General features: G+C 37.3%; 1 protein-coding gene across 1 annotated transcript; it reads left to right on the top strand.

Moving 5' to 3' along the window:
• Positions 1-71,116: 71,116 nt before the first annotated feature.
• Positions 71,117-97,409, top strand: LOC113941314 (vesicular inhibitory amino acid transporter-like). Its single transcript, XM_027632480.1, has 2 exons — positions 71,117-71,416; positions 96,258-97,409. The coding sequence occupies exons 1-2, from the start codon at positions 71,117-71,119 to the stop codon at positions 97,407-97,409; spliced, it is 1,452 nt and encodes a 483-aa protein (XP_027488281.1).
• The last annotated feature ends 46,770 nt before the right edge of the window (positions 97,410-144,179 follow it).

The raw sequence follows: 144,179 nt of genomic DNA, 5'->3' as shown, positions 1-144,179 counted from the left end.
TATAACTAAATCACAGAATCACAGAATATCCTAAATTGGAAGGAACCCAGAAGGATCATCAGGTCAAGGTCCTGATTCCAGGAGCAACCTAAAAATTAAACCACATATCTAAGAGCATTTTCAAAACACTTCTTGAATCCTGAGGCTTCAGACAAGGACCACTTCCTAGGGAGCTTGTTGCCAGTGCTTGACCACCCTCTCAGTGAAGAACTCTCCTAATACCAATCCAAACTTCACCTGTCACAGCTTAAAGCCATTTCCTTACGCTCTAAGGCATTCCCTTGCATCCCAACCAAAAGAATGGGCAATTTTCAGGGTACTTTTGAGAGAGATGGCAGTTTCACTCATCCTCACACCAAATGAGTACTCTCACCTCAAAGCTATTGGTAATTTTGCAAGCATTTTAATTAAGCAGCATATGCCTCACTTGAGCTTGTATAACTGGTTCAAAAAATGAATTGGGATAAATGAAGAAGCCAGACTGAAAAATACAGCATTTTCTCTAGAGTTAGAAAAAAAATACTTAAGAACATAGAAAGATCACAGAAATATCTTTGTTTAGTTTACTGCACTATGTATTTCATAGAAGACCACAGATATCCTTTACTGAAGATAAACAAGGGAATTCAGGGGGAAAAAAAATCTATTTAATTCTGACATAAAAAAAAAAGGTAAAAACATACAACATGCTATTGTTATAAAATACATACCCCACTGAGTTAATCTAACTCAAGTTTCTATTTGCATAAATACACTAGCATTTCACCAGCAATTTTCCTGTATATCAGAAAAAGAACAGAGATGTCAGAATAATAAATAATTCATAGTAAATTGCTAAACAAGAGCTGAATGACAGATTCACCATCTTTCAGCTGCAGTACAAATAACTAGTATTTCTATAAAAGCTCTAAGTTTGAGTCAATTCAACTTAGTCTCCTGATTAGAAGAACTTCTTTTGGCACTAAGGGATTATTTTACAGGAAGACAAGCAGTAGGTCAAATCCCATAACGGCACACTTGTAACAGATTTCTACAACAGAGACCATAGCTTAATTCAGCTTCCTTTGACCCATATTATTCACCAATCATGATCATCTCTCTCACTGGAATTTCATGTTGTACAAATTTCATGGGAAGTGAATCCAACGAATTTTAAATTATTTTCACAGCTTGCTTGAAAACAAAGCAAAACATCGGAGAGTTTTTCAAAAGCTCTAAGGTTTTTCTAAAGATAGCATTATCAAATTCATGTATCTTGACTTAGAAAAACAAATCCTAAATTCCTATCTGAATTTCATGAACAAAACCAGTCTGGCTGAATTTTTTATGACTTGAAATTTATTCAGTACTCTTTTTTTCTTAAGAATATTGGGAAAACTTTGGAGAATTGAACATTCCTTGCAAATTCTGTGCTGATGATACAGATTATTACACAGTATTCTTTAAAATGTTTTCACCAAAAAATCTGAAAGGGCAGTGAGACTACCTTCGTAAGTAAATCAAGTACATATATAAATACAGAGTAAAAAAACTTAAGGAGATTAAAGATTCCATAAAGACAGACAAGGAAATTAATATTTAAGTTGGGGGGGCAGGAAAGCCTTTCAGAATTACCTCTTGGTTCTTTCCTCAGAATCAATGTAATTTCCATTAAGTGTTCTAGACAATGCCAAAATTAGGCTAATGCAGAGTTCTTGACTTTACAGCAGAGAAAACTCATTTTCATCTAGTCTGGTCACATGCAGTGCCTAGGCTACAGATTTTCACAAAGAGATTCCTTTCCTGTATTACATTACCGTGTTGTGCTAAGAACTTGTTTCCAAGAAAAATCTACAGTCATGACTAGTCTCTTGCCTTGCCCTAAAACATTTCAAAATTAGAGCCTTATGTCTGCTTAACTAATTCTTATCATTTTGATATTTTATTAATTGTTTACTTCAAAATGCTGTGAGTCTTGAAAGTATGCAAAAAAATCAAAAACCTTTTTTTAAAAAAGTAAAAAAATTATTTTAGCCAAAGATATAAGGATGATCTATTAGGAAAAAAGACAAGAAAAAATATCAGTTCATAGAAAAAAAGGCAAATTATCAATTATTCACACAATTTTAGTCAAAACCCACTTGAAGATGTCATTACTAGAATTAAGAAAATATTTTTTTCCAAAAGCTGTGCTAATGCCAGTGCAGTAACAGCTGCCTACTCTTCCTTTGTTTTTTTCCCTAAGCATCATAGAAAGATTGCTCCTTTAAGAGCCACCAATGCACATTGTGGACAGTTGGCCATACACAGCACTTAGATTATTTTGTTGCATGAATTCAGTTCTCTGGGGGAATATGCATAGTACATATATATGTATGCATGGATGATACCATTTAGTCAGAAATGTACATACCCTATGAAGTGAGATTATGCTACCACACAACCTGTACTGTGCTGTAAATCTTGGTCTGATTTTGATTATTTTAATGATTGCTTAACTGATGTTTATGACATCTGTAATGTTTACTAGCAACAAATTCAGGTTTTCTTGCAGATACGTTATAATGATGATAAACAGCCTCAGAACAAGAAAAGATCTTCTGGACCTGGCTATAATCTCATTACCTGATTTTCTGTTTACCATTTTTTGGGGTATCCATTATGATTAAATCTATGATACACTGGTCTTTGCAGAATACTAGTTTTAATGAGGTTAGACTGATCAAAGTAAGCTAAATAATGTAAAACACTAAATATGTCAACTTTGTTAAAATGCATAAACTAACAAACGTTTTCTTACAGTTCTTTCATGAATCTGTTTTCCAGCATTGGATTTCTTGTTGGCTAATTTCTTGTTAACTAATCCCAAAAGTGTCATGCATCTTGATTACCTCCAGTTATCACTCTTCTCCAGGATTTTCCTTTGGATTAGTGTAATGCTAATTTGCCTGCCAATACTTGAGACATCTTGCTTCCACTTTTCAAATACTGCTATAACTTCTTTCCTTTTAAAGACTTTCAAGTTTGTGTAGTATTACAATGTTCTAAAAATCATTTCATCAATTCCTATCCAACGGTTTTGTGGATGTTTTATTTTCTCAAAGAATTCTTATTTTCCTTATCCAAAATACCAAATAATTATTCTTTTGTCTGCAGATTTATTTAGCTTTCAGATATCTACTCATTAATGTTAATTCCTAACAGTTATCTTTTTCTTTATTATGTATTTTTTTGTTTATATTTCCATTTTTATTTCTCTTAACTAGTTTTTTTTTTTAAACTTTGAAATTAACATTTCCATTTGGAAAACTATGCCTTTTCAAGTATCTAGTGAGGTTTTCTTTCAAATAACACCCAGTCATTCACATTGCAGTGGTGTTTCTTGAACATTTTCTTCCCGTATAATTTCACAAGGGTAATATTCAAATCACAGAATATGCTGAGTTAGAAGGGAACCACAAGAATCATAAAGTCCGACCCTTAGAACTCCACAGGACCATGCCCAAGAGTCACACCATGTGCCCGAGAGTATTGTCTGAACACTTTTTGAACTCTGTCAGGGTTGCTGCTGTGACCGCTTTCCTGGGATGCCTGTACCAGCAACTCAACCACCCACTCAGTGAAGAACCTTTTTCTAATATCTAATCTAAACCTCTCCTGACACAATTTCAGAGCATTCCCTCGGGTCCTGTCACTGGTCACCATGGAGGAGAAATCTGTGCCTGCTCTTTCTCTTCCCATCATGAGGAAGCTGTAAACTGCAATGAGGTGTCCCCTCAGTCTCCTGTTCTCCAAGCTGAACAGACCAAGTGCCCTCAGCCACTCCTCATATGGCTTCCCCTCAAGACCCTTCACCATCTTCCTTGCCCTCCTTTGGATGCTTAAAAGAGCTGAATCTCTTTCTTATATTGCAGTGACCAAAACTGCACATAACATTCAAGGTGAGGCTGCACCAGTGCAGAGCAGAGCGGGACAATCCCCTCCCTCAACTGGCTGGCGATGCTTTGCCTGATGCCCCCCAGGACACGGTTGCCCCTCCTGGCTGCCAGGGCACTGCTGACTCAGATTCAACTTGCTGTTGACCAGGACCCCCAGGTCCCTTTCCACTGCACTGCTTTCCAGCATCTCATTCCCCAGTCTGTATGAACATTTAGGATTGCCCCATCCCAGGTGTGGAATCCATCACTTTCCCTTATTGAACTTCATACAGTCGGTGATTGCCCAGACCTCTAATTTGTCAAGGTCTCTCTGCAGGGCCTCCCTGCCTTTGAGGGCGTCAACAGGTCCTCCCAGTTTTGTATCGTCTGCAAACTTGCTGAGTATCCCTTCCAGTCCTGCATCCAAGTAATTTATGAAGATGTTAAAGAGCACAGGGCCCAAGATGGAGCCCTGTGGAACCCCACTAGTGACAGTCTGATGTCACCCCATTCACTGCTACCCTCTGTGCTTGACCCGTGAGCCAATTGCTCACCCACCACATGACGTGTTTACCCAGCTGTGTGCTGGACATTTTGTCCAGAAGGATCCTGTGAGAGATAGTATCGAAAGCTTTACTGAAATCCAAAAATCAACTGGCTTCTCTTGATCAACAAGGTGGGTTACCTTGTCATAAAAGGAAAACAGGATGGATAAGCAGGACTTTCCTCTCATGAAACCTTGCTGGCTTGACCGATGACAGCGTTGGTTTTCAGGTGTTTTTCATTACTTCCCAGAATAATCTTCTCCATAACTTCACCAGGCAATGAAGTGAGACTGACAGGCCTGTTTCTGGGGTCCTCCTTCTTGAAAATCAGCACAACATTTGCCAGCTGGGACCTCTCCAGATTCCCAAGACCACTCAAAAATCATCAAGAGAGGTTCTGCAATTATATTGGTTACCTCTCTGAGGATTCTGGGATGAATTCCACCAGACCCCACAGATTTGCAGGGATCCAGCTGGAGCAGCAGATCCCACACAATATCTGGGTCGACTGGGAGTTGATCATTATCAGAGTCATGCTCCTCCATTGAGACCCCCTTGGTCCATCATTCATGTTGAAGATCAAGGCAAAGAAAGCGTTTAACACCTCTGCCTTGTCTCTGTCCCCATTTGTGAGGTGACCATCCTCATCTTGCAATGAGCCAATGATATTTCTATACTGCCTATTGCCATTAACATATTTGAATGCATCAGAATGATTTATTTCACAGTTGTGACACTGGTAGTGTGAAATGTGTATTTTTCTATTAGAAATGTTGATAGTGTAGTACATCTTCGTAAAGTATCACTAGACAAATTAGGTAAGGTGATGCTTTTTTCAAACTATCACTAAGATAATGGTGATGTGACTCCGGCATCACTAAACTGAAGGCAAACACACAGATGACTTCTTCATGAAAATATGTGTTTGGGATTTTGTTTTGACTGTGTTCTGAATCCAGGGAAAAATAAATACATAACAGGAAAATGTAAGAAGGAGACAACACTGCTTTTAGAAAGGGAAATTTGAGAAGTGAAAACAAGGCAGAGACAAATATTCTGAAGTCTCATTTACTAAACATTTTCCCTCACATTACTTAGTGTAATATTGTCATCTGCTCCATTATTTTACATATCATGTGAAAACTTTGCTATATTTTTTAAAACAAAACCAAAAATAATCAAAAAACTAATGTCATGCTCTGAAGTGGTCCTGTGAAATAACTTGCGTAAATTAATCATAAAGCATGTAGTTCTTTCTGAAGGGAACTAGTACTTTGAGTCAACTAGCCACAGAAGGCATTCCCAGACACTTTGTGGTGATTACCTTACTCTGCCACCCACAAGTTCACCAGCAAAATGGCATCTCTGAATATCAGCCATAATAGCGGAACCATGATGATGGCAATTCAGAATAGGGTAGATTCCTATCCTAAAACTGAAATGAAGAGTATCTGAAAATGCTGCCTACTCACTTATTATTTGTTCTCTGCGTGAGGGTTCTCATTAGCCAATGCAAAACTCACTTTTGAGAGTAAACAGCTAGAGAAGCAATGATCTGCCCCATATTTAGATAATGCATTCTAGATAGCTTCATAATTACAGTTCAAAAACTTCCTCATGAAAAATAGTTTGGAAGTGCCTGCATCCTCTCCTCTGAAAGACAAGTGTGGTTGTCAGATGAATGAACTCAGTTTTAAAACTTAGCTGTATTTCAGAAGGCTTATCATCATCTCTATAAGCCCAATAGAGCAGTATCTGCCTGAACTAAAACTAAAGTTCTTCATATTTCCTCCAAATTCTATTAGAGCAAGGGAAAACATTTTTAACTGCTTAGGCATATAATTATCTAAAGCACATAATGTAAAGAAGAAAAGAAATGTGGGTGTTTGCTGGTTTGTTTGTTTGTTTTAAAACAGCAATATATGGTAGGAGAGTTTCTGTGAAGTAAGAAGTCAAGAATTTTCCTAAAAAGTACTGGAAAAGGAAAGCACATGCATTGTTACAGTGATGATACAAAAATATTTGAATGTGAGAAGACAAATTCTCTTTAACTCTTCAGAACTCAAGATGTACCCAGTAAAAACTAGGTAATTTTTAATCAACTGCAACTCAGTCCTAATCTTAAGGGCACTATCAAGACAGCTTCTGTAATTTAAAATACATTTTTCCTCATATCTTTTTCTAATAGCCTGGGTCAATCCACCACGCTGAATGCCTGATGATGGAACCTCTTCTCAAAATGCTTGAAATTATTCACATGAATAGACCCACTAAAAACCCTGGAAATGTTTTCAATGTGATTAAAAAGCAGCAAAATATACTGCCTGTGGCCATTCCTCCCAATTCAGTTATTATTACAGATGTTCTTTGAAGCACCTCAATGACAGATAAATACAGATACAGCTATTTTGGCAAAAACCTGATAGTCTGTGCATTTTCCAAATATAGTTATAAACACATCAACAGAAACCCCACATGCCAAAGAATAGATGACAAACATCAAAATGGCCAATCCTATTAACACCTTTCAAATAAAAACACAAGATTCCCATGTCCACCCCAGACAAAACTGAGCAGTACTGATTTAAGAGGTTCTCTCAGAACTTGATGTCTACATCTCGTTTTTCATGACACAGCACCACTTTACCATGGACTGTTAGTAAGGATTAGCCTTTGCACACTCTGGGTAAGTCTCACTCTAATTGCCTTAAGTTTTGAAAGTTGTTCTCTATTCTGGTATTTTATTTCATACTTCTAGACTTACAGTATTTTCATAGGGAGGTTTAATATTAGAACACTTTGATTCATGTAGAAGAAAGTCACTAAGGTCACCTACCGCATCTTCAGATACAAGTGCCAAATTGCCTCTTACACTTTGATCCAACATCTATCTATCCAGACTAGGTGCAAAGCTGTACACTGTGCAGAGCTACATAGAAGGAGTGAAGCGGCACTTCCAGGCTTTGGTTAATCTACTGCTTTTTACAGGCAGTGTAAAAATACAGAGGGTAGGACCAGCAACAGCCAAATATTTCCAAGAACAATAAATAGGGGAGAAAATCCCGCACTTTTCTGAATTTTTTTAATCACAAAAATTCCTTAGCAACGGGGTCATCAGGGAACACCTAAAAATCCCACACCATACCTGGGGTTTATATGACACATTACTGTCAAGGCCAAATCATACTGAAACCCAAATACTCATACAGCTCCAATCTATACTCTCTATCTGAGAGCTCATGACCCTTGGATAAAGGCCAGCACACTGACTGACAGCAGGATCAGGTTGGCGAAAATCAGCACTACTCTCTAGAAAAAACAAAGATCCAATAGTAAATATTTAACAGATTTAACAGAAATTATATGCCTTGTCCAGAGTTTTACATTTGATATGTCTGGCTTCTACAAAGACTTCCAAGATATTCAATGCAATTTATACAATGCAAAATAAAAATCTAAATAAACCATCAGCAACTTAATTGAAAGAAAGGAACTCTTTAAGAAAAATATCATGTACCTATGCAATCTGATAAGAATTTTATTTGGTGAGATGTTTTTCCACATACTGTGTTTGTTTTTAAGATTTTGTTCTTTACCTTTTCTGCCGAGATGTATCAACCAAACATACTCCCAGCAAGTTCAGCCCTGCTGACTCCTGTTGGATTTACACAGAAGCATTATGCATCCATAAAGTCCCAAAGTTGCTTTCTTCAAGATAGAAAGAATTAGTACATCATTTGCAATTTTTTCCCAAGTTATGCAATACACAAGAACTCCAAAGTGCAACTGAAGCATGCATATTCACAAACTAATTTGCATGTCTTCACATCACTTAACTGTATATTACAGTAAGTGCTGATATTATTTTTATGTTCATCAACACCTTTATTTTCTAACAGCAATAATTACAACCATTTTTCACAGTGACAATTTGGAAATGGTGTCATTCCAAAGCACCGGTTTTCTTTCCAAATTAAGTCTTTGAATGTCTTCTACGTTTATCATTGTCAATAAGTCATTATTTCAAATATACTTCTTTAACACAATTTCTGTGTTCTTGCATAATTAGAATACATTACTATACTGGACAGTAGGACAAGTTCTTAAACTCAGATGGAGTGTTAACAACACTTTGTACATAAATGATCCCTTCAAATAAGCAAATGCAATGCAAAATTAGGAAATAAGCCTGAAGGAGTGGCAAAGTTGAAGATAACAGCCCAATCAATGTAATATTGTAAATATACTGCCTTAAAGAAGGAACACATAACAAAAATTTGTGTGGATAATAAATCTTACAAACCTTTAAATTAATAGTTTTAAGATACTTCCATTACTTTTTTATAGTTCTGCACTTCTACCCAGCTATAACTGAAAAGAAGTACAGACATTCTGAGTGTCCATTAAGCTTTTAAAGTGGAGTAAATAAAAGAAATCTGCACTACAAAAGTAATTTTATAAAAATGAACTACAAGGCAAAAATCATTTAGTTTGATGGATACTGTGAAAAGTGAGTATAGCTAAAATAGATGTAATAAGAAACCTAGATGAATGTGTTTAATAGGAGTGTTTTTAAAAATTAAAACCATAACAAAATGTTAATGGGTGTATGGAAGTGGTTCTTACAGTAGTAAATCTTTTGGGAAAAAACCTGACACTCATGAAAAACAGATTGAACTGTTAGCCCATAACTTAATGAAATAACAGTAAAGCAGGGAACTGAACTCCAGAATCCCAAGAAGTGAAAGTCCACACCAGGTCCAACAACTGCAACTCAGGCCCAAAAACAGTCATCTTTATAAGCTTCATTTTTACTTTTTTTAGTAAAATTAGTCAGCTAAAAATTTGACAGACTTGCATTTCTGCCAGAAAGTTTCACAGGCCAGAGGAGCAAAGGATCATGACATCTTTTTTGTCTAAGGCTCTACGGCTCCTAGATAAGCTGAGAATACTAAAGCAAGGGTGTCCATCAAGGGGTACAAAATGACTACAAGAAGACAGCAGTAGCCTGCCATAAAAGCACTTCCCAAAGATAAGAAAGGCATGAAGAGAGCTGAAGATTTGTTCTCCCCTGTGAGCCTTCCTCTATCAAGAGTTAAGACGGATGGGAAATTCCACCTCCCACTGCCTTACCCTACATAGGTAAGAAACCAAAAAGGGGAAGAATATATTGAACCTCATGAGGATATGAGGGTCGAGAATCCCTTCTTTCCCAGAGAAAGTGTAGAAGGAGCTGCTATGAGATGTGTTACAAAAGTATGAACTGGTTGTATCCAAAGGTATGATTTATTCCATAGAAGATTCTGAAAATGATGTAACTGAAATTCTACCTTGCTTCAGCATTCCCCTACACTAGCTGCTTTGTAACTCATCCTTTGATGCAAAAAGTACCCCCCAGGCTAATCATGTATCCTTTCACAGCATCCTGAAGGCACCCAGAAACATTTGATTCTCTGAATCACCAGCCATGCTCCATTTGAGTGCTTTAAAGCCCTACGGCCTACAGCTAGCAGCTAGGCCAAGCTTGAAGAAGAGACTTTCAATTTATAAATAAACTAATTTCATTAGCAGTCAATGCTTGTATGCTTATTCAGCTTGTAGATATATTTTCATTATATTATTAGAGTAAGCAGAACTGGAATTTCAACTGACAACTTGCAAGCAGCTGACTTGCTCAACCTTAAAGCATTCAATTCAAACTACAGATTTTTGTGGGTAAATGGGAATTGGTTAAGAGCAATATTAACATTGTACTTCATGCTAGTGATACCAAAAGGACAACTCTCTGTATCCATTTTACAAACAGAAAAAAAAAATCCTTCCCTCCCAGGCATAGTGAGTGCAAGAATAGATGTACTAAATACCACAACACATCCAATCTTTAGTACAGCATTGCCTCAAATAATTGGCAAGTGACTGCAAAAATTCTCATTTAGGCTTTTGAACTCTCCTATGTGAAATGTAAAGGCACAGCTCTTTATGTCTGAACAGCAATTGGGAAAGAACCCTAGAACCACAAGTTACGTTGCATTTATATGCTAGCGTGTGTCTGCACACAAGCATGTTTATCTATATACACATTATCTATCCTTCAGGAATTATGCCCATTGTTATCATCCTCATTGTGGCTACATAGGATCTTGGTCTCTGCCCTGCCTCTCTGAACTCAGTTGCCCCAACATCACAGCAGCATCCAGACAGGAAAACCTGTTGCAATGAAGCTATATCTCAGACACTTAGGAAAAAAAAAGGTAATATAATACAAGATTATCCCCAAAAGGAGGTAAAAATGAGAGAGAGGTAAAAAGGAGAAAGTAAGAACAGTCAGAAAAAGCCAGATAGCCATATTAATTTCAGCTTTCTCACAAACAAGTTGATGGGTGATCTAGAACTGGTAATGGCTTTTTCACTCCTTTTTAAAAGCTCACACAGATTTAAAAATAATGTCCTCTTTGGAAAATAATTACTTCTTGTTGTTGCTTGTTGGTAGTGGTGATTTTGCATGTCCATGTTTTCATACAGAATAAAGATCTAAAGAGCTCAATGTGACAATCATTAGAAGCAAAACCTAAAGAAAAAATATTACCTACATTGAAAAAGAAAAGAAGGGAGTTTTCTTTACTCTGCCAAAACTAATTTAGATCAACATTGCTTTGAAAATTGACAGTGACATTCACTCATACTGCACAAGACTAATTTTTAATGTAGTTGCCAGAGAAATGCAGTTCTGTTAGAGATCATTACCACACGCCTCATATGCCTCATACACTAGCCCAGTCAGATGCAATTACAAGAAAGCCATTCAAATGCAAAATAGCTCTTTAAGAAGGTGGCCATGTACAGAGAATTCAAATATTGATACATGGCACCTGGACTACCTCATTTCTCAGTTATGATTTTTTTTTATTTTATTTTAAAGCACTGTTCATCTGCATGAATCACACAATAATAATCAAAAATAACATCCAGTTTCAGAATAGAAGGTGACCCTCAGGTCGCTGAGTTAAAAGACAAAAGAAATATAAAAACTTCCTTGGACAAGACTGCCCCATAGACTGTCACATGACTTCCTTCCTCTGCCTTCTAATTCCAAGTCCCAAACAAGGTTCCAACTCCCTTTTCCTCTAGAAGTCCTATCAAACTCCTTCCAAACTCTAACAGCCCTTCCTGAAACCCTTCATCTTTTTGTTTTATATTTCTGCTGTGGAACAGCCATAACACTGCAAGTTTTCTTTATTAAAGGAATCTCCTTGAGCCTAATGACATGACAGGCTTCTAATACAGACTTATGAGTTTGCACTAATTGGGCAGTGCCAGAAAAAGGTGGTGAGGCATACATTAAATTATGCTAACGTAAGCAGCCCACAACCCTAAATTGTATTTTTCATCTACAAATTCAAATTTTGTTTTCTTTATAGGCTACATTTAGAGACATTTCATTGCATTTCCTGAACTTCAGATAAACTGTTGGATAGATGGGGAGCGGGGAAAACAGGTGACAAAAACCTAGAATCTGTATTACTCTTAAAGCAGGTGTAAAGGATCTTCCAAGTGCACACTGCTGAATTACTGAGTATCAGAAGCTTCACTTACTGTATCTTCTCCATTGACACAATCCGACACAATCATTGTCTTATCTAAATAGCCCTGAATCAGCTGGGTTTGGCTAAAATTCACAATTTGAGAAGAATAGGAAAAACACCCTAGCAGAAGAAGTCAGTGCAAAAAGTAACACTTCGCTCTCAGTCCCTATCCCTTCTTGATCTGCGTCAGTGCAACTGTATAGAATGAAATCCACACTACTATTTAACAATTTGTCCCAGATACAAGCCTCTGTAAGCATATAGCAGTCTCTAAAAAAAAATAGACTGCAACGAAAAATGATGAGTGTATACAAGATTGGTTACAAAACTTATTAAACTCTCCAAAGAGTTTGCAAAGTGATAGAATAGCTTGGGATCTCTGCATCCTCACAAGATAACAAGTTTTCTGAGAACATAGCTCTTCACATGTTGGCCCATTTGTTCAAACTGATTATGAAAAACAGAAAATAAGTTACTGGTATGACACGTACATATCAAGACAACTGAAAATCCACTTCTTTTCTCTATTGCAAAAGGATATTTTATGCCACTTAAAGACTATGTTACCATAGATGTACTGATTCTGTGTAATCATTAATTATGCAAAATTAATAATTCATATTATTCAAAATTAAGATATGGCATGTAGCTTCCTTAAAGGTAGAATGGTTGACATTAGCTGCAATTTGTGTTCCTAAAGAAATTTATAGAATTTATTAAATACAGAATTAAATAATCACATTTTATTCTTAGTAGAACCAATATTCCCCAATTTTTCAGGCTTAATTCATTTTCTCCTTTTATTCACCCTCTTCTTTCTTCCTGCCTACCCTCCTTGTGACATTTTTCTGTCAGGAAATACTTCAGACATTTTATCTAGGTTGCTCAATCGGTACTGACCACTTCTCATGGTCTTTTTTTGGCTTCACACCCTCTCTTCATTTACAGCTCAGACCTAAAGGTGGCAATTTCAAACCACTTTTAAAATAAAGCCTAAGAAATTCTTCATTTCACAATCCAGATGAGAATAGTACTGACTGAAAATCATTACTATTTGAAGCTGGCCTGTGGAGTTGTGCAATAAAAAGACAGTTTCAAATCATCAGGCATTTTATAAGGCAAATAAAGCTTAACATTCAGTAAGTCAAAGAGGTCAAATGCTGAATGAAAATAAAAATTCATTTCTTGAACCTAACAGTCAGATGATGATTAGGTCACGCTGATGGGGAACATAACACAACATGTTCTTCCAACCTGTGCTCTTCAGATAACTAAACGTAGTTTTGGTTTCCAGCTCATCAGACCAAAACCTTTTAAAAGGGCAATTTTGAGGGTTTTTTTTAAGAAAAAAAAAGTAACATAGTTACAGAACAACAACAAAAAAAAAACAAACAAACTTTTTTATTAAACATTTAGCATTTATTTAACAATCTAGGCATTTTAATATTTAGCACTAGGCATCGTATAAGCTTTCCTGTCTCCAGGTTTTACTGACAACCAACAACACATAACTCACAGGAGCAAAGCCTTTTTGGAACAGACCGAATCCTGTTATTTTTTTACGTAAATTATATGATCAAAGAAAATTATGTGGGTGGGGATTTGCAGTCTTTCTATCATGAGGCACTTTAGGACTGCTCTACCAGAGGAAACATTATTTATGGAACAGGTATATGAGGCAGAGCTTAGAAGCTATTTCAACAGTTTGTTGTAGCCATTTTCTTCTGCCTCCTACCTGATCTCATATTACTATGATTTTAGGAATGCAGCAGTTGCTTTACTGCATCAAACTCATATTTTATGTAATACCAGAGGTTTGATATAACAATCACTAGGTGTTCCAGAAAGGCAGAGGAAAACTCCGTACATAATTCTCCCCTATTCCTAATTCAATATTAATGTATAATAGTTGAAAAAGTGTTGACATCCTTAAAAATTTTTGTCTCACTTCGATACTCTTTTTATTAGTATTACATCCCAGAATATTCTCGGTATCCAAAACCATGTTCAAATTATCTCCAGATTTTAGGGTAGTTTCAAAATGAGGGCCTGAGTTTCAATTTCCTTTTTTTTTTTCCCCTTATGATTCTTTATCTTCTGGGAACATTTTTCATATCCACAGGTCATTTTATATAACATTTTAATCTCTGTAGATTCTAAAAGACATATAATAGTCCTACCAGCAGGAGAACACTATAGTGTTTATATAGTTACCTTTGAGAATTTTTGCCACAGAACACATCCCAAGTAAAATAACTTGTCTAAGGAACAACAGAGAGTCAAAGATAAGGCAAGTAAGAGAATCTTATTTCCTAAATGTCCATGCCATGTATTAAGCACCATTGTCCCACATGTAAGTACGTGGTCATACAGTGTTTGGTGTCTCTTGCCCCAACATATTTTATTTTATAAATGTATTTCATCCTCCTAAGTTCCAACTAGACAACAGAAAAGCCCCAGAAGAGTTTTCAGTCATGCTAATAATACACCTAGGATGAAGTAAGGATAAAATTTAATCAAAATACTGACATAGAGATATTTGTACTCCATTTAATCAGAAGGGTGCTGACACACTGGACAGATTAAAATAGGTTCATCAACATTTGTATTACTTCCATCATATTCCAAAATCTAAGTTTTCATCAAGAATTGGTAGCCAAATAGAAGTGTACTAAAGTCAAGAAAATAATCAGAATACATTCATTCGAGTATTTCAGTCTCACTGCCAGCTTGGAACTTGAACAGAGTAGTACATATTTTAGCATCAAAGTTCCTTACCAAACATTCAAAGAATCTATATTAGTAGCTATATTGTTTGCCTGCTCATTCAGCCAGAGATCCAAGCTAACAGAATCTTATCTGTTTATCCATCTCAGACCACCCATATTTTGAACAAGTTTTCTAAATATCTCAAAAGAATTTCCCTGTTGCACCTCGTGTTCACTGCCTGTTATTGTACCATTCTGAACTGCCAAGGAGACTCTATCTGCATCTTTTTTATACCTTCCTATCAGATAGTTGAAAAAAACAATATCCCCTCTAGTCACTTATGAAGCAAAAAAAGGTACTGCTATTTAGATATGAAGTGGCTGTCTTGACTCTTTTCAGTATACAAAAAAATATGTTGAATGAGAGAAAAACATCATATGCACTGGCAAAGATGCAAGAATAAAAAAAAGGAAAAATCCTTCATAAGAACTATACACATCTCCTTAGTAGGGTGACCAGGATCTTTGAAAGGCACATCAGAACTCTTAATGTTTACATTACTATGGATCATAATAACACATTGTGGGGGGAAGTATGTTAACAGAATTGGAAAGAAACACTAATTATTACAGTTAAATCTGGAAAAATTTAGACTTTTTTTGACAGTATAATCTTTCTAAATATACTTGGATAGAATTCAACCAATATTGGTTCTATTTTCTTTCTTCATTACATTGATTCTTACATAATACTTTTTTGCTGTCATCCAAATGACTGGATGAAATCTGATAGTATGATGTTCTTAATTTATGCATTTTTCTTCTACTGCTTAGAAATTGATTCCTGCTTTTCAGTAGCAGACCAACAATATTGTCAATTATAACAAGCTTTACTAAAGACTAGACATATGGTAGTATACAAATCTTTCCAATCAACTTGCAATACTTGAGTAATTAGCTTTTCATGCTTCAGCAGCTTTGCCAACAGTTTGTCAGCATTCTTGTAATCATTACTATTCTTGATTTATTTTGCAGAAATTAGCTATTTTATGATCTAAGATTTACTTTTCTTCCTCTACCTTTTGCAATACATACACACTCTGTAATACGGCAGACCCTGAATACCTTCATGATCTATTCAGGACTCACAAGAAGGCATCCTTTGTGACCAACGGAGAGGTCTCATTTGACAGCTGATCTGTGAGCTTGCACATGCACGGGACCAGCACAACAGCAGCAACTTGCACTCAAAAATGTTGGTACTGTGGTGGTGACCACCTTCTATATTCCACAATTCAAGTCTGAAGTAAAGGAAAAGGTAAAGGAAAAAGAAAAGAAAAACTACCTTTCATCCAGGCCTAACTGGATGATCTGGGTTAATTCTGCAGTCTGACTCTGTAAATGCACATGGAGTGCTACGGGATGCAACAGTAGAAGGCAAAGGCAGTCCGAAGGGAATTATAAGGTCCTGTTCTCATTTAAGTGAGCACCACTATATTTTTCATTACAGAATCAGTAAATAAAATATATAAAATATACAACTGTATTAAAAAAGCACAGGGAGCAAGAAATAGATATGAAATCTAGTCTGTTTGCCAGATGAGTTGCCTTACCACTAGAGAACATCATCCAATTTTCCCAAAAACACTTGTGCTCTTCAACTGACTGGTAATCTGGCTTTAACAGGAAAAGCGTTACTTAACCCCCACTAACTTTGTCTTTACCCTGATGCATAGAACATCTTCTTTGAAGACAAAACATCTTTGACTGAACAGAGATAGAAGCTCAGTCCTCACATCAGAAGCAAGAGACCTATTTCATAAAAAACAGACACTGTCAGACACCTGCTCTAACACCTGCTGTTTGGAAGAACGGCTGCAGATGGCAACTGCACCCTAAAAAACAATACAGACACACGGATCAAGCAGTAGGCCAGGAATCTTGATGCCATATAGACCTGGACTGCAAGTCAGCACCTATATGTGGAGAAGATACTGAATCTCAGAATTTTTCATCATTGTGCCTTATCATATTCATTCAGGATTCTCTCTTCCACTCTCACATTTTTCCCCTGTATCCTTTCCTGTACTACAAAGAAGTCACCCTTCAAGGTAGTGGTGGGAAGACCATTGGATTGTACCAGAAGATGGAGAATGATTACACTCCTCTACCCATCTTTAAGAGAAGTCACTATCAGTCAGTATGTTTTAACCTAGCTTAAACCTACACTAGTCTTATTCTTGGTAGTATTAAAGTGCTTAAGGTATTTGGTGAATACTTAGTATAAGTGTGTTCTAGTTATCTAAAGGCTGGGATTTTTTTCATCACAATATTGAACATAGTGGGGTAGTCTGAAGATTTAAATTAAATTTGTCAGCTAGTCTGCTCAAGGTTATGTGCAGCACTTCAGCATGAAAAATTAGAATTATTTTGTTTTCTACCCTTCCGTAATTTTCTGTCTCTTTCCTTAAATATTTCATCACCTATGTAATAATGATTTTCTCTGTGTAACATTTCTAAACACCAGCAGATCCCTCAATAATTGCACAAAGCCAAACAATTAACATTTCAGAATGCTTCAAACTAGAAACTTTTTCACATCAAGGCCATTGACTGTGATATGCAAATGTCATGCACAAATCATTTAAAATGCTTCCAAACAGTAAATGAAATGTTTTACTCGGGTGGCATTTGATTGAGATACTTACAGATACCACAATACAATTTGATGCCTTTAATGCTTCATTTGTGCCTTTAAGTTAAAGTTCTTTGGATAAGAAAAACCACAGCCTGTAATATCTCATCTACACAGATATGGCACAATTTTTACACACACATTCCATAAGGCACAGCAGCTTCCATGGGGTTGGTGAAGATAGAATGAAAAACAGGAGTTGAAATGAAGAATACATCAGTCCTCTAGCATAAGTATGGTAGTGATGTTTTGAGTCAAGGTGAAGTCAGGAGGTGAGGAAAGGGAAATACAGACACTAGGTCTTTAGTAAAACATTTAGCTTGTTTGCTGCAAAGTTTCAATCCTTCCACTTGCACATTTAAGCTAGTGACACTATATACAAGATGTGACAAACTCTGCAAGTGCAGAACAGCAAGATGTGTCCAACCTACCTTATACAACACTGAAAGGCTGTTAGAAACCTTTTCCTTCCAACAGCAAATATCCTACTGTATTTAAAGAATTCATTAAAAAGAAGTGACAGGACAAAATTATTGTAGAAACTTATGGAAAAATTATATTACTTACAACACCTGAAATTAAAAAACTACACAGATCATATTTTAATATAAAGGGTATGAAACTATAGATTGGATGGTAGGCAGATGGTAACATGGACTACCAGCCCTGATAAACTGACCATAACTTCACAATATGCATATACTTCTTCAATCAAATTGTATTTCAGAGTAACTTTACCTCCTGATTATAACCCTTACTCCAAAGGCACAATTTGGCAGTGAACATACACACTGAAGTTTCAAGAATTTCTGTACCTCACACATAAACATTAAGCATAACACATCATAGCAAAACATTAAATATAATACATCATAGCAAAACATTAAATATAATACATCATAGCAAAATAATAGTATTAAAATACAATTATGTTATTCCAAATTGTGAAGCATGTACTGCAAGGCAATAGGATTTTAATAAAAAACAGATTCAAATCACAAATTTCAAAATGACAGCCTTTTGATTAAAGCTATTAAAAATCAAGACTAAAATATAAACATATTTTAAAAACTGAACAGGAAAGCTAAGGATGCATCTGTCTGTGAAAACTAAGTGTTGTTCAAAATATCTTCCAAGTAAACTGTAAGTACCTTCTGCACTAAAATCACATTGTAAGCTGGCAGAAAGGGAACTTATATGTTTGTGAACTCGGCTGAGCAAAGGTTGCTTGAGTCCTTCCATTTATCCTGTCCCTACTTCTCAGAAGAGAACAACCGCTTTTCAACTCTGTATGTGCCTATTACCATCTTCTGCCGCAGGCACCAAAATAAATCCAAGTCCCTCCTTTTCTAGGAATTCCCAAAATTTTAAACATAATTGTTCTTCCTTGCTTATTTATTCAATGAAGAGCTAACAGTGAGACAAGCCACACAACATTTGTCTCTCATGACTGAATGGCAGGCCCCTTTTGTTGACTCCATTTTCATTCCAACAAGTACACAATATTCAACAGGTCAGATTTCACTTTTTTGCCTAGATAAAAATGTTCTAGCATACTAAGGAAGGCCCATATGCTGATACATAAGTTCCTCCAACTATTTTACATTGTGTGCTGCCTAAAGGGAATTTAGGTAGTCAAATGATCAATTTTGATACTGCAAAGCAGCAAAATGGCACCTTGACAGCGGACTGAAAGCTCTCAGTTGCTGGTCAAAGCAAACAGCATTCCAAACTTCATCTAACCATAAACAGAACTGAAAAATGTATGATATTTTAAGCATACCTGCTTTGGACTAGTTACCTGGCTCCTAGATATTGACTGAGTAACATAGCCTCAATGCACTCTATAACAAGACAAGCACAAAATCAAAGGCCTTGGATTTCAGCCTTTTAACTGCTCATACTTTTTTTTTTTCTCTACACCTCCACAATCTATATAATACTGGCAAGTAATTGTCACTCTTTAGAATATTCTAATGTCACTATAACTTAATATAAACTAGCAGTAATTCTCTGAGTACTTGACAGTAATGGGAATAGCTCAAGAAATAGATTAAGCTTTAACTTATACATTTTCTGTTTTAATTTAGTTTGCTTAATATATAAAATATCTCCACTATTCCTTGAATACAGTGCTTAATAGATATATGCTTAGCAGATAGTCTAAATATAGATTACTACACAATTGTATAAATAAACATTTATGCATTTACACATTCACTTAAAAATAATATTTGAATAAAACACCACAACTTTTAAGACAATATATTGAACACTGAATCCACTGCCAAGAAGACTCCTTGCGTATGCATCGTGTTACAAATGAACATGCCTAGTTTAGGCCAGAGCTGCCATATATAGAACTACAGCCAAGGTATCTTTCTTATAGGAGTACCACAGAGATCACCTGCAGAGAAATACACTTTATCTGCACTTTTACAACATGTCTGCACTTATCACTACTCAAATATAGGAGGGAAGGAAGGAGTTACCTGTACTCTATTGACTTGTTGACTTTGTCAAAAGCAGCTTAACTTCAGTGTAGTTCAGCTATAACGTTCAATACCTTATTGACTGTAATTGCAGTCATTTCATGCTCCCAAAAAGGCAGTTTATGTAACATCGCAGGTAGCAGAATGTTCTCCATGACAAAGTCTAGCCATTTTAATCTAAATTATTATGTGAGTTTTAAAGCCTGAATATTTTTTACTTTGTGAATAGATACGTCTTTGCAGATACCACAGACAACAATCTTGATTTTTAATATGGAGCAGCTTGTGAGCGTACCTTAGACACAGAAAAAAATATATGGGACACCCCAGACAGCACATATAGCAATAGCACCCAGAGGGAAAATAGTCACATATACTAGCTCCTTAAATGCCTAGACTGATCTACAGCATGCAGAAGAGGTAACTTCTGTCCGTAATAGACCTGTGTCATTATTCACGAGCCTTTAAGAAAATTTCTAATTTCATGTTCCTGAAATTTTTACTTCTCCACCAAACTACAACCATTCATCTCTTTAAAGGTCTTTCCTCTCCTATAAGCCTCACCACCCCAAACCTGCAAGTCAGGTTTCTCAGTTTCCTGAATCGAGTTCTGTACCAAGCAGATCACAAATGTCACTTTATGAGAATTTACTGAAGTTTCAAACAGTTTCTCTTGTTAGAGGCTGCAGAAGCTTAAAACTTCTTTTCCTGAATATTTCTATGAGATAAAGGTATTAGTAAGGTATCTTCTTTTAGTATCTGAACAAAGACTTGTGCACCCTTAAAGCTTACTCATTTTACCACAAACTAGTAAATTAGTTGGTCTAATACACAATTTCATCCCCTTCTATAATCCTCATATTGCTCATCCTTAAGTACTGATGTACTACAGTATCAAAGACTAACTTAGACCAAACTGCTTTGCTTTTGGATATGGGGACCTTCCACACTATGAATGACATTCACTTAAATGGATGTGGAACAATGAACTGAATCATAATTCAAGTTCACAAAATTTCAAGGATTAGTAACACAGACTTATCAAACTCCTCAATTACTTCTAAGACCTAATGCTGAAGACTCTGGATGATACCTTAAAACAAAATCTCTATATGACCTGCTGAGGAAAAATTACATTAGGAATCTGAGGTGTCAGAATGGAAGATTAAATATTTCTATTAGCTATATTTGTTTATGTTGCATTTTCACTTAAAACTGAACAGTAAAATTTTATATTTCTATTAAGCACTGACCAACCATTATTTTATTTAGACTGTTACATAACAAAAGATCTGCCCTTGGCTGACAAGCTTCAATACAAGACACATGAGAAAGAGGAAAGGAAAGAGGAAGAGAAAAAGAGAGGCAGAGAGCAAGGAAGAGAGAAAGAGAGAGAGAAGTGCGAGCGAGTGACAGTGAGAGAAAGGCAAAGAGAAGGCAAGAGAAAGGACCTTTGTCCTTGTAAACAGGGGTAGGAATGCCCCTGATCTTGGAGAAAGTACTTATCTCCAAGTATATGGTCAATTTTTACTTTTGAGGGGCTTAGTAACACAGATGACCAAAATTGTCTCATCCAGGAGAACAACAGATGTTCCAAAGTGGAAGCTTCATGAGAAAATTGAATTCAGAGTTGTGTAACTTACTTTTTCCTCCTCATTCCTTGTTGAAATCAACATTTAAAGAAGCTCTTAAACTTGCATAACAGTACCTTGACAAAACCCTGACAAAAGTGCCCTGTATCTGACAGAGTCCAGTAGAATAGAAAGCTTGAAACTAGGCTCATAGTTACAGGGATTTGCCTTATAACATCAAGTTGACAAGTCTTCTCTAATTCACTACCTAATCTGCAGGGAAGTCAGTGTAACATCCTAGTTCCTTCTGCTGTCTCCGTGTTTCACTGTGTCTGGTTTTCAAGGAATGAAATATCTAGCCTAGTGAACATTCTGGGCCTCAAAAACTAAGATTTAGTTTCCCATACCTCATCTTTGAAAATATAATGTAGGATTTATATACCAAATAATTTTCAAGTAAATTTCAGATAGGAGAAGATAGGAAAAGAGTACCATAGGGGGGGAAAAAAAAAAAAGAGAGAAAATAACAGCAACATAAAAAAGATGTAAGCGGCATTACCTTTTCATGCATAAGAAAATAAGTTGCAAGGCCAAAATCTAATAGCTTCTTAGAAACAGAAGTCAAAGCATGAAGGGTAACATCCTCCTGAGTGTGACTTCCAGTGGGAGCATAACAGATACACAGACTGTCTTCACTTGTTATCTCCATGCCAAACACCAAAACACCATAGTGGAGCAGTGCCTGGAGAACACCAAGACCACTCATCATGGCTAGGCTTCACAAACGAAGATTTGGGAACTACTGTTGCATTTAAGCCTGAATCTTTCTTCTCTGAAAAAGAAAATTATACCTTTTTCAAAATTCTAAGCCTAACTAAATTTGTCTGTAAGCTAAGGTTTCCCCCATTCGTGAAAAAAGACCACATCAGGTGGTCAGATCCAGAAACTCAACAGGCTTCCAAAATCTTGAAACAGTATCCAAGTTTTCAGGAGTGCAAATAGTAAATCAAGCGTCCACAAATCCTCACTATGCCCATTAGAAATTAAATATTTTTTTAAAATAGAGTTGTGGCTCTTTCACCTAATTAAAAAGGATTAAATTCTAATAAAATGCTTTAAAAAAGCAAGTATCTGGAGTTCATTTGACCTTAATGACATTCCTTAAAAATGTCCACAGAGTGTTCTGCTCATCAAGTATCTTTACATATGTTCCATATGCCGCAGAGAGTTTAGGAAAAGGCTCCACAAACACTGCCCCTCCCAATTTTCAACCCTCTTATCAAACCTCTACAAGCCAAAAATTTAAACATGCTGAAAAGTCATTTGAATTGTGCTAGCCCACTTGCCACATGCACCAAAAGAACCCTCCACAGTACACATAACCTCAACATTGACCTCTGGGTCATGCATAATAGCAATTGATATACTCCAAAGGGTAAGAGGACTTCCCAAGAACAGTTGTTTGTCATGTCTGATGCTATTGAGGCCAAGAATCTTCTGTTGGCTCAGTTTTAGATCACAATGTACAAGAAAATCTCAAAGGAAAACAGCTACATTATACTTTGTTCATTGAAGTTCAGTAACAAGATTGCCAAGTTCCTTTCAAATAAAACTACACAAATCTAGTGAGGTAGTAAGCATGAACCACACCTATTCTCTGAAGGTAATGGAGATCATACACAGCTGCTTCACAACAAGATTTGGTTTTTGTCATGCTACACAAATGCAACACAACATAAAATCAGGTTTCCAAAAATTCTGATCGTATCCTGTGCCCTTGGAGATTAGAGAAAAGAACTGAAGAAACTTTCCCATTTTTCCTCAGAAAGCTTCATGATGTGTGGCAACCTATTCCTTGTTAAAAATCAGAGTGTTTACAAAGAACCTATCAGATTTTAAATACTCTCCCTACCCTAAAAAAAAAGTGAAGAGAAGATTCTAGTGGGAAAGGAGGGAAAAAGAAAAATATGGAAACAGCCATGAAAAGTTATCTACTGGTGATGTGTATTCTAGTATATTTGGCTTATATTCCAGTTCTTGCAAATTTGGATGCCTTATGGCTGGTCTTGTATTTATAATACAGAAAATTTCAATTTTTTAAGACATCATTGCTTGACATTAAGTACTATCTTTGCCTTATAAATACAGAAGCCAAGTTCCAGATATGATTCTGATTTCTTGGGCTAATTTATTCTTCAGAAAGATAGAAATTAAATTAGTTGGAAAAAAACTAATCAGTAAACTTCACACAGCAACATTGGAAAATCTTCTCTTTCTGCCACTGTGAGTTCTAAGCATGTTGTTCTCACTACATCAAAGCTGCCATGTTCTCCTCCTCTCTTCCCTGACACTTTAATTCTACAATGTATAGTATATTTTACAGACCTCATTTTCCTGACATGCATGCAGAATTTTCTGCACTGTCTAGACAGATGAAATTAAATTATTATAGGATGAAGACTATTCTTTTGACACTGTTCCACTATAAGAGGAACAAGTGTTTCCTGCTCTTGTCTCCCCTTGGGTTTACAAAAGTCACAATCATACTTACTTCTTGAATGCATTTCAAAATGAGAACTAGAAATATGCTTCCTTGTCCTTTCATAATAGCAACCGTTAACTAATGGCCCTAAACCATAACTACAGCTGCAAGTAATATTCTGCTGATGCAATTTCTTCACAGAAAAACTGTGCTATAAAGCAAATTAAAACCATGTCTCTCTAACTCTCAGTGAATATAGCTGTGTAATAAAGTGGCTACAGAAGACATTGGGAGTTGGTTTCTATTACCAGTTCTGCCACTGAAAACTTAAGTTCTATGTCTCTGTATGTTGTATAAACTTTGCATGCCTGCAGTACTTGTAGCAAGTTAGAGACAAAATATGCCCAACCTATAGTATTAAAAAATTACTTTCTAAGATTTCAGTTACTGTCAGCTCCACCAAGTGGTACATGAATTGTGAATTTTGTCACTCTTGTACATCTAATAAGGCTTCAGAAATACATTGCTGAAACAAACCGAATAGCTTCAGTACAGAGTATCGATCCATATTTGCCCAAAAGGATTTAAATACATGCTTTTCATCTCTTAGGAACTGGTTCAAATTCCACATGACTTGACGAGAGGGAGGGAGTAGGCATTTTTACATTTCTTACTCAATCTGTTCTCCTGTGAATTTTTGAATACTAATTTGGTCCAGAGAACAAAAGGAAGCATGATTTTTTCAGCCATGGAGACTAGTCTAGTCTAGTCTTTCAGCATGAGAAGTATATTGTAACTTCATCAATACTTTTTCTCATTGCTATTCTTACTTTGACCTTCTGTCTAAACAGTATTGGTCTCAATGAATAATTACATAATCCACTACTCAATTGTTTTAGATCTTTTCTCATGACCTGTCTTTTTTCTAACAGAATCAGGGTATCAGGCAAGAAAGTAAAGCATCTAAATTGGGGGCAGTTAATCTCTCTGTTTAGATAAGAGCAAGTCTCCTTCAGAAGACAAATCAGAGTGTCTCAAACTGGTACTCTGAAGTTCCATGTGAAACAAAATAACTATGTTTATGATCAATAGAACACCTCCCTAATCGAGCTATGTGCCTGATACTAACTAGTATAGATACTTGCCCCAGCACTTCATGTCTCAGTAGCTTGGGTTTCTGCAGTAGGTTTCTTTTTTTTTTTGACTATGCTTTTGAAATGCTTTATTGATTTGTTAGAGAAATATAACATTAAGAAATTTACAGCACAAGAGAGGAGCATTCCTCTCAAACTTTCCTGTTTCTTCACAAATATGAAAATCCTTAGGTGATATGGGACGACTACTGTGTAACTCTACATATTTTAAAGCAGAAAAACACCAAAGTAATAAAGAAATGTGGATTTTGGAGTTAATATCTAAATGTCTGATGGAAGTCTGCTCAGACAGAAAAAAAAAGGAACAGAAAAGGCCAGATCTTGGTATTTTTTTCACAAATCCTATTTAGCATTGAGAGACAGCAGAATAATTAATTTTATTTGTTCATACTAAATTTTGCTGCTATAGGTTAATTCTTCATATGTAATCTATTGCATATCATTTCAACTAAATAAAAAAAAAATCACTCAGAGGAAGCCAAACTATAGTATTTTCATCACCACAGTGAAGTTTTATGGCCGTTGAAGAAAAATGAAAGCAGTTAGTAACCCAGAAGATGTTGCTTTGAATAAAAGTATTTCTACACTTAAATGTATCATAAAATGATACATAATTGAACTTGACCTAAACAGTCATGTAAACAGCAATTGCTTCCCATTTGGAAACAAGTCTACACACAAAATGGAACACAATAATGTTTTTCCCTTTTTGATACGGAACAGTTAATCACAGATTACAGGACAAATAGGGATAACAGAGAGCATCCATTTATAACAGAGGTTGATTTTGGATCCAAGCTTGTTTTATCTGGCATATCAGCAATACTACAGGAAACCATACTCAGATTAGAATGCATAAAGTTGAAAGATTCACAATGTTATCAGATTTCCCATGCAGCATGCTGTTGCACTGGGCAGCATTTTAAGACGGGTAACAAAATCCAGACGCAAATGTAGGGCATTATTTTTAACCTTTATTTCAATTTATAACTTCCTCTTTATGTTGTTCAAATATCAAGTTTGCAAGAGTTTGTTATCAAAGACAAAAAAGTAGGCTGTGATCAGATTTAGAAGGCCACTAAACTTCTACATCCTTCATGCATTACTTGTCCTTCTAGGGTCTGACTCTGCAAACACCAAGCATTCCTCTAACAATAACTGGGTACTTATTAAAAATCCTATACTTAGCACACAAGCATTTGTAGAACAAGAACACTGGAAGTGTAGTAGTCTTAAACAAAGAACAGCAACTATTTACACACTTCTTTCTGTGGCCAGTTTCACCACTCTCTCCACATCACCAAGGATTGCCTTAATACAAATATCTTATTTTAAAACCACATACTTGCCACTTTGTTATTTTTCTAGTCAACTGATACATGTGGAGCTAATAATCCATATTCACAAAGACCGCAATAACAAAATACATGTGAAGTATACATATCTGTGCATGATGGCAGGTATTGCTTAAAAAACATCAGCCTGAAGAGTTTTCTGGAATATTGTGCCGGAATACTCATATCTGGGAAGGAAACTTGACTACAGACTCTCTCTGTTTGGGTCAGATGATTCAAGCAGATCAATTACAAATTTTAAGGAAAACAAATAATCCCGCATCACACATTTCAATTTATTGAATGTAATAAGAGACCATAGAGCACCTGACTTCAGAAATGTTGCTATTTTTCAAAAGTACATTCTGACAAGAGAGCCTCTTCCTTTGTAAAAAGAACCCATAAAAACTGTCACTTCTGACAAAGATACAGGTTGGTGCACAAATTAATGCGTTTCTCAGACAACAACATATTTTCAAGAGAAGTACTACTTCTGTTTCCAGGTCTATTAAAATAATACTGCTGAGCCTTTTTTATCGGGCTGAGTGCACCTCACCTTTCCCTTTCAGATCTTGTATCAAGTAAACTGTCAGATCCAAGGGTAGGTTCACCTGTAGCCAGAAGACATGAACCTACTAGACTGAATAATATTAATAGAATAATAAAATTAATCAGTATTCCATTATACATCCACTATATCAAAAGCACAATGCACTTATCTAAATAGCATTGTACAAGCCTCATTTATGAATGTGGAAAGAACAGCTTAGCTCACCTTCCATGTACACATCTGTTTTAGACAGACATAAGTAATTTCAATTTAATGGAAGTTATGCAGAAACATTCCATAGAGAATGAACACAAAAAGACTTCTTACAAGGGTGGGAAATATGATCTGTCTCTATTCAAGAATGTTCTTAAGAATACTATTTAAAAAAGCAAAGTACCTCAGAATAGCTACAATCTCATTGTTTCTCCTTACAGTCTATATTGACACAGCTAGGTCATGTCTAAGGGTCATCTGTCTGCTTTAAACTACATGGTCTTTATCTCAGTCCTATACCCATAGTCTAGTATCAAAAACACAGATTCACTCAACATTGTTCCCAAATTCTGAAAGTCCTAGATAATTAATTTAGTTGGAATTTTAATGCAGCTCAGTAACATGCACTAATTCTAAACATTATATATGTTGCATCTTAGGTAGAGCAATATATATTGTGATGAAACCAAAGTCCTCCAATGCATAGTACAGCACACTGGGGACAAAAACTGATTTAAGATTTTAGTAAGAAAATATTCACTAACAACAATAACTAGAGTTAAAATAGGTTAAAATTTCAAGGTTTGTTTTAAAACAAAGCTGAAAAGATATTCAGGAGGAAACAGCTTGTGTGCGCTTGCCAATTTAAAAAAAAATTAAAGCAAATACACTCACTCACTTTCAGGCTAATTATATTTCTTAGGGGAAACTAAGGCTGACATCTTAAAATCTCTTTAGGTACAGTAACACTGAATACACTCTTACACATTAAATCCACCTTGAAATCTAAAATAAGATGTCAGATACAATTAACTTTGCTAATAAAAATTAATCTAAGTTCTTTCAGAATAAGCCTCTAAAACCTTGGACTTACTTCTTAAGATACTTTATCCAAGAAATGCTGAATCCTTTGCTGAAGTTTCTTTGCACTGGTAAAAATTACAAGAATTATTTGTACATAGAGAATTATATACCTATGTGGAACTACCCCCATCAGGCTTTTCAAAAAACATAGATATACTCCTAACTGCATATGTAGGAGTGATTAATGTTTATGAAACAGAACAGTGGGATTCCAGAAGTACCATCTGACGACATGTCAATATTTTGATCCTCACAGACTTAGAACAGCTGTTTCTTCATCCCAGCTGATACAGTGAAAACATCTTAATTTCAATGCAGAAAAGTTTAATTCCTAACAAAAGTCTACTACGGATGGATCTGTATATGTAATTTAAAAGAGCTTCCCCTTGCATACTATTTCCACAATTAGTTTATTTTAAAAGCTAGTTGGTTTTGTTTACTGCTAAGGTATCTTTATAGAGTCGAGGGAGCTGATACAAATATAGAAACAAAGCCTCATTTAAACAAGAAACAACACTAAACGCTTCTTAATAGCTCTCTGTAGCCACTCACTCCTTAGTTTTCAACTATAGCTAATACTTCAGTTTAACAATTCATTCTGACACCCCTGGGACTCTCTGGCCCCTCATGTTCTTCCAGACATTGTAGAAATAAACAGCTTACACACAAATATGTTAAGCAGAACATTAAGACAGAACAAAATGTTATGTTCTGCATTGTATGCTCCCTCTATAATGACTTGGAATTCAAGTCTTGCCACAAGGAAGCCAGTAAGAATTTCACTGTAACTTCGAACAAACCTAACTTTCACTCTAAAATGAGTACATATCACACAATTTTTATTGGATAAAGAAAAATCAGGCAGTGAATGGAAGAAAATTATTTTGTTGGACTCTCTGTGGATTTGGTTTAACAGGGAATACATAAATTCAGTTTCACTTCTAGAAAATAATTGTACAGGAACTGTCATACTGTAGACAGACGCTACATTTTTAAACTAATTCCAGAAGTGATTTAAAGGTCTGCTGTGCAGAATAGAATGGTTTTTTAACATGAAATTTAATAATTACTTGAGTTTATGAAACAGACTGAGGAGACTAATTTCATCTGATTCTAGATTGTCCTAATAATGTTGACTCACTTTGAAACCAAATGTTATATTACAAAAATACTTAGATCAATTAATGGATTAATTTATCAACGGATTTTCAGTTAATTGGAAGTATTTATTTTCATACCTTTCAGCCAAAATTCCTTCTAATTTCTGGAAACAACTCTATTCTATGGGACTCTAAGGAGAGTATAAGAGTGCCCTTCATGAACCATGTTTGAAGTGACACACCTGAGCAGTATAAAGACTCCCAGTCACATTTGACCCTAGGGGTACGTCAAGTAATTTTAGGCAAACACTGCTCAGCCAGTCAGCTTCTTTAGCACAAAACTGATAACCCATGCAATAGTTACTGGGAAGAAAACTGTATTGTCATAACAGCAACATCAGGCCTGATCAGCCTGGAGAACAGAAGGTTGTGTGGAGACCCCACATCAGCCTTACTGTGAATGAAGAAGGCCTACATGGAAGCCAGGCCTGGAACTGGTTGGAACTGTAACTGCCTGGAACTGTATTGATAGGACAAGGATTAATGGGTTCAAACTGAAAGAGGGGAAATTGAGGTTAAATATACAGAAGAAATTCTTTACTGTGAAGGTGGTAAGGCACTGGAACAGCTTGCCCAGAGAAGTGGTGAATGCCACCAGTGTTCAAGGTCAGTTTGGATGGAGCATCAAGAACGTGGTCCTCTGGGAGATGTCCCTGACCATGGTAAAGCCACTGAAACTAGATGATCTCTAAGGTCCCTTCCAATCCTTCTGTGATTCTACGCAATAAAGACTCATAATAGCAGAGGAAGAGAGGTAGTAGTGGAAGACCACATTAGAATAGGAGCTGTTTTCACTTTGCAACAACTTATATCAAAGCCTTACTTTTCCTAACTTGTTCAAACTGCCTGTTCAGTGACATTTTCTGTGCTGTGTTTCTTCATGTTTCCAGGTATAAGTCCTTCCATGAAAATTTTTGCAAATAAAATTAAGGAAAAGTGAGACCGAGAATTTCTTGCGTGAGAAATGTGCAAGCGGTTTGTTTCACAAATGCACAGAACTGAGGTAAACGATTAAAACCTCAGTCTACATTCAAGCTACAACAGATTTCACCATTTTTGAAGCAGACTGTCTACAATTGTCCCATATTTCACAGAGATGGTGAGATTCACATGAAAAGTGATGGTCTATAAATGATTGTCTGTAGAACTGGAATTCCTGATGACTCACAGCACCTTACAATTAGATACAGCAGAACACTTACTAGTTACTGGATCTTTAATAACCAAGTCATAAAAAATTGACTGTTTAACAGAATGTTGCATTTTCTCATGTTAAGTGACAAAGAGCAGTTTTGCAGATCACTACTAGGATTGCAAGAAATTACTGAATAGCTTCCAATATAACTAATGTTCATATCTACCAACTGAATTTAAGACTAATTCCATCACAGACAGGTCAAAGACTTTATGAATTTTTCCATAAATTTAGTTCTCTCCTCTTTTTCTGTGATATCGTAGTTTAAGATATTCAGGTATATTCTGAAATGCTCTTCTGAAAACCCAGGTCTACTACAATAGCCCTTATTAATATGCCTAGTACAAATGCTTTGACAGCTTGCCCATACAATAAAAAAACCTTGTTCTGGGTCTTGCCAATACAACATATTTATCCATGTATTTACTAAATCTATGCTTTACTATACCTACAACTATATTCATTTCTAAGACTATAGTGACAAGTTTACTGTGTGAGGCATTTTTAAATATTAACATCATATCTGCAGGCTTCCATTTCCCCTCTAATGAGGCTGTTCATATAACCTGTTCAACAATCAGTTATATACTGATATTACTTCATCAGCACTTTTACATCAAGTTCTTTACAACCTTCCATAAGTCTCAGATTCAAATACCTATTTCTCCTAGAGCTACTGAGCTGATACCATTCATTAGCCTTAAATAATCTATATCAAAGCTGGTTCCTCAAACATTTTCATGCTAACAACAAATCCTAGATCCAGAGTTGCTAACTTGATAAATTAGCATTTCTTTCCTCCTTCATCTGCTGTTTAGATCAAAATCCGAGCACATTAGCTGTCTGTGACATCTATAGTGCTAAACACAATCAGAAATTACTGTGTACGTTTCATAGGTTTGCTCATCACCACAGTTCTTCTCTTCAACTACTTTATTTCTGCCTATATGGCACTTCTATTTTAGTCCTAAAGAGCCTGGAATATAAAGACAAGGTCTCATATCAGCAAAGGTAATTCTTGAAGAAAAAGCTTCATTTCTTAGCAGCCACCTCACAGAATTTTAAACTATTTTTATTTCATTCTTACAGATAGGCATAAACAGTCCTTCTCTCCCAAACTTTCCCCTCAAAAAGTACCTTATGTTCCTCAAGTAATGTTTTTTTAAGATAACCACTGACAAACTGTGCACACTTGTGTATCTGGAAGCTATGTGCTCAAAAGTCACAAATTACTAAAATAAACAAAAAAAAAACCAACAAATTTTATAGGTAATAGAAAACATAGAAATAGTGCACAAAAACTATACATGCAGTTTTATACTCTGTCCAAAATAATCTACTAAACCAAGCATTGATCTCTCTCTTACTAGTGGTTCACATGCAATTTTACTACTTTGAACGATATTATGGGACTTCATCAAGTTGAAGGCAAAAAGCAGACCAGCAGAACAAGTAGTTACATAAGAACCTCTGAATCATAGAACATTTAAATAGATATTTTTGAACAAATAGATATTGTAGGTGGAAGCAAAGTACTGCACAAACAACCACAGATGTGTTAGCATCGTGAAGAACCAATACATTAGAGCACAGCTGTATCCATTGATTCCTTTAGATATTATCATCTAAGAACGACAGCCCAAAATGAAATCATGAGACTAACAACCCTGACCAAAGACAAGGTCTATCTTTAACGAATATACAAATGATCTAGTCTAACAACTTGAGTTCCACTTTATTCTTCTGGGACAGTGTCTCATTTCCCCAAGAACTGACTCAAGCTCCCGACGAAGATGATGCTGATTTCTTATTGTTGCATTTCCCATCACTTTTATATGCCACAAAAGTTCTTTCACCAATTAAACTAGAGCTTCAAAGTCAGTTTTAAATAACTCCTACTAATATGGCAAACAGGTTCATTGCATTTTACCCTCTAGTTAACAAGTTATGAAGTTGATACAAGCATTTAACTATTAATTTTTCTGGCAAATGACTGTCATGTTCTCTATGTCAAAGCTACAGCAGGGGGAAGAAGATGAAGCTGCATGCATAATCAGTGATTACAGGGTATGCATGTAAAAGCTTCCCACCTACTCTGAATTTAGAAAATATTTGCCATATTTACTACATAAGCATACCAAAAGTGACACTTGCATTAACCCTAAACCCACACAACATACAACCTTAATATAATGGAACTAATTTAGAAGGTTGTGCCCAGCTGTAGAAAGACACTGTGCTTAAGTGAATAATTCAGTGTGCATATTACAAATATATTATTCAATTAAGGGGAGGGAGGTGTCCAAAGGTAAAAAAAGCCTTTTTGTGTGAGGGCTCAATCATCTTTAAAAAGGAATGATTAATAGAAGATATTCTCCAGTTGTACCAAAATCAAAAGTCAATGAGTAGCACACTCTGTTTTATGCCATGCACTATGTATGGGAATCCTTATATTCACAATTGGGATTTTTCTGCAATTGTCATAAAAGGTGAACTAAAAATTATGCACAGGGATGAAATGGTATCAAGAATTGTTTTTTCAGGTAACATTAATTAATTCAGTATTGTCAATGATGGCTCAAGGTTTAACAAACAAAATGTACTTGTGATGGTCTGCAATCATCCTTTTGTTGACACTACAAAAAATGCATGCGTAATTCACCCAGCTAAATTAGATGTGCAACTTCACCACATTCAAATCACCAGCTCTGGGATTTGTACAAACATACATGTTCTGTTCCTGGTGGTTTCATGTATCAAATACAAAAGCCCTGTATATTTTATTATGTTACTTTGTACTCTGTAAACTTTTTCTTGTTAGGTAGAACTCTGTAGCTTTCAGAGGAATCCAGACTATTCATGTTCCCACCATTACAGACAGGTTTCGAAAACACACAAAATAGCTATCACTATTCACAAATATCACAAAATAGTTATCACTAATCACAAAATAGTTATCACTGCAGCATAGTATTTTATCATACATATTCAGAAACACAGTAATACGTAAAAATAATGCTATTTATTTATTCCTTATCCCAGTCTAAAAGTTATTCAGCAACAAATGTATAGCAATAGTTCTGCATTCCCGGTGCAGGACATACTCCAGGAAAGTTAATATATAATGTATTTCTTTGTAATAGAGATTACCCAGACATTTCTGTGGAATGGGACTACAGGCTGTTGAGCATCTAGCATAAAAGAGAGTAACAAATTGCCATGTTCAGCATCTCCCATCAAAACCTAAAGGTGGCTTGAGTGAAAGTGGCACCAAAAACCTCCGGGTTCATCTGAGGAGTTGGAATTTATGCAGAAAACAAAACTGAATCCTAAATAAACTATTACTACCACTGGAAGTGTGCAGAAAAACAGAGCTTTGCTCCATTTTCCTGTAGCAGTGGGAAATACACTACAGTATATTTAGAGGCATTCATCATTCTGATTCTTTCTAATTGCCCTCAAAGAACACCCCCACTCATTGGGGTAGTTGAAGAATGACGAGATAGTCATTTGCCATTAAAAAAAAAATCAGTTTTATATAGTTATAAAAATAATTTTTAATACTATTCCGTTCACTTCTGGGTAATTTTCTTTTTTATTACATCTTAAATCCATGAATTATGAAAGTAGTAGATACACATGTCAGTTGGGACGGAACAAGGCATTGTAATGGTATTTGGATAATCCACTCTGCAGGAATGTTCATTATTCTTCCTGAGGTTTCACAAGAGTTCCCTGGCATAATACTGCTACAGCTGCTTTACAGTCTAATGTTATTACAAGGTCTGATTCAACGATAATGTCTGCTAGAAGAATCTGGCAGGGAGCGAGAGTCCTATGAAAATCCTTGTGATGCTAAGGTGTAACTAATGGACACTGAACTGCTGCAAAAACTGTGGGTAGTAACAGCTATTTGTTTTGAGCGTTGCAAGACTCCTGAGAGATCTTTGTTATTTGTCAGTACAAAAATCACTCAAATCCAAGTTATTTTTTCTGGAAATCTTATAATTTTTCTAATAAAAATAAATCGTAAAAACAAAAAGTCTAATCTCAACCTTATCTATGGTACAGAAGTGGTCCAAAATCATTGTAATTTACTTCAGTAGCTCTTTTATCTACATTTTTAGATTGAAGAAAACATAGAAACTGCAGAAAATCAGGAACTAGGAATTGGCTATCAACAGCGGCTGATAAAAGAGAATAAATAACACCAGCAGGAGCCAGCTCATGAAATATCTTCACTGGCAAACATAAAGAATTCACTTTCCCATTTCAAACACATGCATGGAATAAATATAAAGTTTAACAAACATAATGTATTGGTCTGCATTTTACATATGTAAGGAAGATTTGGTCTGTATTACTGTTACTGTAGCCTAAGTGTGTGACATAATGACCTCTCATACTCTAGACAAAACTCTTATTCTGGAGAAAAATATCCAGTAATTAAGGAGTTATGAAAAAAGTTGGGAAAGGAAAGGAGATAATCAGGCACGCCAGTTCACATTTGCATGTATCTGTGTCCTATCACCATTTCTGACCTATAAATATAAGGAGTCTGGACTTCTAGGGGGAAAAAAAAGGGAAAAAAAAAAAAAAAGAGAAGAAAAGAAAAAACAACCCTGCACCAGGAATTCATGCTGCTTCTTATTCCAAAATACTATAATTTCAAAAACTGTCAGTCCAAGTAGCTGGATAAGAAATTAGAACATGTGTGGGCGGATTCCTTCCTCCAGCCTGAATTAATTAAAAGTGATTGTTTGCTGTATTATTTTAAAGCGGATTTCTGGAACAGGTTAAAGAACCCCTGTTCTGACTTTAGTATTTCAATACTAATAAGAATGACTCATGTAAAAAACTTGGAGGAAAAATTCATAATAAGGGTGTTAAACATAAAGTGCATCTTATCATCTTATGTTCTTAATTGTTGCTTGGAAAAATCCACACATTCTTGTACAAGGCCTGCCTCATTCAGTTTGGCTGTGGTTATTTCTAGTTAAAGCATGTACACAAAAAACTCACATATTCATGTCTCCAGTCAGTCTGGGCAATTCTACCTATTTCTAATACCTTAGGCTGGCCCCTAATTACTATGTTTTCCTTTCTCACATTCTAAACCTGAAACATATATTAATTCCGTCTTCTTTCATTTCCTCAGTCAGTTATTAAACTATCAGAAAGTCATATGGACAACAGCTTTGAAGTAAAAAATTACATGTAATCACAACGTATATTAGAGAGAAGCAGCTCCCAAAATTTTGAGGTTGATTAATCCCTATTAATCAGGCAGTACTAAATACTGCTAGAACTGATCATGGTCTTGTACACATACATTTAAATAAATAATAATTAAAAAAAAAAAAAAAAAAACCACAGAAATCATGATTTCCAGATCACCAAGAATTTATCTCCCAAAACATTTAGTAGCATATAGAATGACTGTAAAAAGGGGACACACTGAATGTACTATACTGGAATATGCCTTCAGTGACCAAGGTTTGTTACCTGTCATAAAATCCTGAAATTTGATTAAAGAACTCCTTTTTAAAAATAAAAAAAATACACAGAATTTTACACATTGTAAGATGCCTATCCTCCACAATGGAGTCCTACACATGTTGACTTACACAGACTGAATGGATTAGATAATGGTTAAATTCTACCTTTCTTCTAGCAGAAGATAAAGTACTTTGGGACTCTTTCTCTCAAAGAGCCATGGATTTTCAGTAATTGTATCTTAAAGATTTTTACACTGTTTTATTGTATCTTAAAGACTTTAACATTGTTTTCATATTTGTTGATATTGGACAACAGATTCAAAATTTATTTAGGTTGAGAACAAGCTAATAAACAATCACGTAAGCCCTGTTTTCTCAGGAAAGTAGAATGCAAATTTACCAACTAAATCTTTAACAAGCTCTGTTCTCCAAAGAAAGTCAGCAGAATGTTTTGAATGTTTAAATGCCATTATCCATTATAGAAATGCTTTCCATTTCAAGATTACAGCTGAGTAGTGTTGGTCATTTTTGAAATTGACCTTACTTCAAGGAGGTCCCTATGAAGAAATAGGAAACTTGACTTTTGCTTTACCAGATTTCATTAATAAAGCATCTGGACATTTTTTATCTCGGGAAACAGAATCTAAGTCTACACAACATTCTTCATTCTTAGTATCTGAAATATTAAAATTATGTTCCATTAGCCTTCTCTCTTGACTTTTCAAAATACAGGATACAATATGCACACATGCTTGTGTGTGGGAAGGAATCTTGTAACTCCTCATTTCCATGAGATAACAGGGAGAATACAGTTTTGAACTAAACTCCCTGGAAACTTGCTTAAAAAACCCACACCTACAGACAGACATAAAAATATTGACCAACCTGCCACCACCCATTGCCTAACAGACTGACACTAGTCATACTCTGTTAACACCAGGCTGATTTCACTCCTCATTTCTGAGTGAGAAATTTCACTTTGACATAATAAGCGTCCTATACGCATCACCTCTTGGAGTCAACTTACACTTCCTTCCATGCATGCTAAAAGCATCTGTACTTCATGAATTATCTCCACTGATGTCAGCAGCTGGCACCACAGATCAAGTTACCATGCAGTGTATGTTCCTTAGCCCCGTCCCTACTATTCACACCTTTCACAGAAATAGCTTCCATTCTGTTTCATGGCAGACACTTAGACCTTTTAATAAAACCGTGAGTTCAAGACCAAAAGCAAGTCGTTCATTACTTTCTAAACTACTCTTTTGATTTTCTCATATTCCACAGGGAAGAGGATAAACCAAGGTTCAAGATTCAAAGGAACATTACATAGCCCTTCAGTAAGACTTCAAGTTACGCATATCAGTAAGAAACACTGTTACAGAATGCACGTGCCTTTCTGGTTCTGATTCTTCTATTTTCTGAGAAATTGTGCTTGTTTCAGCTGGGGTAGAGTTAACTTTCTTCACAGTGGCTGGTATAGGACTGTGTTTTGGATTTGTGCTGAACACAGCAATGATCATATAGAGATGTTTTTGTTATTGATGAGCAGTGTTTACACAGAGACAATGCCTTTTCTGCTTTTCATACTGCCACGCTGTTGAGGAAACCGGGGTGCATGGGAGGTTGGGAGAAGACACAGCCAGGACAGGTGACTCAAACTGACCAAAGGGATATTTTATACCATATGACATCATGCTCAGCATATAAAGTGGGAGGAAGAAGGAGGAAGGGTAGGACATTTGTAGTGATGGCATTTGTCTTCCCAAGTAATAGTTACGCATGATGAGGCCCTGCTCTCCTGGAGATGGCTGAACACCTGCCTGCTCATGAGAAGCAGTGAATTAATTCCTTGTTTTGCTTTGTTCGTGTGCGTGGCTTTTGCATTTCCTGTCTTTATCTCAACCCACAAGTTTTATAGCTTTAACCTTTCTGATTTTCTCCCTGATCCCACTGCGGTGGGAGTGAGTAAGAGGCTGCACAGTGCTTGGTCAATGGCTGGGGTTCAACCATGACAGAAATTCTACATGACTATTTAGTGTTCAAACAACAAAAAAACTAATAACGTGTAGCTGAAAAAATAAACCAAACCCAAACCAAAAAATTTAAAATTAACTCCAGGTTTCCGACCACAGTAAATCTTTCAACAATTTAAAAATGGGGAAAAAAATTGTAACAACAAGAACAGCAACAAGAAAAGAAATACAGACTGTTCTCATCTTTGAGGTGCAAAATGTTCTTGAACTGTTCTGTTCTAAAAAACAACATGGGAATTCATTGTCATGTCTCAAATACTGTTTTTCAAAGCATTGCAGCTCTGTTACATAATTTTCTCCGCAGACATCTGACTGATGCTAACAATTAGTGCGCAATACTTACCATCCAATGTTATGGTTATTACCAAATAACTATTAAGTGGAAAAACAAAAGTTGTAAGTCTAAATATATAAACCATGGGTCCAGTAACATTCTTGTGCTTGCTAAAAATCCCTCGAGACTCCAGTGAAGTCAGACTTTTCAAACTTTTTGCATTAGAGAGGAGTTCATTACCTCTTTGCCTGAGCAACATAGTGACAGCTACATAGTGCTAGCACCTCCTAGCAGCTGTAAAAGATCTTAGAAATTTTGAAGACAGTAAATGGCATAAAAATTTGACAGGCCAGCACTTGAATTCAGCTGTGAAGTTTAGAAGGTCTCATCAGCACATTAACATTTAATTAAAAGCTGTAGTGTTCCCCACTGGATTACCAGAATTTAGTTATAACATAATATCAGCAATGCAGCAGATGAATGCCAAAGACATCCACTTCGAATTTAAAAGGAAAATAATGAACATATTCCTTCACTGCAGAGGTTAAAAAGAAAGGTACTGCATAAAAAGGATATTCTCCAAAAGTATCTCCATGTATGTGAGTGAGAGAATACTAAAAGAAATGTTAAATCACTATCTTTCTAGTTGAAAAATGAATTAGCTGGTAGGCAAAAAAAAAAAAAAGAAAGAAAGAAAAAAAGAAACAGCAAGAGGAAATTTACTATATTTTAAATTCTCTACTTTTAAAATCTCAGTCTTCAGTGTTTCCCAATAAGTCATCATCTAAACACAGCCTAATTCTGGATGAGTTTTTATCGGCAAAGATACTCGATCAACTGTCGTTTATCCTCACACGGTAAAATTCACATTAAGGAGTCAGCTGTTTGAGATATGTTTTCTCACGAAACATCAGTGCACCATGTTTTCCAAAGTAAACCTCAAATTGTAAAAACTCCTAATCCATAGTGTTCAACCTACAGTGTGACATCAGAGTCAAAGGGAAGCTAGTTGTTAACCCAGTGGATTTAATTAGTTTTATTTTGACACACCCACAGTATCACCTCACTGAATTCATTTCATCAAGGCTAAAAACGTAAAGAGCAGCAAATGCAAGCACCAGAAGGAATACCATGAGCTGAACAATGGTTTTAAGGATTTCCTATGAGACCTGAGAAATTGAATAAAGATTATTTCTCCCATACCTCTACAACACCCTTTTTGATCTTTACACAGAACACCAACTTAAAAAACAAACAAACAAAACCCCAGTAGTGGCAACACACCTAAACGCTGTATAATGGAAGATGATGGTATATGTAAGACATTGACTGCCCATGCAGGTACCCATACAATTGATTCTGTCCCCATCCCAGTCGTGGTTAGTTTATAACACCAGGATAAGAGCATCAAATTGTCACCTGAAGTAAAAGCAGCCCAGGCTTTCAACACATTGCTAAGCTTCCCCCACCACAGAGATGTCAACAGATGGGCACATCCCGGGTGGAGGAGGGCTGCCAGCAGATCAGCCCGTAACAACTATGCGACTCTTCGGGAACAAGGACACATCCTCCAGCCTCCCCTCAACTATAGCGACAACGATTTGCCCCCCCCTCCGCATTCAGTCACAGCGCAGCCCAATTGCGCTGCTCCGAGCCGGGACATCAAGCGCGTGTGTGTGGTACCGGGAAGGGCAGCGGGATGCGGGATGTGCCGAGGCTGCAGCGCAGCTCCCACGGCCGCCCCGCGGAACCGCGGCAGCAGCGCCCGCGACAGCCCCTCCTCGGCTCGGCCCCCGAGGTACCGGCGGCGGTGCCAAGTCCCCTCTGCAGGCTGGGGGCTACTCCTCTCGCTCGGTCTCCGTCCCCTCGGCCCTCCCGTCACCACAAGGGCTCCCGAGCTGTTGGCAAGGTCGCCTCCCCCTCTTGTCCGCCGCAGCCCCGGCCGGGCGGGTGAGGCACGGACGGGCTCCCCGCTCCCCTATACCTCTCTGCAGCGGCGGCGGCGGCGATGGCGACTGGCCTCGGCTGCCGAGCGCCGCCAGGAGCAGAAGGAGCGGCAAACTTTCCCGTGCCATGGCTCCCGGGCAGCCGAGCTGCCGACCCGTCCCGCCGCGGGACAGCCAGGCGAGTGAGCCGCGGCGGCCCGGGACAGGACACCGCGGTGTCCAGCGCAGGGAGCAGGACACACCCCTGTCCCCCCCACACACACACCCCGCCCCGCCGCCAGACCGCCGCTCCCAGGGCGGCCGGGGAGCGAGAGGGGCCAGTAGGCACCGAGGGGCCGGAGGGCCGAGCGCAGCCCCCGCAAGAAGGGGCGCGCATCGGGAAGGGAGCGAGTCGGGAGCGCCGTGGAGGCGCCGGGATGGGGGAACACGTGGCTGGAGCGCCGGGCGGACACGAGGCGCCGCGCGAGGAGGGCAGCACGTGCCCGCCCGAAGGCCGCTCCCGCCAGTTGGGAAGTATTGCCGCCTGGAAGTGTCCTCGCCATTTCAAGTATTTATCGGGTTATCTGAGAGAGAGGAAAAAATACTTGAGATGGGGAGGGGGGGGGGGGGGGCCGAGGAGCTTTCTGGGGAGGCATTCAGGAAATGAGGATAGCAAACGAGTCAAACATATTTTTCCTGCTGTGCCTGGGAGTAATATGTCATTGCTAGCCACCTATGATGAGAAAAAAATCTGTATCACTGCATAAAGGAAAAATTAGCTTTGCATTAAAATGAAATGTTGATTAAAATCTGTTGCATAGTTTTCCTGAAGTAAATAATGCTTTAAAACAAACAAACAAACAAACAAAAAACTATTAAAAACCAGGTTTCATCATGGGACAGAGAGGTTTCCAACCTGCGTGAGAGCACACTGAGAAAGAACATCATAGGCTGTTGGAACGAATGCGGTGGGTTGAACTCACAGCGTATCTGTGGCACAAAACCAGGATTGTGCTGGCAGGCTGTTTCTGACTTGCATGGTCAACCCTGCATCTTCACAAGTCTTGTAACACTGCACTTGAAAGTGAACATTCCTTGTATTTCGCATAGAGATTAAGCAATTATATTTATTTACTGACATAAATACTTCAGTATCTATGCACTCATACACAGCTTTACTTGCTGGAATCAACACTGAGTGAGGCTGGGGATAAGCATGTGCGAGCCTGAGTTTGGTATAGTCTATTTCAGCTCTCAAACCACAGCATTTTCTGTTGGTAAATTTGTCTGTCACTTCAAACCCCAAGTTCGAAGAACGCTGCATTTTGCATATAATAGACTGTTACATCCAGCCACGCAGCCTATTTGTTTCTGTCCCTGTCATCCCACTCCGAACTGACGTTCTTTCTCTTCACACTGACTGCTCGCTTCTGAGGTTTCACCCCGAACAGCCTGGGTTCTGCTTCTGGGAGTCTTGTTATTGGACACTCATTGCTTCCACGGCCTTTGGGAAACTGCTCTCCCAGCACAGGGCAGCAACAATAATGCTCTTGTACGACTCTGCCATTTGTCACTCGTAAGTCGATGGAAAATACTCCAGTCCTCTTGCCAAGAGATGATGTGTGTGTGGTCTTCTGCACTTTTTACTGGAAAACCCAAGTTCAAGGTTCGTCTCATTGATTTTCATCTTGTCAACTATTTGCTTTGTTGTGGAAGTGTACATAGTCAGGGAGCTGGGAGGGACAAAGAGGGAGATGGTGTTTATGACTCTCTCCACAGTTTTATCACTATCACTATTTAGTCCATAAAATGTTTCCCTACAAACAGCAACAGACACTTCTTTTTTCTGACTGCTTCTTTCTCTGCAATTTCCTTCATGCAAAAATTTTGACTGCAAGGAATTGTGCATATATGCAAGAGGAGTAAGCTAGGGAATTGTTAAGTACAACAAATAAGGTAAAAACTCCTCACCCCAAGTATATGGCAGTAACTTGGAGAATTCAATGCCAGTTTCATAGGTAGGGATCTGACTACATTGACTCTGGGTTAATCCTACAAATGGTTGATCAACCGTTTATTGGTTGAATTTGGTCAAGCAGCCACTGAATGAAAGCCATACCAGCATGAGTTGCATACTCCCCCAACTGAAGAAATTCTTTCCCGGGCTCCAAAAGGTGCAAGTGCTGCAGTGAGTTTGAGGTAATACTTCAGAGGCAGATTGTAGAAACTGAAAGTGAGACCTGAAGGCAGAAACCTTTGCTGCTTTGTGTAAAGGTCTCATTAGATCTGAGGTATCTGCAAAATATCTCCATGACTCGTAAATTTAGTATCAATAGCAGATTGGTTGTAGGGGTCTCTAGTTCTCCAAATACGGGTATTACACCAATATTAAATACAACATGTTCAACATATTATTTACCTGAGCTTTTATTTGAACCAGCTTTTCCTGCTGTTGAGTCTGTGTAGTCTTTAACTGTGAGAAGGTGTTGTGAGAAAGCCTTTTTTCAGTTCAGCGACACTGCTGGTGTACCCAGGAAACCCCATCACCCGTCAGAACCACTGTGCACTAACTCACTGTACACCAGAGCTATGAACTTTAATAGTTTGGGGACACCAAGAGGCAAGATATGCCAGGATGCCCTACTGACCTATTCAATGATTTTTCACCTCTGATCCACAGGAAATAATTTCTTACTATAAAATGCCAAGCTGTGTCAAGAAGCAACAAGAGGGGGCTACCTCGAAAGGAGAAACAAGTTGGAAGATGAAGTGACATCACTGAGACAGGCAGGGCAGTGGCCTTAACACCAGGGCTTGATCCCACAGTACACAAATACAGGAGAAACAGATCTGAGGGTGATAACCAGGATCAAACAAAGTTACAGATCTCCAGATAGGTTCATAGGGAGAAGACAAATCTGAGGTCAAGCCAAGAGGTCAAGTCTGCAAATCAAGGTCAGGATCAGTAAGGTGCAAAGCGAGGCATAGATGTAGCTGCAATGTAAAACAGTCTGAGGCTGAGGACAAGGGCTTGAGCTTAAATGCAGCATCTGCTCCTTAAATGCAGTGGGAAACCAACAAGGTTTCTCCAAGCTCTGTGTCACACGTCAAATGTGTAACCACTGCCTGACACAAGGTTACATGGCCCTGCCAGGTCAGAGGTGGCCTTGAGCAAAGGCAGTCAAACCCATAGGTGAGGATACTAGGCTGCAGAGCCTGTAGCTGCACTCAGAGTCATGGCAAACTAGATAATAAGCTTTTCAGCTACAGCAGTGGCTAAAGGGACAATAACGATAGTGTGTACTGAGAACAGAACTGCTGGGCTGAAAGGAGAATGTGAGTAAAATCAGACAAGGACTCATCTGGGAACCAATATGATTTAATATTTTCAAGACCTTTGCATAAAAGAGAGGTGGTTTTAAATTATTTTTGGTGATAAAATAAGATTGGGGAGTACCAATGTATATTTTATAAATTTATACATTTATGTATACCAATATAGGTTGTGAATTTATACAATTTTTATTCTCAATGACTCAAATATAGCAAATTAGAAGTTCCTAAATACTACAAGATCTTGGGTCATGCCAGTTTGGGCTAACAGTAACAGTTTCTTGTGAGAATTAACAATAAAGAATATAACCTCAAACTCCTGGGTGGAAGTCAGTGAGTCACAAGGCATTTTTGAGTCACCAGAGAGATGAAGCTATGAAATAAGCAAGTAGAGCCTAGGATACATAAAGCCTAGAATCATGGAAAATATTTCCAGTGAAGATATGAAAATTAATACTGTTGCATCCCACCTAGGATATCATAGGGAATTATGATCATACCTGTTCAAGAAGAATTTTTCAGACTTAAACAGTGCAGAGGCCTCTGGGGAATGGAGAGCTTATCTGAGACACATAGATTAGAAGGGTTTGATTTGTTTAACCTAGGAGAATAAGATGTGAGACAGTTCTAAGTGTAACAGGGATATTAATGGATAGAATTGTCACAAAAGGAAAAAAACATAAGCAAGATGCAGATCAGTATAGGCTGGAAAAATGGAAGATGGTTTCTGATCATAAGGTATTGAAACAGCCTTCTGTTAGGAGAGAAGAGGGGAAAAAATAATTGATTTAAAAGTAGAACTTGGCAGTTTTATGAAAGTAATTCCATGACAAAGTTGCCTGCAGAAGGCAGGAGGAATGGATTTGATGACCTGTGGGACCCTGTCCTATGTTCTTAAATGGTCTGTAATCAAAGGATAAAAAAAATAAACATGAAAAATGAGGTTTAAAGGATAGAGAGAAGAATCAGATACAGCACTTGGAATGAGTTGAAATGTGTGAACCACAAGAATCAAAGAATTAACCCATTTTAGGATCAAGGAGAGACATGATTTGGACCCAAGTCAGAAACCAGATATGTCCTCATGCCAGTGTTGTGGTCACCCAAAGAAAATGTTAGGGAAGGGCCTGGCAAAAGACAAAATAAAGACAGACAACAGATAAAGAAATGACATCTGTGACTAGGAATCAATATCAAAGCAGGGAACACAATTCAAGATCTAAGTAGACAAAGCAGACATGAAAAAAAGAATGACTCTAACAGTGATAGAAAAGCATTCTTGTGAGCCCCTCTGTTGCCAGGGTCACCAAGTACTGTCAGTTTAAAGGCTGATGCAGATAACTGCAGGTCAGAAAGTAATCCTGTAAAATTAAGGGGGGAAAGACAGGAAAAATAATCAAAAGAACAGGGGAGAATAGGGTAGACCTGGGCCAGGGTGGTAGAGAGAGTAACTGATAATTTGGCAGGAAAGGCTGTGAAGAGAAGGATGACGGCAATAGCAGTCACTGCATGCTGAGGAGACTAGAGTCAAGAGCAGAGTTACTATAGTTTGATGAGCTACAAATGACATCAGGATGGAGCTAATTTTGGAATAGAGCTCATTTGTTTCAACCTCTCCATTTTGCCTTGCTCACCACCCCTGTAATTAGACTAATTAGTGCACCCAAACCACTTATTGTCATTATTTTTCATTGACTTTTACAGATGAGCTAAATGCTCATCTATTAGTACCTTGATATTGGTACTTCTGCATAAAGAACAGACAGAAGTCATGTTCTTGACTAATATTGGATTCTGTGTGCCATTTGTAAGCACCACGCATTTCTGGTCTTGACTTCTAATAACTTCCTTTCTGTCTATGCTGCTATTTTAAGTGGCTTTTGTTTTAATTTTGATCTTGTGAGGAAAAAACAGTTTGGAGAGCAATAGCAGTGGCATTATGTTGGCTTGTGTTTAGCTAAGAATATGAAACAGAAAGCAAATAGAATTTCTTGGCCCATAATTAATTTTTACAACCAAGGCCTTTATGTACTCATAAATAGTATACCTGTTGCAAAGCCTTTTGTGACTCTATTTTCAGAGAATCAGATAGCTGCCAAAAATGACTTATTTTAATAGCTACTCATTACAAAGAAACTTGAACTTACTCTGAAATGACACACAATCATTTCAGTTTTAGAATACATTTAAAAATAGTTACAATCATTCATTTGTTTAGGAGGTCTGTTGCATGTGAGAAACTGCCAAAATTGTTAGGTTTGATTAATAAGGAAAGTTACATCTCCTAATTTTGCCCTGAAGTATAACTTTGCCTTTCATGGAATAGAAATGAAGATTGCTTGGCTGAATCACCAGTGTGGGTTTTATGTTTCCCAGCCAGCCATTAATGAATTGTAAAAAATAAAAATTAAATAATAATAATAATAATAATAAAACAGAATATTAAACCAATTCTGTAGAATTAGATTGACTTGCCTTCCTAAAAATGGATATTACTGCAAAACATGCAGATAGGGAGAGAAACAGATGGGCGATATCTGACAAATAAAATTTCCAGATACTACCCCATCTGTTTCTTTCTACACATTTCAGCTATAAGCTTTTTGGCATTATAGGGTTGCTTAGGTGATATTCCTCTTTGCAATGATGTCACACTCAGACGCTAGCAAAAGCAGGTTGATACAGTAATCTGAGAGCAAGGGTCAGCTCACTATATTATTACCAATTGGTATTCTCAAATGTACAGGTGTTAGATTTCCCTCTTTTATAATGGAAAATTTTTATCTTCATGAAATTGTTTGATAAACTCTTTGGCTTCTTTTTGAAATTGTTTTCTAGAAATAGTAAGATAAGTAAAATTAGAGAAAAAAAAGAAAATGTACAGGAAACATTGCTTCACAAGGATAGTAACAGGGATGAACTTATAAGTACATTGGAGACATTAGATCATTGTCAGTTAAGATGTGAAGAGTTCTTGTTCATGTCCTGTGGATTTGAAGGCCATATTACTTTGTCTGATAAAATCTAAATTTTTAGCTTCTGTGCTTAAGTTTTATTGTGTTTTTTTCACTTCCTGATACATTTCTAAACAAAGTTTATTTTTCCTCTCTGAGACTCCCCATGCCTTAATTTAGGAAAGAAAAATTTGTCATGAATATTACTGCATTTTACAAAAGCAGAATTCATTATCCAGGAAGTATCATGGCCCAAAGGAGGATAACCACACCGGTCTATAAGGCAACACAGTCCAACCTCCTCCCACTGACTTCAAGGATGCAAAAGGGCAGTTGGTCTAGAAAAGGAGGAAAGTCTATCATCCTCTGAGTATTCCTGGAGACTACTGAAATGAGTATGGAGTGTTAGAATCAATGAAATTAGCTGTGTGGTTATAGTTGCACACATGATTACATCTTACTGAGCTGGCTGTATTGTGGTTTGATATACTAAGGAAGGATCTTTGGCATATTTCTGGATCAAGGCTTTTAGAAATCTGTATCATAGTGTAGTTGAAGCTGAAGACAATTTTGTTTTAGAATAGAGAAGTTTGTAACTAACTAGAAAGCAAATTATAAGAAAGGAAGGGAAGGAAAAGGAAGGCAAGAAGGAAGGCAGGAAGGAAGGAAACTCACTTTTGAATCCTTAAACTACTAATGAGTTTTTCTCAGATGATTTACTCCAAAACAGAAAGGATTAAGCAAGAGATCTTCATTAAAGACTTCTTCCATTCAGCTGCTCTACAAAGTGACAGATACTTAGTGTATTCTTACCTATTCTGATGAAAAGTCAGTTTGTACACTTTGTTCATTAGGAAAACCTGGAGAATATTGTAAAAGAGCAGTGAAGATCACACTTTTGTCAAATTACATATTTGTATGCATGACCAAAAGTCAACTGCTTCATTTAAGCTTTAACATAAGTTTCCAATCCATAAAGAAGCCTCTAGATCTCAACCGCAACGTTAAAAGTGGGATTTTAGAAGCAGTTGCAGAGTAGATTTTTTTTGACTCATGAGTTTTAGTTCCTATTTCTGGAGGAAAAAAAATGTGAAAATCTAGAAAGTGTAAATATACAAAAGGAAGAGTCTTGAATGCAATGCCCTCTTCAATAGAATAGAATATCATGTGCTATTTATAAAGCAAATGCCCTTGTGTACAAAAATATCTGTCAAAGGGTCAGCTTTTATACTGGTAGAATAAATTACTTTTAGCGATCTTAAAATGTAAAATTAAGGTATGCTTCTAATGTATATGTACATCCTCAAAGAGAAATTGCGACTTGGTGCCACCAGTAAATTGTTTATTCTATGAGATCATAATATTTTTGAAATAGAATTTGAAATGGCCAGATTAAACAAACTATTTAGACAGATAGCCAATTACACAATCTTTATTGATAGGTACACAGTATTACTGTTGGCTGGACAATTACTTTGGTCAAATAAAATTAGTCTATGGCATGAACTCTAAATGCTTTCATTCATAATATACCCGCCCATCTGTTATCCTGCAGAACTAGGCACACAGCACAAAAGTATATCCTACCTGTTCTACACATACACATACCACTTCTTCACAGAACCAATAAAACATGGGAAGAAACTGCAATATGGAAAGTAACTTTGTTAATTAAACAGTTGATCTTGTTCTATCTTTATAGGCAAGAAATAGAATATCTTTCAGATATCTCTCATCAAGCTTTAGTTTGACAGCTTCACTACAATAAACAAGATACATTCCTAAGCTTGTTTTATATGAAGCTGGTGACTGGATGTTCAGAAGAAAAGAAGGCTCTTCATTCTGTTTCTCCTTCTCAGTCCAAGGTTGTAGACTTTTAGAACTGGTTCCAAAATCTGCTTCTTCATTAAAGAAACAAGAAAAAAAAAAAAAAAACAAGAAGAAATGTATTTTCCACTTGATCTAGAAAATATTTTATATCAGATATGTTTTTTGTTGTCTGTTCAGGTTATTAGCCCAAAGATGTTGAGATAGCATTATTTGATTTCTGTCCCATGAGAGTTTGTAGAGAGTTCATTTGCTCATGCATTTGTTTCACTTTTAGGCACTGACTTTATTTGTTTACAAATACTAAGGAATGGATTGACACATATCAGAGGAACACAATAAAATATGGTTGCAATATATGCACTGGGCAACTGAAGTACTTTTTACTACTCTTTGCTGTTATTTGTTGTTGGATGTAATATACCTTCCTTTTAACATCATCTCCTAAAGGATTGTCTCTCACTGGGAACCTGAAGACATATGAGCTGCATTAATCAACTATTAGTTGGGCTGAGAATTAGCTGGAGTACCAGGCTCCAAATGTCATAATCAGTGGCTTGATAACCAAATGGCATCCAGTAGCAAAATAACCGGGGGCTATAAATGTAGCATATAATGTAGCTTCATTCATCAAAACAGATTTGCAGCTGACACTAGTCTAGTTGAAGTGTCTAACACAACAGCTGGTTGTACAGTTCAGAGTGAGTTGGAGAAACTCAAGAACTAATGAAAGGTGCAGACCCCTGGCTGACCTGACGTCAGGACCTCTGAACATCTCATCCAACCAACATTTCTGCCTGTGATTTTTGTGACATTTGTATGGCATGTTTGCTGTTGCTCAAAGAATATGATTCTTTCCTTTATAAAGTGTGAATGTTCTTATAAGAAAATAAGAAGATTCTCATAAATTGAAAGACGTAGAAAAAAATACTTTTCCTTGGTGGATTATAGCTAATGTATTGCAAACCATGCCCTTTGTAACTAGTTTTCAAACTTGTATTTTACATCTTCTTATCCAATTACTGCATTTATAAGATACATTATACAAATGGATAATGTGGTATTTGACGTAAACTGTTTGCTGTGTTAGGAATATTAAACTCAATAAAATCTTAAAATACATATGAAATGGATATTAAACCCATGCATTATGCTTTAATAACATTAAATATAACACTAAAATAACAATATTAAATGTGTACATATAAACATGCTTCTAAAAGTTACTATATATGGTTTTAATTTTCTGCTGATATATGTATGTATATACATACCCACTTGCTGGATGTTTAATACTACTTTTTAATGAGAGACACATCCATTAATCTATGTAAATGAATGATATACATCTCTCATAAACACTCTGCATACTATCGAATTTTTAGAATACCATTAATATAAAGTCTACCTAAGTGAAATTGGAAAAAAAGTGTGAAGTTGTTTGAAAATTACCTCTAATTTCAGACTTTAGGGAACTGATAAATTAGTACAGGCAGCTGTCTCCTAGCTCCATATTTTGATTTCATTCTACTATAAACTTAAAAAAATCTCAATAGTGACTTGTCAAGATTAATCTGTTGGAAAAGTCAGTATATGAGAAGCTGCTTTGGAGAGCCTTACCTCTCTTCTCCTGGGACCAGGACATAAACTCAGGCTGTCATCCTGGTTCTGTGCCTCAATCATGCTGCAGGAGTGGTTGTGTATACCTCCCTGATTCTGACTCTGACCTGCACAGTTGGCTTTCTGACCCGGTCCTTGACCTGTCTGGGCACTACAAACTAGATTGGTAAGCCCTTGAGTACATCCACCCATGGTTACAGTCACCGGACGTGATCTTCTTTCCTTATTCACATACTTGGTTCTTGTCAGTGGTGCTGCTGCCTGCCCTGCCTTGGTGTTGTCCTCAGCTTTAGGTTTGCCTCTCCTTGCAGAGCAACCCACCTCATGCTCCTCCCAAACACTGACAGGAAAGCGTGCATAAGGATTCCAGTGCCACACACAGCAGGAAAGTGAACTGAGTAGGCTCAGCCCACTATGGTTGTCCAAGGATGTCCCAGGAAGCCTTGTACAACCAATTTAGGTTAGCATGTCATAACACTCTTGCATGGGTGGAAGGCCCATATTCTTGAGGTGCAAAGGGGGGATGAGGCAGTCCTTGAATCACAGTGCTCTCCTAACATTGCGTTCTGCTGGAATGGATGTGGATGCTTGGCTTAAAGCACTTGAATCATAAACAATATAGATACAAACCCATTTACATTACTTGGCATAGACAGTGTTTTCCAGCATGATGATTGAAGACAGTGCAATGAAAAATAAAACTTTCATGAGAGACAACCTTTACTTTTTAGGTCTTATAAACAGAGAAGTGTAAGATCAGCAGGGTTAAGATAAGCAGAAGGCCAAAGGAAGGAAATAAAAGACTGGAATTTTGATAAATCAAATTAACAGCTGAAATGTTTGAAGAATTTTTAAATATATATGTTTACTACCTTAGTAATTTCTTCCAAAATACATTGCACGTGTTTTCCAAATACTATCATTTTCCAGTACTGCATGCGTCTAGTGCAACCTATGCTAGTTTTAACTCTTAGCAGCCTAAACATTATTCAAAGTCTCAAAATATTATTTTTTTTCTTTGAAGGTCCTGAAGGACCTGAAGGTAAGTGATTTTCTGTGAATATCAACTTCATTTTAAAACAAAATGTTTATTTATAAGTATAGTGATTGCAGAGGAAAACATGATCTAAGTCTTTGATTTGAAAGAATAAAAAAAAGTAACTAAAATAACACATGTTAAAAATATTGGATTCTTATAAATTTGAAATTTGATGGTGAATGCTGGGTGCTTGTAATTGTCAATACCAAGCTGAGCCTTTTTTTCAACCAAAATTTATTTGGTTAGGATTTGGGGACTGGGGTTAAATTTGAAGAAACTTCATTCTCCCTTGTTCAGTAACCGGGAGAGCTTCTCCCAGCTCTCACAGGACTATCACCACCCTCCAATCCAAGGATATCTGACTGCATCATGTCAGAGGCAGACCTGGGCACAGGCAACCTACTGTCTAGGAATGTGTGTGGCAGGCTACACTCAGAGCCTTGACAAGGACTGAGAAAGATAGTGTCTTTTTCTATGGGGTAAGCGTAGTTTACCTGTGTGTCAGTACAATTAACTAGTTTTGGGACTTTCTTGCTGTGGTTTGACATTGAGATTTTTTGGGGTGCTTTGTGTGTAGGGCTGTTACAGTGCTGAATAAATGCTCTTGGTCTGTACTGAATTGTCACAGAAGAAATCACAGAGGTTTTGCAAAGGGTAGCAAAAAACCCTTTTTAATTAACTGTCACTGTTATGGTCAATAAAGGAAATAGGAAATCTAAGAAAAATATATGTAGATATCTGCCACATCTATCTATCTATCTATTCCACAGATATACCAGAATTACAAAATAAGACTGATATTGCTGTCACCTGAAAACATCAGGCCTTTTTCAGTCTATAATCATGGGATCCAGTAGCCTGAGTTGCTGATAAAAAAGATGAAAGCAAATCAGAGTGAAATTAACACTGTCAACAATAGAGAAAATAGGTCTTTTTTATCCCTGTGTTACATGTGAAACTGATTCTGAAAAATGAATTCTTTTAGTGGGATTAGCATGAACAACATTGAAGATTATAATCAGAAAGTGTAAAATAATTCTTTTTTTTGCCTTACCTCATAAATGAAAAAGAAAAAATGATGTTTAGAAAGAACATTTATGAAAGTTTCAGCTTCTGAGTAACAAGCAAGGATTACTTTGGCAAGATGTGTAGGCATTTATATCTGAAAAGCAAATGGAATTTAATTATTTCGACAAACCACTGTGGTTTTCAAGATTAACTGCTCATGAAGAAAAATTAATATGCTTAATAAGTGATCATTCTTGTTCCAGCCAAGTAGTTCCAAACTTTTAAATGCTCTTTTCTTAATTCTAGTTAACATATTAAATGTGGAATTATATAATTTTATATGTGTCATTTGAGCTATAGTGATTTATTTGGGAAATGTGTTGCAGTACTGGTCTGAGCAAAAATTGCTTCAGCTCTGCTACCAGTCTGCACAGTCTCAGCTGTGTTTCCAAGCAACATGAGTTCCCTTATTTTTTGGATGCATTTCACCTCAGTTTCTGTCACAGCGAACTCCTACCTCACCTTCCATTGTGACACAGCCTACTATTGGTGCTTCCTAACAGTTCTTGTCAGAGTGTTGGTGTACTTTATAACTAGATTGTGGCACTTGAACAACTGCAACACAGAGATCCATACCTACATTTGCAGTGTTCTCCTGGATCTGTTCCAATGGCTACCCTAACAAAAATATTTTTGGGAACTCATAGCTTCAATCACATCCATACTTTAAATTTCTAGGACATCTCTGAATATCATACCTCATGTGACTTCACAGTCCTGGTTGAGAGGAACTCAAGTATTAATGTTTACTGGTAGTACAATTTCATCTTCTGAATTCTGGGATGATCGATAGTAAGCTATCAATTTCAATATATCAAAGTTTCTCTTCCAGGACTTAACACTAGGTGTGGATATTTCTGGTCCATTTGAAACCTAAGACAACATTATCATGTTCCAGTGGGGAAACATGCCCAGCTGTTCTCAGCTTTAGAGCAGATACACATTCCTTCCAACATCCCCGGGAAAGAATCCCTGACTTATGTAAGTAACCGAAAGATGACACAGCTGCTCAATATACTTTAGGGTCCCTCAGTCACACCCCATCAGCATTAGACACATCAACCATGTTTACGATGCCCAGTATTTTTGAAATGCCAAACAAGCTACCCTACCGTATTGATATTCATTGCATGGCAGTTCTTACCTCCATTGCCAGCATTGATACATATTTGCCATTCTTGAATGTTTAAAGTGTTAAAGTCCACTAGGGTTGCATGTGATATTGGTTTGATGACCTGTCCCCTTCACAACCTACAGAAAGCAAATGTCACTTAAAGCTTTGTCACTTAAATAGTTTCGGTAAGAATGAATATTTTCCAGACCTTTAACCACCTGATCCCGAATGAATAGCCTTGTGGATCTGGTTCCATGAGGAAAATATTATTACATCATCTGCAGTTATACTGATTGCATTTTTACTGACTTATTCTCGAGTCATACTCTTAACAGCTTTTCCCTTGGTCTGTTCAGCCTAGAGAAGAGGAGATTGAAGGGACACTTCTTTGCAGTCTACAACTTCCTCGTAAGGGGAAGAGGAGGGGCAGGCATTGATCTTTTCTCTGTAGTGACCAGTGATAGGACCCATGGGAAAGGCTTGAAGTTGTGTCAGGAGAGGTTTAGATCAGATGTCAGAAGAAGTTTCTTCACCCAGAGGGTATTTGGGTGCTGGAACAGGCTTCCCAGGGAAGTGGTCACAGCACCAAGCCTGACAGAGTTCAAGAAACATTTGAACTCTGGCACACTGTCAGGCACATGGTGTGACTTTTGAGGATGTCCTGTGCAGGCCTAAGAGTTGGACTCGATGATCCTTGAGGTTCCCTTCCCACTCAGCATATTCAGTGATTCTATGACTCCTATCCCTCCTCCTGTCCTTCATCACTCATTTCCTGAAGGCAGTAGATTTCTTTTTCACTTCTTCCTGTAACAGGTGGCAGATTGATTTAGTTGGCTAGAGTAGGGAAAGAACACTTCTTATACCCCAAATGGTAACTTTCTTCTTTATTCTCACTTGTAAAATAAGTTTCGCAGCATCAAGTCCATAGCCTCTCTCACATCTGTATGAAGCATCCTACTGTTGTGCATGTCCAGGCCTTTTAGAGAAGCCCGGGTCCTGTAAAAGCTGAATGAAAAACATCATTCTATTCAGTGCCTAACAGAAGGCAAAGTGGGTGGCTGCCCACACATGCACAAGAACAAAAATCTGTCTGCAGGATGCTTCCCACATATTTCCCCATCTTCGCTTACTCCCCTGATACTATCCTGAACCTGGAGCCTAGAGTCAGGACATATTACCCTACCTTTTATTCTTTTATCATCTTCTGTGAGGTCTCTTCTAGACTAAAAACTACCAGATGTGCAGAAAGCTGCAGAACACTTCTCTCCTGTTGCAAAAACTACAAGGAGAAGGGACAGACAGAGAGAAGGGCTTTGAGGTATCAGTGCTTCAAGAACAGGCTTATGTTCTCTTTCTCTCTCATCTCCAGGTAATGTTTCATTTTATAGCACCTTTCTGCATAAACACAGAACATAATTTCTTGCTCTACTACAACTTGTCCCCTGAGAATAACCAGTCACTTTCCATACTAGTCTAATCATATGATTTGGAAGAAAGGACAGTAACCCAAGATGCAAAAGTGATCCTTCACTGTCTCTCAGGGGCCCACCAATGTAATCAGAACATTTACTTGCTTGAAAGCTCTGTTTCAGACTGGTGGCTTTTGTCCTTAATGTGTATTATCAGAGTAACAATGCTGGAAAGAAGATTTCTGGCTGTCATTTTATAGTGAATTACCTCTGGTGACTGAAGACCTGAGGAATTCAGTTCCTTGCTCCTCTACATTTTCTTTTGGGTGTTTTCTGTGATGGTCTGACACTCTTACACAGCATGCCAAGAAATTCCTCTACTTAGTAGAGAAAGGGATAGGTTGAAGAAATACAGGTTTCCAAGGCAGAAGACAGCTCCACTGAGGACTGTGAAAAAATGTCAGAAACATCCCTCATGTCTAAACAGGAGGTTCAACTTTCTATGCAGATCAATGATCGGTGTCTACTGGCCCAGACCATGCTTGTGGCCTGGTGTTTTAAGCAAGAATCAGCAGTGAGTTGTTTCTTCTCTGGGACAAAAATACAGCCCTACATTAGCCTGTGTAGTGGCAGCTCATACTCATTTCTTCAGGAAAAAGAAAATGCTCTTATTTTGTGAAATAAGAAAGTTTCAGTTGGATAAGAATGAACGATCACAAATCAGATATATGTACAAATATTAATTTTTCACTAACTTTCATATTTTTTCCATGTGTTGAATGAGCTAAATCATTCTAGGATTTGTTTACCACAACCCAGTCTTCTTTAGATGTAGTACTGTAAAGGGAACATTCATTCATCCTTTGAAAGAAAAGTTTCTAGCCCTTTTGCTTGCAATGATAGAATTTAAAATATGTCTAAGTGCTACTACTGAATGGGTAGATTTAAGGAAACAACCAACTGAACTTTGCCCTCTGTCAAGATAGAGTGAACTTTACCTTTGTGTCAAGATGCAATACACACAACTTTGTGTGAAGTTAGAAATATCTTTGGACACATCTTACTTCTTCAAAAAAAGACCTTTAGCCAGGTCTCTTCATAATGAGCATTGCAGGTGTACAGGTGAATAGTGAGAGCAGAACACACAGAGACTCTTGGAGAGGGGAAAAATGTATGCTTTACAAATCTACCTCATAAGGGCCAAATTTGACTCTAAAGAAAACAGACATTGTATGATCTATACCAACACAACTGTTTTTAGTAAAAGTAAATATTTTCCTGGTCTCTGCCTAGGAAAAGAAAGTTGGGTTATTCATATTGTATTTTCAGCATTCATGACTCATTCCTTTCAATAGCTTATCGTGAAAATCCATGATATAGATAATGGAGTACTTATGCTATGCTGTGTCTGTGTTACCTCTAATCAACAGCAATTTAATTTAACAACTTTTCATTATAGATTTTCCCCATATAGCAAGAAGTCTTTTCTTATTATGAAGCTGAGAAATTGAGAGTATCTGCAGACAAAACAGCTGTACGTCCTGATCATATTTATAAGCATTTTTTTCCCATTCCTCTGATTTACATGTGTGGCAGTTTGAGCCACATTAGAAATCTAAAATCCAATTTTTAGGCTTCTCCCCACCCCTTTCCACAATTTATCCTAACACCAGAGAGAAACTTTCAGACCAGAGGCTTCTGTAGGGGAAGGGGGAAGTATATACATTTATTTACACAAATAAATACTATACAAACTAAAGGCAACTATATGTATATATATATTACATTACTATCAGTCAGTCCTTTCAAGCCCCTCCTTTAACTTTAGTCCAGGAGCAGCCTTTAAGGCTGATATGTAATACAGTCTTTTGCTGTGGGAGTGTTCTGGGCTCCTGAACGCTCCCCCCTCACCAAGTTCTAGTTGTTTGTTGTAGTCTCTCCTCCTCATGAAGTCCGAAAAGATAGCTTTGAGTCCTTGCTCTTCTGCTGCTGGTGATTTCTCCCTCTTGGTGTCTCACCTCAGTTTGTAGGGTGCTGCAGTGTAGCTTAGCTTATCAAGTGTCCACATCCTGGAATCTTCATTCCTCCACATCAGTTCTCAGCTGCCCCTGGTCAGCTTCGGCAGGCAGCTCCCAAGCTCTTGGCTCGTCTCCAATTTCGCCTGGGACTCTTCTCCCGAGTGCCGGTCCTACTTCCATGGCCCAGTCTCTTGGCTCAGCTTCAAGTTGAGCCTATCCTCCACTTACAGTGGGGGGAAAGAAAAAGCCCCCCTCTACAGCTTCACTGCAGAAAAGGAGGGGGAAGAGGGCCTGGCTACAAAGCCTACCTCTCTCCTCTTACCTCAGGTGCTGTGAGTCTCTTCCTTCACAGCACACACTCTAAATGCTGACTCTAACTCTAGCCAAAGGTTGAGTTGGGGGGTCGCAGGGCTCCCCTCTTCCCCCCAGAGGGGAAGAGAGGGAGCCCAGACACCCCCTGGCCTTGTCTACGTACACGCAGCAAACACCAACAGCAAAACAACCAAGACAGAACTGCCAACAGGTTCCGGTGCTGTGATATATGATTTTGAGCAGAAGCGAACAACATGAGTGGTGATTGGCTCTCCAGGGAACACTGTCCTGGCACCCCATCACCTCTGAGCCCTCCAGCTTCTCAGGGGGGGCCAATCTCAACCTATGACAACTTGGAACATTGTGTGAAACCCAGTATTGCTTTTCAACTCTTTTTCTCTTTGTTGCAGCTAAAAATCTCTGGTTGGGAAAAGTGATAATGATAATATTTAAGGATACTAGAGTGACAGATGCTCATTGGTCCTTAATACCTTCTTTGCTTCAGTCTTTACAAGCAAGACCAACTTTCAGGAGTCCCAGCTCCCAGAGATGAAGGGGAAAGGTTGGAGCAAGGACAGTCTGTCATTGCTGGGGGAGGATCAGGCCAAGGAATACTTAAGAAAACTGAACATGCATAAGTTCATGGGCCCTGATGGGATGCATCCACAAGTGCTGAGGGAGTTGACTGATGTCATTGCAAGGCCGCTCTTAACTTTTGATCAAGCACGGCAACTGCAAGAAGTACCTGAAGACTGCAGGAAAGCAAATGTTGCTCCTATCTTGAAGAAGGGCAAGGAGGATCCGGGGAACTACAGGCCAGTCAGCCTCACCTTGATCCCTGATAGCTGGGACTGCTTAACCTAGAGAAGAGAAGGATGAGATGGGATCTTATTAAAGTATATAAAATATCTGAAGAGGAGGTGCAAAGACAATGGATCCTGGCACTTTTCAGTGGTGTCAAATGGCAGGACCAGAGGCAATGGGCACAAACTGAAACACAGACAGTTCTGTGGGAACATCAGGAGATACTTTTTTACTGTGGGAGTGACCAAGCACTGGCACAGGTTGCCCGGGAAGGTGTGGAGTCTCCATCTTTGGAAACATTCAGAAGCCATCTGGACATGATCCTGGCCAAGCAGCTCTAGGTGATTCTGCTTGAGCAGAGGGGTTGGACCAGATGAATTCCACAGGTCTACTCCAACCTCAACTGTTCTGTAGTTCTGTAATTCTTCTCATAAGAATAATTTAGACAAGAAACCTTAGTAGTTTAAAATCAAATTTGATCAGTTTAAGAAACAGATTATGTGAGAAATTTGTCCATAATGAGAGAATACTAGAACTGGTGATAGCGGAACTCTCTCATTCATATACGTCCTACTTTGAAGTTACCTTTAAAAAATTCTGTAATACTTCTCATTGAAAATGCTTCCTGGTAGAGGTAGAAGTGAGATATTGCAAATATTAGAAAATTATTTATGTTGTTTAATCATGCAGTGATGTGTGTGCTATGCATAATTTAAGTCGCTTTTTTACTTAAAAAATAATGAGCAAGGTATTTTATGCACACAGCCACAAGAAATCTTCCCCTAATCAAACCACTCTGTCAACTCTCTTTACATTTAATGAGTTGGTTCACTTAGAATATGCCTTTTTTTTTTTTTTATGGCCAGATGTATAATATAAAGGATTTTGATAACAAAGAAAGAGCTGCAGGATTTGGCCAAATGTGAGTTTCGTCAGAGACTCACTATAGGGACACTCTGTTCTTTCCATTCTCAGTTCTAATTTCTACTGCTATCCCCTCTCTACCCTGCTCAGATTCAGAGTTTATTCAGCTCCCTTCTGTGAATTTGGAGTCAGCAGCTGGATGTTGTACATACCCAACCCCCTCGTGAGTCTTAATTATTTTATCATCTTATGGACTGGCCCTAAGAAGTGAAAAGTCATGTGCTTGTGACTCAAAGAGAATTGTTCACAAGGGTCTGCAATTTGGCAAGAAGTGCTCAATAATTCTGTGTTTAAAATATGAATGACTTCTTTATACACAATCTTAGAAGCAACAATAAATCTATTGTATCGCTATTACAGTGGTTTGTAACACAGCCTGTGCACCAGCTGTTCTTGTTTACAACATGAGAAAACCCTTCATCGTAAAGGCTTATGTTTAAACAGAAAGCATGCCATATATCCTGATCATTCTCTAAGCATGTAAGTCTTATGAACGATTATACAATCTAATCATACTATTTGATGATTACTTACATCTAATTAGGTTGTGGTTGAGTGAACCTTGATCTTTCATCTTATATTCTCCATATATGTCTGTTTATGGATGTACATACACAGATTAATCTTAGAAAAAACATGCTTATTATTATGCTTCCTCTACTAAACAGTAGTAAGGTGCTAATATCACTAAGTAGAATTAATTGGTTTAGCTTAATTAACTGAGCTAATTTGCATCCTCTTCTCTTTTCTCAAAATCAGCCTATTTTTTAATCTGAAAGACTGTGTCAACATATGCAATATGTAGAGTGCCCTTCTATTTTGTAATACTGATAATAAGCCACCACACAATTCCTCTTCTCAGTAATGAAGTGCTGGCATGTGTCTGATTTTTCTCCACATGGTTTTAACGAAGAGCTTTTCAGTTTTACTAGTACATAATTAGAATATATGCATAAATCCCTCTCTATTGCTCCAATGTAATTAAAGATCTTTCGTCAAGAAGAAAATTATAAAGCTTTTCTAAGCAGAGTTGCTGAAACCTGAAATCCTTGACTAAATGCGTTTTTATGCATGAATCAGTCTTCTGAAATAGTTCTGAAAACAATTAATGGTCTGCTTAGAGAAACCATCTTAGTTCTTCAACGTGGGAGAGAACTTTCTCAACGTTACCTTCTGTGCAACTTTCATAGCAGTGTTAAGAAAAGCAGAATGTTCTGGCATTCTGCTCATGTAGAAGATGTAAAACTCCTTTGTGATGATTAGCTTAAATAAATCTCCTGACAAGTAAAGTTAGTTACCTATCTGGATGTCTTATATTATATACACAGGTAAAGGATAAAGCAGAAGACTCACTCTTACTCAAAAAACAGACATTATAGGGCTATACAGGTAATATCAATTTATTTAAACTTCACCTGCTTTTGTCCCAGATGCAGCAGAGGCAGTGAACAACCAAAACACTTTATATGTCTATTTCTGGGCCTCTTGCCTGGAGGACTTCCTGGAATTTGACTAAGAATTTTGGGGTGCCTACTGGTGCTGGAAAAGTATGAGAACTAGAGGCTTTTCGTTCTAGCAAACTCAGTTTGTAAAAGTATCTGCTAGTTTTTTATGCTCAAAGGTGCTTAGACCTTTTGTCTGCAGGTGACTCCTGATTACAAACACCCACTCAACTAGCTCTAGCAAAAAATCTAACTATCATGCCTGCAGTGCAGCAAGCAGTAGCTAATAGACCTATTCATTTGCGCAGGAGAGTTATGGACAGGAGCTGGAAGGTTGCTTAAAACAGCATGGATCTTCTGGATAAACTTGGGCATGTGCCACAGGACACAATCCCTAGCATCAGCTGGAGCAACTAGTGGTACAGCAAAGGCCTTGGCTCAGAGCTCTGAAGGGCAGATGTGGCCATCCAGGTCTGGGGTTACAGGAAGCACCTGGTACCTCTCCCAGGGCTGGGGCAGGAGAAGGTGGTATCCTTGCCTGCAGGTGATGTGCCCTGCTGCGTTGTCTCTCCAGCAGATACAGGGGTGGTTGAAGTGCCCATAGCCCCTCATAGGACTAGGGCTTGTAGACCTGAGGCTGGTCCTATTTGTCTGTAGAGGACCTCATCAGCTTTGTCTTCCTGATGAAGCAATCTGTAACAGACCCTCACTATAAGGTCACTATAAAGTGCCCTCCCTTTAATTCTGACCCATAAAAGTTCTCAGGAGGCTCCTTATCCATTCCCAGGAGGAGCTCCATGCGCTCCAGCTGGTCATGGACATAGAGGATAACACCACCTCCTCCTCTCCCCTGCCTGTCCTTCCCACAGAACCTGTATCCTTCCATTCCAGGAGTCCAGCCATAGGAACCATCCCACCACATTGCCACAATGCCAAGAAGATCATTGCCCTGCAGATGTGTACAGGTTTCTAACTCCTCTTTTTTATGTCCCATACTGCATGCCTTTGAATAGAAGTGTTTGAGTCCCTCATGAAGCTGACTTACTGTCTGGAGTAGCTGAAATACCTTAGTGATGTTTTTCAGGTGCTCTCCTGATCCCTCTCCAGGCTCTGGACATCTCTTACTGGTACTGGCATCAAACTGGTAAGAATGGGATGGATTGAGGTTCCCCTTCCCTGTCAATTTTAAAGTATTCTAAAATCTAGTTTTAGATGATTAATTTTAGTTTAAATCATTCTCTGATCCTATTATGAATAAAATATTTCCTTTGTCATGTTCTCTAACCAGTAGTTGCACAAAATGTGAAAATATTATGAAGATTTCATATGCTACCTCTTCAAGCACAGAGACTTAAAATTCTTCTTGGCATTGGGCACTGTCACTTCCCAAAGGAACAATGTTTTTAAAAAAATCATTAAAAGATGAAAAGATGAGATAAAAAGGAATAAAATACGTTGGGTATTAATTGAGTTCTAGGAGAAAGAGCATTGATAAAAGGGAAAAACTGAAGAGATAAATCACCTATGAAGTTCAATGCATTTCTAGCCTAGAGAGCAGAGCACAGCAGTTTTATAGTCAGGAACAGCAGAGATCTATTGAACTGTTTTCTGCTTCTTTTGTTTTCTCTGCTTATTGTGATTTAATCACCTATAAAAGTTTCTGTTATTTTGATTTAATTACTTAATACTGCTTATTCTAATCTGGAGAAGTGCTGATATTTAATCTCTGTTGAAAAATACAAGTAAGTTTATCACCTCAGAGCATCTGTTTGCCTGTAAAAGTGAAGGACAACAACACATTTTGCAGTTCTTTCTTTTTTCATATATACTTAAAATGATGGATGTCTGTGTTGTGAGACTATGCTATTTCACTATATATCTACATATCTGAATTTTTATCAAAAACTTAAATGTAAGAGACTGTGAGGAAAGTCCCAAATCATCCTTCAGAGTGTAAAATGTATCTCATGAAGAATGAGAGTAAAATACTTTGTTTCAAATTTACTGTAAGCATCGCAATGCTAAGTAATTTTCTCTGTAATTGCAACCTCTCCTAAAAGTAAGTTTCTATGGATAACACTAAATGAAATGCACAGATGACAATAATGCCATGCCTATAAGTTACTCCTGTATTTTTTGTATAGGATTCCTTGAAGAAAATACCTATAATGAAGACATACAACAGGTGAAGAAACACTTCCTGTATAGTATGAATACTCGAATACAGAGACTGTAGATGAGCACTGAGGGAGCAGAACTTGATGATGAAGCAATACAGTTGGACCTGAGAGACTACAAATAAACACAGAATATTGCAGCTGGGGTGGAGACACATTTTCTTTCCTGAAGGCAAAGTAAAAAATCTCTTATGCAGTGGAACATATGTACAAATATATCTAGCATTGTTCTCATGTTGTACATCTCGGTTTTCCTAAAGAAGTGGAAATAATTTTACGTACTACATAAAAAATTCCTTATGTCTGCTGGTCTTCATTATCATGACAAATTCTTTTTCAAGAACTGTCTCGACTTGAATTGTGACTGCCAACTTGACCTCTTACTTGTAGATATGCTTTATTGTTTTCATGTCACAGAATCACTGAATATACCGAGTTGGAAGGGAACCACAAGGATCCAACTCCTGGCCTTGCACAGGACCATCCCCAAGAGTCACACCATGTGCCTGAGAGCATTGTTCAAATGTTTCTTGAACTCTGTCAGGCTTGGTGCTGTGACCACTTCCCTGGGGAGCCTGTACCGTGCACTTCACCTCTGGGTAAAGAACCTTTTTCTAACGTCCAGCCTAAATTTTCCCCTGACACAACTTCAGACCATTCCCTTGGGTCCTGTCACTGGTGCCTGTCCCTCCTCTTCCCCTCACAAGGAAGTTGAAGACTACAATGAGGTCTCCCCTCAGTCTCCTCTTCTCCAGGCTGAACAGACCAAGTGCCCTCAGCTGCTCATCATATGGCTTCCCCTCAAGGCCCTTCACCATCTTCATTGCCCTCCTTTGGACACTCTCTAAGAGCTTAGTGTCTTTCTTATATTGCAGTGACCAAAACTGCACACAATATTCAAGGTGAGACCGCACCAGGCAGAGCAGAGTGGGACAATCCCCTCCCTTGACTGGCTGGCAATGCTTTGCCTGATGCCCCCCCGGACATGGTTGGCCCTCCTGGCTGCCAGGGCACTGAGGACTCATATTCAACTTGCTGTTGACTCCCAGGTCCCTTTCCGTGGCACTGCTTTCCAACATCTCATTCTCCAGTCTGTATGAACACCCAGGGTTGCCCCATCCCAGGTGTAGAATCCATCATTTTCCCTTGTTGAAGAGCACAGGGCCTAAGATGAAGCCCTGTGGAACCCCACCAATGACAGGTCACCAGTCTGATGTTGCCCCATTCACTATATCCTTCACTCTTAAGTGGGACATTGCTTCATCTGGATGTTACATTTCTAGATAGAAAAATTTTGATCTTTACATTTCAAGGAAGGGGAGGAGGATGTTAGTGTATATTCACTGTCCATTAATCTACATCACTGAATTTTTTCAGACATGACAGATTATTTATGAGTTGTAGTGTGTGATATGTATGTAGGGGTTGCTGGATTAAAGGATAATATGTTGTGACTGATAGTTGTTTTCCGTTATCATGTAGAATTAGACTATAAATAAGTATCTATTTTTGTAGAATTGTCATTTAAATTCAGCAGAACAAGAACAAAACTGAATTAAATCTTCTACCATTGTGACTGGAGTTTAAGATTAAATTTATGTTATTTTATCAGCCCAGTAAAAGAATTATGCCATTAAATCACTATATAGGTATAGTTTCTACAAGTGCTGTATGAGATACATATGGCATATTCCCTACAACCTGAGATCCTTTTCCAGTTCTATGAAATGGGTGCACATCTACAAAATCGTGTGTCTATTTAAAAAAGCAAGTCTGAAAAGCCAGTGCTGAAGAGGTATATATGCTATATATGAATTGTTGTTGTAATCTTAATTTAGCTCCTTTATGGATCATTACAATAGTAATTTACCACTTAATCATGTATTTTCACCCCCATCTTGTCCTGTGCTCAAGGAATAGTCTCCACATAGCAGACAGTTATTCAGAATTACAATCTCACACAGAATATTAAAATCTCTACTATCCGTAAGGTGATAAAGTGACAATTTAAGAAATGTCACCTAACTGCTTAAATCAGTGAATTACTTCCAAATAATTTTTTAAAAATATTGCCCTTACTACTTTAAAAATGTAGTGAATCTTTTTCTACTGTAACATTTAGCAATAGGTTTAATTATTTTAGTTGACATATATTTATATGTCTGAACAAAAGCACAGATTATCAGAAAAAAAAAAAAAAGCCAAAAATGTTGATGAATTTAAATGACAAATTTAATGGTCTACATTGCAGCACCAGTTATTCACAAATTAAAATAAGCATTCAGGAAGTGCATAGTATGGGATTCTGGATTTCCCTTATACAGAGAGGGAAAACGGCCAATTTTATGCCACTATAACCTATGGCATCTGACCTACTTCAGGTGTCACGTTTAGGCTGAGACAAATAATTCTTTAGAAGTATCTGTTCTATTCTACTGTGTATATGAAAGGGGCCCAAAAGGGTAGCTCAGAAAATTTGTCTGCTGCTCAGAAGAATCTCATCCATATTAACTTATGTAAAAACCTGGTGCAACTCACCAAGCTGTAACTTAAATGTTGCAGACAGAGAGAAAATACACTTCTCGATTAGCTACAAGACTACATTGTCTCCTCTTGAGATCATCAACCATCTTAGCTGATACCTTAAGGTCCATCTGTTTTTTTGATTTTTCTAATTTTTATAAGTTTTATAAGTAGTTGTGTAGTAGAAGTAGATTTAGAAGCAGCAGCACTTATTCCCTTACCATTAGCACAGAAACGACACACATTCTCCAGCCCTTTTACCCCAATTCCCCATATCAATATCCCCTGAATTCCAGCAGAAATGTTTAGTCTCTCTTTAAGATAGGCCTCTTCTGTTTGAGGACATCTAATCCTGGCCTGAACCGCAAGAGTACAGGCAAAAACTAGGTGGATGTGTGCCCCCTGTACCCTGAAGAAGATGAAGATTGATGAAGGGAGGGTCTCAGAGACCCCAGCCCCAATTCCCAAGGGGCGTGACTGAGGGTGGATCAGGGCAAAGGCTGGGGGGTGGATAAAATAGTTGATTGGATGGAGAGTCTTATAAAATTGTAATATCTGAGACAGAGAAGGCACGCATGTCTTGTAACTTTATGCCTAGGCACAAATTAAACCCTTTCCATATCTCACCTTCAAAACTAAATTATCTCAGAGTTTTTTTCTCCCTGAATTTTCTTTTAGGCATCATAGCTCCACGATGCTAATCCATTCCTACATAATGGTGATTTCTCTTCAGTGAACTAGCCAATGGAAAGATACAAACCTCTATACATTTAAGGACTATGTCATGATGCATATATACAAATGACCTGAATTAAGTCAATGCCTACTTCTAGCATTTGCATCTCTGGTGAGCCTGATTTGGAGCACAAATGTTCCTTGAGGGTCATCTCTGGGATATGTTTAGATAGCCACTCCCGATGAAGTATCTTTCTGTCTTTTTCCTTGGTGTTCTTTCTGTTCCTTACAAACTGAATTTCTTTTTCCAGAAGAATACCCTTAACTGTGAAAATTGCAAAAAATAGGAAGAATATTAGCATATAGGAACTTTAAGAAACTCAGAAAAGAATTCACAATTCTGGTTATATATGGAGATTTTGTGGCATGTCTTAGGAAATATTCTATGTAAATAAGCAACGAAGTTCTTCATAGTATTACATCCTGTCCTGCTCAATCTTTCCCATTTCCTTTCTATCTCTATACCTGTTTTTACCTTCTCTTACACCATTCAGATGTATGTTTCTTAAAATCTTCATTCCTACTGTTTTCATTCTTTCTCTCCTATTGGCTTAATTCCTTCCGTGTCCCTCAGGTTTTGAATAATGCCTTCTCTTTCTCAAACAAGAAGTATCCTCTACAAATGCTGGCTCATGATCAAGGTTTTTCAAGAAACTTTCCAGTACTCATCTGTTCAGTGTTAACCATTCCATTCTTTCCTTTTTTTTTTTTTTATATCAACATCACAATAATACTTTTCTGTTTGGATTCGAGTTTATTTTCTTAGGGGAGGGACATTATCTTTCATGTACTTCTAAAGTTCCACAGGCATTTACAGTCACATGCTTATATATATTTGCATGCTTGAACATAATTTTGAAAAACTATTTAAAGAGTTGTCAGAGTAATACACATAGAGCAAGCAACAATACAAAAAAACCGTACAAAAGCATACAAATTGTAAGTGAACACAAAGAAACCTGTCTAAACACATACAATTACCTACTAATGTTATCTTTCCTCATGCACTAAGCCTTGTCTATGTCTGCTTTCCGAATTTATAATTGGCAGAAACTTTTGGAGAAGATGAATTTTGCTAAGAAACCTGAGCATTCATAACAAGCATCAGTTGAAAGTGTGAAAAAATACTGCAAATATTTATGTTAGGGATCCATAGTACCAAAAGTTAAGTCCTCATTTCACTACAAAAAAAAATTCCTCATCTTAACATACAAAAGGCAAAGGATGGATGGATAATCTGTGATATTTTTTCTGGATATGCTTACCAAACTGAACACTGTTTTGTTTCAGGTATTTTTTCCATTTTGCCCTGTCATTTCTATTTTAGTTTAAAGTCATTCAGGCAGCACCAAAAGCTAGACTAATACCAATAAAGAGTTTCTCTACCAAAAAGAGCCCTACTGAGCTTGTGCTGGGATAGCTGGGATGTGCCTAAACTGTATAACGTGGGTACTCAGGAGTGCATCTGCATTACTGGTTGCTCCATCATACAGCTTCAGAGTTCTGTGGGAATACACCACAGATCTAGTTTTGCCTGAGATTTTCCTGCCCTTAGATCCAATTTTATACATGGTCCTAGTGCCTTAACATGGAAAGACCGAAAAAGCCCTTTAGTTGTAAACTGATTCCATTATGGGAAATAATAACAGTGCACATCCTCTAAGCAGACATTTATTCTAGAGAAAATGTCTTACATATCTAGAAGTGTGTGTGTTCACCCCAGCTAGCCTCATGACTGAGTGGTGACTATTTAAGATACCTCTTTTGAAGAGAGAGATCTTCTCCCTTGTGAAAGGGTATGCCATGCTACTACCTAAAGACTTGAGCCAAACCCATGTCCCACAGCAAAAGGGAGATTATAAAGAAGAGATAAGATTCACCATTATATCAATGTATCAATGCATTGCTATGTCAGATAAAAGTATGCAGAGCTGATAAACTATTTTGTTGACCTACTTTTTACTTCTGTTCTGAAACAGTCTTCTCGATGTGTATAACTGAAGGGTCCTACAGTCAAACAAATTTTGAAAAAAAAGATGGCCAATGCAAGTGGCAGCTCTGAAGACCTTATTTCCTTGGGCATAAGCAGCTTCACTACAAAATTCTACTGACCAAGAAAGACGTCTTTTCCAAGCCTATCCACGCACTCTTCCTGTTCCTGGAATTCTACTCTCTCAAGCTTATGAATCACAGTGACATTCTGCTGCTTTCCAAGAAATTTGAATCTCAGTTTAGGTACTGAAGAAGAAATAGGTGAATAGGTGTCAAGGACGATGATAACCGTACTTACGAATCTACCATAAATCAGGAAGTTTTTCCTAAGACAAGACATAACATTTAATTGAACTTACAATATTGACTTGGGTGGACAAAGAACATCTGGAGAAATAATGTCTGGCAGAAGAAGTGCATGGGAAAAGTGAAGAACTGGACTAGCCTTTGACTGAGTCCAGTTCTCATTTGTTGTCTTTACTGATTATTTCTGATGGCCTGGAAGTAGCATGATAAATAGGAAATTCGCTGCTGTCATCTAGACAGCAGTTTTTAATGCAATAATAAAACCAGATTTGATATATCTTCCTTTGTTCATTATTTATGTCAGTGAAAGAGCCAGTAGATACACAGTGATGTAACTAGGAGCATAATTTACCCTACTGACTGCAAAAATCAAAGCTACAGGGAATATATAGACTGAAAAATCCATGCCCAGCAGACAAAGAAGTATATACTTCCAGACTGCCATGTCTCTATCTGTCTTCACTTGTACCTTTCATAAAAAAAGCTGTCTCCTACTATTTTAAGACACTTAATCTCTAAGCAGCATTATACGTAAATAATAATAAATATTGTACAATGATAACCTGCGTTGTCCTGTGCTATGCTGTATGTCAGAGCTGAATAATGATATTTCATTGAAACAAATAGTCCAAAAAGTATATCAAGTTTGGGAGATCTAACATAAATATTTTACTAAAATTCATATATTTTTGTAAACTTATAGACCTACTTACCTTTGTATCTGGTAGTCAGTAGAGAAGTCGTGAATTTGACCAATTAAAAACTAATTTTTAAAATAGATTTTACATAATCTTTGAAGTCCTGCATAACTGCGAAAGAACAATTTTCACTAATTTTTCTGACTTCCACGTTATGTATCTGACAGACAAGAGATCTAAAAATAGAATCCTTTCCAGTGCTGTCAGAGGGCCTTGGATAAAACCAGACAATTCCTCCCTAACCCTGTATAGTCAAATGGAATAGTTCTATGCTCAGAGATATCTCTCTTTTCCTAAACTTCCTTACATATCCCTTGATCAAGATAACTGTATGAAATCCTAACTAATTTACAAGAAAAAAAAACCTTATATAGAATCAAGAATAAAAATGAAACAAAGAAAAACAAACAAATAAAATCCCCCAGCAGCACCGCTGATTACTGTCTCAATAAATTCTTTTAAACAGAAAATAAAGATTCTACAACACCAGATAGAGCAATTTCTTACGTAATACAAAATTTGTAAACAAACAACGTTTGCATCTGATGTAATTCAGTTCCTCAGGTTGTTAAAATGGTTCTTATCTGTATTTAATTAATAAAAATGGCTTTTAAAGTGCTAAATATTTGTCCCATGACATTACACTTTCACATTACATAAAGCAAATAACAACAGAATGGTTGTTTCCAGAAATGTAAATATCTACAGAAGTAATACTTCAGAACAGACTGATATTACATATTAATGTTTACCATTTCCCATGGTTCCATTTGTGTATCTCAGAAAATTCTGTATGTATTGGGAAAATTAACAATTTCTAACATTATTTTTTTCACTTTATAGATAGTTACCAGTTTTACTTAATTTGAGCACTATCTAAACCTATCATAGAGCATTCCCTTCAGACATCTTTCTGAAGCTTCTCATTGGAATGGCTTCCATGAAAGGAGACCTAAACTAAGGTCAAAATTTGCTGTAAAAAGATGCTGTTGTACTTTCAAGTGGCTTCCAAGTCAATCTAGAAGATCATGCTATTTTGTGGGAAGGCTGGAAATATTCACTTTGGTCGTCAAAAATAGCAATAAATGTATATTTTGACAAGAAAGACACTTATTCAGTTCGGGTCAACATCAGCAGATTTCTCTATGTGTAAAGGAAATATTCTAGAGCACTCAACAATAAACCCATGGATATGGCATATACAAGAGTCAGTGATGAGACTTGAACAAGGTAGTCACAGGAACATAATTCCATACTAGTAGTGTTTCTGAAATATTTCTGGTTTTAGAAAAAATTAATAAACTGCAGAGAGCTTCAGAATATTAGTTTTGCAATGAGAACAAGAGAAATTTCAGTATCTGATTGTAAATGACAGAACAGTGAAGGTTGTCTCCATATCTATTTAATCCTGACCTCATAAGAAAAAGCAGACAACAAGGCTGGCATGAATAATAGTTCATTTTGGAAGTGGGCAAGTCCTGAGAGTTACTAGTGAGACTGCAGTTGATATATATATACATATATCTATATATATACATATATATATAGTCAAAAAGTCAGTGATTTAGAATTCTTGTTCAGAAATAGAAACTTCTAAGTTTGTTTCAAGAATTCCTGAAATTTCTTCTAGCAGGTAGGACATGCTAGGGCAAGCAAGGACTGTAACTGCTGTCACATACTATAAGGTCTACATGCAGACCTTTTGTAAGCAAACACTTTTTTGCAGCAGTGTTGTACCAGTTATTCAGTTGTTAATGTAGAAATATAGCTGTTAAAACACAGTACTCTTCAGAAACAAAGAGAGAAGAGGAATGTAGGGCAGGTACTGGAAATAACAAAAGAAAATGGGCATAAATAATCCTATACCTATGCAACTCAACACTCTCTCTCTTGACCTTTCTTTCACAAATTCCATGGGCCATGCCAGGAAGTAAGAGGATACTATTGTAAACATTATTTTTAGGATTTTACAGTGTGACTAATAATAATATATCATTCACATCCATACAGTAAACATATAATCAAAACTCTATGTCTTTCTCTTAACTGTTGCTAGCAACTGTGAATTATATATAGTTACAAACAAGTTACTTTTCTTTATCTTGCTACTTTAAGCTCTTTTAAGAACATTTTTTAAGTTCTACTGACCTCTGTAGACACTAAAACACAGCAGAAAATCATCACATCTGGAAAAGTGAACTTGTTTACATGCATTTGCTTAGCAGTCAGTCTATCAACTCTAGTTTTTAATGAAGCATTTTTTCCTTTTGGCAGAGCTATTTATTTGTATTAGAAACATGCATAATGCCCAGGAAAATATTCTTGCAGCCACCTGTAGATGTTTCATGAATGACTGATCTACATCGATGCCATAGGTAAAAGGAAAAATTATTTGAATTGTAAATTGCAGGTTGCAGACTGCTAAATCAAGCTGCGTACTACTCTGGGTAGTATGTTAAAGATTGTGGAGATATTTCTTTAGCTGCCATTTGAAACAAGCACAAATAACTGAACTATGGACAACAAACTCCATTTATCATAGCTACATTATCAAGACTAACCTAACAAAAGGAGTAAGAAGGTACAACTGCTGAAAATCATAAAGACATGTAATGAAAAATTTTACTTTTAAGTTTGGTATTGAGGATGGCTCACCTGAAGCAGACTTTTTCATCTCTTTTCAACTGCTTTAGGGAAACACCGTCTCTCTTTTTGGGACTTATGAGGTTGGACAGCTGCCTAGACACTGACGAAGAACGTGTGAATTTTGCTAGAAGAGATGAACTGAACAGAGCTCACAGCGAGGAACCAGATGGACCCCTGAACTTTGAGCTTGATGTTTGTCACCAGGATCCAGAATACATGTTCCCAGCTCCCTTGCCACATGACCAGGTCAAACTGATCACCAGCTGGGAAGCAGGATGGAATGTAACAAACGCCATTCAGGTAACCTTTTACTTCCCCACTTATTAAACTCATCATTTGAAAAACATGATCATCACTTAACCTGTTCTGTTTTACTTAGCTACACCATTATTTTGCAGTATTCTGGAAGGTTTCTATGAATTTATTACTCACATATTTGAACCTTTCTGCACAAGATTAGCACTCTGAAAAAAAGAGTTCTAAAGGGGAAAATGATACATATGTTATCTAATGTTTAAAAAATGTTTAAATTTTGTGAAATTGAAAAGGTGGTGATTGCACCTGTTTTGGAAGTGCAGGCATTATCTTTAATAAGTATATTTGAATTCAGTGACAGAGATGTTTGATAGAAGTGTGAGATAAATATCTAATAGAAAGAGGATGGTAAGAGCCAGACTGACGTCAGAAATAAATTTACTGACATGTAAGTTTGACTAGAAATAAATTGAAGCACGAAGCACAAGAAGTGTAATAATACTTGTCAATGTTAAAGAAAATAGTTAGGTTGAATAGACTGAAAACATTTGGTCCCAACATTCTGTGTGGAATTATGTGTGGAGTATCTTTCTGAATCCTTAAATTTAGCACTAAATGTTTCAGAATCTTCTTCTCACTTTTCATGATTCATTTCCTTACATAATTCCATCATTACCACTAACATTCTGCGTGACATGATGAGAATAAAGCAGTATCCACAGACACATCTAGTCCCAGTAACTTTTACTTAAATAATTTTTTATGCCACTTTAATTATAGAAGAATAATCTTTCTGGTATCACACAAGTCTGACTATGATGATGAACATTTGTTTACATATCCAATTCATTCCTCAGCTCTGCAAAGGAGGAGAAAAAGGACATATTTCTAACCCTGCTGCATTTTCAAACATGAGCACCACCACATGAGAGCCAACACAATAGCAGGGTACAGCAGCATATCATACTCTGAAAGTGTTCAACTGCGAATAAAAGTGTGAAGTCCTAAAATACCTCAACTGCATTCTAGTAACACATTTTATCTTCAGTCTCCCTCAGCAGCATCTAGACAGGACAGGAGTCTGGGATGAGAGCCCATTGTTTTCTCTGTGAGTTTTGCCTTTGATTCCACAGAAGCCAAGATTTCATTCTGGAAGTCAATTTTGTCAATGTTTGCTGTACGACCTTTTGGCAAGTCATGCTCTCTCACCCATTGTTTTCCTTTCCGAACAATGCCTTTGTAAATACACCAAAGGGCCCAAAAAATCCCAAATATTGTTGTGTACACAAGTACTATTAATTATTAATATTATAGTTTTCAGTTAAAAAATAGACTGAAAACACAGTGTAAAAACACAATCAAATATACAGTTGCCTGTTTAAAATGCGGGCAAATTCAAGCTAAACTATCCAATCAAATCAGTAACTATGGTCTTGGTCAAAACTCTCAGCATACTGAGTGTTGCATACCATTGCTTTCATTTGGTCAAATATTTTAGAAATCATCATTAAGAGAGCAGGCTGAAAACTGTAAAGCCTGGGAGCTGCAGTTTCATTAGTAGTACAACCAAAGGGTCCTAATGACACATTGTTAAACTGTGTGGATATGCAACCTCAAATGTGAATCTATGCACACATAGATTCTATGCATTTTTCCATTTCCCAAGACCTGGGATTGGGAGCAAGGCATTTGGTTTAGAAACAGGGGTAGAGAGCAGAGAAAGGGGGGGAGAAAGGCAGGAGAGGAGAGAGGAGAGAATATTGAATGGGCATCTGTCAGTAAAAAATAACAGTTTGAGGAAATTTTTATGAATAGCTTTGAAGAGAAAGTCTGAGTTGTGAGCAGAATGATTAAAACAATACAAACATTCTTGACTGGCAAAGACAGTCTATGCTAAAATGAGTTGTTTTGCCCTACCCAGAGGAAAGGACAGAAGTGTTTTGCATAGCAATTAGAGGTAAACATTTCAGCAGATTTCTGAAGTGTTCTAAACAGTTATTCTGGTGAATACAATTAGTCTAAAAGTGAAATTATTTCACAATCCAGATTTATTATGGGAACGATTAAATCTTTGGTCTCTGAAATCAAATGCAAGGGTTCTCTTACAGTGCTTTAAATATAAATATTTTCAAACAAACAGGAAGATATTTTTATTTTGTTCTCAACTTGAACTGCAAAAATGTGTGCTTCTGGTGAAGATATTTTATGTGTAAATGATTGCTTCAGACATTTAAGTTTCCAAGGAAACATGTTTCTTATTCCAACACTGCACAGGCAAATGAAAACCTATGTTCAGTTAATCTGGGTAAGGACAGAGAACATAAAACTGAGTTAATTCTAATGGGAAAATGTACAGTATCATCTGGCAGAGTGATGCAAGTTGCATTTGTTTGTATGTAGCAGCAAAAAGCAAAAAAATATATTTGTAATAACTTGTACAGTAGTGCTGGATAGATAAGCAAAGCAACAGCAACAAGGAAGAAGGTAGCTAAATTCTAATGGTAAAGCATTTCACAGCAGAACCAAAGGAAAAGAAAGACTATTTGCCAGCCACATATAGCAGAATTTTTGCAAACAGTGTCAGACTGGTAACCTGTCACTAGTGGGGTTCCACAGGACTTCATCTTAGACCCTGTGCTCTTCAACATCTTCATAAATTACTTGAATATTGGACTAAGCAAGTTCACAGTTGACACAAAACTAGGAGAAGCTGCTGACTCCCTCAAAGGCAGGGAAGCCCTGCAGAGACACGTCGACAAATTAGAGGACTGGGCAATCACCAACCATATGAAGTTCAACAAGGGAAAATGATGGATTCTACACCTGGGATGGGGCAACCCTGGGTGTTCATACAGACTGGAGAATGAGATGTTGGAAAGCAGTGCCACGGAAAGGGACCTGGGAGTCAACAGCAAGTTGAATATGAGTCCTCAGTGCCCTGGCAGCCAGGAGGGCCAACCATGTCCGGGGGGGCATCAGGCAAAGCATTGCCAGCCAGTCAAGGGAGGGGATTGTCCCACTCTGCTCTACCTGGTGCAGTCTCACCTTGAATATTGTGTGCAGTTTTGGTCACTGCAATATAAGAAAGACACTAAGCTCTTAGAGAGTGTCCAAAGGAGGGCAATGAAGATGGTGAAGGGCCTTGAGGGGAAGCCATATGATGAGCAGCTGAGGGCACTTGGTCTGTTCAGCCTGGAGAAGAGGAGACTGAGGGGAGACCTCATTGTAGTCTTCAACTTCCTCGTGAGGGGAAGAGGAGGGGCAGGCACTGATCTCTTCTCTGTGGTGACCAGTGACAGGACCCAAGGGAATGGTCTGAAGTTGTGTCAGGGTAAGTTTAGGCTGGACGTTAGAAAAAGATTCTTCACCCAGAGCGTGGTTGGGTGCTGGTACAGGCTCCCCAGGGAAGTGGTCACAGCACCAAGCCTGACAGAGTTCAAGAAACATTTGAACAACGCTCTCAGGTACATGATGTGACTCTTAGGGATGGTTCTGTGCAACGCCAGGAGCTGGACTCGATGATCCTTGTGGTTCCCTTCCAACTCGGCATATTCTGTGATTCTGTTAAAGTAAAAGAAAAAGGCATTCAGCTTATAGTATCATGAAGGGGTACAAGAGAACACAATCGAGAAAAAAACAGAGGGAGAGGAAGTGAAATAATGGCAAGAAGTGAAATAATATTAATCTCAGATGTAATTTATAACTCACATTTTTGAGTCAATATCCACTTAGGTCTCAGAAGCATAAACAAGTTTAACAGTGAAAAAAAGTCAGACATTTTACCAGAAAGCACCAAATGGCTTTAATTTTATTATAATGCCTGTACAATCTTTAAAATACTGTTTTATATAATTACACAATTTTCTCCTGGATGTTTTGTAAAATATGATATATCAAATCTGGTTGGAAAGCAGCCCAGCAGAAAAGGACTTAGGGATGCTTGTTGACAGCTGCCTGGACATGATCTAGCAGTGTGCCCAACTGGCCAAGAAGGCCAATGGCATCTTGAGCTGTATCAGCAATAGTTTGGCCAGCAGGACCAGGACAGTGACTGCCCCTCTGTATTTGGCACTGATGAGGCTGCACCTTGAGTGCTGTGTCCAGCTCTGGTCCCTTCACTACAAGGATATCAAAGTGCTGAAGCATGTCCAGAGAAGGCCAACAGAGCTGGTGAAGGGTCTGGAGCATATGTCTTGTGAGGAGCAGGTGAGGGAGCAGGGGTTGTTTAGCCTGGAAAAAAGGAGGCTCAGGGGAGACCTTATTACTCTCTATAATTGAGCAGAGGTTGCAGTGAGGTGGGGATTGGTCTCTTCTCCCAGGCAACTACTGACAGGATGAGAGGACATAACCTCCAGCAGGGGAGATTCAGGTTGGACATCAGGAACTATTTTTTTTGTGGAAAGTGTTGTTAAGCATTGGAATGGACTGTTCAATGGGGTGTTGGAGTCACCATCCTTGGAGGTGTTCAAGAAATGACTGGGTGTGGCACTTGTGTGGCACAGTCTAAAGGTGGACTTGATGACCTTAGAGGTCTTTTCCAACCTAAATGATTCTGGGATTCTGTGAAATCATACTGAATGGGCAGTTTGATTCAATGCCTCTGATAACTAATATTGCCAACTTTCATGTCCTGCATTTTTAAAAGAATTAAGTTGCACAAGGGTTAGAAATATCTGCAGAAGAGGGAATTTTACAATTCCATTATAAGAATAACACAATATGGTGCTTGTCTATTGTGAGTGCTTCTAGGAAATACCATAATTCAATTAGTAGTATTAATAATTATTTTATAATGTGTCAGTAATAAATTACTAATTATTGCAGTAGTAATCGTTATATATATATTCTGTATATTGTACATTAATTTAGAAAAGACTAAACACTTCAATAATCATCACTGAAGGACTGAATATCCACATGTCCTTCACTGTGTGCCTTTATAGCCTTATTTCCATACTGCTCTTCAATTCAGTTCATTTTAATTTATGTAAGTCTAAGAGATTCACTTGAAAATATCTCATAATTAACATTTATTACTCTATGATGTTTCCTCTGAGTTGCCTGCCTTCATCTCCCTAATATAGACCAATTTTTAGAATTCTTGCTGAATATCCACAACTCTCAAATACTTAAGTGGAAAACATACTCATGCTGAGAATCAGAATTAGCAGACATGTCCCTAAAGATATAAAGGCAAACATCTTTTAAAGGTGTCTAAACACCCCTCACATTAAACTTTACTGAAAGCATTTTCTAAATATAAATATGTACGTGCTTATAAAGTGGGTCATTAGATGTATAACAGTACAAATAATCCTCGACCTTAAATAATTTAGTCACATTTAACTAAATAACCACTTGGATTTTGCAGTACTTGATCTTAAGTATTTATTTTCCAGACATAAGAACACGGGTCAATCCTTTCTTGTGTACCAAGCAGTAACTTATTTGAATTTCATATTGAAGCTAAAGTCATATACATTGAAGCTGACATCATACTCTGAACTAAATTATAGACATTGGAGAGAAATGAACTTCTGCATTTTATATCAAGATGTGGTACTGCAAATTAAAGGGAGATGCCCAGTGCTGATATCTAACCTAGGACCAGCAAGTAATACAAGTTGCCAAATGGAGCATCAAAAAATGACAGCATAAAGTAAAATTCCAAGACAGTAGGACTATTGTGGTGCACATAAAAATTCCAAATATTATGATTTTAGCTGAAATGCACCTGCAGTACTGGCCAAATTTATTTTTAATGGGTTTGCAACCAGAAACCCATATGGCCACAACCCAGAGAAAAACTTGATCAGAACAATCTAAATTCAGGTCTGTTTTTCCTATGATAGAATGTCACTATTATGCAATACAATTGATAAAAGATGTATTTTAAGGAAGAAGACTCTGTAACTAATGTTTGTGCCTTTATTTTCTCTTTTGATTTTCTCTTGAGGGGAAAAAAATTCTAGATATACATCACTACTTTATATAACCTTTTATTTCATCTTAGACCATGCAGTAAATTTCTGTAGTTTTGTGCATATACCCATATAGTACAGAGAAGGCTGCATGAAGGATATATATCTTCTCTTTTCCCAACCCTACCTTTTATCACAAAAGCTTTCTGTCAAAAATGTGTTATCCTGCAACAAGGAAACTATATCTACTTCACAGAAATCTCTTTATTTGACATATAAGCACTGTGAAGCCGACTGATTTTGAGTTAACTAACTGCCATTCCCATAAATCTCATTAAAGAATGCACTGTATCAATCTGCTTTTTACTTGGTCAGCTGCAAACACTATAAAATCTTATGAAGCCAGAACCTCTAAACATAGAGAGGTGGCTCACCTAAAATTATTCCAAGAAGAAATATTTGGATTTTTCTCATGAGATTTAAGTTACTGTTTTGTAACGTTTGAATTTTATGTTGTTCATCACATCATCTGGGCAATGAACAGGCAGAGGGGGCATTGAATGGATTTACATCAGCATATTCTACTCTAACTGTTATGAAAATGTTAGAAACAGCAAATCAGTTTTCCATAGCCCCTCTGTGTCAGATTTTCTCTCAAATAGAAACTGTGATATAACATAACTACTCCAAAAAATTATTCTTTGGACATACAGATAGTCCCAACATACAGACTATTGGTTCAGAAAACACCATAATAGCTCAAGGAGAATCGCAGAAAAAACTACATGGGTCACACAAGTAACAGATCATAGTATTGCAATTCTTACAGCCTTCTAGGAGTTAAAATTACATATTAAAATATTTCAGAAGTTAAAGCAGTCCTTAGATTATGCTAACCTACACCATGGGCTCGAAATTCCATCTCTTAACAGATGAGTTGCGAGAAAGTTACAGGAAGCGTCTCTCTCTGTTTCTCCATCATAAATGATTCTAATAGCCTCAGTACTTTGGCTAAAACTGGCATACTTTATAAAATAATCTATTATATTGATATATTTTGAGCTAATTACCATATGAGATAATTATCTCATGTGAGATGAGAGAGAAACATTCTAAAGTATAATGCTCAATAAACCCATGGAATTTAACATCCAACCTCAGCCTTAAATCTGAATATCTTGATTATACTGTGTAAGACATATATATTTTAAAATATTTATTCTTAACCAATACCTTATCTTATATCTTTAATTTTTTTTCACCTGAGTTTTACTGACATAGCTGTCTAATATTACATTCTTTTGATAATAGTAGCCAGAAGCACTAGTGGGCTTAAAGAAATATGAATAATTCTGTTCAGAACCTCAACTTACATATAACCTTACATTTCATGAAAGTATTTATTTGACACTTAATTTTTAGCAGTCAAATATCTATCATTTCCAACAACTTTAGCTGAAACTCTTCTTGTCTAGAATTTTTGAAAGCTGTATATTTCAGCATCTAAATTTAAAAGCCACCATAGTATCTTGAGTTTATTCCTAGAAACAGTAGCTAAGTCACTGCAATACACAGTATACTTATGCTGGGATTGATGTTCAGTTTGTCACAGTCTGGTCCAGAAAGTCTTGGAGAATTTGCAAGTGCCTGTTTCTTATAAATGGGGACTTCTCATTGATTGTTCATTTGTCATAAGTTGAAAATTGTTTCACCTGGAAAATCTTCCACTATTAAACTTTTAGAACAACTGTTTTATAGATGTGAGGCTGTAGTCCTCCTACATGAAGCAGCTGGTAGTAGAAATTTTCTGCATGTAAAAGGACAAAAGAACTAGCAAGTAAGCATACAGTAGTGTGGCAAGTAAGCTGGGAGACACCAGCTCAACTCTTCTCCTTACAGTGGTGGTTTCTAGCTAGTAATAACATGAACTTGTGTTTTGGAATATGTGAGTTGTTTTGGCATGCTGCCAAATTCAGTCTACCAAGAGACAGCCTTAGTGAGGACATACAATCAAAGAAGACCTTTAGATGAAAAGGACCCAAAAGGTCCAGCTTCCTGCTCCTGTACCTGCAAGGGGCAGGTGACCTGCCTCCAACATTGACAGAATTCCATGGGTGGATGCCCTAGAGGAGTCTGTCATATATCACCTACTTTATATCTCAGTCAGCTTAAGTGTGTCTCCATCCAAGAGCTTTAAAACCCTAACATTCCTGAAAGGCCAACTACTATCAGTGGTGTTGCAAGAGCTTAATTGACAGTCTGTCAAGTGACAGAGGTATGATTTACATGCATATTAACATATATTTCCAAAAAGGGTGTGTCCATTTGCATTTCTCCCACAACACATCTAAAATAAATGGTATATATAAGCACCACAGAAACCTGGTCATTGTCCCTCATGCTCCCAGACCTCTTTTTTTTTCTTCATTTCATCATTAGGAAACCTTCAAAGCACCCAGGAGATGGCCTGCTCTGAGGGTGTTAATGTCTAAAAAAGGTTTTTGCATTGGCATGTAGATAACTTAGAAGTACCCACACTGCACCACTTTATTTTTAATTTTAACTGCAATAATTTTTTGAAAGAAAAAGTCTTGCATGAATTAATACATATGGTCGTGATCAGCTTCCTCTGTTCTGTACTGCTATCTGTAACCAGGTACACACCAAATGCTGGCAATCTCTCCTGAACATCTACCTCACACCTTCCTCCCTGAGGTCATCACTTGCAGCAGACTCAGGCTCTTGGGTCTCCTACAGACACAGCTGATAGACACTGCATCCTTCACCACCCGTGGGAGTGTGGGACTGCAGCACAGTGTATTTTCCTGGACCAGTTCAAGTTCACATCTTATTTAGATCCCACAGCTGCTCTCATAAAATATTGGTCTGCCTTTTCAGCAGTCGATCAAAGCAGCTAAACAGAGCTCCTTGTCCTCCATCCAGTGTCTGCCCACAGCAACATTCCTTCACTGCCTGTGTAAATCCTTATCCTTTCTACCATGCAGGCCTACCATCTGGCATCATCTTTCAGTCAGCCTCTTTCTAAATCCTACACTGAGACTACGTCCAGCCCCCACTTATTTTTGCTGTAAACCTAGTTTTTACTGTAAACTAATACATAGTCTCATTTACTAACATACAAGGCTAAAACTCTGATCTGAGCCCTAATGATTCCCCCTCTGGGTCAAGTAACACACTTTTCCCTGACTTTGCCAAGCTTACCCTGTGCATACCCACCTGGAAATTGATGCAGTTTCATACCTTAATGTAAGTTCCTCATCTTTTCTATAATAATCTATCAATTTTTTTCCTGCATCTATTGACTCCAATCTCTCTTCTTCCAGTTACAATCCTATTATCAATTTGTTAAATATTTTACAAGCATTCCTATGAATTTATATGAGGATATTCCTCTGATACTCTTGGAAATATCCTTTTGATGAAAACTGCATAGTTATAAGCTACATTGAAACCACTTTTTCCTCGCTTGACTTGGTTTCTGATATTGACTCAAGGTTTCCTTGACTCCCCTTTTTGCCTGTATTTGTTTCCTGTTATCTTACCCCTAGATTTAAATTCTTTGGAGAAGAGACCATCTCTCTGTGCTTTGTTTGCACAGTGGGATTCCATTCAAGACTTTCAGGTGCTGCAATAATGAAAACAGTTTTGAAAGTAAGTCTCTAAATGTTTTCTATTTTACAGAAGCTCTTTACAAAATAATGATTGTTTAAATGTAGCCTGCAATAAGTCAGCTTGATATTTGATTCAGTTTCCTCCCTTTTCTCTTTATAGAATGGATTCTCCTTGCTGTTGAGACTTACTGTAGGGGCTGAACACAAGATAAATTGGCAAACAAATGTGATAAGAGTACTGTTAGAATATTCAGCCATTAAAATGGGCATTCTATCTTAAAAATCCAGATGGTCAAGAAAGAGAATGACAAAGCCATGATATCAAAGATAAATGGATAGTGACATTATGAAAATTATACCCTTTGAAACAACAAATGTTACCAAAACCAAAGGATCAAAAATTGTCAGCTGCTTGAAAGCCATAATCACTTTATTCCATGGGATAACACAATGCACCACGACTTGTTGCAGAACAAGGATCTCTGGCTCCCTCACGTGAAGGGAACAGCTGATGTACTTTCCCACTGTACTAAAATGAAATTAACCTACCATAATTTTGGTGTCATGAATCCCTGAGAGCATTTTCAACAAGATGAATTAAAATAGATGGTGTCATTTCTTTTTTTTTTTTTTTTTTTTTTTTTTTTAATTCATAGCAGGTCACATGGTATTTAAATACACTTATCAGACAACTTTGAATTTCCGTATCTATTATATTTGGCTATTTCATTGTTGTGATATTAGGTTTGACAGATACTTTTCAAAACAAAGCCAAATTTACCTATTATAATTATTTCCCATCTTTCTGTGGCTGAGATAATTTGTACACTTGTTCCTGTCTTTAACCCTGCCAATGACCAGCTATCACTACTGGAAAACATTCTTCTTAAAAATATTCTTTCTGTCCCTGTTCTTCAACTTATGAGGTATGTAACTTCAGCGAATTTGCTTTAATAAACCATAGACATATAACTCCTCCCAGGATAACATTCCTCCCAAGACAGCAAGAACAGAGTGACAGGCAGCATAAAGTAAAATATTTTGTCAGATAGTATTCCTTTCCTATTTTTTTCTGAACTTCCTTCACTTCTATTAGCAAATTTTCAGAAGGGAGCTCATTTTTTTATGAAGCGAAAGAGTGAGTCTTAGAGTTCATCAAGGAATAAAAATTGACAAGCTCAGCATTTGCAAGTGTTTATGAGAATTTAATGTTGAAAGTAAAGGACATCTGAATTATTATAATGTACTAGTAGAATCAGAAATAGTAATATTTCTCTAGCAGATTTTCCGTATGGTAAACTTTCGTCCGCACAATCCATAGATGGTTAATCTACAGTTTACTTCAGTGTGTATAATTCCTGACAGCAAAAGATTTGCTGAAGCGGTACAAGCTCTATCTGAATGAGCAAATGGAGCTACTTGAGAAAATAAAAAGCCCTAAACGCTGATTATACACAGTACTGAAGATGATATATTGTAACCTAGTTTTAGCACAGTAAGCTGTATAAAACATTTTACCCCTAAAGCTAAACAAAATTGTCTTCTATTTGCATGGATTCTCCCTCCTCTCCTCACACACACATCATGTTTCTTGGAAGACAATGTTTATCCATATTCGTGGCCAGTGGCACTAGTTTTGCCATATGTACAACACTGTGTTACTAAATATCTAACAAAAAAATTAAATTTAATATTTACTTCACAAAAATGTAAACATGAGTCAATGTAAAGAAACATTCACTTCAGCTCATACACATATATTCCACTATCCATATCAATTTCTCTCAGTCCAGTTCTTGAATTGACACAAATGGCAGCACCAATAGATTATGTTCTGTAATCTCTAGAACAAACATTTTTGCTTTTTTTATGTTATTGATAGCAGAGGAAGTTTCAGCCTTTTCCTTTACTCTACATAGGTATTTCCATTAATGATAGGTTTTTTATTGCTGTTTTGCCCTCCAGAATCATGTTTAATTCAGGTTAATTCCTCCCTGATAAGCAGAGAACTTTTTTTCAGTTTTAAAACCCATTCTAATTTGATTTCAAACTAAATCCTGGTATTTCAGAAATTATTAATAATCCTACTGAAGCTTGAAAAAATGTCAGTATGAGGATAAGAATTATATACCACATAGATACAATCAATATATCTTATTTTTTAATAAGAACGTTGTTTTTTTTAATTGGAAGTTATCTTTTTTTGTTGTTATAATGACTGTTAATTCTCTCAGTTTACTGTAACTTAATAAGTTGGCACTGAGGTTTATTCTATCTCACTACAATTTGAATCTGTTCTTTTGTCTCATTGTCTGCATGATTTCTGCAACTCCAAGTGACATCTCCTCAGCCACCGTCCCTTAAGGGACTTGAAAATCTTCTAAGCTTTAATTGGGATCTGGAGTTTAAAATGAGTTCTCCACTCCAGCTCTTGTTGCCTTTACTTGCCTGCTGACTTTTTTTCACTTTTTCTGGGAAGCCAGCTGCTCTCTGAGCTCTTTCTTTTGTATTTTTTGTTGTTGTCATCTCAAGTTAAAAATAAAATACCTGCACAAAACTCTAGGCTTCCTTCTGCTGCTTGGTTGCGATTTTAGAGACTCTCTCATAAGTTGTGAGAATCTGCCATTCCACCCCTGAAGGATTCCTTTCCTAATCAGAAAGGATAATCAGCTGCATAACGCATAACTTCCCTGTAGCTTTCTACTTGTTCCTGTCTTATGCTTATAGTTAGGTGTGTCTCATGTCTAGTAATTTTTCCTCACAGACTCTTGCCCATCATATTCTCTTACCCCTTGTTTCTATCTCTTATAGGTCACAACCTTATGTTTTAAAGTTCTTCAATTTACTTAATGCCACCTTTTTTCCCCTGTTCCTGCTTCCCCTCGTGCAGTCATATTCTCAAATTATCCACCTTCTTGCTTTTCCTTCCCTCTTTCAAGGCACTCACAGTCTCATGGACTTTAAAGGAATTCACCTGACTCTACAGATGACAGATAGAGAGAGAGAGGCATCTCTAATGGAGATTCACAAATTCTGAAACAAGTATCCTACACTGTTGGAATGAGTAATCATTTGGTGATCCTTATTTCTATCCATGCTTTCCAGAGTTACCAGATTAGCTTTATTTTTTGCTATATTTAGATAGGAGAAGTTAGGAATACCATTCCTTGTAAGGGTACGTCAAAGCAAGGTAGATTTGTCATGTGTGTCTTTTCAGCTACTATGTGTACTCATTCATTGAATGTCCATTTTAGACAGAAAAAGTTGGGTGAAATTAACCAAATTCATAGATGCTAAGAAGGAATCATTTCCTTGAGAGCAAAAAAAGTAGTCAGTTTAGTAACTTCACTTATAACCAGCTGAGTTTTTGCTTAAAATTCATTAATTTCACACCATGAATAATTTTTTGATTTCACCTAAAAATTTGAATGTGAGAAATGAAAGCTATTTAGGAGAAAGGAACAGAAATTAAATGCAGTCTTGAAATAAATTGCTCAAATATGAAATCACTACAGCTCTCAACATCGAAGTAAACAACCAGGAGAGATCCAATAAAGATGGGAAATTTTTCTTACAGTATCAGAATGATTGAAGTTAAAAAAAAAAAAAAAGAAATAAAACTATTTTTAAATATACAAACTTTTACAGCCACTACTTAGCTAACTTTGTTTTAATAATGGAAGAAGTGGTTTTATCTTGATCAGACAGCTTTTCTATCTAAAAGTAAAGAATAAACCTGAGGTCTTTGACAAAGGTCAAGGATAATCAAGATCTCTGGTTTGTTCCCTCACCTGTTGTTTCCAGACAACATCCTGTCTTTGAGTCTTTCCAAGGGAAATTCAGACTAAGAAAAAAAAAAAAGAAGAGGAAAATAAAGCAAACAAACAAAAAAACACTACAGAAAAGGAGTATTGCTTATTTTATAACTCCAGTACTTTTCTGTATAGGCCAGGTAGAGGTCGAGAACCACTGTACAAACAGAACGAGAAATACCTCCTCAAGTAGTAATACTTCAAGTATTTTACATCTAGAGACCTTAAAACGACATTTTTGACATGCATTCTATATGCCATACGCCTAGTTTCACAATGCAAGCCATATTCAAAATTTATTTATTTTTTAAAAAGGAGAACTTACCTAAATTTTCTTTTCTGATGAGAGTCCAGAGCATGCCATAAAACTCAGTCACATTTCTTTTCTGATGTTTGTATTTTCTGTTTCTTATTAATTATGCACATTTGGGAATGTTTGTCTAATCTGCTTGGAAATAGGGGAATTATTCTACTTTGTTGAACTTTAAGAATGATGTGATCTTTTATGTCATTATAGGAGAGAGACACCTCCATTATAGGCATTGATTTGCAACATCAACTTTATCTGTATTTCTCCATGATGAATTATCAGGCAGCAAAATCACTTGCTGCTTCTTTTATCCTGAAGGTAGAAGCCTCCAGGGGTGCCACTGAAGTTTAACCCAGGTTAAGAGAGGAAAAGCAGTAGAAATTTGTTGCCTATAACCAGCCTAATTGTCAGACAACAGCTTTTCTCACATATTTCAGAAGGATATAATATGACACTCTGTTTTAGTTTACCGATTCCTGAAGACCAAACAAATAGTATATTACTATTTATGTCTCTCATCCAGACTATTAACTATATTCTCTCTAGGCAGCACTGTAAGACAAATTTCTCCTTTATACACTGAACTCTGGGAGTCATTATAGCTTGAGTAAGAGTCCACCTAAAATGGTGGTTAGGTCTGTGCTGAGGAAAGAACAGGGTAATATTAACCAGGGGAGGATTCAGTCATCTTTTATTCTGCATGACAAATCCTATACCAGTGTTCAGAAAATATAATTCAGCTTCTAGAAGATATAACCTGGATTCATTTTCAGCTCTCAGAGGTGCATGAGGTCTTTTCCAATGCAAAGATCTTTGTAGTATGGGGTTGTTTTCTTCCATTTCCTCTTCATCATTACTTCTTAAAAGTGACAAGAACTGTGTCTTGACTGACACAGGTAGTATTTAAGAACTCCTAACAATACTCTCCCCCAGCCTCAGTTAGAACTTTCTATACACTTTAACTCCTCCTTTTGTTATCTAAGTACACACTCAAAGGAAATTCTTTGGCTCCCCACTGCTTTGCTTCGATTCTAGTCTCCCAAAGTCCACCCTCTGCCTCCTTTCAAGTTCTTTTGACCATATTTTCATGGGAACTCACTCTCATGTTCTTGTATTGGAAGTTTTGAGTGCTTACCTGCCTTCAGGTGAAAACCGGATAATCTGTGATGACCTATAATGAGAGAAATGAGTAAGCAACCAGGAAGTCCATGTTGTTTGCCACTTTTAGAATAATGTTTGTTTTAGTTTAAACTGCCTTGCTTTTTCCATCTCTCTTTCCTCTCAGCTGCATAACACATAATAAAACATCCTCATTCTTTTATGAAAGCCTGCTTTCTCCTTTGGGACCAAGCAAAATAATGTTTTCTTAAAAGGTAATTTGCTTGGGAGATTTTCTTGGTATGATTCAGTGCATTTTTGCAGATAGTTCTGGATTTATGTAAACTAACATTTCCCGTTGAACCATTCAGAATTAAGCATTGAGCATATTATTTTGGCTTTAGAACAAATATTTAAACCAATAGCAAAGCCAATGAGGTCAGTTGTCACACTCAATAGCAGTAATTCCTTTTTTTTTTTTTTTTGAGACAGCTTCTTTCCTCTTTTCACTTTCCTAAGTTTTAGGAGATCCTTAGGACTAATCTGGCCACTAAAAGTAGAATGAATCAGTGGTTTCTGTGAGTCAAATGGAGACACACATTTTGCAGTGCAGACCATGCAGCTTCTTTACTTGCTTATCTTAACACAGTACCTCCTGAGCAGTCTATCTGCCTTATCATCTGCTTCTGGTATCTGAAGGATTGACAGGTAAACACTTCTAAAGTTTCTGTCAGTGTATGAGGTGAATGAAGGCATTAATCACAGAATAAACACCTTAGTCACCACCCTCCCTGCAGCTGAAACAGGATTGGCATTGGCAGAGAGAAAGAATGAGAAAAATCAGGAAAAACAAGATTGTTGGGGTCTAATTCAACCATCCCTGAAGTTAAAGGAAGATTTTTTGCTGATATTAGAGGAAATGGATCTACTGTTAAGTTCATACAGGCCAGAGACAATATTTGAAGTTTTCCACAGAACAGCTTATAGTATTTTTGAATTCAAACTCAGCTGAGCTATGAACAAACTGCAAAGTGAGTGGGAAAGTAGATGAATTCTTTTCCTGACATCTGTAGAGCACTGCCAGGAGTTTGGGTAACCTGCTAGGGAAATAGAAATTCTTACTGCTGAGAAGAAATAGAATGTTACTGATATTGCAAATATATGGTGGGATGACCTATACACCTGAAGTTTGAAAATAATTAGATAAAGCATATTTACAAAAAAGAGTAGGCAAAAGAAATGAGGGTGGCACTCCATGTTAGACAGCTAATTATCTGTGTTAGAGCTGTTGTCTGAAGAGAAAAATTGTATTGTCCTTGGTGACTCCAGTTTTAAAGACCTATGCTGGGCGTTGTATGCAGTATGTTGTAAAACATCATTGAAGTTTCTAAAAATGATAGATGATAATTATCTGACACAAAAGGTATTGAACCTAGCATAAGGTAATTCAACTTTGAGCCTCATTATGTTGAAAAATATGAATGAATTGGAGGATCTAATTACATTCATTATGGGAAAACAGAGGACAGTAGTATATATATTTGGTACTTCTAAAGTGAATTTTTCAAACCTGGAGAAAATTATGACAGATAATTGATTGGAAAGAAAAAGTGCAGATAGCCAATTTTGAAAGCAATTTTAAAGTTTAACAAGAATTTATGACGTTCAAAAGCACATCTCACAACTACAAAAGAGTATATAAATGTTTTAAAACCCCCTCCTACTTCAGGAGAGAAGTAAATGTAGCAATTAAAATTAAAACTATATATATATATATATATATATATATATATATAAGGGAGAAACAAAAGGTAAGAGTAATAATAGTAAATCATAAATAAGGACCGGTAGAAAAGAGAATACAGAGGCGCTAGGAGAAAGTGCATCTCCCAGGAATTCTAACAATAAGAAAAAAATTTTTTAGGAATTAGAAAAAAAAGACTATGTTTAGTCTAAAAATTTTAAACAGAAATACTAATCATGGTAACAATTAAGTATAAATGGAAGTGTGTGTCTGTGTATGTGACTGTGTATGCTCATCTAAAAGCACCAGCAGAAACAGTAGGACGAAGTTAAAAGGGAAGGTGTGAGTTAACTGCTACAGAGCACCATATAAGTGATTTCATTCATATGAAGAGGTAGAAAAACTCACTTATAGATAAGTGTTAAGGGAATGAAGTAGAGGACAGTATTTATAAAACATGCAGATAAGATAAACAACACCACTGAGAAAGTCAGGAATTTTGCCTAAATGAGAGATGAGACAAAATAATGAGGCAAAATATCCAAAACTGCATCCATTCCAGAAGAGTATAGAAGGTAAATAAAGAAATCCATTTGTTGTCATTAGCCAAGAAGAACACCAGAGACATAGTGAGCACTGGACTGATGACATCCCTTATTGCACACAAACGATCCTGGCCAAGCCACTGAGACAAAAACGCTAGAGTATGTGGATGTGAGAATGTGAAAAGTTAACTCAGAGATTTTCTAGTGTAAGACCACCTTCATCTTCTCTGAGATATCTCACTGAATTTTGCTACATTGATTTTCTGCTTTTCCAGCAGTAGATGAAGGTTCTAAAACTGTTCTTAACTGAAAAAGAAATGCAGCTGTTCATATGTTCGTATGTTGTTCCTGTAAAGAACCAGGAGAATGTGCTCACAGCACAGGAGAAGAGGGTGCCATTTTGTAATTTTTCAGGACAGACGTCACGCTATTCTCCATCAGACATTAAAAAGTTATGTCTGAATTCCTGTGCTGTGTGTGCACACTCCACTGTGTGGACACACATTATACGCCCAGTAAGAGAAATGGACATTTCTGAAAGGAAATTTGTCTCAGCTCTATTAATGGCCTGTCTTAAGACAGGTGTGAATTACATATAAATTGAGATGCCTGATTTTTCCAAGCTTAGACTTGGACAATTAACTATGAGATAACCATAGCTGTTATTTAAAATGGATGTTAAAAGGTATCTCAATAGTATTTTGAAAGCAGAATGCCCAGCAAGTTTTCACCTGGGAGGCATAACAAAACGTCTATCTTATCTGGTAATATTCTTATTCAATTGCTATCATAAGTGGAATTTTTAAAAGTTTGTGAATATCATCTCAATATTTTAAAAGCCATATAAATACTGACTAGTGAAAACTGGCAGGAATGCTGAGAAAAATAATGTAATTGTTAATACAGGTTTTAATTGATAGAGCATAAAAAGCTAGAAATATAATTAGTGTCAATCATTATGTTTTGGAGGAAGAGTCCTTACAGTCCGTATTAAACACACTTCATATAATCTTTTTATGACATTATAATTTAGGCAGTGAAAGATAAATAATATATTTACACTTCTAAAAGAAATTTTGACACTTTAATACACAACATGCTGATTTAAAAATTAATGCAACAACACAGTACATCTTGAATGGATTAGCAACTGCCTAAGTGACAGGTTCCATCAAAAGTAACTGTCAGTGTGGATCTATTGTCAAAGGAATGAGTTTCTAGTAGGGTTAGGAGGTTATCTAGTAGAATAAATGGCAGCTGGTCCAGTATTATTCAGTGTAGTCAACAGTGATTTGGAAAAAGATACAAAATCACTGATGATCACAGTGGTGGTTAAGAAACTAAAAAGACCATGCAGGTCAGCAAGCATCTCTTTTATCATGGCATAAGATTAAGGGATTTGCTATGTTTGTAATTTTGTACTTATAAAATTGTTTCTTTCTATAAATACCACAGCAACACAGCCTTGCATCTATTTGGGAAAATTATTTATTTTAAACATCAACAAATGTTAAACAAGATAATGAAATACTTCATGGAATTGTACTGAAAAACAGGGTTCTTGATTTTAACTCCCTACTCTTCCAGGGAGATTTATGAAAAACACTTTCCAGTATAGTTTCCGTGTCTAACCCATGTTCATGGCAAGGAATCAAATGCATAGTTGGGGAAAATAGCTAGACCTAAATTAACCACTGCACCGGAGTAACTACAGATGGTGAGAAAGTCAGTCAGAGCTAATTTGGCAGTCTGGCATATCAGCATGCATTCTATATATAGGAGAGTTGTACAAACTGAATAATTTTCAGTTAAATTCTTCTTCACTTCTTAATTTGTTTTTCCATATGATTAAGTCTTAAGGTGAAATAATTTTCTCTCTCTCTTTTTTTTTTAACATTGCTTTTCACTCCATTTTATTTCATGGTCTTTTGGCATGCCTCAACTCTGACTGTGATTTGATCTTATTTACTTTTTAGTTACCTTTTAATTTGGTGGGTTTTTTTTTCAAAATGTCATATTTCAGGTTAAAACAATTTATAACGTGAAATATTTTACTTGGGACTAAAAAGTCTTAAAACTGAATTTTGATTTCTTTTATATTTTTCTCAGAGTGCTTGGCTGTTCTCATTTATCATTTTTCTAAATCCATTTTATTCCTTGGGGATGTGCTTGCCCTGAGGTGAAGGAGTATGACAGAGGTATGATAGCAGAATGGCCATTTTTTGCATTCAGCACTGATCCAGATGTCAGGTATTTTTAAATAAGCAGCCAGTCTTGCTGGTATGAGAAATACACATATGTAGTATAAATATTGTAGTCAAACCATCAGCAAAATATTTTAATGTGCAGATGTAATTTGGAAATCCTGTTCTGCTTGTTGTTTTGTATTGTAGGTGGATTGGTGATTCCTGATGGTACTTATCATACTTGGATGCTTCCTCTTGGGGATATTCTGACAAGGTGAATCATGGCTAGGCTTTGCGAATGAAAATCTGGGAAGGGCTCTACCCACATTTGTTGCGAGCATGTTGGTGACTGAAGAGGGCAATAAGAGATAGGCATGTCCAGCTGCAAAAGGCACAGCAGAAAGACTCCTTTGGTGGTATATTCTGCAAGGCACGATTCTTTCTGCGTTGCCTTTTCTCCTCAAGGGTGATCCTGCGTGTGTTCTCAAAAGCATCAGCAGCGTTATAGATGGTGTGTCTCCAGGTCTCCCGACTGGAGGCCAAAGTAGACCAGTTATGGTGATCAATATGGCCAAGGCTGAGATGTTGTTTCAGGGAATCCTTGTATCTTCTCTTTGGGGCTCCTCTCATGCGGCAGCCGGTGGCAAGTTCACCATAAAGCAAGATCTTAGGGAAGTGGTGGTCCTTCATCCTGGAGACGTGCCCTGCCCAACGCAGCTGTGTTCTCAGTAACATGGCCTCAATACTTGTGACTGCTGCTTGTTTTAGAACAGATGTATTGGTCACATAATCTGACCAGTGGATGTTTAGGATTGTACAGACGCAGCGTCGATGGAAGCGTTCTAGGAGATGCAGGTGGTGGTGGTAGATGACCCATGATTCAGATCCGTATAAGAGAGTGGACAGCACTATGGCTCTGTAAACACTGATCTTTGTACTTTTCTTCAAGTGTTTATTTCACCAAACTCTTTTATGAAGCTTTCTGAAGGCACTATATGCCTTTGCTAACCTATTGTTTATCTCTCTGTCAATCTTACCATCTGAGGAGATGAGGCTACCTAGGTAATTAAACTGCTGGACTGATTTAAGCTCTGATTGGCCAATGGTGATATGGGGATGATGGAAGACTTCCTGAGGTGCAGGTTGAGAGAGAACTTCTGTCTTCTTTAGAATGACTTCCAGCCCAAAGAGCTCAGCAGCGTCTGCAAAGCAGGATGTTAAATGCTGCAGAGCTGCTTCTGTGTGGGCGACAAGGGCGGAGTCATGAGCATAAAGCAGCTCCCGGACAAGATGGTTTAAGGTCTTAGTGTGGGCCTTCAGTCGCCTTAGGTTGAATAGGCTTCCATCAGTATGATATCGAATGTAGATACCGTCCTGATCATCGAGATCTGCCGTGGCCCTTTGGAGCATCATGCTGAAAAAGACTGTGAATAGGGTAGGAGCGAGAACGCAGCCTTGTTTCACGCCATTCTTTATTAGAAAGGGTTCAGAAAGTGTGTTGCCATATCTGACTTGGCTGTGCTGATCCTCGTGGAGTGAGATGACCATTTTGAGGAACTTGGGGGGACAACTTAAGCGTTCCAAAATCTGCCACAGACCTCTTCTGCTCACAGTATCGAAAGCCTTGGTGAGGTCAACAAAGGCTACATGAAGACCTTTGTTCTGTTCCCTACACTTCTCTTGCAGTTGTCTGAGAACAAACACCATGTCTGTGGTACTCCTGTTGGCTCTGAAACCACATTGCCTTTCAGGTAGAATTCCTTCTGCTATAGCAGGTATTAGTCTGTTCAAGAGTATTCTTGCCAGGATTTTGCCAGCAATGGAGAGCAGAGTAGTACCACGGTAATTTGAGCAATCTGATTTAATACCTCTCTTCTTATACAAAGTGATGATGACTGCATCACAAAGGTCTGATGGTAGTTCGCCTAGTTCCCAACAGCGCACCACAAACTCGTGAAATTTGGTATGGAGTGCGAGGCCCCCATGTTTCCAGACTTCAGGTGGAATTCCATCAACCCCAGCTGCCTTGTGGATTTTCACCTGCTGTATGGCCTTAAGGGTTTCTCCTAAAGTGGGGGCAGTATCCAATTCATATTTTACTGGTTGTTGCGTGATGGACTGAATTGCTGAGTCTTGGACCACACGGTTGGTACTGAAGAGAGTCTGAAAGTGTTCAGACCATCGATTCAGAATGGAGGTTTTATCTGTCAGAAGCGTTTGACCATCAGCGCTGAGTAGAGGGCTTTGTACCTGGTATGTAGTCCCATATGCTGTTTTCAGGGCCTCATAGAATCCTTTGTGATCACCCGTATCTGCGCATAATTGAGTTTTTTCAGCTAGATCGATCCACCACTTGTTCTGGATGTCACGGAGTTTCTGTTGGAGCTTGCTACATGCAAGATGAAAGGCTGTTGTTCTTGCGTGACAGGATGGCAGTGCAAGGTGTGCTTGGTGGGCAGTTCTCTTCTTCCTCAACAAGTCCTGGATTTCTTGATTGTTTTCATCAAACCAGCCCTTGTTCTTCTTGAGGGAGAACCCTAAGGATTCTTCGGAGGATTGCAGGATGCTGTTTTTAATATGGTGCCAAGTTGATTCAGGGAAGGAATCTGCAGAATCTGTGGAATGGTTTTCGAGCCTAGTTTGAAGGTTAGCCTGGAATCTGTCTCTTACTGTGGCTGATTGGAGATTGTTAACTTGGAATCTTCTCCTTGGGATACTGTGCCTTTTGGGTTTGAATGTGAAATTGAAGTTGAGTTTACAGCGCACAAGCAGATGGTCTGTTTGGCATTCTGCGCTGGGCATCACGTGGGTATGGAGGACATCACGGACAACTCTCCGTCACACCGAGACATAATCGATGAGGTGTCAATGCTTAGATCTGGGGTGCATCCAGGTTGTCTTCAGACTATTTTTCTGCTGGAAGATAGTATTAGTGATGGTGAGCTGTTGCTCTGCACAGAATTCTAGCAGAAGTCGACCATTATCGTTGCAGTTTCCAACACCATGCTTGCCTAATGTACCTTTCCATGCTTCAATTCAGCAGGGGAGAAGCCATTGTGTGGGCAAGGCCCATGTTGACACTTACCTGCAGTTTAATTATACAGTGACCCTTTGGGCCAGCAGATACCATTTTAAGTCCCAGCTGCAGGTTAAGCAGCAAAATAATAATGCTGTGAGTATAGAACAAATGAGATAAGCTTTATACAGACTGCAAGGAACTGAGAAAACATCACTGTTCTTATGTTAATATGGAAGATGACTCTATGGTTTTATCTTCTTGATTTTTTCATAGACTTGGTTTATTTGTGATGCTTTTAAAATCCATCTGTTATGTCAATCTTCCCCAAGGATTGTTTTCATAGGAAAGAAACCAAATTCAGTTCTTTAGACAGCTATCTAACTTGCCAGTCAGTGAAAGCCATGATTAAAAATGGCATATCAAAAGCTGCTGTTACATATGTGCTACCTGCAGTCTGAATACATCCAGATATCTAATCTTTTTATGAAAGTAGACTGTTAGATGGCAGAAATGGTACAATTTTGGACAATTCTGTTAAATTCATGTACAAAAGAAATCCTAATTACACTTCAAGCTAATTGGGTCATGAGACCTGTATTAGAATGTAGTTAAGACACTGAGTGGAGAGATTTGGGTGCCTAAATACCACAAGCTGCATAGCTGAACATCCCAGCTTCTAAATGAAATAGCATATGTGACTTACGTAAAACAAATGCTGTAAATGAAGTCATGGAAAACAATGAAGAAAATACCTAGTCAATAACTTTATTATTATATCATTAATAATAACTGAAGTACTTCTATTTCAAAACATAAAGGCATAGACCTTTTTAAGTGAAATTTACTAAGGCATATATTTAATATGATTTTTCCAGCTCTAAGTCAGCTAAAAGCTGAAGATATCTGCATCTAGAGTGAAACCTGGTAAATTAGGCAATGATGCTCTTTCATATGATGGACACTCCATTTTTCTCATTAACTTAAAGAAGAAACACTGCTCTGATTCAAGGACTTCAAATCTTTCTTTTATGATTAATGCTCATCTCACAATCTGCCCAAAAAAGGATTGCTATTTTGTGTCTGGGAGAGAAGGATAATACTTTTTTATACATTAATGATTATTTAGTGTTTGAAAAATTGCCTCTCTTCAGAGTCCTCCTAATGGATCAGGTGCGGACGTACTTATATCACTTAGAAGTGGGGTGCTAGGTATAAGCCCTACAAAGCTGAGACAAGTGCCCGCCCTCTTGATGAGCTCCATCAGATCTGGGCTCCTACACTGCCTTCACAGAAACTGTTTGATGGGTATAAAACCTAACAGAGTTGATAGAAAATACGAAAGGCAGAAGAATGCCTGAAACTCTGGTCCCCCACTCGGCCTTGTGCTCATGATTGTAGATGGAAAAGTCTGAAATTAAGATGTAGACCATTAAACTACCTCTTCTGCTTTGGCTGCAGTCAGTAGCACTATCCACTCAAGATGTGAGAGAAGAGTCCTCCCTTCTGTGAGGAGATCTGTTTCTGTCAGGGTTTTGCAGAGCAGATGGGGTTGCTCGGGTTTGGTCAGAAATAGAGTCTAGATGGGTTTGATGCAAATCAAGTCCTTCTGTCAGACCAGAATAACAAATGTGAGCACAAATGCGCAGATTTCATCATGTTATGGGTGTGGTAAGAAATATTGAAGCAAAAATTTCTGCAGAACTAGTTAATTGTATTTTGTTTCCTCACTATCCTTCAGTTGTCATGAACAAAAATACCTGACCATGTGACTAATGTGCATTTCTTAATTTCAGTTCTGTAGAATAAAAAGAGAAATGTCACCTTTCTAAAATTGGATCTTTTTATCAGTAACTATCATTCAAGGGTTTTTTGGGGTTTATTCTGATGGAAAAACCACATAAAAGTGTAATTTGTTCTTCTCCTTGAGAAGAAAGTCTATATGTCTTGCATGTATTTTTAAACACCCAAGGAAGTTTACACTTCTAGACGAAGAAGTCTAAAATCTCAGCTTCGAGAAAAATCACTTTAGCAGTGGACTTAGCAAGAGCAAAGGCCACATGAGGAAAACAGAAGCTGCAGAGGAAACACAAGTTTAGTCTGAGGCACTCTAATGCCTTTTTCTCTCCAGAGGTCTGCTAACAACTTTTAGGCTAAAGACAACTGTCATTACTGGATCTATCTACACTGCTATTTTTAACTGGAATGAAACTCACACAGATGATGCTACAGATGTTTAATTTTACTGATATTGAACCTGTTTCATTAGTATGTATGTTGACTGAATAACTAACTATGAACCTTCTTAAATGTGCTTCTAATCACATCAGCATTAAATATTAACTGGAAACCTGACTCTATCATTCAGTCACATTCTCTTTTTCCCAGCTTATCATTACATGTGCTTTGATAGAAGCAGTTATTTTTGCTGATAAATTCATTTCTCATAAATAAACACATTTCTCATGATTGTTACTTACTTAGCTGAATGTAGCAGTACTTGCAGCATGCAACTAGGTAAAAACAATGTTCAATGGAGGAGAGGTTTGGGAGTGCAGCTTCTAGTAAACATTTTGCCTCAGGGATTATGTGCTATCTTTTCTTTCTCTTTTTCCTTTTCAGGGAATATTTGTCCTAGGATTGCCGTATGCTCTCCTCCACAGTGGATACAGTGGCCTACTTCTTATTGTCTTGGCTGCAGCATTATGCTGTTACACAGGCAAAATTCTAATTGTTTGCTTGTATGAAGAAAATGAAAATGGGCAACTGGTAAGAGTGAGAGACTCGTATGAAGATATTGCAAATGCCTGCTGCAAAAAGCTATCTCCCAAACTAGGTGGCATAGTTGTCAATGTGACCCAAGTGGTGGAACTGATTATGACATGTATTTTGTATCTGATTGTTAGTGGGAACTTGCTGTCACAGAGTTTTCCATACATAGCATTGACTGAGAAAACTTGGTCTATAATTGCATTTGTTACTCTGTTACCTTGTGTATTTATCAGAACTCTCAAAATTGTTTCCAAACTCAGCCAGCTTTGCTCCTTAGTTCACTTTGTTATCATCCTTGTAGTGATGACTTACTGTCTCACACAAATACACCAGTGGTCCTGGGCAAAATTCAGACTCTCCATTGAGTTTGAGGACTTCTTGGTCTCCGTAGGAGTGATTATTTTCAGTTACACTTCACAAATATTTCTTCCCACACTTGAAGGTAACATGAAAAACCCAGAGGAATTTAGGTGTATGCTGAATTGGACTCACTTTTTTGCCTGTGTCTTGAAAACAACCTTTGCACTGACTGCTTTCTTGACCTGGGGTGAAGAAACAAAGGAAGTTATTACAGACAACCTGCCATCATTTCTTAAAACACTTGCGAATTTATGTCTCTTAACCAAGGCTCTTCTTTCTTACCCTTTGCCCTTTTTTGCAGCCACAGAAATTGTGTATTCCTGTATTTCTGAAGGCAACCATTCCAATTACAGATCTCTATTACTTTCGCTGGGTGTAAGAGGCTCATTTCTCTTGTTAACTCTGCTGATGGCCATGTTTATACCACATTTTGCCCTGTTGATGGGTTTATCAGGCAGTGTAACAGGTGCTGCTATGACTTTTCTCCTTCCTTCTCTCTTCCATTTAAAACTTAAATGGAAAAAACTGTCCTTCTTAGAGAAATGTGCAGATATCTCTGTTTTTATTTTGGGCTTCCTTTGTAGCCTCGCAGGCATAGTTTGCTCAATAAAAGGACTGCTTGAAGTATTTAGAGGAGTGTAAAAGATTTCCTGAAAGACAAATAAAGATCAGATCTTTAATAGTTTTTACTCTGTTAGTCAGTATATAAGAGATTTTGTCACTAGGTAGAACTAAGCATGTACTTAAAGGTTTGCAGAATCAAGGCTTCAACTGGAAAAGTATATGACCCTAAGCAAACTGGAAAATAATCTTCAGAGCCAAAAAAGTACAAAACAAGACCTCTTTAAAATCTTGAGAAGAAAGAAGATGTTGCAGATGTTTTAGCATGAAAATAATTTTAAAGTAATACTATATGGTTTTAGTCATACATGACAGGCACATCCTAAAATTACTACTGCAACTGATCCCAGCAATTGAAACAGAATTCTTCATAGGGTTACATGCTGTTCGGTCTCAAAGCTATCAAAACTAGCTTACAGGAAGTGATAACTATTATTGCAAAAGGATGAAATATGATTTCACATTACTGGCAGAATGCAATTCAACATGTGAACAGAACAAATCAGTGAATTTTGTTTTATATGTAAGACAAATTCTACTACTTGTTTTTTAAATGAATAGGCAAAAAGAGAGCTCAGTTTAGAACAGCTTTGAAAGCCTGCTTTTATCATGAGTTCAAATGGGAATGCAGTCAGAGTAAAAGGGACGTTCTAACAGCTCAAATTCACAGAAAAGAGTACTTGTTCTGAAATAAGCTATAGCCAGTGACTGCAGAATTTCTTCAAGGCTAACTCCCAAAATTCATACCTCCGCAATGCACTTATTCTATTGGTTGGGTTACAAGAAGTCTCGCTGGTAGCATGAAAAAGTTAACATGCAGGTCACTCTCCCTCTTAAGCAGGAAATTTCTTTGATCTATGTATTTTATCTGATTCTATTAAAAGCTCAATGGAGTAAATCAAGCTCAATAAACAGTAACACAGTTAACTTCTTTTACAATTTGGTAGATCTTTGGATTTAAAAGATATTGGCTTAATAAACATATCAAAATCGCAGTGTATTTTACATTAATGATAAAACATTATGACAAGAAGCAATCCAATCATAGTGCTCTAATGAATACATATTATCTTATTGCACTAAATCTCTGTTATATTAGGTAATTAAAGTAATAATTTGGAAGAAGAAAGTGTGCATTTTTGTTATGAACAATTTCACACAACCTTCTACTGTGTCATGTGGAAAAGTCTTTACATGTCAACATAAGACTGGATGATAAACAGCCTAGGAGCAACTGCTTAACTAAACTATCTTGCTATGCAGTATCTTAGTATTAATGCTTCTGTTCTGTGTGAGCAACAGTTTCCTTTCAAAGCTAATTTGCTGAATGATAAATAACATCCAATTAAACAAAACAGAGGAGTTTTGAAAAGCCTTGTATGTCACCCTGTTCCTTCCTTGTCTGCTAATGTATGCTTGTCATGTGGAATAGTGACAAAAAGTTTATTAAAACAGATTAATTGCCTAATCATAATGTTATGAAGAAAACTGTGGAAGTAACTAGTCTCTTAGAATTTTATTACTTTTTTTGTACAATGGTCAAATCTGCATTCAAATCCACAACAATTTTATTGATATTAAAATTTGTGCTAGAGCAAATAGGAGGTATGTATTTCTAAAGAGACTTTATTTTTATGTAAAATGTCAGAAATACATTACTTATTGAAATAGTTGAAAGCTTATTATTACTCCTATGATGCAGTCAGAAGGATATTATTACTTGGATGATATTAATCGAAGGGTATCATTACTTTTTGTGTGGTGAAGCTTCATAGATAAACAAACATGCAGGGACACTATTTGTTCTATTTATCCTGTATAAATCTCTGAGGACAGAGGGAGGTTGTCCAAAGAGTTTTACAAAGATTCTTTCAGTTACTTTGCTCAAAAACTCTCTCTCTCAAAAAAAAAAAAAAAAAAAGCACCATTTTCCTCATCTCCTACTTTTATTAAATATGTTTTTTCTCTAACTCTTCAGAAAATCTTGGAATAATCTCCACGCATTTGCTGATGACAAAAGATTGAAAATGGGAAAAGCAATTTATTTGTATGGCAGTTTTAGGAATTCCCTGGCTCATCAGTGTGATTCAAAACTGGCTTTACCTGGACTTTCTTCTCTCAGACTTTTCAAGAAGCCCATGCCAATTACTTTCAAGTCAAAGATGGTCATTCACCACTTAAAAATGATTTTACCTATATAAGATCTTTTCTACAAGGGTAAATTATTTCTGTTTTATAAGATATGTACTATTTTTGTCCTTATTTAATCATTTATATAATTCCTGTTAACATCAGGGAACAGCAAGGGCTATAATTAACAAGTAGATGCAACTGTAAATGCACAAAAGAGAAAGTCATCCAAGTGCAAGGCCTCCAGAAGTCACTTACAGAGGCCACTGGATTAAGAGACAAAACGTAGTTTTATATTCCCTTTTTGTGGCCAATACTTGACAATTTTGAAGAGTGCCATTGTTTGAGGAACACAAAAGATGTATGAGCTTCCCTTTAAAGCTATGGCCAGATGTCTCGATGAGAAACTGTCTTCTGGGGTCAAGATTAAATGAAGCTCTCAACTTAGAAAGGCAGAGATACACATACACACCCTACAGACCAAGCTTGAAAGTGGTGCTCAGCACACTACAAAGACAAAAATAAATATTCATGATGTAAGGCTAACTCACTGGATTTCATCTCCTAAAACACACAATTGCATCTTTTTAGATAAAAACTTATTTCTGAATATTTTCCAATGCCAAAATTCTATTAATAGTATACGTAAAATATTTGCAACCTTCTATATTAGACATTAAAATACCACCAATAGAATATGTTCAGAGCACCTGGAAAGGTAGTATTACTAGCAATTATGAACCAGGAAGAACTGCATTTATCTCTGTAATGTCTATTAGGAATTTTTGTCGCTAAATTTACACTACCAATCATTAGAATCATTGAAGCTAGGAAAGTAAAAGACTGATTAAACATTAATCTATTATTTTGGGCCACTCCTTGATTATTCATTGTAATATGATGGTGCTTTATCAAAATTAATTCTGAAAGCAAACAACGAACAGTAGTAAACAAGAAGAAATTGCTAAGTAACAAATTATATCTTGAAATAAAGCATTTGCTAACAGTCTTACTTCATTTGTTTTGCCAGTAGAAGTATGAGTAAAGGAACCTGCTTCCTTTCGGTGACAGTAATACAAGCACTGCCCGAAATGCTTCTCCCATTTTGTAGGGATTGCAGTGTAAACACCAAACCCTACATCCCTACTTCTGACAGCAGTCATGCAGCTTTAAGTGAATCAGATTACTCTAAAATAAAAATATACATTCAGCTAAGGCATCTGAGGAACTTCAAGTGTTTATTTATGAAGTCTTTTCAAAGCTTAAGTCTGAAATTAGAATGAAAACCTCACTCTCACTGACTCAGTGGGAATATAATCATTTACTTCAGTGTACCAAGGCTCTAACATCTATGGTCCATTAACAATACTTAATTTACACCAAAGCTTGGTCATCACTTTACGTCATCACTGTAGTTTCTTTTCCACATTATTCCATCTTTTCTCTTTTTCCAGCAGTGAGATAAATGTTTTTCCTGACGATGCTACTAAAATGTTACAGAGATGTCAGAAGAGCTATTGGAAGAGGCTCTTGAGACTAACACTATTTCATTTACTCTTCATCCTTGATTGCTCATTTTATTTTTATTTTGTGAATTTTGAACTGCATGTACAAAATTCACTTCACAGTAACTGGTTATTCTGAAAAAATGATTGTATAAAAATAGAACAAATAAGATATCCTGCAAATGTTTCATTAGATCAAGTTACAATTTTCATATTTCTTTTCAGAACTACAACATTTTAAAAACAGATAGCTAATTTATAGAAATAATTTATCCATTTCTTCTGCATTATTATTAATTATCTAGATGATATATTGGTCTTGGAAAACATTCATCTTCCAAAATCAAGTTGAAAAGGGAATGTATCTCAAAAATATTTTGATACTATGATGAGATTTAGTTGTCTCGAGTGCTCATATGGGAGATAAAATGTTGGAAAATCTATTGTGTTGTTTAGCAGCTGACAATGAATTTGAAAATACACAGTCTAAAATCCACTTAAATATTTTGTCAACAGTTTAAGTGTTTGTCAAGCTGTTGCCACTTTGAAGTTAGCTGTTATTCATTCTTGCATGAGGTCATTACCTTTTTACGTGGTCACCCCTCAAATTTCTAATATATTTGTCATCACATTGCCTCTTTGAGGGATGGAAGTTCCAAAATCTTCATTTTACAGTTTTGAAACCAGTACTCAGAACAGAGATGAAACCAAAAGGGAATCCCAAGGAATGTCTAGGTTAATACTTGTCATTATACCATGCTTTCATGGTGATCCTGACAGTCAACACTTCTTTTTTTTCTCTCATTCATCCTTCATTTTATCTCCTTTGTCAGTTTGTGCCAGGATAACATGAAGGTATATAACACAGCAAGCAGCCCATAATGCAGCTTTAATATTTAACTGAAAGCTGCCTTTCCCATTTAACATTTTTTTCTTTTAAGACAAAAAAATATAAAGTGATTCAGGAAAATTAAATATCTAAATAATTATATAGAGAGAGACACAGTAAGTGATACAAAAGAAAAAATGCACATGGGAGACAAATTATAGACAGAGTAAATGCAACACTAAAGGCAAAAGGGGAGATGAGGGAAAAAATGTATTGACTGGAAGGGTAAAACTGAAAACTGACAAAAAGTCGAGAACAACTAAAAAAGGAGAAGTAAAACACAGAAGGGAAAAAGCTCAGAAGTAAAGAAGGGGAAGACAAAGTGGGGGAAATGGTTTGATGTGTTAGCAATATCATCTGTAAATATTTTCTACAATTTTGAACAAGTAGTAATTCAAGTTTTTCTAGTTAGTGCAAGTCAATATATTCTGTGTGTGAACAGTTTTCATTTCTTTCACTTCCCCAAACCTCTTATGAATTCAAATCATTCTCATTTGTCTGGAATTACCTCTATGTTTAATGTTTTCTGTCACCCAAAGGAATTTGAAAAAATGTTAAATAAATACTGTTATAAACAAACTCTCTTTCTGTGTGTGTTCTTATCTATTCCTCTTCCTGACCTCTCCTACAGCATTGATTCAGAGATATGCACTGTTGCTGAGCAGTGATGCCTTGCAGCCCCAAATCCAGGGCGAAAAGATATTAAAATGGGAAAAAAATTCTTACAATGACCACCTCAGAGGCTCTTTTGCACTTCGGGCCAGAAACAAAGCTAGTATCTGTGCAGAATTCTCTGTCTGGAAATGGTTTAGATCCACTTATGTGCCTGGTAGCAAATTCCAGAGAGGTAAGAGTGGGAAAAAGCCAGCGCTGAGATGGCACTGTACTGTAAGTCTGTTATTCCTCAGGTGACTCAAGCAGTAAAATGGCAATTTCTACCAGCATACAAATTAAAGTATCCTTGTGAGCTCCTTCATGCATTAATAGAGACCTAATTAGCCTGTCAGTTCCCCCAAAACTGGGAATGTGGGGGAGCAAGATCCAGTTCCCTCCAGAAGTATGTAATACACCAGTGGGAGATCAGGCTGCCTTTGGATGCAACACAACTACTAATCCAAATTCTGCATGGATGTTTCAGAGAAAAAGATTTGCTCCAACATCAAGAGGAGTTTTACTCTATGCTTTCTGTATGAATGCCAAAGTGCTAATGATGACACAGAGAATGATAAGAGATCAAGGATCTATTAATAGCTAATCAAATAAATAAATGAAAAGGTGGATGGGATAATGGCCTTGAGGAACAAATTTGAAAGTGACTGGAGAAACAAAGTAGAGGAAGAAAAAATTGAGTGAAGTGGAAATGAATTTGAAAGGTATAAGGTTAATCTTAATTTTCTTCTGTGCAAAACTGAGCATAATTTAAATCATAGTTGAAATTTAAGTATTCCATCAAGGTTATATTTTACCCTGATCTTCTGGCTTTGGTGATAGATTCAAAAGAAACTGTGTTCAATAATTAGGCCTTGCATCATGTTCTTGTGCCATGGGCTACCATTTACAGTGATATTCACCCTTCCTACACAAAGCTCTTGACACCCACAAATCGTGGAAAGTAAAGCAAGAAACAAAACAAAAAACAGTCAAGAAAAATAATAATTAGCAATGAATGCTGAGTGTGGCCTACCTTAGACCAGGAACCTGGAGAACACAGAACATAGGGCTAAGCCAACTGGTGGCCATATTGTTAGCACTTTAGCAATGATAATAATTTGCAATAATAATGTAATGAACAAAGATAGGGTGAAGGCAGAAGGATTAAAGGAGAGCACTCAGCATATATAAGCCATGCTGCATCTACTAAATTCCCAGTGCAGCTGCTTCAGGGACGCTAAGCCTCATGCAGACAGCTGCATCCCCTTGTTGCCATCTGTGGCTTCCATCTCTGGTGCTACTGCTCCTGACAACTTGCACAGTTGCAAAGGTCTAACCCTCCATCAGCAGAAAATATCTGTTCCCGCACCTGCTTGCAGGGAGCATAGCTACCACCTGATCCATAGGATACAAGGGCTTTCCTGAGATTTCGTCAGCTGTTAACTAATCCTACGAGTGATGGCTAGAGAGAGGAATGTCTTGCTAGCTGAGGTATCAGATGGGAACAGAGAGAAGGCATTAAGTTATCAGTTTTATTAGACAACACTAATCTCATTGGTACGGACTTGCTAATTACACTTCAGGAGAAAGTTTTATTACAAATGATGCAATAGGAATCTGAAATAGGTCAATTTTTAAAGGTGGGTCAGTGTAAAACCATCCAAATTAAAGTGGGTGAACATTTCTGTGTTTCCGGAACTTCTGAAGCACTGATTTCCAAACAAAAATAGTGAAATAGAGCAGAAACAGATGATTTATAAACAGTCTCACCCTCAGTCCCACAAATTAAAGACTTACTGTCTTGAAATGAATTCAATTGTCTCCCCTTGCTCCCCAGAGAAAAACTTTCCCTTCACAGTTAAGGCCCAGTGCAATGTCTACTCCCCGTTCTTCTTGGATAGACCCTCTTTCTCTGCTTCAGCTCTTTGTCCCTGTCTCTCTCACTTGCGCATCACAAGCAACTCGCCTCTTGTCCATCTTTAGCACCTTTCAGAAAAGAAACCACTTTCCCAAACCTCCGCACACTGCTCATGACCTTGTGTAGCAGCCAGGGCAAGGGAAATATAAGCAGGCAACCTTCTCTACTAGTTCAGTATTGCTGGTTCGATGTGCTGCTTTTACATGATAATCTGCTAACAGGTTAACTAAACTACTGGGAGGGCTAATGCAAGTGGTCGTTTGAATTAAAAAAGAAAAAGAGTACTCCCATCATCTTTCTAATAATATCAGTCACACAGCTTGCTATTGTTGGCACAACCTTAATCCTCTATGAATGGAAGACATGCAAAACAAGATAAGGTACTAACATATAAAATATGCCTGCTTTAGTTATTATGGGTAAACCCAATTTGAGCTTGACAGTTTACATGTCACAGTGGCTCTGTGCATGAAACATGTGAGACCATCCGGTCCTAAAATACCAATTCAAATCAGTTAAGCATCATGCTTTCTCATGCTGTCAAACTCTGTTAGTCCCAAATAAAAATTTCAAAAGATTAACATAATGAAAGTCTTACTATTAATCTTGCCATAATACAGCCATACAGAATGCTCTAGGCCAGTGCACAGTGTATCAATTGGGTCTGGAGTACAGTACAGTTCTTTTCAGAGCCCTGAAGCAGCATCAAACAGGATGAGAGGACACAAATCACAGCAGTTTTAAGAGTTGTTAAGACCACAAATCTCAAAGAGTGAAGGGCTGGATCAGAAGTTGTAAAGAAGTCCTACACTCCTAGGACGAACAATGTGAGCAGCTCTGAAGGACACTTCTTAAATGTCTAATGCAAAGCATTATCCCTGATTGTTGTTCATCCAGGCTCAACTCGAAGATCCAACACCTCAAATATGCGTCAAGGCTACAATCTAAGATTTACTCACAGGCCTAACTTGTTTACTTCCCTGGGAACAAAAGATTGACCCTGATTTTCAATGACACTTCATCTATTTTTACTCGAGAATTTGGAAACATGATTATTTGACAAGATCATCAGTGGAAGGAAATGCAACACCCTACCTGCTGTTCAGCTTTTCTGTTAATGCAGCATTTTAGCCTAAGGCCTGATTAGGATTCTTTTAGGGTGATTGGACATGGTAAGCTCCTGGAATAGCACTAAGCCAGTATAATTGGAAGAGGCTCTTAGAAGAGATCTAGCCTCTTAATGACATATGGTCAAAAGGTTACTTTGAAAACCAAGAAGTCTTTCTGACTTCATTTTTCAGGTCTGCAGTTCTTTCTTGACTGAACCTGGGAATGTGGCTCTGAGACTTCCTTCTAAAGATAGAATAAGAGAAGTAATGATTTGCATACTGAATTTGTATGGTAGAAATAGTGTATTGGAGCAATGAACATAGAGTTTTAATATCTGGAACCACAGTATTTTACTGATAAAAAATTGCTTTCTATCAATGGTTAATTTCTAATACATAATATATTATATATAGGAACCATAATTTCATTCACCACTGAAGGGAAGTATAGAATATATAACATTAAATACAAAATGAAGATAAGACAAAATAGGTTAAGAAAAAATAATTTTATATCTTCTTGAAAGCAGACACCTTCAATATTTTAGGGAGGGGAAGTTGTAAGACAATGAGAATTACTAATATTGAGCACATTTAAAGGTATGAAAGGTGTAATTGAATTACAATATGGTCAGAATCTTGCTTTTAGGTAGGAATTCTGAGCAAGTACAGCATCATCTAGTTAGAAATTATAGACCTAAGTCACATTTATTTCAGCGAAGATTCCCCCCCCCGATTAAATAGCAGAAGCAGGGAGCTCTGGAGGGAGATAGGTACAAATCCATAAACCAAGACAGAGGTCTCTGAGAAAATATGGAACTACCCTGACTACAATATAAATCATTATCTTTGAAAACCTTAGCTGTATGGAAAAATACTATTTCAATTCATTTCATATAAGAAGCCTATAACATATTCAACTTTAAAGCTCTTGACAAAAATAGGTGACAGAATCATCCAGAGCTGGTTTATAAAGCAGTCTACTGCATGAAATGCAAAACAGAGAGTAATCTGCTGTTTTAATTACATGTTCAGAGCAAGTGCAATATCTCTAGCTTTAATAAACATTGACCCTTTAACTGAATACTCCCTACGAACACATTAATGCCCATCTGGGAAATAATCCAATGAAATAATCCAATCATATCAACAGGGAATGACTGTGAGATTGGCAAGTGAGGGCTCATACACTTTGGGCTGCAGTACAATGTTGCCAGAGCTGTGTACCTTTCACAGAATATTTTTTCTCTAAAATCAGCTTGAAAATCCTGTTGTTATGAAATGAATCAAACTAGCATCACTGTGAAATTAAGCTCTCTTAGGTTACACAGACACTAGTAGGACAAAAAAAAAATGTAAACGGAATTTCTCTTTGGTAACTTCAACCCTTGCTTTACAGAAGTGCTTTTTTTTCACAGTAGAAAGGAGTTGATGATGCCATTTTTGCTTTCTTAAGTCTGCAGAATTTGGGCTGTGGTTAAAGAGCAAAAATAAATTCAAGACTCTTCAGAAGATTGATTATATCCAGAAAATCTCCCAACTGCCTGGAAGTACCCCATTCAGTCTCAGAAGCAAAGGCTTCTACCAGTTTATCACCTTTGAGACTCAGAAAATATGATGTGCAACAAACAGAAATGAAAATTTTCTTCCCATTACCACACTGACGTTTACTGCTACCAGTTATTCCTAAACCACAAGGAAAGATTCAAATCTCCAATTTTGATGTTGCAATGGGCTATAAAGTTGTAACTGGCTAGAATCTCACAGCTACGTAAAATCTCTGAACCAATGAAGTCCAGCCAACTGGTATTGATTATTATATTAATTTAGAGCCACTGCATCCTGATAGGTATCAGGAATTTTGGATGTGCAGAGAAGGAATTAAAATGTTGGCAATATACATGTACTGGCATAAATATAAAGCTGGTGAAAGAAAGTAAGTGAAAAGGAGAGGAAGAGATGAGTGATTTGACCATGATTGGAGAAAGAAATCTTGTTTTTCTGTTTCCTGCCCAGTTATTCTATTCATGCTTCCTATAATGTAATGATTTTAAGTTGCATATGTAAGTCCATATCTATTGGTCAATGAAACTTTTTTTTAAATGGGTTTTGTCCAAAGAGAAAAAGTGAGATCAGACTGCAGTCATTTGATTCAGAGCAGTTGAGAGCTGCTGGTGAGGTTTCCATTCATGTTAGGCTTTTTGTTTGTTGGTTGTTTGTTGGTTTCTAGAATGTTGATTCTAGAAACGAAAAAGCATTCAATTCATTCCTCTAGTACCATGAGCAACAAGTAAAAGGTAATAACTTGCGTTCATTTCTACCCTTAAAAAGTAAGGATTTTCATTAAAGTCAAATAGTCATCAGTAAAGTGCAAACTCTAAAGGAGCATTTTATTCCTACTACCTTCATCAGAAACTGTGGAAAACGGCCACACTGAAGACACTGAGGACTTCTTTCTAATTTAAAATTCCAGCTCTAATTCGGCAACAGAGTTGCACTGACAAATCTATTTTCAGCTGGAATTCATAACTGTGTAATGTTTACAGATACCAAGCCTGAAAGGAGATCTAATTTTGCTGTATGTTGAAAAACAATTCAGCTACAGGGAGCTTCAAAATTTTTTACATCTTTTTATTTTTCACCCTCACTCAAATGATTCCTTTTGGAATGTTTTATTTTTACTTTATCCTCTCTTCAAGATGATTGCACAGAATTTCACACACTTCCTCAGAGGCATGCTGTTGTGTGTAGTTACTAGAAACCAGTAATTTATTACTTCAGACCAGCATTTTTCTTTTTCTTAGTTTTCTCAAGGTCTGATGAAGTACTTTGCATTCTTGGGAGGCCAAATATCAGTAGCAGCCATGCTATTCCCTTTGTACCTAAAATCTAGCCACATTAATGCCTAAAACAAACAGAAGATAGATTCTAATTGAGACTCTACCCATATAACTGTGCATAAGGGACTTCAGAAATTAACCTTGATAGCCCTTATAACCTTGCATGGGGTATTCCTGTATGCAAATGATGGACTATATCTTACAGTATAAAGTCACAAGTCCATCAAGTGCAACACCTCTTTCTCAGTGGCAAATTACAGATATCTTGGTAATAGTGTAAAAACAAAGCCTGAATATGCCAATATTTCTCCACAATACCTTTTCATTCTCCAGTAATTAGGGGTTCAGCAAATTTCTGAAGGAGAGGTATTATATATATTTGTGTACTATCTGGTGGATTTTTCTTTCATTAATTAGTTTTCTGAGCAGCTGTACAATTTTAATATCAAAATATCCTATGGGAAAGGGTTCCACAGTATAACTAATTTTGTTCATTTTCAACCTACTCCTCAAAAATATTATTTGAACTCTCACTCACTTCTGAAGGAAAAAAAATTGTTGACTGCCTTCTCCAGGCCATGATGGCTGAACAGTCCTAAAAGATTTAGTTGTACCTCTTATGGAAACTATTTATTCTCTTTGATCATTGTTATTGTCCTTCCTTGAACTTTTTCTAGTTCTGCCCTGTCCCTTCTGGGCATGAGACATGAGGGAAGACCAGCTATGTAACATGGTATTTTAAAAGTGGACATAACTTGACATGCTGTTTTGCTCTCTATTTGTGTAATAATCATTTATTGGTAGCATTGCTCCTGCTGTGGTTGCCCAAGGACATATCAAAACAAGCAGCTTGGAAATGGAGGTAATACATTTATCAGAACAAATAATAATAATAATAATAATAAAAAAGATACTCTTGGCATGTGTTTCACAAAAGGCTCATGCTGAAGGACAAGTGTAATACATAAATACATATCCAAGACTTTTTTTTTTTTCTGAACAGCAGAAGAAAGTACAAAGTTTATCACCCTGCATGTAAGTTAGGATTATTTTGTCCACATTGTATGTTACTTCCCAGAAATCAAAATCATAGAATTATAGAATATGTTAAGTTGGAAGGGACCATCAGGATCGAGTCTAACTCCTGATCCCACACAGGACACCCCAAGAATCACACCATGTGCCTGACAGCATTGTCCAAATATTTCTTGAACTCTGGCAGGCTTGGTACTGTGACCGCTTCTCTAGGGAGCCTGTTCCAGTGCCCAATCACCCTCTGGATAAAAAACCTTTTCCTGATATCTAACCTAAACCTCCCCTGACTCAGTTTCATGCCTGTCACTGGTCATAACAGTGAAGAGATCAGTACTTGCCCCTCCACTTCCCCTCCTGGGGAAGTTGAAGACTGCGATGAGATCTCCACTCAGTCTCCTCTTCTCCAGACTGAACAGACCAAGCGCCCTCAACCACTCATCATGCGGCTTCCCCTCAAGGCCCTTTACCATTTCATTGCCCTTCTCTGGATGTTGTCTAATGGCTTAACATCTTTCTTATATTGCAGTGCCCCAAACTGCACACAACATTCAAGGTGAGGCCGCCCCTGTGCAGAGCACAGCAGGACAATCCTCGACTGGCTGGTGATGCTTTACCTGATGAGCTCCAGGACACGGTTGCCCCTCCTGCCTGTCAGGGCACTGCTGACTCCTATTCAACTTGCCTGGGTCCCTTTTTGTGGCACTGCTCTCCAGTGTTTCATTCTCTTTTCTATACATACAATCAGGGTTGCCCTGTCTAGGTGCAGAATCCGGCATTTGTCCTTGTTAAACTTCATATGGCTGGTGACTTTCCAACTCTCTGACTTGTCTACAGGGCCTCTTCGCCCTCAAGGGAGACAACAGCTACTCCCAATTCCATGTTGTTGGCAAATTTACTTAGTATACCTTAGAGAATAACTGGTCTGTAATCCCAGAATCCCTCATTGAAACGATTGCAAAAAGTTATTGTCTTAGTCGCCACCTTCCTTACCTTTAGTATAGAAAGAGTTTTCAGGAAGTTAATGTTCAGCTATTTCATCCTCAATTTTCTTTAGACCTCCTGGGTAAATATCATATGATCTGGCAGTTTAGTCCCCCTGGGGAAAGTGTGGTGCTGACTTGCAGGCTGGGGTTAAACCACTACAATTTGTTCTACAATCTCTTTCACAGACATTTCGATTTAAAACAGATCTTCTGATACGTCCTGGTAAAGATGACTTCTGAAGTGTGAGTCTCTTAGATCTTCCAGGCTGAGGAAACACGCAAGACTCCCTTTGGATTTTCTGCTGTAACTCCTCCTGTCATTAATATGTCAATTGTCCTTAATGACTTCAAGGGAGGCTCCCCACGCCCCAGGGCTTTGAGGAACAGTTTGCTGTTAGCTTTTATGCCTTTAGCAAATAGTCCCTAAAATATTAATTTTTGACCTGTAACTTGCCACTTGTCACATTTTGCTTCCCTTTCACTTGCTTGGACATGCTTTGTTTTTTTCAAGGATACTTTCTTACCTTTTTCAGCATTTTTTAAACTCACTTTCTGTCCAAATCAAGATTGTAAAACTACATATTTAAGAGGAAAAAAAGAAGATCATTTTGTGTATCATTCTTTTAAAAAATCCTTTAAAAATCCCAAGCAACACAACTGTTTCTTTTATTGTCTTTCTTCACTACTTTTTAAAGACTGTTTTATTACAGAATTAGTTGCTTTCCTTTTTGCCATGCCATATAGTCACACTCAGTTCATTTATTGTTCTGCTCCTGCTTTTCTGACCTCTGAAAATGTCCTGCTCATAATTTGGTATTAATTACTGCATTACTTTGCTCTTTGACTTATTTTTTTTTCTGTTAGCTGGAATACACGGAGCACATTTTTAGGTTTATCTATGACACATGCTGATTGGAAATGCTAAAAGTCAGATAATTGTGATTGACATGCAATCATTAATGCATTAGAAGAAGAAGGTGTTGTGGAAGTAAGAATTTTTCTGAGCTGATATACAGAGTTAAAGTGTATGCTGTGATCTACACACTTAAATGAAAATCAATAGATAACTATGGAATGAAAATACCTAGGGGAGATTCAGGTTCTGCTGAGAGCATTCACCTGGGGGAGCGCAAACATTTCAGACACGAACAGAAGCCATTGATTGAGAGCTGAAGAGGAACAGAAGGACCAAAAGTTCTCTTTAGAAGGCTTATTCTGTCCTGTATCCTGAGCACCCTACAGATAAGCATCAGGTAAGCTTAATGTTTTTCTTCAATTGGTTTAGCCACAGAAGAATAATTGCTATCCTAAGAAGACATGTGTGAAATGCCCAGCCTAAGATGACTCACGTACTTAGAAGACCTATAGATCTTACCTTTATCAGAGACAGAAAACAAATTTTCGAAGGATGGAGTGTCTGAAATGACTGATGTAATGAATCACCTAATCAATTTTCTACTGAAGGACAAGGCAATTTCCTGTCTAGACTGTATTGTAGAAGTACTTGATACTAATTTTCAGCAAGCAAAAGAATAGCTGTCTGTAACTATTTTCTCTTCACACAAAGCCTGCAGAAGACTGCAAGTTTTCAAAGTAATACTGAGCTGACTAAAAGGCAGGATACACAACAAAACATAACATCCTGCTCTCCTCAGTGTTTCTGTTAAAAGCAGGCAGTGTTTATTTCCAACTTATCAATTGAAAAAATTGTCATACTAAAGCTAACCTTGGCTCAGGTTATAATCTCAAGGCTGTGTGACTGAACTGTGATACTCTCCTATCTGTTATACCAAATTAACAGAACTATTTATGAAATAAAATGCTTTTTGAAAGCAAAAGTATCACAATTTGACTAATGGGTTGCTCCCCCTCCTCAGCCACTTTTGTCTCTATTATTAAACTACAATTTAAAGGACAAATAGAAACAATTCATTTTGTTTCTAGACTGTATTTGATTGAGTAAATGTACTATTACTTTGGAAACAATTTCATATCTTTGGTTATTTGTCACACACTAGTTGCCACTATATGGATCTTTACTGGGTAGTTGCTGCATCTCTGGTACAGGGGAATCACATCTTTAATGTTATGCTTAGTAGTTCCTTGGAACAATTAATTCCTAAATTGCAGCACTTCTACATATCTTTGTTGGTCACATATATTCTACTAATGGCATAACAGAAAAAATGGCTTTAAAATTACACAGGTGACTTAGGAACACTGTGGTCTTGCTTAAGCATGTTCATGCTTCATTTTATTCGGATATCAGGAGCTGATTTCCATCTATCAACACGGTAAGAAGATTTTCAGAGGCAAAGACAAAAGAGAAATATTTACCATCAATCTAAAGCTGAAGAACTGAGTGGTAGAAATGCTCTGAAATTTCTTTTGAATGCTGAGAGTGTCCCATAACTCTAAATAAATTCTACATGAAAAATCACTCACACTTTTCAAATTAATCACACTACAAATTAGGGGTTAAGAGTTTTTTTTGGCGGGGGGGAGGCAGGGGGCAGGTGTTGGGTTGGGTTTTTTTTCATAAAAGCACAAAGCTATAAACAGCCTTAATTGAAATGAAGCTGTGGGAAGTCATCTCGTCCAATCTCCTATTCAAAGAGGAGCCAACTCAGAAGTGAGGTACAAAGTAGATTTGCATCTATCTTAACTGCATCCTGAGGCTGAGGTCCTCAGCTCTTCACTGCATCTACCCTTCTAGCCTCCCAGCTCAGTTCTCTGAAAGGCAGAGCCTGTGGCAGAGAAGCACTGAACTAGGGATCATTAATTGAGGGAGAAGGACCAGGCAGGATGGAAAATCCCATATGCCTTTGCAGTCCTGGCGACCACAACCTTTGTCTCAGGAGCCAAAGAAAGCTGCCCTGAAATTGTCTCAGAGCTGTGCTGGAGACCCTCCCTGCAACACAAAAGGTGATAAGGAGGTCACTTCATTGTTTCAGGGATATTTTTTTCTACCATATTCCTTTATTTAAATCCTTAGTCATACAATGTTGAATATCCTTTAATAAGTGAACTTCATATGAGATAAACCAAGAGGTTTATAATTTAGCTTCTGGGCTCCATTTCCATAGGAAGGCTATTCAGTAGGTCCTGAATTTCAGCTTGTACATCTTTGCCTTTGTAATAGTTTAATTTTGCAATTACAAAAAAAAATAAATAAATAAAAACAAACCAAACCAAAACAAAAAACCCCCTAATTCTACATAATTGTAGGACAAGGAAAAAAAAAGGAAAGAAAGAAAGCATCACTTGTTCATGAAGATTTTGAAATCCTATAATAAATTACAGTTATTTCTCTGGCCCTGTGGAAAAACTGAAAAAGTTTTATTTCAAAAAATGTGGAGTTGAGTTAGTCTGTAAATGCTAGAACATATAAAGCATTTTAAATGTCTGAGGTAGAAACAGTTATACACCTAACAGCACTGAGCACATAGCACTAAGTATAGTACAGATCTAATTTCTGACATGTTTAATCAGTCCTATTCAGAAAAAATCTTTTGACTTTAGAGATAACTGTGCTGGAATAACAGGCATATATGGACTTCAGGGTCTAAGTTTATATTAGCTAATAGATAAAATTTCCACTGTGTCGCCACTGGTACACTAGGACAAAGCTGGAAGGCCAGTAGTTTTCTCCTATCTCATCGCAAGCAAAGAAGATGGATTTCTGATTATTTTCAGAAGCTCTAAAGATCAAATAAAAAGAGTATTTGAGATTTTCCAAACTTAGTTACTTTGTTTTATGACGACAGAAGGAGTAACATAGGGTGTCAGCATACATCTCAAAATTAAATCTGCATGCTATGTAAAATAATACTATTCTGCTTCCATGGCACTACTGTGGTCTTCTTGAAATGAGATACCACAGGAATAGCATACTTAATCATATTCTGATGTCAGAATATGATTAACTTCTTTTTTCAGAAGAAGAAGGGATTTAAAAAATCAAACTTTCAACACCACATTCCTAGTGAAAATCCTTCCCTAGTTATAACCTTTCTTTCAAAAAGAGTCAGTTCACACTAAAGAACGACCTGTCTCACCCTTGTATCACAGGTTCAGGAATGCTGGTTGCTTAGTGCCAGAATGAGTGTGACTGCAAGTACCTGTGGAGCTAAAGCCAAACTATGGTCAACTAGCATAGTTCAGATTTCTTTAGACAAAATCTGTTAAAGGGAAATTAATTTCAAAATTCGGAGTTTATCTGCTTATAAGTCTTTCAAAAATTATGTTAAAATGCCTGCCTGCTAATGCATAGGTGACATAGCCATTTTAAAATGCATGCCAGAACACACTGCACATGCTGAACAGTGGCAGAAGTGTTAAAAATACAATGTTGTGCACACAGTAGGGAAATTGACTGGCAACTCAGTTCCAATGATATCTTTGCATTTAGCACATCAAAACCCTGTCTGGGCTTGAAGGCAGTGCTAGGGCATCTCCAGCATTCCAGCGGCAATGGTGTATCTTGCAGATAAAATTCTGTTTTGTCTAGTGCCTTATTCAGTTGTTTGAATTTGATTTATTGATCACAAACATGAATTAAAGTAACAGTGGTGGAAGTACACATAGGTATACTGGGGCTGGGCAACGGACAAGTTTGCATCAGCTGAGCCACCTTAAGAAGCTGCCCCCCTTTCTTCCCCCAACACTTGCTCCCAGCCCCTTGACTTTCCCACCACCATGCTGGCGCAAGTATTTCTTCAGCCATTCATATAGCCAGCACAGATTCCAACTGAAAAAAACAGGTCTTTGATGCTGGAGTGGGATATTTTTTTAATGCAGGTCAGTTCCCCATATAGTTCCATGGAGAGCTGTGCAGACTGAAGTTATTAGCTCAGGAGCTGAGGCAGCAGTGCTGCTGCAGACATCACATCACAGCCTGAGGGACAGTGCCTTGTTCCAGCAAAAGGTGCATCCAGTAGCCAAATATCAATTACAGAAAAACCTGTCAAAACTGGAATTACATACGACATTTCCCATAACAGCAGGGAAAATTACTGGAATCTCTCACCTCAGGCAGTAGTTATGTGGTTGGTATCATCACACTCCACATCTCCAGACCTTCGTTCCTGCAGACTGGCACTACTGAACTTACATACACAGGTCAAAGTCTTGAAAAACTCCTCTAGGAGAATAGGCATGCATGTGTGCACACATCTCACAGGCGCACACACACATGCTTTCCACAAGAGAAAACCACTATACAAAACCTCTTTGAGATCCATGAAACTCTATAAGAATGCTGGTAAAATGTTGCAACATAAGCCTCAGTCACTTTAGCCTTTGCCTTCTGACTGACTGGTTGAAAATTTTTTGATTGCTAAAGAAGGAAAAGCATAACATTTTTTGTTGTCAAAAACCAATGTAATGATCACACTTGACTGCCATTTCCCTGACTGCATCATATTTTATATCTCCTCTGCATGAAATAGTAGCACTACATTAGGTATGTTACTGCAACACCTGCCTTCTGCAGGAGGGAATATGCTCTTGTACTGCATAGGAAAAATCTATAAACTAAGTTAATATAAATATCACCCAGTTTGAAGACAACACTTTCTAAATAAATGAAAACAGAAACTAAAGAGTAAACAGTGTGATATTATGTATATGGAATTTTTCAGCCATGGGTATTTTAGTCTGGACTAGTTATTTTTTTCTTCTATGTTAGCACAGTTCTCTGTCCTTGTCAGCGTCAGATGCAAAGTTATATGCAGACATGTACATTTTTATCCTGTTGCCAGTATAGAAGATACTACATGATACCAGTATAGATGATACTAGATGATACCAGTATAGATAACAGTAGGTGATATCTCTGGACCAGATCAGAAGCTGAAGGAAATTGGCTTCCACGCATCCTTGACAGTTTATACCAGCTGAGAAACAAGATTGCTCTCTCTATGTGAAATGGAATTGCAAAGAAACATCAAAGCACTTTTGTAAAATGGTTTCAGTTTCTTCAGCAAATAATTATCTTTATACTCCCCAACTCTACAATAGGTGGTTTCCTACTTTTTCTTTCACTTATTCTAGCAGTTAGTTGTGTTGATCTTTTTCTCTTCGATTTTTGCTGTATGGAGTTGATTTGTCATGCTAAGAAGGTTAGTTCAGGCTCTTAGAAATAGATACAAAATTTGATTTAGACATCTGCAAATAACACACATATATCTAGAATTGCACTCCCTATAGCCTACAGGATTGTTATACAGACCAAATGATTATTAAGAACTGTCATACATTGAATATGGAATTGCTTAAACACCAAAAACCACTGAGTATCTGGAACACTCACCTCTCTAATGTTCATGGTCTAACCAGGACTCACAGTCTCAAAACCTTCACAGGAAGAAGCACTTATTTGTAGGGTTTTTTAAATAACTCCTTCTATCAGGAAATGGACACATTTGGTTCAACACTTCCTCAGTTAGAGGTTTTAGGCTTCCATCTCCCATCACTCATGCAAACACTCTGACCCGAGAGCCTGGAGGATGCAGCTATCATGGCTGGGTGTCCGCTGTACTACTGGTGGAAGTGGGGCGCTGTGCAAAGGGGCACATAGTTCCTATGGGGCCGGGGCGCATTCTTCTGCAGCTGGGAGGTAAAGGCATGTGATGGCAGGAGAGGATCTGGGGGAGTTTCTTCCTTTCTGAATCAGTGATTCTGCATTTTGTGGGAGACTCACAGCCTGCCAGAGCACACCAAAATCATGAGGTACCTCAAGGAAGCCTCTATTCTGGAGCCTGGCTCACTCTGCATGGTGCAGAGCATGGATACTCCAGAGCAAATGTACAGGACTCCATGCTATTTCCATCCCTAAAAAAATCCCAGAAAGGCACATTCTATCAGATACCTTCAAGACTAGGATGCATTCCGCACAGGACTTTTTCTGAAACAGGATTTTCAACTTGAGCTTTCTTATTTGAGTCTTATTCACTTTCCATAGTTATCTCCATTCATTATCCAGATACCTCCATGTAAAAGGAGTCTGAAAGACCTGTTTTATGGTCTTGATTCAAGATTATTCTTTATTCATCACACAAAATCTTACAACCCTTGATACCACATTTCAGAATAAATATTATTTTTTTACTTTTTATTGTTCTGTGTTTGTTACATGATAGAGCCATTTCTCAACCACGATTAATTAATTGCCTGAATCATTCTAATTTCTGGATTCCTGATCAAATTATTTAAATTCTTTATAATACTAAAATTCCCCAAAGTACTTGAGCACATATTGAACCTTAAGCATGGTCTCAAGGCAATCTCTCTGCAGAAGGACTGTTAAGCAACGTGGTATAAGGACATGTTAAAAACTGGTTTGCTGGCAAGAGTATATACTACATCAGATCCCGTTCTGATCTGGTTGAAGCCAGTATAAGAGGATATTATCAAAAGTAGTGACTATTGGATTAGGCTGTTAACCTCAGTGCTCTGAGACTAATCTGGGGAAAAGTCCGATGTGCTTAATTCCGCAGTAAGTCTTTAGAAACTCATAAAACTTTTTCCTTACATGTAAAAATACAAGGCATCTTATATTATGAAAAATAACGTACCCTCTTTTTCTTTGATACAATTTCATTATTAAAAAAAAATTAAAAGCCAACAACAATCCACAAGAAAGCTTCTTGCACTTAGGAGATCTAAAGCCGCATAAAATAATTAATAATATGAATTTATGTTTTCTATGTCATTCAAGCAAATATATTAGAACAAATTTTGTGCCATGGTATGTTTGGAACAGAATGATTAATCCCAGGTACACTGGCTGAGATCACCCAACCCAATCTACTCTGACAGTACAGAACCACTAATGACTTGAGTACTTTTAGAGGTTTCTGATAAATAAATGGGGTATTAAATTAATTAATATTTGTGAATTATTCTGACTTCCTAAGATAAACTCTGTCAAAATGTACATGTTTATTTCTTATTATTTTGCACTAATGAAAAGCAAAGACATTTACAGAATTGCAAACAAGTGCTTGCTAAGTAAGTGCTTTAATTAATGCAAAATAACTGGATTTTTCTGCACTATGTCCGGAAATATCTGCAGACAAAACAAATGTTTTCGGTTTTATGCACAGCTGTAGATCTGTGACTGGTACTTGACAAGCACAGGGCTGGAAGACAAATACAGAGGGAACAGAGTCTAGTGAGGAGGCTGCTGCCCTGATACAGGATGCTGAGCCTGGATCCTGCACCATGGGCTCTGATGCTACCAAAGGTATTATGGGCTTCTTAGCTTGACTCTCACTTTTCCTCAGTTGCAGCCAATTTTTGAGAGAAGGTGTAAAAATTCTAAGTCTGGTCCATTAGAATTAAAGAGACTGACCTTCATACAGGAATGTGCTCCTTTTACCACTGAGTATATATATCTGTTTAATGTATGGAATTTACAGTAATTTAACTGTTTTCTATGGCCAAGTCCAAAGAACTGTTTTTGTTAATCTGCTTGATGCATTCATCATTTCTGTTCTATTTTATAAAAGATCAGGTTTCCTCTGCAAAATATGTTTTCCTATGTTCTTTTTCCCTCTCACCATTCATTTCAAGGTTCAGACAGTTGGCTTCACCTGAGAGTGACACTTCTGTACATACTTTTACTGAAAAGATAATGGACCATCACATCATATCATGTCATTTTCTCACCATTCTTTGAATTCTTCAGGATGAAGGTGAGGATGACTGTAGAGTAGGCTCCTGTAAACCCGCAGTCCATCTCAGAATGGATTGTCTGTGCATCTGGATTCTGAGACAAATGCTTTCATTTTCATTTTTTAAGTTCTTCTAGACTATACTGGAGATTTAGCACTAGAACTTCAACACTGGTTCTCTGTGGGCTAAACCACGTGTGTTGTGGCAACACTCTGACACCACATATTACTGATGTGATCTCTGTTTCTTTACTATGATATGTATGAGATGCAATAGAGATTGTAGCCACTGAGAGAAAGCAAACCTTGCTTTTGTTCTATTATGCAAGGTCTTCCAACAATGGTGCAGGTTATTACACTGAGTTTAAACTGTAAGAGATTTTTTTTTCTAGAATTTAGACAGCTAACAGTTGGCCAGTGCAGTCTACTAGACAGTGAACAGTTTTCTTGCTCTGGACACAATCTACCTCCCAACTGCAGCAGTCTGAGGAAGATCAAAATAAAGGTGAAAAATTCCTAACATACATAGGGAGGAAGAAAAAGTTCTACAACTACTTTTCTCAAAATACCACAGATACCTTTTTATCTCTGTTAGTTAGGAAGAGGGAAGAATTTGGCAAGCTAGCGCACAATGGTCTGCAAAGCATTTACTGCCTGTACAGAAAATTTCCCACAGGGAAAGTTCAGGCTTTCAAGAAGAAATCCTGCAGGAAATAGCTCCTTATCCAGCCACAAGCACCACTCACAAAGTGAAGCTCTGTTGCCAAAGGGATCCAACAGTAGAAAGAAATTTATCTGTTACAGAGATTTTCTTACCTCTTACTGTTTTCTGCAGATCTGTGCAATTTTTATTGTATCTGTGGGTTAAAGGAATCTTGGCACTTGCTGTATCAACAACTAAACTCTCAAGCTCCAGCTCTGTTATCTAAAACCCATTTCCTAACAGTAACCTCGCTATTTTTATATATATATTGATCCTATATGGAAAGAAAAATGACCAGCATAGTTTCAAACAGTGAAAGTGCTCCTTTCTTTTGATAGATTAGTCAACAGAAAAATAGATTGCAATGTAGGACTTTTTCCCCCATGGGTTAATTTCACTCAATCTTGTTCAATATTATTAGAATTGTTAGCACTGCATCTGATGTATGGTCTGTGATATGTCACTAATAGAGTGCCTGTCATGTGTGTACATGTGCATGAAAACTGGCTATTTTATCTACTGTTTCAAATAAGCTTAAAAAATACACGTGGAGCATTGCTTCCCTTGCAGCTGTGGAGACTACAGACTCTAGTCCTGAAATCTTTAGAAAAGTGAATTAGATAGAAAGTTTAATCTTCTGAAGTTAGAAGTCTTGATTTCACAGGCTCTTTGCTTATAAACTTGGTCTGAAACATATAGGATTGCACTCTGAACCATGTTGCAATGCTACTATTCAGATTATATGAGGGTTTGGTGAGCACAAGGTTCATCCCAAAAATCTTTCAGCAGCCTCTGGCTCTAGTAAGACACAGTAAGCTTAGCAGTGACTTTTCACCATTATGTTGGAAGTAGGTTCTCTCTTGTGTGCCTTATTAAAACAATTTACAACCAAAACCAGCCTCACTTGAACTCCATTTCCAGCTTTTTCATGCCTTTGCTTGTCAGTCCTTTTTTTTCCTCACACCACTTCAACACATTACTTATATTTTTTAAAACAATTTGAGTGTTTGTGAGATGAGACACACTACAGATTTTGAGTGGGAAATTAATTAATTAATGATATTTTGCTTTTAAAAAAACCACTGCTTTTTAATCTTTTTTTATGTCCATGTTTTGGACCGTCATCTCTTTTGTAATCTAATGATTAAGACCTGAGGCTGTCACCTTAGTTCAACATTCTCTCAAACTATCCACTTAAAGTCTTTGGCAACAGTCTTTGTTTTCCACAAAACTCAGTAGAATCTGAAAGTTAGGTGTTCTCTACCCCTAATTATGGATTTTACAAACTCCATAATGTTTGTTTTCTGGAATTGTGTCTAATGCAAGCAAAAGGCAAAGAAGAGACAGAGGGATCCTTCTAATTACATCATCAGCACCATTACAATATTTACCTGGAAGGTAGGCACAGGCTTGGGTACAATCTTGATCTGCATGGGGAACTGGCAGGTATGACTGCACTTGGCAATACCAGAATATATACCACACCCCTGGCAATAACAGAAGAAGCTATTTCCCACTACTAACTCCTTTGCTTATGCCCAGTAAGACAACATACTTAAGATGCACAGAAAACTTTCATTCTTACTTGCCTGTTGGTCTTTATGACTAAGCATATTTTTCACTAGGCTATGGGGGTTTTGGTCTCTCCTGTTCTCTTCTTCGAAGATTTTCTCTTTTGTACAGATGTGGAAATGTGTTGGGTCAGAGTCATCCCGCCTAATAGAGCACCCATAGACCCCCTAGTCTTGGGAGGCTTCCAAATGCTCCTTGGTTTACCCCATAAGCCGTGGTTAACATATTTATGAGAAACTGAAATCACCTTGAAATTCCTGCTTTAGCTCGGGCAAAGGATTGATCTGTACCTTGTATGATCTCCTCAGTGATTACTTTTACCACTGAACCATCAGCTGTCAGAAGCAGTGAAGATGGAAATGGCATACCTCTGCTTTCTCTGACTTAGAAAGAGAAGAGTTTGATTCTTAGGTCTCTATCTTTTAGAAAGATTTGTGGCTGGGAAAAATGCTCATCTCTGTGAAAGGAGAAAAGAATAAATCCTATTTATTTCTTTGAGACTTTGTTCCAGTTAAGTTTTGTGACTCTACAGAGAGACAAGGCATTTTAAAGCTGCTGCTTTCCCTAGGTTACAGGCATGTCACCTTTATTGCAGGTGCCCACCAAGCACCACTCAGCACCTGTGCTCCTCTAGTCCCTCTGTGAGCAGGACTCTCAATCTATTCAATTCTCTACTGTGTTGAAAGTCACGGAAAATTACAGACTTCAAATTTCTCCAGAAGTTATGAAATGTTTTGGATGTCATGTTACTCATCATAAGCAAAACCTTTGGGACCCAAAACGGAGTAGCAATAAAAATGATGTTTTATGTTCCGCATTCTCTAATAAAAATGAGGTAATATCTGCTTTGGAAGGAAGGATTCAGAGGAGTAACCTGTGACCCTTTGTTCGTGAGATCAGATAGAAATATGCTGCTACTTGGTAAGGTCCAATTTAAGGCTCTAGAGCAGTCTCAACACTGCAAAAGCTTCCAACGTGAATAAGCTTCCTGAGAGAGAATGGGTGAGGCCATAAGAATAATCATCTGCTATCTCTCCACAACCCAGTTTACAAACCCTTTGTGGAGTCCTGGACTCCTTGAAGGCACACTTACACTGCTTCTGACCTGGGGGAAGCCTCAATGGAATATATTTGAGGCCTGACTGGCCTAAATTTCTCTCTGTTGCTTTCACTGTATGATTTTGTCTCAAATGTAATTAATGAGAAAATGACCTATACTCCTTTTTCCCTTCTGTCTGTCTGAGATAATATCCAGGCCTATTTCCTGTAGCAAATACCTTTACAGAGGGAGTTCAACTTCCTTGTTTTTCAGATTAGCTCAGGTTAATTAATAACAAATTCTTAGTCATTAAACTAAGGATAATTCCTTAGGGGAAAGTTCCCTTTTGTTTCATCATATTCTTTTATCATTGTCCAAAGAGAATTTTTATTTCATAATGACAAATCCCAAACAATTCTCTTTCTGTAAAACCCAAAATATCTTACCATACTTGTTCTCATACTTTTGCCATTCCTGCAAAGCTCTGCACATACCAAAAACAACCCCCAACTCAGCCCCAGTCCCAATAAACAGAAAGTGAAATTTGTCTCCACCTTCTCTTTGCACAGACTGAGGACTACTTTTATCTGGCATTTTGGAGCAATCTATGAGTCAGGTACTGAGAGATCTGAATCTGTATTTTGGATTCAGAGGCAACCAGTTAAGGGAATGAGGACGTTTCATTCAAAACTATATATTTTACCCTGCAGTACTTCTGGAAGACCACAATCAGAGAGTACTTGTGGAGTATTTCAAGTGAGGACAAGCATCACAAGTTGCTTGTTTGTGATTTCAGTTCAATAGATTTAGTGACATTTTGTCAGCGACTGACAATCTAGGTATTTAACCTGTCTAGATAAAACCCAGACAAGGTTGTATTATTCAGCAAGGTAAATAGTGAATTTGATGTACAAGAGGGGCTGCAAGGGTGTTATTGACTAAAAGATGCCAGTCTTAGTCTAAGTTAGTCCAATTCCAGGAATCTCCAACAACAGGGATATGACTGTACATGTGATGGGCAAAACAGTGTGTTTGCCAGAAGATCACAATCTTACGTTAAAGCAATCTGTTTCCCACCACAGTATACCTTAACGTTCAGAAGTATACAAAACAGAGCCCTGTTCCTAATGGCTCTATCCACAAAAAAAAATTCAATCACTTTGTGTTGATTGCTTGCTCTGGACACCAAAACTCCCTTTAAAAAGAGGCAATTAAAGCTTTCAATTTTTTGTTTCCTATCAAGGCGCTGAGGGAGGTGAGTGAGGTTTGGGACTGCAAATACTTTCAGCCATCTGAAAGCTCATTACATAGGAAGTGAGGCAATTCACAGGGCAGAATACTTTGTACTCCTGGCAGCTGTATCTTTCCTTGTCTAAAGCTGCCTTGTTTGCAGAAGGGCTATGCATGGGTGTACATGAAAGCAACTAAAGCTGTTGTTCACAAGGTTCCCTAAATACATTAACCTTGCCTTGGAATGGGGCAGGGATTTAGTTTAATGGTTACAACAGTGGCAATGAGATTCTTGAACGGAACTCTTTCTTGCATCAATATTTAACTTTGAGGAAGGCCAGAATTCAGAGAAATGTTTTAATTGGTATCATTCTCCTCTCACAAGATATCTGAAGGCTGTAACAAGAAATATTTAGATCCCTCTTTCCATATTCTTGAATATACTGATATTATATTTTATTAAAGAGTCTCAAATAGCTTACATTTTGCTCTTAATAACCCTATGCATTACAAGCTTCTGTTTCCTCAAGCTACAGACAAATCCTATTACAGGGAGTAGATTAAACCGGGCCTTGACAGATCTTTGCAATTCACTGACAAAAAAGGACAAGTTGTCTTACTAATAAGACGACATCATGATCACACTAATATTACGCATCTCAGTGCTCTCAGATGCAAAAAGTTTTATGCACACCCCCTCCAGCAGGCACATTACCCAAATAAAACCCAAGAAATTTTCTTCTAACAATAAGCTAAACTATCTAGTAGAAAGAATTACTTCAGTTTCACATTGTGCAGGAAGGAGCCATCAGTCAACAGCTGCATGCTTGATCATGCCCTCTGGCTCCACATCCGCAAGGGACCCAGCTCATCCAGATTTGCTTCTGCCACTATGAATGATATGTATACTCTTGTGTACAAACATGAGCCCGGAACAGAGGGCAGAGACAGGGTTGAAGGGAGGGAGCACAAAGAAGCGTTTTGTTCTACTTTTTCTTAGACTCCACAGTGTAGCTGAGAATAGATTTCGGGTTATGAAAGCAAGGGAAAAGAATCACAGTGTGTAGAAAAACAGTTGTATCCCTTTAAAATTATCTGAGCTCTCTAATAATCCCTAATTTAAAACCATTTCTTTTTAATCAACAGAAACTAGCCTGAGTGATCAGGTGCTTGTAATAAGATTTCAAAAGTGGCCATGTGATTTCTTCACATTATTTTGACATGTGCAAGCGTAAAGAAACTGGTGGCACCACCAAGAGAGTAGCAGACAACTTTTAGAGCAGCAGTCTGAGAAGAACCTCCAGCAGCAGTCCTGTTACTCAGAATTTCACACTCCTGGAAAACACCCATAATTAGTAATCCTTGATTCATTGAATATCACTGCAGAAAAGTTAATAAAACCATAAATAGGATATACTGAACTAGGAGACTGGAATTTTTGCCATTTTCTCAAAGATACACTTATCAATGGACATATTAAAGAGTACCTGCAAATGTTTCTTCCCTGTTTCTCCATAAAGGTAGTTTGCAGCAAAACCTTAAATGTTATGCTGTCCAAAGAGAAAAGCAACAGTAACAAAACATATCAATCACAAGTGACTTGGAAGAGGAATTTAAAATCTTGCCCAGTTTTTTTTAAGCCCAGTTCTAGATGTTATTTATGTATTATTTATGTACTCAACCTGCAATAAAATAGATATGTGATACCACTAATGAAACTCAGGTCCCAGTATCTATTTTAAGTGGCCTAAATTCTTCAGGGGAGTGTTTCGTAGAGGTATGCTATGTCCACATATTGTCCCAGATACTATTTTGATTCTAATAAACTGTTATCCAGAAAGATGCTATAATGGATCTTAGAGTTTTGTAAACAGAACATGCATATTTGCCAGTAACTTTTTTGTATGCTTTTATATTAAAGGTTGCGCTTGCCTCCATCAAGGATGTTCTTTGGTGACATCACCATCCAATAAAGCCCAGAAGTAATAAAGCTCTAGTATTCTGTGGCCTGCCAATTATATCCTTGCACTATATGAGATCAAACTAGTATGTATCTAATAGTTTATATAATGTCTTATTAACTGTAAATAGTTATTCACTGTTTCAGAAACTCATAGAAACCAGCCAAAAGATAACAGGCATAGCAAAGTTTAGGCATGTTCATCCAGTGTTTGTAAATAACATCTTCAAAACTACCTAGTCAGACTTTCTTCATGTTGCTGTTAACTGAATAGGGCAAAACATTCACACAGGAGTTATGTCAGGCAGGGATTATGGCTGGATGGAAATCAAAGGCACAGCAGTGAACCTTCTCCATCAGTATCAGCCCCCTCCTTTGGAGAGATCAGAGACAAGTTAAAGGTCTCAGGTACTTTTTTCCCTGGAACCCACAGGATAGTTATGAAACTTCCATTTTCCAGGCAGTCTGAATATGCAGCTGAAAGAATAGTGTCCTCCTTATTGAGCACAATAAGCTTAAAAGTTTGTATTAACATATCTACTGCTGTGTCTTTATCTTTCTAGAGTTATGAAATGGTACATAACACTGGTGGTCATAACACTTTCTTTACAGAATGCATGGAGTAGACTGTGCAATGAAGAGAGAATAGAACTGCCTCAGGATAAATATGTTTTGATAGAGAAAAAATAATTTAAAAAATTAACATATATGAAAAAATTATCTTTTTACCATGTTCAACAGCTAGGGTTGAATCTCCACACAGGAGTATAGTTCCAATCTTCTGTTTCTTTTGATAGCTATTTGTTTTTGTTTTGCAACAGAATGGTAGAGAAAAGATCATGTTCAGGGGCTAGTTAAAAAAAATTTGGGGCAGATATATAAAATCTGAGACATATATGTTCAATCATATGGAATTCTGTTGCCAGATCCATCTAGTTGTACTCAAACTCATCATGTTTAGCAAATTATAATTATGTTTACTATTTAAGACTGAAAGTATTTTAGGTTTGTTATTCTCCCAGTCATGTTAATCATACTCATGTACCACTAACTTGAGTTCTGTCCAATATTTTTTGTCCATGATCTTTCTGTACACTTTTTGTTTTTTATAAAACATCATATAAAAAAAAGAGGAATTCAAAGTCATGGTTCCCATGGCAACATTAAGTCCCTCATGTTGCATTGTACATGCACTAAAAATAAACATGTAATGAAATACTATATTTTTTATGTCAAGGGGATCAAGTGAACAAGGCCAAGTGCAAAGTCCTGAATGTGGGTCAGGGCAATTCCAAATACAGGCTGGGTGGAGAATGGATTGAGAGCAGCTCTGAGGAGAAGGACTTGGGGTGTTGTTGACAAGAAGCTCAACATGAGCCAGCAATGTGCTCTTGCAGCCCAGAAAGCCAACCATATCCTGGTCTACATCAAAAGAAGTGTGCAGGGAGATGATTTTCTCCCCCTACTCTGCCCTCGTTAGACTCCACTTGGAGTACTGCATCCACTTCTGGGGCCCCCCACAAAAGAAGCATGTGGACTTGTTGGAGCAGGTCCAGAGGAGGGCCATGAGGATGATCAGAAGGATGGAACGTGCCTCCTACGAAGACAGCCTGAGAGAGTTGGCGTTGTTCAGCCTACAGAAGAGAAGGCTTCGGGGTACTTTACAGAAGCCTTCCAGTACCTAAAAGGGGCTTACTGGAGAGATGGAAAGGACTTTTTGCACGAGCATGTAATGACAGGACAAGGGGGATCAGCTTTAAACTTAAAGAGGGTAGATTTAGATTGCATATTAGGAAGAAATTCTTTACTGTGAGGATGGTGAGGCACTGGAACAGGCTGTCCAGAGAAGCTGTGGATGCCCCATCCCTGGAAGTGTTCAAGGCCATGTTGGATGGGGCTTTGAGCAACTCGATCTAGTGGAAGGTTTGCCTGCTCACAGCAGGAGTGGTTGGAACTAGATGATCTCTTAAGTTCTCTTCCAACCCAAACCATGCTATGATTCTGTGAAGTGATTGGAACTTTAATTTTACTTGCCTGAATTCTATAGATTTAAAAATGAGATTTTACACTGACACAGACCTATAATGCACAGTATCGATTTACAGCAAGTACATGCAGTCTGCTGGATGGGCAGCTCTGATTTACATTAGACTATCTGCGTGTATACATTTGTGTGAGGGTGTGCTGAGTCTGCAAAGACGAGGGGACAGCATGCTCCTATGCAGCACACAGGTATTCTGGGGAGTTCCCTTACAGCTTCAGCAGTGCCAGGAAGAGGGGGTAGGGGCTCTAAAGGCCTTAGCCAACCTGTCATTGGCATCTCATCACAAATACCAGCAGGAGCAGCAATAAACTGATACGCCATCCTGCTCTTCTCTGCAATTTTCAGCCCCTTGGTGATTTGAAGGTATTTCTATATGGAAAAATATATTAAAAAAGTAATTACAGAGTCTATACAATAGAGACCTAAAGTGTCTGGGAGTGCAAAATAAGGAATAGCAGCCTATGCAAAGAGCTTCCTTTCATTTCATTAGGAAAGGAAGAAGTGATTTTTCTGTATATATTTCTGGTCTTCAAAGGGACTAAAATACAATCAAGAACTTGTGGGCACAGAGAAATCTGCTTCCAAGCCATTTTTCCTCTCCAGAGAATGTGGAAACCAGAACTCACAGTACATAAGCAGTTTCAATATTTCTTTCATATGAAGGTATCCTCGAAAGCATCTGGGCATCTGATGTTCAGTCACTGAGACATTATTTCCTTTTACAGATAGAACTGTTTGTACATGTTTGATGTCCTTCATCCTAGACCACCTCATCTTTGGAGGAGGGATCGTTTTCCCGTGCTCTGAGGATGCAGCCTGAGACACCACATAGCTCTAACTCATGACAAGTCTCTGAGATGCTGTGATACTACTAATGCATCCCATTAACCACACTAATATAGTTTTGTTTGACCTGCAGTTACAAAATAAATAATATCTCTTGCATAGCTCCATTTAATAAATGGATATCTGAATAGTAACTGTGGCACAAGGTGAGTTTAGCTTAAGAAAAAATAACTAATTGTGTTTGAGGTTGTTTTTCATTTCTTTGGTTGTTTTGTTTTGTTTTGAATGATCCTAAAAACAGCATGCAAAGAAAGATATTTATGCATGGCATAAATGCTTGTGTCCCAGTTAGAGCAGCCGGGACCAGTTCATCACTATGTGGGTGTAACATAAACCATGTATTCTACACCCTCTGTTTCATTTCCCAGAAATTGTTAACAATAGACCATCTGCAGCAGCTACTCAGAGCACAACTGACCCCTCAAACTCTAAGCTGGATTAGGAAGCCTGTGAGACAGGAGGATGTTCCTATCCTCACACAAATGACTCAGGTGTGATGACTCCCCTCTGGGGTGTCATTAGCACCTCCACAACCAGCCTGAGGGGTCATGTCTGCTAATAACCCAGCAAGGATTCCAAAAATATCTCATGACTCACAATCACCCATTGTGGAACTCCCTGCTCTGGGGGAGGTACTGGGCATTCCCACTCGAACCTGAGTGTATATAATCTTGGGGTCTTGGGACTTCTGGGTCCACTTGTTGGATCCAGAGGAGGACCAGAACCTCAACCAGACTGCAACCACCACTCTCGACCAGGCTGTGACCAGCACTCTCACCAACAGGTTTTCCTTTCCTTTTACTTTGGACTCAGAGGACTACGTGGGGCTCAGCACAGGGGCCAACGAACACCATTCTTTTTCTGTCCCACAGTGCTGGGTTATACATCTGGGTTTTGTGGGTTAAAATCAATTGTTTGTCCATATAATTGTATTTATCGTATTATTTTTATTAAATTGTAATTCTGACTTATATCTCTTTTGAGTTGGGTTCATTTCTCCTACCGATTTACCTTTAAACCAACACAGATTGCAATAAGGATCATGGGCAGTAGGCAGAAAAACTGGATATGTCTGTTTCTGGAAGAGGACAGAGGAGCAGTGGCTCTATTATTGCACCTTTTCATGGGTTTTGGAAAGAGGAACTCCAGGCATACCTCTGACTTTTCTACTACTCGTAGTTTATGAAATGAGTGTAATGTAATGACTTAAAAATGTGTCTTAAAAATGTGATTCCAGTCCTACGGAGTAAAAGCACTTTCTGAATATTTCCATGTGAACTGTATGAGTTTTGGACTCAGTTAAGTACATTTTGACTCTGAAAGCAGGTATGAGTCCATTTGCTACAAATATAACATGGGACAAAGGACATCTTGTACATTTTAATGTCCGGATTATTTAGGAACCTCTGAATTTGTGAATCTGTGAAATTCAGATATGCGAAATTCGGATGTGTGAAATCACTTGCTATGAGTCACCAGAAAAGAGAATTGAGCTTGGAGCTCTTCCTTGATAATGTGATAACGATGATGTGTGAGCCTCTGTCAAAATGTTATGTTGAAATGGCACATTTGTGAAAAAACACATGTAGAAAAAAACCAACCAAACCAACAAAAACACTGAAATCCTGTGACCAGCTCAACCACAGAGCTATGGCACCTACCTCTGAGGTAATTCTAACACTACTCCCTATGATACATAATACATAACAATATTTTTATTCTCAGTATAAAAAGCTCGGGTTTGGAAAGGTCATGACTTTTCACAATCATTTTCAGTTAATTGACTTACTAAAGGATTTTCTCCTTTCTATGAAACCACAAAATTCAATGGTCAGTTTTATGCAACAGTAAATACTCAATTTATTTTTTTTCATAGAAAGCCCACACCAAATATTTAACACAGTGACATTCTATATAACAAGCTCTACTGGTAAATCTGAAGTCTTACTTATGATTGGCATAAGTTTTCAGGAAACATAATGCTAGAACTGGCCCCCCCCCGGAGTGTGTACCTCAAATGAACTCAGATGTAGAAACATTTTCCCTTTTCCAAAGACAAAACTGTGATGGCAGCTGGATAGCAGAGCTGTTTCACACAGATGTTGTTGAAGGCAGAGTTTGCATCCTAGCTGCAAATCAACATATGGCATACTATGTACAATTTTATTCTTCTATCTTTACTAGTACTGTCTAAAGTTATGTTTTACTCCCTGTTGCAAGACTGAAAGAGGAACAAGGCAGAAAATATTCCACCACTGCAACTCCTGTGTAAGACACAGAGATACACTCACTTGAAAATGGATGAAGTATTTTAAGACACCTCATGGCCCTCTACAGGTCTAGTGGTGTGGATCACAGGGACATGCCTCGCTTGCTTCCCTGCAAACTTGGCCTGCTTCAAGTGACTATCAGATAAGACTTACCTGCGTATACTGTGGTGAAGTAAAGAACACACAGTTATCTTCAACTAGTATGCAGAAGCAGGTAGTGAGAAGTGCTGATATCTTTCTGCTCCAGTTAGCTATGTCCTGACAGAGGTCCATGCAAATGGTCGGTCACTTAAGGAGAATAAACCCCAAAAAATCATGAGAATATTTTGTGTTTATCTGTTGGATTTTTTTAACTGCATGACTTCTATCAGGCTAACTGTAAGTGTAAATGCAGTGTAATTAGAGGCATTTTAACACTTTTCATCTAATGCTTTTAACTCCTCTGGACCAAGGATATCCCCAGTTGGGGGTGAACACGAACACAAAAGCCAGTCAGGATGTTTCTGTGGGTTAAGGCAGTGCATACGCTTGACACACAGAGCCAGGCTTCTGACAGGATGGATCAGTCAGAACTTGCCTTCCAATTCCCTTGATTAACCATAAATAAATATTATCTTAACAAACTCTTCAATTCTTCATCCAGTGCTCTCCCACTACCATAGTGTTCACTTCAGCTATTGTACATTCACACTGTCTGCATGTCCTATTCCGTTCCTAAAGTACTCTGTCATAACACTTATTTTCAATCATTTGCCTTCTTTTTTTATCCCAGGTGAAATTCTCCAGACCTTGCCCCTTGGGACTTATCTCATTCCTATCTTCTTTGTTCTGAGGTCTTCAATCCTTACTGGACACCCATCTCCACAGCAGAAAAAAGCCAGAGGCTGTTGCCCTGCCCTCGTCTTCTTCCACCCTTCCCAACTTCTGCTGTTTGCTGCTGTTACATTTTCTTCTAACCATCTGGAAAACCTGGTAAGCTGTTTTCTTTCAGTTCTCAGATTTTTATGGTGACCTATCTATTTACATCCTTCAGAAGACTCTTGCAAACATCTCAATCTCTTACTCCCAAGTGTCTTAAAATTCCTAGGAAGAAAATGTGTGTATGAGAACGTATACTTATTCATTCACTGATGCTTGTACACTTTTAATTCTTCTGTATGTTTAATTCCTTCTTTCTGTATATATAACTCTTTTCTCTGTAGTTCCTGGGGAATATTTCATTTTGCATGAGATCCATACCAAGAACTACTTATTCTAGTTCAGATCATCTGATTCTTGCTAAGTACTTATGGGAAACTGATCACGTAAAAAAAACCTGGAAAGAAGCAGAAATGAACTACTGGACCTCAAATGAATATTTCAGAATATTCTAACTGAGCAATGTACATTTGTGACATATCAAATCTAGTAATTATGTAAGTGCTGAAGTTAGATCCTTTTACACAAAAAAGGACGACTAGAAATGTTATACTTGTTTCATTTAAAAATATTTGAGGAAATACAAGTTCTTTGAACCAGATACAGAGAATGAGAAACATCTAAGTAAGAGGTAAGTTGCAGAAACAAAATTCCAGTGTTGAGAATCACTTGCTGTTACAGAGATTCAAACTGGAGTAATGAGGTCATTAATTTTATTTTTCTTCAGCTTCTATGCTTTGTGGGTTTGTGTTTTTATATATATTTGCACAGTACCTAGCTGTAAGTGGGTGCTTCTATAAAACTATTAATACTGGATATAATACTATTAATAATGGATATATGAGGTTAAGCTAATGTAGAGAGAAGAAATTACAAACAACTCATGCAGCTAATAAGTTGACAATTAATGTGAGTGATTCATTCAGTGGTGTATCCAGACATTAAGCCAGACTAAAAGATGAAAGGGCAATTTAGAAAAAGACTATAACTTACACAGTTATCAGCTGCAGTATCTAAGACCTCAAATAATGGCCTAATTACTGTTCATCTGAAAAGTATCAGGGCCTTATCGTCTACAGGAAGTATTATTGGAAAATTACTTGCCTTTCAAAGCCAGTAAACCCATCTGCAGGTCCCATATCAGCTCCCGCCAGACATATATCTTTTTACACATGGGTGGTCTGTCACATGATGATTGACTCAATCTTGACAAGAAAAGGGATAGAAAAATTATCACTTTGTGCAGATATGACCACTTGTGACTTTGGCAGGTGAATCAGTTTGGATTGCCCAACACTGACTTAATTGCAAAAGATAACATTTTACTCAGTTCTTCCATTTTAATAAGCACCAGCCAACACATTTATCCTTTCTGTGTTAAGTAATTGCCTCTTAGATTATGATTTCTGCCATATTTTGTCCATTGGGACCAGCCATATAAGTAACATTAACATTCAGTGGTACTGAATGTTACTGAGCATACCTTTGCATAGCAAAGTAGAGCTGAGTTGCACTTTTCCGCATGAATGCAGCTACTTGCAGCTATTTCTCATTGTAAGTAAGTACATCACATTTCTACCCTTTTAGTAAGGTGATATGTGTGATCAAAGACAAATGAAAGACTATTTGGTCAGGATACTGGCGCTCTGGATTATAAAAAGAAATAGTGATGAGGAGATAGTTAGAATACCAAGACTTGACCAAGTTTAAAAAAAAAAAAGAAAGACAATTAAGATTTTTGCCCAGGATTAGGATGTTGACAAAGTTATGCGGGGTGATAGTCCCTGGGATCCAAGCCAATTCTAAAGTGAGTCTCTAAGATATTCAAATCTCATCAAACAGTAATTTTGATGGCATTCTTCCTCCCCTCACATAGGCTGGCCATTGGCTATTTGATTGAAGTGCTCAACACAGCGTTGTAGCTGGCCACAATGGTTATTTCTGAACTTGGTCATCTTGATTCCCTTGCAAAGGAAAAAATCTCTCTTCGTGTCTTGCGAACACAGAATTCATCTGAAAACAAAAAACAGGAGGTACTGCTACACCAAACGGGGCCAATGCTTACTCACATTTATTTACAAAACAGATGCTTTGCAAAAGTAAGGTACGAGAAGGAATACAAACACCTAGTTACCAGATCAGTCTCTAGGCCATGTTTTAAAATAACCTTTCAGTGCACCTGAATGTCACTGAAGAAAAAAAAAAAGAAATCAACCACTACAACCTCACTGGAAGAGTAAACAACTGGCAGATGTGGAATCTGAATATTATAACTACTAAGCAGAAACAGTAAGTCTCTCAGTGTGGGGCATTTTTTTGTTTGTGCTAATTATACTAATTAGAATTAGAACTTCCACCACTCCAATTTGGTGCAGCTGTGTGGTGCTAGCTGCTATTGTTAGCACTCACAAATAATACTGCAACAGAGGGCACCAAGAAAATTACTTACAATCTGAACACCCACACAATCCTGTCACATTGGAAAGACTGCAGACAGCATAACTAACAAAGTTATTGTGCTATTTTGAAAGAATAATAGCATGTTTGAAGAGACCGTATTAACCCTGTTGTAAAGTATTGATTGTACTCCATAGTAAAGAAAATGAAACAACAAAGACATAGTGTTTTAATTCTTTTCCTGTTTGCTCTTCCTAGTTTTACTCTGTTTCAATTTACACCTATATTTGAGAGCACAAAAAATGTATCACCTGTGGTACACAAAGGTAGTTTTATTTTCATAGACACTCTTTCAGCAACTTGATGCTTTTAAGATTGTAGTTCAATTCAAGTAAATGGTTGTGAATATGAAAGAAATTCCTGTCTAAAGCTGCTTGAATCCTGTTTGTCACATTAACTTCTCTGTAAAAAAAAAAAAATCAATAAAAATGTCAAAATATGTCAGCTGACTGGCTCTGGACATTTCGATTTAGACGTGTTAGCAAAAAAAAGGTATAATTATCATTTCAGTCTCTAAGGAAATGCTTTAATTCCATACCAGTGCATTACAAATGAGCAAAACAAGTAGTATGCCTTTTTCAACAATTTGCTGTTCTTTTGAAAGCACATCTCCATGCCTATATCTAAAATACAATGCCACAGTATAAAACTGTTTTAGATGAGGCTAAGGCAAATATTTAGGATGATTTTAAGATTTCATGTTGTCACAGCATTTAAAGCACTGGTCCTCTCATTAAAATATTCGTGTTCAGTTACTTCTACTAGATTTGTTTAAACTTGATAAAAGCTGTTTTCTTATTCTGTTCTAAGCTGTAAAAGTTAAGGCAAGAGGACAGCTGAATTAGCAGAGAATGATGGACACTTCAAACATCATCTACATGACTACATAAAAATCAGTTATCACTCTTTTACATTGTGAAGGAACATAATTTGTAATCAATCTCTGAGGTGATTTCATATATATAAAATCACTTCACCTTGTTTTTTTTCTCCTTAAATGGTGTTTTTAAGAGCATGATTCCTGTAATTGTATTTCCTTCCTTTTCTATGAGAGTATCTGTAAAGATATTTGGCATCTCATCAGCAAAAACAGCAGATGGAGAAAGGCCTTCCTACGTGCTCTGTCAAGGGAATTGCAAGTTTAGGGTTTTAATAGACATCAAGGATTTAGTGACATGTCAAAGATTGCATACCTTCACTGTACCTGTTATTTGTGCCTTTCTCTTTTAATAGAAATGAAAACAATTACTGTGCAGAAAACATTTAGCTTCTCTCTGAAAGTATCATACCATATGGTATGGGGGATGTATAGCTGACAAAATGAATGTAAAAATCAAGTACCTACATTTCAGATGATGCTAGTTGATCTAAATTTGTTTCTGAATTTTTAAATGAACCGATAGAAAAGTTTGCAAATAACAAAATGCTTTGTGTGCTAAAAGCAATTCAAATAAAGCATTAAAATATTTGTTACTGAGTTTGGCTTTATTTAAAAATGGCCTTGGGGACCAAAGAACATTTAAACAGACAACTAAGTAAGCACTGCAATTCTAAAAATGAAAATGAACAGAGTTTTTCCAAATAACAGTCTTGTTATCACATGATAGCACATGAAATTGCAAACAGATGAAATACTTTTCTCAGTTACTGGGAGAAGAGATTTTCTTGATAGGATATGGTGTTCATAGATGAGGCATAAAGATACTTGTACTGGCCATCCAAGAAGTTAGAAAACTCATTTTGATAGGAGAGAAAACTCACAGCCCATATCTTGCATATTTCTCAGGGAAACATTAAAAAAACTGTATCTGATGAGTTAAACTCTCAGCAAACCTACAAAAAAACCCCAGACCCCAAGGTATCCTGAATTTGCACTTTTTGCAAATTACTAAATGTGCTTTCAGAAAGCTCATCAGTGTTCTTGAAATCCATCAGGACACAAAAGCAGTGTTAAAATTCTTCATCAGGCATATATGAGAAATGCTTGGGCTTCTACAGATTCTAGAGCTGGGTGAAAAGATTTTGTAAGGGCCTTCAATGGCCCAAACTCTTCCTATCTTTCATGGTATTAGTTCCCTCCTTGTCTTGTAGAACTGAGGGAATTGCTGTCATGCTCTAGAATTCAGAGGGGAAATACAGAAATAAGAGAGCTCAGCATTAGGTAGACCTTCACTGACATGGAGAGAATATTCACATCCTTGAAAAAAATGTTATTTCTAGAAAGTGGGAAAACAGAAAGAAAAAAAAAAAGAAAGATTAAATAAGATTTGGGGACTTTGGGAATAGCACAGCATTGAAATATTAGTTACAGTGTTATAAAAGCACAGGGGACTTGTACCAAGAACACTGCAGCTGCAGCAAGATCTCTTGAATCAGGTTTCAGACAGCTCAGTATCTGGGTTCACAGGGAAGAAACACGAGCTTTTAATTGCAATATTAATCATATACTACCATTGTAGTAGTGCAAGGTAGCACTTCACTGCATGTTCACAAAGACCAAATGTCCCCTCAGTAATTTCTGCAACTGCTGAATTCCTTGCATCAGGCTGCTACAGAACCTTATTTTCAGTGGAAAAAAAAAGAAAAGTATATTTCAGTTAGGCTGCCTGAGCAGATCCCTGACCAAAATTCATGACAGTCTCGTAATTTTAAACTCAGTTTCTGAGTACTAAGTGCCAGGCATAGGACATTAAGAAAGGTCTGGAAGTGTTTTTCTTGTCACCTTTCCTCTGCAGGTTCTTTCCTCCCTCACCAATGCCTGCTGTCCTAGGACAGCCATATATCTAGCCAATGTGTTCCTTTTCCTGTCCCCACCACAGAATGATGATTCAATTTTGGCTTCCTTGAAACAGGAATGTTCTAAGAAACCAATAATTTTCATCTCTGGCATACCGCTTCCCAGAGTGGTACTAAGGCATTTTACGATCTATAAGTCTCCTAATAGGCATCTGTAGAAATCTTTTGCAATAATCAGTGTGCAAATAACCTCTTATTCACACTCATATGTTCAGGCTGCTCTACCTGCAATTCCTTCTGAACTCACCGAATTTTATAGCTGTGCAAGAAGAGTCACTCATGGTACATTCCCATCAGTTTCAAAGAGGCACCCAAGTACTGAAATGAATGTGATTGGCCAAGATTCCCCTCCCCATTCAAAAAACCGCAAAAAATAACCTCTCTTTCTTTTCCTTTTAAGGGAAGGGACACTTAGAGTAGCCGAAAGGCTCATGTGACTGGATACAAGACATTAAGGTATTTGTCTATGAAATATGGTTCAAATTCAGACCAAATCAGTCTTAAATGAAAGTTACTACCATGTGATGACTGTTCAAATAAAGCAAATGTTCTCAGTCATCCAGATCACAGAAATTGCCATTGCTGTGGTCAGTAGCTTTAGCAAAGACAAAGCACCAGATAAGCTGAATAACTACAGTGACTTCTAGAATTCTGAATGTTTCCCTGGCCATGTAGACTGCTGCTGAAATACATTGATAGGATATCTTATGGAAAGTTGCATTTTTGCTAGTTGTGCTGTATCTGTACTGGGGATAAACAGAGGGCTTTCAGTCTCCCAGGGCTGTCAATCTGCTGTTTTCCACACACACAGAGAACAGGTTTTGCCTTTTAAAAGAAAGAACACTGTGAACAGAAACTCATCATTAATCAAGGCTTATTTCTTCATGTGAAGGGAAAAAAAAGCAGAGTCAAGTCACCATCTCCCCATTTGGAACTCTATTCCACTTCAGAAGCTCTGGACAAAGAATATAAAGTAGAATCAGAAAGTTTGTCCTTAGAGAGAGGAAAAAGAAACACTTAGGTCTCTGTGTGGGATATGCTGCTCTGTGGAAGTTGAATAAACTTGTACAATACACAATGCGATGACTCACAGTGCCGGATGGAGGAGCACTGTATGCTATCCATCAAACATTTGCTTCAAGACAATCCTTGAAACTTTGAACACAGCAGGATAAGAAGATCACAAGCCTCTCTGGAATCCCTGCATGCTGCTAGGCACTCTACCTGCCTTACAGCAACTGTGGTTATAAAAAATCCTTCATGTGCATACCTGAAATAAATTAATGAGACTGCTTATAATTTATGACTGGGTAGGTAGTCTTCCACTTTATGATCCCAAAGACTTGTTGGAGTACTCTTTGTTAGCATAAGTGAACAGAATAATCTATCTCCTTTGGGAGTTAGAAATGCAGATTTCATTGTAAATCATGCATGACTCAAATCACTGACAGTTGATGATTAAAAAATTACAGTAAAAGTAATTTTAACCTAAGTGCTTGCTAACAATATATTTTTAATAATTTTATTACTGACAACCCTCTCTGAGTTCTATAGTATATAGATAAAACAGTAATTAGTGTAGGCAAAAGCAAAGACTAATTTAGAGAGATATTGTCAAGAGCAATTTTTGGAACTTAAATCTTGACGCGTTTTCAAAATTAAGTTGATTAGTCATTGAAATCCATTATGAGGCAATGTGTTAGTTAAAGGCTCAGACTCTTGAAAAATTAAAGAACTTAATGTTTTTTCAGACCTTTAATTTAGTTGAATACAAGTGTTGTCACTTAACAGAGGGTATCATTGAATGACAGTATTACTGAGGGTGTTATACATAAAGTCCACAAATGATCCCTTCCAGTGTCCTTAAAAGCTAAATCCTGATATATGAACAATTGTTACCATTTTTAGAGATTTAATATATATTTTTCTCTTCCAAATGGTTTTAAAATACCCTTAGGAAGTGGGGAGGGGCGAGGGGGTATGGTAGAGAGTTATGAGATCTGGCCCGATCTACCAAACCATAATCACCAAGCATGATGAATGAGGCTCTGATTTCAGTGGGACTATTCACAGTACTGCGTGAAGAGCCTCTGTTGCTGGACAGAACTCTCATTGATTATATAAAAGATAACAACCAAATAACCAGACCTGAAGTGCTACAAATTGCATCATCTGAGCACAATGAAAAATAGGGAGAGCATGTATTTTTTTATATTTGTAGGTATTAATTGTAACCATAAATGCAAAAATGTAGGTGAAAGAGAGATTTTAAGTAGAAATATAGTTCCTAATAAATGAAATATTTTAGCACTCTGTAATTATCAATTCTAATCATAAATGTCAGGCAACCACTTTTGAACTTCTACCATAGCTAATTACTCCAGTGGGAACTGAAACAGGAGAAAGGGCATTTCAGCTGTGCAAGGACAGGGTCTCTCTGAGTCTATATTTTTTCCAAATAAAACCTGTAGTTAGGTGGAGTTCATGGGTGTTTTAACCTTTCATCCTCAGGAACTGAAAGGTTTCTGATAATTGCTGTTTTTTTCTTCCTACTGAACAAACAAGTGATATTCTCCAAGACTAATGTAATTTATATTTATGGGGGTTTTTTTTCACTTTATCGTTGTCTATTATCTCCTCTGGGAAAATGATTTAATGATATTGTTGCTTTAGTGGTGTTATTGCTAAGGTGGGCACTGCAAAAGGAGTAAACAACTAGCTACTTACTCTCATTGGCACATCAAAAATTAGACCAACAGCAATTATTCTGAGCAGAAGTTAAAAAGTATTATAGTTTTTCCTGGAGGCTGAATATTGCTGACTTAGAAAACCTCCAGATCTGGTCCACTAGAAATTACTATGAAATATATTTTGGGGTCAGATTCATTCATGATTCTCTCCTTTGAGGTATTTGAGACTAGAAGAGGACCCTGCTCTTCTCTGGAGTATAAGCAGTCAAGTGGGGAGAGGAATAGACTGGAACATGGAGAAAACCAGGCTGAGATCCTACAGATTGCTTCGAGCCTCCTAAAACAGTTCTGAATTAGGAAGATAATAAACCACTCAAACCAAAGCTCAAGGTAAAAAATGGCTAATCCTTTGTACAGGAACAGTACTTCACAAACTGTATCAATGCTACTACTGCCATCAGCACTATAAAGATGGAGGATTCCTGTTTGTATCCAGAATGTCCCTACCCAGAAGAGATAGATGGCAATTCAAGAACAGGATGGGATAAAGCAGAGTGAGACAGTAAAATACATCAATCTGGTCACTGAACCTAGTTGTAGGCTACAGTAAGATCCATAAGCACATTTCAATCTGCAAATATTGTTGAGGACCTAAGGACTGTGGGTTTTTTTGAGGGAAGTGGTATCTCAAAGGAGTTAGGCAAAGCAGGATGTGGGTTTATTTACAGCACATAAAAGGTTGGTAGTGTAGTACTGCATATTTGTCACAGCTGATGAAGGTTGGCATTGCATTTGCCATAGATATTCTTGAACTGTTCTTCTGTCCTTTAGTCTGTCATTGTTGAGATAGAAGAGACAGTAATACAACTCAGCTGAGTAAGTGATATCTATGTTAATATAGAATCACTCCAGCACAGACAGAAAAAAAAAATCCAAGTTCATTATAAAATCTTCTAGATTATTCTATATGCATAAAATGTAAAGTCATTTTCCTTCAACTTGCATTGAAATGAATTTCAGAATCCAGTGGAGATACATTTTCAAAACTAAAATAAACAATTGGGCCGGGTAAAATAATTTTCTCATATAAATGTCTGCATGAACCTTCTTTTCAGAAAACAACAAATACTGTAACAAGTTTCCAGGTAAACACTCCTAATTCTGCTCTACAAATTTTTTACTTTTCAACAATCTCTAGACTCTAATAAAGTTATTATTAAATCTTTCACAGTATTCTGTTTCAGGTCTTCCACAATGCTGTTCTCTCCCCCTTTTCTGAATTGTTCCTATAAAGTTTTTCTAGAGAAAGAAGAAATATTCCAAGTATTACACCACTAAAATTGGATATAAAAAATGCAAGTTTTAAATTTAGAACAAAAAAAAATGGAAAAAATTGAAGAATAGAATAACTTTACACACAGCTCCAACATCCTAACGTACAATAATTCAGAGTGAGTCACTTGCCATCCAGCAAAGACAGAGTACGGTAATTCAAATGCCAATAAACTCTTTGGGTAGAAGTTAACCTACTTTGGATAAGATATATACACATCTATTCTTGGAATAGGTAGCCTTTTCCATTTTAGTAACTTATTTTAAAAACTGAGAATTGAAGAGAATACTTCAGCTCTAAAATGAAGAAACATAAAAGTGGAAACTTAGGGCTTTGTGGTAGATATCTGAAAATCACACTGAAATCTTGGAGTTAAAGTATACAGAACTGAAGTAGTAAGAACAATCAGAAAACAGCTGTCAGACCCCAGAGATAAAGTCTTTATGACTGGTAAGATTTATCTGATGAGACTTTCCACTTTTGAGGAGAAGTTTAGTAGTGGCTTATGAAAGACTGTTCAGAGAGAGAAAGCTTTTGTGGAATGACATGAACGATCACCATACCAGATGTCAGTTGTGACTTGTGTGTCTTCTGAGTATGTATTAATGTGGCTTGATTAATTTCCCTTGGGGATGAAATCTTCCTAAAACTATAGAAATGGCAACCAAGAATTTTTATCAATTGTTTCTGCAAAAGTATTTTCAGAGCTTTAACAATTCCTCAAGTTTATGTGTGATGAAGAAATACTTCAATATCTATTCCTCCTTCGAGAGGTCATATAGCCCTACCCCAGCTGACAACTTACATGGCAGGCTCAAATACAGAGGGCTATATTTTGTTTAGGATCTTTCCCTACTCAGGTCTTCTTTTCCCCGCAGGTAATTCAGAAAACCTCTGCCAGATGGGAACTTTCCTTTTCTGGTGGGTTGTCACTGATCAGCAGCATAGCTGCAATTATGGAGGGCACATAGCTGGGCCCTAGTTTTGCTTTTGGTTGGTAGCCAGTGAGACCGCAAAAATAAATGTGTGTATAGTCCTGGACTTGAAATGATTTTAATCATATTCTTGTTCCCTTGAGTATGGACTGACTGATTGTAGATTCCAATTTTCATTCCTGGCTATCATTAGTATTTGTGAAGGTAAGTTTGAATCATATACTGGGCTTGTTCAAATCTCTTTCTTATTCAAATCTTAGCCATCTCTTGTTTAACAGCAAGAACCTGAATATAATCCTTTTTAATGGATAAATGTGCCAGAGCATTGGACAGTGGTTTTTATATTGTCATTTACTCATGGTTGTTTATGCTCAGGGTAGTATTCTTTAGATCATTTTAAATCCAGGCAGACTTCTCAGCACCCTTATATGTATCAATTTCCAATTAACAAGAAGAGGTGGAAACACGTAAGAATTTGGATTTCATAGAAGTTTGGAACATACCACTGTAACACCAACAGTCATTATAGGGAGTGTAATTGCTTTCCTACAAGCCAGGCCTAGCTTTCTTTTGTTTCAGTAACATGTTTTACAGTAATCTGTATTGGACATCTATGCCTGGATAAGCCAATCAAAGTCACTACCAACAGACCTGTTCAACACTACAGAGTTCTGCATTACTGTCGTGATTTACTGCAGCTAAAAACCATGAGCCACTCCCCTCCCCCTCCAACTGAAAGCACAAAAGCCAAAGGTCATGAGTTGAGATAAAAAAAATTACTGGAAACAGCAATGAGATTAAAAAAATGAACAGTAACAGTAACAACAACAGTATTAATAGCAAAAGAGTACAAAAGAGAGAGTGTGGAGGTTAGCCTGACTGCAGCCACGCCACCCAAACCACTCCCTCCAGTCGGGATCAGTGTCACCCACTGCTCTGTCCACTATGTTTGCTCCACCTGAAGGAAAACCCTTCTTCTCAGAAAAGAGACAGAGAGCCCCTTTCCCTCACATGAGATAGTATCAAATAGGGTCTTGGTCATGCCCCCACAGCTCCAGGTTCCCTCATGGCAAAAAATTAACTGTCCTTGGCTGAAACAAGGACAATTACTTAAAAGTAATTTGTGATTTATAAGCTTTATTTAATTCACTTTAAGGTTTTCTGAAACACGTCTTTCAGATAAGAGTTTGACAATATCTGGTATTGAGGATCTAATGGTAATCACAAGAACCTTACATCTGTTAAGGGAGGGAAGACTGAATTCTCAATTTATTGTAATTTTAAATAATTAATTTATCTCCAAGTCCCTTTAATAAACTGATCATTGGATGTAGCACAACTGGACGTACCAGCACTGTGAGAGGTCTTGAGGCTATGGACAACTTGCATGTCATTACTCTCCCTAGATAAATCACACCATTCAAACGAAGTTGTTGAATTTTTTGTCACTAATGGGACCAGGGTTTGACATTTACAAATGCCTTTCAGATGTCTGTTTTCTATGAAATGTCTCCTCTGGGACCTCTGAATAACTCTAACTATGGTAAAAAAAAAAAAAAAGCCTAGAAAAAGAGATATCATAGAATGATAGAATGGTCTGGGTTGGAAGGGACCTTAAAAATCATCTAGTTCTAAACCCCCTACTACAGGCAGGGATGCTATCCATTAGACCAGGTTGCTCAGGGCCCCATCCAACCTGCTCTTGAACACTTCCAAGGATGAGTCATCCACAAATTCTCTGGGCAACTGCTTCCAGTGCTTCACCACCCTCATGTAAAGTATTTCTTCCAATATCTAATCTAAACCCACTCTTTATCAGTGTGAAGCCACCAGCATCCCCAGAATCATATTTAAGTATTTTGAGGCCTATCACTTGTCAATTCACAAACTGCATGTTCTTCAAAGGTTCTCAATAGGAAACTACCTGGCTGTGCATTTCTTTTTATGTACAAAATATTGTCATGTTGCTTGTGCCAATCAGAATCTGCTAAGCCTGGGTAAACTGGATAAAAAGTGCAAGGTTATTTTGCATCACATTGATTTTACTTTAAGTTTGTTTCTTTCATCCATTAGCTTCTTACAAACATTCTACTCTCTGAATTTTAAATATGCATGTTTACTCAATTAAGCTACAAATATATTACCTAATATGTGAACAGAAGCAATACTGTGTGATTTATCCTGCTGATCACAAGCAACTATTTAGCCTGAAAAGTTGCTGCTAAAATGATATCTCTAGATGGCCCATCTGTATATTATC

The sequence above is a fragment of the Corapipo altera genome, unplaced genomic scaffold (genome assembly GCF_003945725.1).
Source record: "Corapipo altera isolate COAL_440 unplaced genomic scaffold, ASM394572v1 2b, whole genome shotgun sequence".
Lineage (NCBI taxonomy): Eukaryota > Metazoa > Chordata > Aves > Passeriformes > Pipridae > Corapipo > Corapipo altera.
The sequence above is the reverse complement of the archived record's forward strand: the minus strand, read 5'-3'. Positions and strand labels throughout refer to the sequence as shown.

What these genes read in the sequence shown, in the direction of transcription:
- LOC113941314 (XM_027632480.1), top strand. Translation starts at nt 71,117, where the DNA reads ATGGCTCACCTGAAGCAGACTTTTTCATCTCTTTTCAACTGCTTTAGG. An exon ending in ATGTAACAAACGCCATTCAG is followed by an intron (nt 71,417 to 96,257) that starts GTAACCTTTTAC and finishes TTTCCTTTTCAG; the next exon opens with GGAATATTTGTCCTAGGATT.